We start from the raw sequence: 144,179 nt of genomic DNA, 5'->3' as shown, positions 1-144,179 counted from the left end.
GACTAGCTTTAAGGGTAGGCAAAGTAGGTAGCTGTCTACCCTAACAAGTAGATAAATGCAAAAAAAAAAAAAAAAGAAAAGAAAAGAAAAAAAGCAAATGTTGCAAATATAAAACATTATTATTTGCCAGCAGTGTTTCCTGATCAAATTGTCCAGAGAGAGCAGTAGTATAATTCTTCAGGTATTTTATCAGAGAGTGAAGAAACCCATGGAGGAGGACATGAAAAATCTTTCTCTCACATTAAAGGGATGAAGTCTGGCACCATCTCCTGCTGCTGTGTTATTTGAGGTGGCCTTTAGCAGCCGATGGGTGAGGAGGCTGGTGGGAGAATATCTGCTAACCACACAGAGGGCAACACACCTAAACACGCCCGCTGCTATTGAAAAACTTTGCCTCTACAAGCAAATACTTTTGGAATAACTTTAGAGGGTTTTTGTTCAAAATAAACTGCCTTGCAGCCATATGTAAAAGTAAGGGGGTTTTTTTGTTCTTGCTTTTAGTTTTAAACAGCCTGGTGTTTTATCCCACATCAACTGCAAATTGTGCTAAAGCAACTGTTCTGAGGTTTTTAACTGATTTCTTTTATCTTTGCAGTTACTACACTGGAGAGAAGCATTGTCATTTTAGGTTTCCAGCACCTGAAAACTTCAATCCTGCAAGCTGGAGTCTTTTAAATGGAAAGTAAGACAAAAATGACAGTGGTACACAATGAAAGAATAACTTCTGGGACCAGATATTCAAGTCTCTTAGTTCAGGATCAAGCAAGCCAATTAAGGTAAAACCCAGAGGGACAAATATACTGCACAGATCAGCTTGGAAAGCATCCTTTTATAGAAACAAAAGGAGAAGTAAAACAGTGCTTTAAAAGTGCATTAAGTATACTTTATTCCTCAACTCTGAGTTAATTCAAGCAATAAACTCACAGATTTCACACAAGTTAAAGCTTCCTACAAATCTCACAACTGAGTTCCATACTGAACCTCAGGGGAAGCTTTTATAATGAAAGCTCCCTTCCCCCACCTCCAAGCTGACCTGGAAATGCTTAGAGAATTGTGCTTAGCAGAACTCCTGTCCTAAGACTTTTTATTATTATTGTTATTACCTGTGTTTTTCTCTGAACCACATATGTAAAAGAGAGGGGATTTCCCCTTGCACCAATTAAAACCCAAATCTCACCTCTCCTTTCTTCCCCCTCAACAAGAAGTTAACCCCTGCTGACCTCTTTCCCCCAAGGCATCTATAAAGCCTCACAGGTGAGCTTGCTGGAGTAAATAGAATGAATCAGCACTGATCTTCCAACAGATAAACACCAATCTTTTATTCTAGCCACCTGGCTCTGGACTTATCAGACAAGAAAATGGCTATGGTTTGAGTTAGGTGGATTTTCTCCTCTTATGCAATAGTCTTCCTTTTGTATTTTCTTTCCTTTAGCAAGCACTCTTGTGAGCAAATGCGTTTTGGAATATCTTCAAGCTGGGATTTTTCTTTCTGAAAAGCTACGTTCTGACACATTTTGTTGGAGGAAATTACCTTGCTTTCTGTGTGCTCAGTCTCTTAAAGTCTTTCAGTTGTGTCAGAACTCTTTTTTCACCAAGTCCTTGAAACACGGATGAGTTTGTCACACCTTGACAGAAATAATATGGAAATATTTTCATTAAGGGTTTCATTGTAATTACACCTAGTCGTTATACCTTGGGGAAAATGAAAAGCTTTGTGTGGCTTTATAGGTAAGTTTGTCTTGTCTCCCTGTGGTTTTGACCATAAGAATGTAGAGTCAAGAATTGTAATAGTTCACTAAAATATTTTCTGTCCTAGATGTGCATGAATCATATAATTGTTTGCCTAATGAAGCACTTAAGAACAACTAGAAGAAATGAAAGGCATTAAGGAGTCTAACAGGAGAAGGGGCCATTGCGCCAAATTGCTTCGAATTTTTATGATTGTTCTCAAGTAGGGAGTAAAGTGGGAGGATGAGAAGACAATTCTCCAGTTCAATTTCTACCTCTTCACTCATTTCATGTTATAAGTAAGTGTTTTATAGGACTGCTTTCAATTTATTCTCTGGTCCTGGCAGAGGGCACTGGCTGATGCCTTTAAATGTCACCCTTCCCTCTTACCTCATGTGCTTTCAGGAGAACACCATCAAATAATGCTGAGTCCTGTTTTCTTGAGTACTTTTAAGATGCATTTTTTAGTAAATACATTTATTTAAAATTTATAAAATGCATTTTGGGCTGTGCTGCTACCCACAATTTTTTTCTAAGCCTATGACAGGGGAAAGAATAAGGAGTCCATGTTTTGAGTCTTTAAAATGTGTGCCTTTTGTCTGCTGATTTTTTACTTTCTTCACTCTAAAGGGAATGGTCTTTCTGAAAAAAAAGAAAACCTCACAGAAACATTTGTTGTCAGTCTCATGTGCAGTTTGGGTATTTCTACCAGATAGCAGTATAGATATACTAGTTAGAATTCATCTTGAGTTAAATTCTGGGAAAGCCACAGAAGAACAAGCCATCTATTTAACTGGCATTTTGTATCTACGAGGGTGGTTGTGTTGCAAAAACCCAGGGAGGGTAAATATGTGTTTGTTGAAATCTTTCTTCTCAAGAGCTGCATTTTATCTTCAGTCACTGACTGTGACTTATTGCCTGGAAATATAATGTTAATTGTGTTGGGGGCAATAGATACCAATATTTATTTACATAAATAAATGCTATTATTTTATGCATAAAGCATTTTTTTAAAGAAATTGTCTTTCTTGTGGATTTTGAAGAGAGATACTGTCTCATTTTCTCACTTGGTGACTTAAATAAGAATAAATAATTTTTCTATGTTACACTTCATGCAGAAAGAGAAAGATGGGCAGAGAAATAGCCATGTCATTTGTAACAAATGCAAATTAAAAGTAATTAGTGGAACAGGACATCTCAGAGGATTGGTAATAGAATCCAGACCCTTTTCTCTTCCAGGTGTTCAGAGGCTGGGTAATGAACATGTCATAAATACCTCCCTGGCGAGGTCACCAGTTTCAAAGAGGTTTGTGTCAAGAGTGGCAGGAGGCGTTAGTGCATGAGCATTGGTCACTGGGAGAATGTGCACCACTTCTGTCTGTCACACAGGGGTGAACGCTGGTCTGTGTTGTTTGGGTCCACACCAGCCCCATCACCAAGGGACCCTCTGCCATGGGAGGCTGTTGCCATGTGCCCTGGCGTGGGCTGCAGCTGTTTGTGGTAGCTGACCTGGGAGGACCTCATGGGCCATAGCACTTGCTGTGTTTGCTGTGTGACTTCTGCTGGGCGTGCTTTGCCTCATGTGGCTCTGTACAAAATGCAACAGCAAAGGATCCCTAGCAGGCTTACATGCCACAAGCAGCAAAGTATGGCTTATTTTAGGCAGGAGATGTACACTAGGTGACTGTGCTAATTCTGGCATCACGCTGTAATTCTCACAGCCTGTTTCCATGTAAAAATCATTACTTTAAGGAAATGCCACACTTGCTAACCTCAAACTGTACTCTTCCTGACTGTAGAGGAGCCAGGTTGGAACCCAGGTATGCCTTTTCTATTTGAGGGCAAAGCTGCTTACAGACTTCTTAGAACAAAGACAGAATCTTTCTTTAAGTGAGAGTTTGTATTAACATCATTAGAAGTTTAGTTCTTGTTTTGAGCCTTTTGAAAGCAGCAAACAACTTGGTCAGAGGACCATGTCCAGCACTAAAGAGAATTAATTCCTTTTGTATATATATGGGAAATGTGGTCTGTGCAGTTTCTTAGGACTCCTCAGAGCTGTGAAGGAAAGCTAATGCTTGGAGCTTAGCTGCATATACCTTTAAGTATTTCTAATTGAAAACCACAAAGCATTGTTTTCTCTTGGAGAATCAGTTCCTACTTTGGATTTAGGAAAGAATGCAACACTGAGATAATCTCACTTTTCCCATCATCATCCTTTCATTCTTTTTCACTTCCCTCTCTCCCCAGACACAAGGTGACATATCCAAGTACTTGTCCTTCAACAGATCTTCAGCAAGCAACAGAGCAGAAAGCCCTAATATCTATTCATTTGTAATCTGTCATTCTTAAAGTATTAAGGACAATTGACGTCACATGTCTCAGGCAATTAGAATAGTCAGCCTTTGCTCCACATTTTTTAAGTAAGTGTCTCAAACTCTTAATCAGTACATTTATTGATGTCTTTCAACATATCTGTTTCTTGTCAAGTGTGTGTTAGATTTGAAAAAAACCTTGCATACTGAATTGTGCATGTGAATTATATCAAAACCCTCTTTCTATTACTTTTGTAATCAAATAAAATATATAAGTGACAATGTGGTATTTTCCACATTCAGAGTAATCAACCTCCTTTTTAATATGAAAGATTGCTCAAAAGCGAATTAATAAACATAAATGTCAGGAGTTACATTTACACAAATGTTTTAGTACTTGTTTTCTCAAGTTTATATTTCCACATCAAGCAATATTAACTATGATAATAGCTAATACCATTTTACAAGCTCTAAGGGGCTCATAAAAAAAGGTTGTTGGATTTCTTCAGCTGTTGCTGATCTTAGCAAGAGAACGCAGCCATTCTTCACCCCAGAATCCCAAATCCTAACTTTGGCCACTAACACAAGTTTATGTGATTTTTGTTAGCTACAGGTTCATTTTGTTAGCTACAGGAGATCCCTAGGACAGGTACACCAAAGTGCAGTGCCCTCTTGCAGAACAGTCTTTAGGGCTTGCTAGGGTGTTGCCAGTATTCTATAGCTGTGACTATAGGGGCTTATCACAAACAGGTTTTTAGGGCTCACTGTCACATTATTCATTTCAGCTGTCCTATTCAAGACACTCTTCCCCAACATCCCTTTAGCAAGGAACAGGCAAGTCTTTCAACTGCTGGTACTATTGTTTTGGTCCCTCAATGCTTTAGAGCAGTGGTTACTTAAACCATCCTGCAAATATGTCTCAATCTGACTTTTTGTACAGGACAGAAGAGAAAAAAAGAAACAATTTGGAGTGGTTTTTGATATGAAGGCAGAGTGAGGAAGCAGTTTGGGCAGAAGGAGATTCATGTCTTTGTTTGCTGCAGTTTTCTCCTGTTAGCCACAGCACACTAAAAGCAGGAAAGTGTTTCCACAGCAGAGGTTTTGTATGAAGAACTGGAGTGATGGAGTCAGAACAGTGCAAAGACTGAAGATGGTCCCTCTATCCCTTTGCTGGTGTTTGATCTTGTACACCCCACTGTCTAAGACTTTCTGCCTTGTAGGGTGTGGTATAGTTGCAGTCCCATTTAGGGACTCATTTGATCTCTTAAACTGAGAATCTTGTCTTTTGGTTCAGGTGTTGGTTTTTGGTTTTTTTGGTTTTTTTTTTTTTTAAATTGGGCAATAAATTATTAAAAAGGATGGAGAGGAATATACTGTGGTAAAACAAAAGCTTAGGGATGGCTTGGTGTTGTCACCGTCTCCTAGCTGTCTCCCAGCCACAGGATATTCCCAAACGTCTCCCTGGGGAATAGGCATTGTAGACAGACTGGGAACCACATGTAGACACACACACACTCTTTAAATGGATATTGTGCAGACCTTTTGCAGATCCAGCTTGTTGGAAGAAACAGGGATGACCTCTGGTAGCTCTTCCTTTCATTGGCACTCTCTCTCCTGTACATCTTTAGTTGTGCAGGCTGCAACAACAACAAAAACAGGAGAGAAACTCGAGCAGGTGGGATATAATCCAACCTGAGCCTTAGTGCAGCCCCTGATCCCCCAGGAAACCACTTGCTCATTATAAAACAGCTCTTTATACCTAAGGGCTGGGTATATGATTTGCTACATCAGATACAAAGGAATATATTTGAGGTGTACTTATCAAGAGTTCCCTTTTTCATAAATTTTTCCTCTCTTCATCTAATTTCTCTCTGGGACTTGGAATAAGTTGAAACAGGACTGTGAGGATGTGGGAAGAAAGAACTCCCTACTGAGGAATCTGTACACAGTGTATACAAGACAAAATACACTGCAGGCTTCAAATGAACCCCCAGTTTCACCAAAGAGTGGAAGACTCATGGGGTGTAAGGCAGCTGGCAGTGTCCTGAGTGCTGTAAGCACTTGCTCTTTCCAAACGTATGTGTGTTTGAGCCCCTCTTTGTTGAGACGAATAACTTGGTTACAGACGGGCATAACGTCTGTCCAAGTAGCACAGCATTGGTTTTGGGTTTCTTTGTGGTAATGACAGCTCTCCAGATCCAAAAAGCAAAACAAAATCCTCCCATGGATGGTTATCTCCACCAGCCAAGGAGATATATCTCAGGACTACAGTATGTTGGGTACCAAAGCGATTCTGAATTGTTAACCTCAATGGCTATTTGTCCATAATGGATGAATTCTCTGATTCACCTTACTTCTCCTTTCCCTAAGAAAGCATTTGTTTGAGATGACACAGACCGCTTTCCTTAAGAAATTAATTGGATCTGCACATACATAACAGTTTCTCCTTTTTGTAATATATTACTCAACATGGAATAATTAGGAATGCAAAGGTTTCACTGAGAAGCAGAAGGACAATGCTTTCCTCCCACTAAATCATTTCTCCTCTTTAAAGGATTCATTTCCTGATTACTGAATTTTAAACATAATATTTAACCTTCACCTTCTTTAGTTTGCATGCACATTAAGTAAGCCTGATAATTAAGGATTGTTGCTCCATTTTGAAAATATGGGGCCCCATTCTGAAAACCATTGCTTTTACAAATCATCTCAGTGAAATAATTGATGTAAAAATGTGATGTGATTTTACGATACAGGTGATTGGATTTAGAATGTTACCTTCATTCATTTCATTGGAAAGTACTTACTTGCATCCCTCTGACTGTTTTGAAATTATTTTATGTAGGTATGTAAACATACACACAGTGATGTATGGCTATGCCTATTACTCTGCTAGTTCACCAAGAGCCACTTCAGCTGAGCTGCAAATTCAAAATTTGCATAGGAGAAACTAATTGACTTGTGCTTTTGTTGTTTGTGGTGTCACCAAACCCCTTGACATAATTCTAGCTCTCTGTTGAATGGATGTTAATCTATTCTTATCCTAACTGTTGGCTTAATGTTGATATAACATCTATCTATAGTTCCCTTTCCCAAGAAGGCACTTTATAATTCAGTTGTGATGGTAAATATTGTATCAACTTGAGACTTTGTGACTCCATGGAAAAGTAGCATTTAAGTGAATTTTATATAGATTTTGGCTTTCTAAAACATAATACTTTATCAAGAGGAAAAATATTGATACTGGCTCTGTTCAAACTTTTATTTCAGGATTGGGACAGAAGAAACTAGGTTTCATAAAAGTGTCCAGAACAATTTTATTATTTATTAAAAGCCATAAAATATATGTAGATTTGCTGTTACATTATATATCTTAAGCTTTTTCAAGACTAAGGTTGTGCAGGCTGGAATCTCTCTTTCTTTGGTTGCATAGCCACAAAAATGAGTTATCCCATGCACTACATCTTGTCAGAATTCAGAATGATACTGCTGTGAATCCAAGAACTAGAAAGGGGACAAAGTGGAAGCCAGGGATAGAGTTAGGGCTTAGCTTTATCCAACTGTGACTCTGTTGGCTAAAGAATAGTAGCTCAAAGCTTTAGAGTATGAACTCCCCTCAGGTAGGAGATTTTCCATGTGAAATTTAGGAAGGAGATGGGATGGGAGTTTGAAACTTTCATTCTTGGTTAGGGAACTGGATGTGTTTGAAGTGAAAAGGGAGAGTGTACTCTCAGCCCTCCCAGTCTAGAGGGCTCAGATTCTCCTCAATGGAGTAACCAAGTGTAAGACTTTAGCTCCTGATGGCAGAAAGCCAATGAGGGCAATTGCTATCCTGACTTCACTTCTCATCCACTTTCAACTGGTGAGTACCTCTGAGGTAGAGACTAGAAGAATTTAAAGTGCCAGGTCTGAATCTGAGCTTTATTTGTCCCAGAACTAGATTTTTAGACTAAACTGTAGCACTGTCCCTCTGGCCATCCACAGATGGTGTGGTAAAAATGAGCAGCTTTATGGTATGTTAGCATACACGTTCTTGCTGGGGCAGATCCAGGTTGGATGTCTAGAAAGCACAAGGCACACTGGAGCTGTAGCCACAACAAATAACAAGTGGGTTGGTGTGAACATTTTTATCTGCAGTATGTATTAATTGTTCTTTACTTCCTGACAGAAGAAGATGAGCACAGCTGAAAAGAGACAAATGTTAGGGTATGCCTGGGGAAATGTGGAAAGCTGAAAGGCAAGGCCTTGTGCTCTTAATAACTATTATAATAAATTAGCATATGCTACAAATAATGCATCAGAAAAAGGAAAAAAGAAGCTGTCTTGTAAAGCAGGACATAATTCTACGACATGTCTACTGTCTCTAGATAAAGGTTTGAATGGTTTTCCCAAGAAGCTTTATGCAAATGCATACTGTCATGTGAATCAGACTAAGGGAAGAAAGACTATTTATGCATGAAATCCAAACATGCTTCTGGGGAAAGGAGAGGAGAAATAAACCCTTTCTTTCACCTCAAATAAAATATATGTGCAATGACTAAAAAGAAATGCATGTGTCACCTCTATTACTGACACTAAGTGATTTCCCACTAACAATTAGCATGAATCATAGTGATAAAAAAACAAGATGGAAAAGATCTATTAGAACCCCTAATCTGCCTCACTGTAAGTACAGGAATCTCCCTGATGATATCTATATGAAGTAGTTTGTATTTTCATCAGTGCAACTCCCCACAGGCATTTGCTAAGAAGACTTTACAATGACTACCACATTGGTTCTTCACCCAAAAATAGAATTACATCAATTTTGCTCTTCCAGAACAATGTCCTTCAGGAGACACTGTTGATCCTAGGAGTACTGGAACTAAAAATATATGTTGTTGCTCTACAACTTTAAATACAATGGGTTGTCTTTGCTTTCATATACCACAGAAGATGGTTCTGTTCCTGTATTCAACAGCAGCACAAAAAGCAGGCAAGGAAGATGCTTGGCTACAGTGAAATAAAATAACGTAGCTGAAGCATTTTTAGTGGCGCCAAGCTGGACTCTACTAAGTGCGAACGGTGCATATGAAGGTGTTTGTGGTTGACAGGTTTTAGGGATTGTTTTATGCCATGTTTACCCACAAGATAGGCTAGAACAAACCTTAGGGTTCCTCCAACTGCTCCCATCTTGGAATGGCCCCCAAAATAATTTGTTCCTGCTTCCTTTTCTCCCCCAGCTTGTCCTTTCTGCTGGGCTGTGCAGGGGTCAATGACACATGTCTGGCTGTGCTGCCTCTGCTCCCATTGAGGGTCTCTCAAGCAGGGGGCATCTCTCAGTCAGCAGCAGAACATCAGGGCTATAGACAACACTCTGGCTCTTTGTAACTAGTAGGCCAAGCTTCAATATGAATTTAGGATCAAGTTTGGTACTAATTTCTTTTTTAATAGTGGAGATGTACCATTAGAAGTAGAATTATTTGAGAATGCCTTTGAAGGCAGACAGTGTATGAAGAAAACCTGGAAGGTAACTTACATATGCAGCTTGACTTGAAAGTCAGGGCAAGTAGGTTCATTTCACTGCAATCTTGGCATACCCAGGCTAAATGCTTGTTTATCTGAATCTGTAGGTGTTTGCACCAGTGTGATTCTGTAGGCATATTCCATGTACTTGGAAACTGCCCATCCAGATTCTTACCTGACATCAATTGACTTTTCCCCACTAATTTCCATTGACAGTAATTTCTCATCCTGAGCATTTTTCATGAATCTGAGGTGTGAAGCTGTACGATTTGTTGATCAACCTCAGGATGCACATCATTATGGTATGATTCAGTTCCTACTAAAATCAACTGGAAAACTGTCCACTAACCCCTACTGCTGAGCAGACCCTGTGAGAGTAAAGGCTGCAAGTGAGTGTGGAGATACAGGGCAAAATGACGTGTGAGGAGGGGTTTTCTTTCAAAAATTGTGTTTCGGGTCTGTGATGATTCTATGTTTGTGGCATCCTCCCACATCCTTGCAGAGGTGGCAGCAGTCTTGTGCAGGAGCTGCTGCTTTCCCCAGAAAGGAGGAATGAAAGAACCCCCCTGCATGGGTAACATTGGCTCAAGTTTTGCTTAGATTCTTGTGGCTGACAGAGTTCGGGTGTACACAGCCTGGAACAAATGAGGAGGCTGATCAGATGATCCCAGGTAGATAGATTTTTAAAGGATATTGTTCTTCTGAAATGCATCAATTTGCCCCACGTGAGCTAAAATAATTTAGATAAAATTGATCTGCTCATGTTTTTTCTGATTGCTTATAACGATTTTTCTGAATCACAATGACCTTTAAATATTACTTATAACAGCAGCTGTTACAAAATTTTCAGGCAGAAATCCAATTTACTTTTTATTTAAAATAGATAATGGGCATTTAAAAATAAGAGTTCCCTGGTCCTGGCACAAACCCAGTCATGGGTGTCCTGATATGTAATTCAGCGCAGATCATTTTAAAAACAAGAAGTTTGCTGAACAAATATAAGCTTCCTGCAGCCCAGCGTGTCTGTCCCTCCAGACCAATGAACTTCCCTGTGACTCAAGATATTTTTAATTCTGCTCTGGACATTCTCCAGGAAATCAGTAATAATTACTAATTGTATTTTTGTAAGCTAAATGAAAGGATGCATTCTTTCTTGAAATTCTCCTTTAGCTTTTGCAATTAATTATGTTGCTCTTTTGTGTGATTAATCCTTGTCTTTGTATTACAACTTCACTTAATCAAATAGTACTGTGTAGCATGCCAAGGGTTCTTAAGTGTAAAATATTTTCTCCTATTTTAGTCTCACTTTTTTCTTTTCTCTGCTACTCACATCTCTGCTAAACTTTTATCAGTGATGCTCTATTAAAGAACTAAAGAGTTCTAAAATCATCAGGGGAAATTTGCATGAGATTATTGTATCTTGGCAAAGCACCCCCGGCTATGTGTGGAGCTACAAACTGATTTTTACCTGCCAAGGATATGTCCTGATATCACCAACACATACTAAGGCAGTTTTCTGATAAAACTATTTCAACAGAAGGTCAGTCAAAATGCCTAAATGACCTCAGGTTTTATTTTAAAACCTTTGCTGTATGAAATATATTAAAAGAGACTTACCTGACCACCTTAAATTATATATTAAAATTATCCTCTTGCAATATGCCCACACTGGAAATTTCAGGCAGACAAGAGCTGGTTTCGAGTGGTTTAGGGAAAGTCTTAAACACTTAGATTGCTGTGCAATTTTGTGGCAAATCTAACTTCTTCCTTTGCAGCCAGGGAAAGTTTTTTCCGTGGTGAAAGTGGAGCACGTCTGTCATTCCAGCATAGCATGGCTGCAATATGACCAGTATTAACTGTTCAAAAGTCAGGAAGCTGGTTTACACAGAGCAAGGTTCTTACTTTAAAATAAATCATCTTCTCTTCCAGTTTTTTATTTTTTTAGGGTGCCCCAGGGTCATATTTCCGAGGGCCCTTCTGTATTAAAATGAATAAAAAGCCAGACAAAATGAAACTTCAGGGAAGGTGGCAACCTCATTGGTCCAGGACCTGGGGCTTTTAGAATAAGGTCTTACCAGCCTTGCAGTGGAAAAAGCCAAACTGGTTGGAGCTGCAGGAGAAAGGTAGTCCTTTTATCACCATAGCAGTGTCAGTGGGTAAAAGATGATCTGAATATCTATTCCAATGGAAATCCTCTCTACCCTGAGCATGGCAGATGATGGGCATTGCCCATTTGAAGCTCCAGCAAGGCGAGCTGGGCTGGATCCCAGGACAGCGTCAGCCGTTCGTTAGGAAAGCACTGAAGAGGCTGCTTACCTTTCATGATGGGATCACTCTCACAGCTTATTAAAGAAATGATAAGTGAAGGCAGTAACTGAAATGTTCTGTGTAACTGTTAGAGGTTAGTGAATAGATAAACTCAGTGTCATCACTGTAGGATGAGTCAAGCTTCTTTCTGGTGAGTGCTATAGTGGATCCTTTGTGAAGTGTTTTATATAGAGTGCCTAATTGCAAGGAGAATGAGTAGGCAGAGAAAAAGAGAAAAAAATTAGAATTAGTATCTTCCATTAAGCACTTAATAAGTGATGAAAAGTACCTTGAATATTCAGACAACTGACCTGCATCATAAGAGCATGGAGATGTATGCTCACCTGAAGTATAGTTTTAATCTCATGGAAATAAAATAAAATATATAAAAAGTATTTTTGAGTTGTATGGCCCTGCATGCATGAGTAATGTCAGGGATCTGCTTCTTGAACTGGGTCCTTTATGCAAATAATAAGGCACAAATGTGGTAAGGATTTATTTTATGTTCCTTCAAATAAAGATGGGTTGGCTGTATTCAGTATATTAAATCCTTCCTGCTGCTAAGCTTAAAGAAACTGATTCTCTTGTAACATATTTTGATTTGACTACTGTAGCTTCCAAGTGCTATAAAGCACTAGAGTAGTTTGCCTTGGCCTCACACCTAGTTACAGTAGTGCTAACTTTAAAATTGCTGAAGAAACCCACATCTGGAGTCAATTGAGTGAATTCTAACCAGCTTTGGTGGTAATATGCAAGTAATATTTCATCCTCGTGTGTATTTCACTCATCTTATAAAAAAGATGCCTCATTGCAAGACTCCTAGATGTATTTCTTTGCTGTCTCATATATCAAGAGTATCAGACTAAGCAGACCGCTTAAAACTGGATATGTCCAAACACTCTTCTATCCTAAACAACGGTGAATATTTTTGCCAACACTTCCATTTCCTGCAGTGGAAAAAAAAACATATAACCCCGAAGCCTTGGCCAGATTCTGCTTTCCTTGAAATGCATGGCAAATTTGTCAACAAAACACTGTCTGGCTCGGTAGTGGGGGGAGAAGTTTAACAGCTGGAATTAGCCAGCAGGAATAATGTGAAGCAGGCTGAAGCTTTGTATTAGGTTTAGCCTAATGCTGGGGTTCAAGGCTGAGCTTGCGTTTTGATTTGCCTGTGCCAAAATCACGGAAACAACATCTAAAACCAGAACCAGAGAACAGCTCCTTTCAGCTCTGGATTTGGCCCAAAGCCAGACCAGGGCTGTGGGCATCAGTCCAGGAATCCAGCACTGAGACAGCCACAGGCCCCAGACACAACGGCTTGAAACTCCAGTTTTGTACTGTCAAAAATATTAGCCTGGTGCACAGAAAGTACTTTTATTTGCAAAAATGTTGTAGATGTATTAATTCCTGTTTGCATGGACTCTGGTTCTCTGACTGTTTGCAGGGGCATGAACAGCCGTATGGGAGACAGGCATTAAACTAAACAAGACCCCAGGGTGGTGGATTTTTTTTTTTATGGTTTTTAGGGGTTTTTTTAACCCGAAGGGACCACCACTGATGCAGGGCTTGTTTCTTGTAGTGCCTTGAACAGCTATTAAAAGCAATTGTCATATTGGACAGGCTGTGAGTTGAAATCCTGAAGTACCATGCTATTGGTGCTCCCAACATTTGCCTCCTCCACCCCTCTCCAACATGAATTTAATGCAGGTGCAGACATAAGCCTAACATAAGGGAGCAATTTTCTGATTCATTCATGTAAGACCCTGAGGGAGAGTAGGAACAAGATGTACAAAGGTAATGTGGCATTGTTAAAAAATTAACTTTGCTTCCATTTTATGGAGCCACAGTGCTGTGTTGCTTAGTTACATGGATCAGGAATTTAATTGTAAACAAGATATTTCACTCTTTGGACCCTAGGGTTTTCAGCTCCATTTGAAAAACAGCTACAAATGAGCATCTTTTTGCCAAATTTCTGGACTGCTTCTTGCCATTACTTGTACCTTTGTGACTGCTGTTGCTGTTCCAGCTGTGCTGGGAGATGGAGGTGGTGGTGTCCGTGCTAGCGTGACCACTGCCAGGCTACAGCCACACTCCCCTCTGAATGCTGCACTTGTTCAGAAATGAGACAGACCACTTATAGCTTTTGTTTTGGTTTTTGTTTGTACAAATCCTGACTGCACGAGTTCCAAGCATCGGGAGTTTACCAGCTGGACTATGCAGTCATTCAAGCCATTGGAAGTGGAAAAGGGGTTAATTATGCCAGTATATTGTTACATCACTAGTGGAAATTCTGTTTTTGCCCTCAGGATCTCCACTGCTGTGTCTGCTCAGAACTGTTAAATATGACAAGGTCACTCACCCTGCTTTAGTAACAATGACTGCTAACAAATTTGGATGTTGCAGGCATTGTCATTGCTTAACAGGGTCATCCCTGTAAGCACAAGCATTGCCTATGCCTTGTACCCAGCAAACCTCTCAGTATTAAGTTACACTGTGTTATGTTGGAATCTGTTTATAAAAATACAGTGACACACAACCTCTCTATTTGCACTCTAAACAAGATTAGGCAACTAACAAATACAGAAAAGATGGGGAGACACAAGTGCTAAAAAGACATTAAGAAGTAGTGCTGAAGATATGAACAAAATATTTTAATTGATAAGGCAAACTTTCAAAATATTTTTCTCCTTCCTTTTCCTTCTGGCTCTGCAGATGGCTGGGGAGAATCTGTCTTTTACACCACCATGTATTGAAGCAACATGTACTTTTGAAGTTTAGTCACCCACTAATTACTAGTCTTTCATTAACAGCACAGACATAAATGATGCAGCACTTGCTTATATCCAGTAATCTCTATTGTTGAGGATTAAAAAAATAAATCATTATCTGCATGCTTGTTAGGCATGCTAAGACTGTTTATGTAAATTCCCTTGCCCTTATTTTGGCTCACACAGATGGTTGAAATACGTCAGCTGATATTTCTTATTTTAAAGAGAGGGCTAATTGCCTAAATATCAGACCTGCTGAGTATTGCTTGTCTTGAAGAAACTGGGAATGTGGCACAGCTCATCCTAACTGTGGGTCGCTATTAGCGATTTCTTGTCTGGCTACCAGTTTGTACAAACAGCATTGTCACAGTTGGGAAAAACCCCTGGGGTGGCAATGGCCACGCAGGTCTCTCAAATCTCATGTTATTTAGGAACAGTTTTGTATTTCTCCACCAAGGGTACTCTTCAAGGGAATATCTGAAGGCTGAGGCAAACATTAATAAGCAATGCACTTGTTTGGTTAAGGTTTCAGCCTTGACCTCCATCTTTAAGCCCTTGTTTGTTATTAATCACGTGCTTCCTGAATCAAAGAGAATATTTTTGGAGAGGAAAATTGTTCTGGGACTGGAGCATTATACGCCAAACAGTCTTGCCCAGATGACAAATAGCCTTTGCATGATAGCCAAGGTTCATCCAGCTGCTCGGCCCCGTACCAAGTGATTGATGGTGTTGATGTTCTAAATAGGCTTAAGATATGCCAAATATCAGGGCTGTAACAAAGTCCTTCAGATATATACTGTAAATAGGCAAGAAGGACTGTTCCCAGCATATGGCAAATCTGAGAGCAGTGTCAGGATTATAAGTAACCTTGAAGGCTTTGTCTGGTTTCTTTCGAAGTTAGACAAAAACAGTTCTCTGTGCTGGAATGAGCAGGGTCATGCGAGGTCTGTGCGAAGCTTCCGATTACCTCCGATTTTCTCTGTAACTGGACACCCTTTGGAGTTATAACAACATTTGATTTCTTAGCAGAGATCAATAAACTGTTTTCCTACCACAGTTCTGAGGAGGAGAAGAATAGGATGTGCTCAGAACTTGCTGTCAGGAGTTTTTTATGTCTTAAAGGAATAGTAAATTCACACCTGAATAGTTTTATCTTGATAGCACAACAGTACTGGTTCTTCTACTAATCCACAAAGGGCTGTTCATTGATATCGTACAGGATCAAGCAGCTGCACCACAGAAGCAACGGTTTCATTGATCATTCCTTTCCCCCAGAGAAATTTCCTTTATTTTGTATTTTCCCTCTGCTTCACAGTAAATGCAGTTCCCTGGCCTGAGCGAGGCTGTATGCTTGCTAGGCAGGGAGTAGAAGCAGTCTTGGAAGTGCCAGGGTACTGGAGGACAAGCTGCCGTCTGCTCCTGCTACAGGACCAGCAGAGGTTAGAGTCAAGGGTGGTAAGGTTTCTCTCTGCTTGGTCATTCAGAGGTGATAGTTAGCTGTGTTAGACTAACCCCTCCCTGACAGCTAGCAGGGTTTCAGACCCCTAGCTACAGGACACTGTCTGTTGTAATCCCCTGCTTCACTTTTCACGTCTTTATCTGCCACCCTGATATTTCCAGTGGAAAATGTGTGTTCCTGACCCAGCAAACTCTCCACACAATGCCATAATCTTGCTTTCTAAGAGATTAACCCATCTTGGTTTTGAGAGTGAATGGTTTTCTAGGAATGACACTGAGGAAAGCATCTTTTGTGAAAAGGCCTTTATGGTGTAGGCTATTTCCAGGATAAAACCTTTTCCTCAGTAACTGGAAGATGAGTCAGACTCACACATGCAAAGCCAATTTCTGTACTGAGTCACTTCATTTTGGAGCCAGCAGTTTTCTACTGGATGCTGCCATGAGAAGTGTCCAAGACAGCCTCTTCATTGCACCAGACCTGTGCAAATTGACCAGGAAGTAAGATCAACTGACTGCAGGGCAATCAGATTTAGCCAGATCATACTAGTAAATTCAGGATCAGCTATGCTCTGAAGCACCATCTGAGCAACAGAGAATGGCCTTTTGTAATAACCAGCTTAGTTTGGGGCCACTACATGGAGCAATTGGCCCATGTTGCTCTTCCACTAGGCCTGGCTATAACCAGCTTTTTAAGTATCAGAGGTTTCAAAGTCCTCTTTTCTGTCATCTCCACAGGCTGGCCGGCATCAGCTGAAATCCCAGAATCATGTATCTTTATTTATTGCCGACTCACTCCTTGTTGGCAGTTAGTATGTTGCCTAAGGAGCCAACAGGCTGTCAGGGGTGATTAGCAATTAAAATGTACACCGTTCAGGGCCCTGTGGTGCTTCAAGCAATTTTGTTTGCATCCAGCCTGGAAACAGAACAACAAGGCCCGTTTTAATTCACATTGTAATATAACTGTAAGCCTGTGCGTGGATGTTCTTTTCTCTGAGTGCTCCATTTCAATAGAGCTCAAATTCGTTCAAAATCACTCAAGTTAAATCAATAGCGAGGGCTCAGGGAATGAATGGAAAATGAATAATCACACAATTACCTTCAACTAATTCAATATCTAAATGAAACCAGAACTAGCTTTTCCAGTGAATTCCTGTGCATAAGTAGCCCTCAGTGTGACACATCAAATGCAGCTCTAAGAGTAAAGCTGGTCATGGTCACAGTCATACTCTTGACTTTCATGTCATCTGGAGTTGGGAACATTAAGGTCCTAATGGAGCACCATGGATACGTAGTCTGACCTGCACAGCACAATTCATCAAACATTACTGAATAATTTGGGCACTAGGCCTTTAACTGCTGCTGGAATTATAGCCCACATTTCAGAAAGACAGACAATCATGACTTAAAGGCTACAGGTCACTGAGACTCAACCCCCTTCCTATCTGACCTGATCTGAGGGTTAGTTAAAAGTTCTTAAAAGAAGTCCTCTTTCTATTCTGTAGCCTTTTCTCCAAGTTGCATGTATAATCTTCTGTAATGATAATGTGATATTCCTTACTCTTGCTGATTTTCAGTTGTTGGGCAAAATAAATCAGCATCCCTGACTTTGGCTGGACTGATACTACCAGCTAATTCCAGCTGGATATTCCAGTTCAATGAACAACTTCACTAAAATTATATTTGGGAGCAGGACAGCCTAAATAGAAGGGTGATGATCTTGTTCCCCTTTTAGTCAACAGCCAGGACACTCTTATCAGCTGAACTGAACTCAAGTTCAACTTTCATATCTTCTTGAGAGGGTTACAACATGCCAGTCCCTGGCATGGCTCTGGCATAGTTGTGTTGTGTTTCTAAGCAGAGGCTCCATCACACCTTTCTGCTGATGCCACTCTTTGCATGGGATGCTGTCATACCATTAAGCCAGAAGGAGTGGAAGGGTTAGGGTTAGGACATGTATGCTGAGACTGGTGGGGAGAACATTGATTCCAAAGGTGGAACACCTCACCTTAAGTGAAAAATTTAAACATAAACATAAAAATTGGAACCGTTCCAATAAAAAATGTTGGCAGCTTCCTTTGCCTTGGGATGCTGGAGCCTTGCAGACAAGGAGCTCCCCAGCTATTTCCCTAGAAAGGGGACTATTGAACTCTCTTTTCCACTGCAGCAGGAGATATTGGATGAAAAAGGTTGGCTCCTTCTCTCTTGCTGCAACTTTAGTCTCATGTGCTTCTTTCAGAAGTGATCAAAAGGAATATTTCATGCTGATCAAAGCAAAATGTTTTTTCTTTCATATAGAATTGAAACATTTTAGAACATCATTTAAACTGTTCTTTAATTTTGGCTGCTAAGTCACAGAACCAAAAATTATCTAATAACCCTGGATAATGCTGTCTTTCTAGGAATGACTTGTGAAAAGGCTGTACACAATGAATGGTTTACCTGATGACATGTCTTTCTTATATGACCTTTCCTGTAAAGAAATAACAAGGGGGTTTTGTACCTGTGGTTATGGAGGTGTAAAAGTAATTTGACCTATCTCTATTTCTACTATGACTTGCATACATCAGTATTAATTCACTCATCCTCCTGGGGCCTCCTTCAGTGATGGAAGAGCTGAAGACATGATGGAAATCTACAGCAGAGCTAGAAAATAAATCAAGCCCTTTGCGTTTTGGTCCTGTGCCCTGACAACACTTTCTCTTCTTACTCTTTGTAACAGGGTATGTTTTGCAGGATTTTTACTATTGTAACACTCGGGTAATTCAAATTCTGTTATTTATTCTTCTGGCCCCGTAGATTAATGAGATTAGTTGGTCCTTGCCTTCCTTTCTTTATCTAGATACACTTTCTTACTCCCCTCAACTCTTCGCCGGCCTTAACTTCCCTGATCCCTTAGGCTTTTCCCAGGTGGCAGGTTACACAGATGTCTCATTCTTGCTGCTCTCCTGAGCTCTCTTCTGGTCTCAGTGCTTCAGGAAGTTCAGTGCCCACCTCACCCTCCTCTTGCTATGAAGTGTTTGGACCTGTTCTCACTGCGCAGCAGATTCGAACTAGACTTTCAGAATTTAACAGCTGCACTGGGCCATTGAAATGGCAAAGCTGGTTCTAGTTCTTGCAAATTTGCAAAGTTTTTAAATGCACCTAATGGAAGTTTGGCTTTGTATACCCCCTGCCTGTGCACATTTGATCTGCTCTGCAGCTTTGAGTCTCTTGGTTGCTTACAACTAGCTATTTGTATACTCAATGGGCTCCACTGTGTGAGGAAACTGTTTAAAAATACATTTTAAAGAGATGTTTTCACTTCGTGTGTTTTTTTGCCAGCAGTGTGGTTTTTAAAAATGTTTTTTAAAACCCGTGTAGCACACAGCTATGAAGCTGTACCTCAAAAGGTGAAGCAGAGCCCTTCACTTGCTGATAGTGCTCAAGGGATCTGCTGTTGGAGCACATTGCAAGCCCTGTGCACTGCTTGAAGGCTTGGTGGGAGTTTTGTTTCCTTGTGTTGGAAATCCAACAGTGATAAGGTTGTGCAGAAGCAGGTGGGAAAGGTTACTTAAAAATTGCTTCAATATGGCCCTTGCTACAACATTATCTGAATTGGCCTGGATATTTAAAAGACAATTAGCCATAATGATCTCACTCTGTCACTTTTCCTTTGTTTCTACTTCTTCTAGAATAAGAAAGAATTTGGTTTATCAACAAAGTTGAGGTTGGAGTTTCTGCCTAGATCTCCTGTGTCTGACCCATCTCTCTGCCATGTCTGTGTCTGCCCTGGGAAGGAGTGCTAAGGGCACTTGCAGAGATGAAAAGCTGTGTCAACAGAATTACTCCCATCTAACCCTGCTGTCTTGATTAATGTCTGCTACCCCAAAAGAGGTAGCAGGTCAGCCAGGTCCAGCTCTAAGAGGAGCTGAGTGTGCCAGTTCACTCTGTTACTCAGTGGCTTCGCTTTTACTGCAAAGCGGCCTGAGTGGAGATCCCATGGGTCAGGAAAGGGGTGATGGTTTCTCAGCTGGGTGGGAGCAGTCTCCTGAAGGACATTTTCCTGCTGCAGACAAAACAGTTGTTCAGGGAGGGTGAAAATTATCAGACTTCAGACAACCATCAAGTCCTGAAAACATGTTCACTGTTGCTCAATCTACAAAGTAGCAAATGTGTCACATTCTTAAAACAACAGTAAAATCTCATTTTACAAAATGTATTCTTGAGCTGGGACAGACTCAAGATTGTTTTAATAAAAGTACAGAGCTCTCTTCCCCCATCCTATAAATTAAAAGAAATTTTCAGCTTGGAGCAATGTTTGTCGAGTTGTAAAAAAAAATAATCAGAGAAATATGTGGAATTCTTATGGAAATGAAGATAGAAGTTGCTAAAATTCTCAAAAGCAGACCAGTATCTGTAAGTTTTATCCATATGTACTTTGTATGTACTGCAGGAGTAATTGATGGCTTAGCCCCTTTTTTCAAACGACGTGCTAAAAGCAGGTTTCTGGCCACAAACAAGAATAGTTTCACTTATTCAAATTAAATTTGCAAGGAACCTTTCTACTCTGTCATAAATTCTCTTTGCAAAATGCTGTGACAATTAATTCCTTAAAAGCAAATACAAGTGGAGTAAGGTTTCCTGGGACAGTTAATATCTGTTATTTGACCAGCTGATTTATCCAAAGGCTTGTTTGGTTTTTTACAGTCAGATTTCTTGGTTCACATTTGATTTATATAAAATCTCAAAACAACATATCTATTCAAAATATTCATGATTAATTCAAAGGTTTTCAAATATTTTCTCAAGCTTGTAGAAATTTTAAAAAATTATAGCCCTCAGTGGTTCCTGCTGAATTTTGTGTGCCTCATGTTGAGAAGAATTAGTTTTGTTCTTTTTTACCATTGGCTCCATTCAAGCAAAATCTTCCAGTTTTGTGTTTGCTGTCCAAAAAACCTTTTAGTCTCCTTTTTCTCTGCCTTAAAATTTCAGAAGTATTAAATTCCACACTGAAAAAGATTGTCTTCACACACTTCTATACAATTTGCTACCAAAGATGTTTGGAAGGCAAAAACATTCCTAATCCTAAAAATCATCTGAAAGGACACAATCTATCGGTGTATGGAGCTTAATTTTTTTTTTCCTAAAAAAAAAAAAAAAAAAAAAGGCTAAAAAAACCCCTCACTTCTTAAGCAAAAAAAAAAAAAAAAAAAAAAAAAGATAAAAAATAAAGAAGTTAGAAGTGGCTGGAAAAGGATCTTCTAAGGAATTACTTTTTTCCCCCACTAGCAAAATAGGTATGGAAAATGTAAGTATGCACAGCTGTGTTTATTCCAATGATTAGACGTTATATTTCTCAGTGACCTCTCTGCATTGAGCTGGCAAGACACCTGGGTATGCTTAGAACTGTCTCATTCATACATTTACATTTATTCAGCTCGGACCTTTCTTTCTCTCTCTCTTGCCCTTTTCTTCTCTAAAAAGACCACAGAAAAAACCCACTTGAATCTGGTCCACTCCTTCCTGTCTCTACATTTTTTGTGTTTGCAAGGTATGCATTAAGACTTTACCCGACGCCTTTACACATTTTAAATGAGGGAATTGACACTATTTTAACACTGAGCATAAAACTTTCTTTTTCCAGGGCTTTTTTGGGCTGAAGAGAGTGAAGGGATGGCTGCAGTGTATCGTATAATGTGACTGCACGTGTCATACGAGGAGGGCAATAGAAGCTAAGCCCCAATGCTTGCATCTCCCATGCTCTACATCTGCACTTGCATTTTATTTATGCAAAGTATGTGTGCATGCATGATCTGAGCTCTCCTTGCAGTAGTTCCTGACAACTCTGGTTGATACTGATGGATGTTTAGTGGATATGGAGAGGTTTGATGACAAAAGAAGAAGGTCAGTGCAGAAATTTTGCAGTCCAGACTCTGTTACTGATATGCTGATGTGAGACAGAGTGGGGCTAAAGGGTTTCCTCACTGTCGTCAAAGAAGTTTGGTACAGAAATTCTCTCATAGGTCTTCTGAGTCTTAATCCAATGTCCTACCTGCTACTTCAACCTTCCTCTGCAGGTATGCATCAGGCTGGGAAGCAGGGCTTCCATATTTATTTCTCTTCTACTGTCATTGAAAGCAGAATCAGAATTTCCAGTAATTGAAAGTTGCCAGATAAATTCAAGGCTATTTCACTCAAACTTACTAAAGTTTCTCCCACTGCATTTTTGGATATCTAGGCATTTCAGAGCACTAAATACTGGCTGCAAATTGTAGATCCAGTTCTTCTTTTAATAACTACATCTTAGTGCATTGCCAGTTTCCTTAGAGTTACCATGTTTGAACTGAAGAAACATGACACTATATACACAGAATTAGAGTAAGTGAAATGACTATCAGAAGCATCTGTACATAAGGCACTCGTTTTCTTTTCAAGCTCTCTGAATTCATTAGCTGGCCTATACGCTGTGTGCTCTATACAATACAATGTCTTGTATCAACTCCACTCTGTCAAAATGGCTTTCTTTTTTTCTGCTTCAAAACCATAACTCAGTGGCTCTGAATTGCTGTTGGGTATTAGTCAAAGGTCCATTTGATTTGCTGTTGTCTTAAGTTTTTACAGCAAATGTCTAGGAAGGGGTGATTCCCTTACATATATTAAAGTTTACTTTATATGTGATTAGGATGTGTCCTGTGTAGGGTTGAGTGTCCAGAGCTTTCCACTGGGATTGGTAGCAGTAGCTCATGCTCAGCAACCAACCAGAGTGCCCTCTACATGCAAAATTAAACTGTATGTTCTCAGGATGTATTTAAACACAATGTAAAGAGAGAACTACTGTGAGATTTCTTGCATCCTACTTCACAGCAAGGCTGAAAAGTCTTAAAACTCAAACAAAAGAAAACTCAGCATGGTAACTCATCTCTTCATGTGCCCCCTGACACATCATTCTTCATAGATGGGGAAATGTAGACAGGCAGAAAATACTTCACAACAAAGCAGTCCTACAATTAGATTTATAGGGAAGGGTAAATAAAAGATCTAACTCTGAGATAAATGGGTTTCTGTGTGTTGGTTTGCCTGCCTTTGGTTAGCCTGTTAGTGCACTGGAATCTATAGGGCCAGGTCTGTATAGTTTGTCTGGAAAAGGGACATAAGTATTTTTGGCAACACAGAAGGTAGAAGAAAATGAGAGGAGCAAATGAGAATAAAAGCAAGGAATTGAAAGCTAGGCTGGAAGGAGAGGGACAGGAAGCAGTGATGGGGATGAAAATTTTCTTTGTACTTGAACTGGAAGACTCTTCAGGTGGAATATTTAATATGAAGTCAGACAAAGTAGTAGCTTATGCATTTATGTTGCTAACTTTGTTTCATGGAAACAAGCTCTACCGGAAGGGGTAGACACATGGAATAGTTTCTTCTAGTGGCAAAGCCAATTTAGCAGGTTTCCACCACCTTAATTTCACTACTCAAGCTATGGAAAAGCACAACTGTTTTTTTCAACCCCTAATATTTTTAAAACTTGGATATCTCACTTGCCCAGTTTTAACATTGCTGTGAAGAATTTGTCCTGCTGAGTGAGTGTAAACTGAAGCACCCCAGCAGGGACAGCAAGCTGGAGAGGTGCCAGTGATAGGGGACATCAGAGTGAAACGTCCCCTGTGCCATCAGGGAAACCATGTGTCCTAAGTACTCTCATCAGCTTTATAGGAATTTCCCTCTGCTCAGTGGAGGGAGAGAGGGGGGATGACTCTAGGGGTTTGCAGTCCAGAAGGACCCAATCCCCCAGCAAAATATAATGGGGCAGAGGTGACTGGATCCTTCAGATCCCATGGGGGCACACCTTGAAGGAAGCCAAAGACAGCATCCCCCTGGGATGGGATGAGGTGGGAGCCTGGCTGCCTTGCAGAGATGATGCAGCTGAGGCCACATCAAGGTGGGGAGACCTGGGGAGTGCTAGGGGAAAAAGTTTATGAGATTCCTTTGAGCTCAAAGCCTTTTGCAAGGTTTTGGGAAGGGCTGTCTTCCTAGTGCCAGTTTGAAAAGAGGGCTGGAGGGAAAGGGTAGGAACCAGCAGCCATCCATGTCCTGGCCCCTGGCAAAAAGGTGGTGTGTTTGCTGCCTTCACCCTTCCCATCTTTCAGCCACATTAAAGCCCAATTATTCACGCTTGATGTCAGCAAGGCAGGGCCCACTACCCTACCTGCTGCTCCCACATCCCTTCCCCCAGGGGCCAGATTACCCTGGCGTGCACCATTTGGGGTGGGGTTCATGGGGCGCTCAGGCAGGCAGGGGCCCAGGGCTGGCACCCTCAGCCCTGCGTGGCTCCTGCTTCATCTCTCTCCTGTGCCAGGGAGACATCACTCCTTTGGCCCCTGAGGAATGACAGTGGCGATGGAGAGGTAGCTCCCTGGGGTGATGGGTTGGTAGAAGCCTTGGGTGCTGCAGTAGCACTCAGGCACCACGGGTTCTTCAGCCACACCAGGCATGCTGCTCCCTGTGGAACCAGCCTTGGATAAGGAGACAAGAAGGAACACTCAACTGCCTCACAGAGTGGCCAGGGGCACCAGGGATGATCTGAGAATTCAAGAGGAAGGCGATAGGGAAGAGAGAGTACTGAGCTGACCCTTTTTTCCCCTTACCATTCACATACTCACAGATTTTTATCAGGCTTTTTAGCTGCAGGGCAAAGTGTTTCTTTATAGTTCCTTCCAAAGCAAAGCTGCTGCCAGATCTAGGCCGTGACTTCAGCAGCTGTATCCCATCCCCCAGGCCTGCACAGCCCTGCTCAGGAGAGCCTGGGATCCTTGCAAAAGCCTGGAAGGAGGAGGCTTTTTGGAACCCACTAAGGGCTGTGTGCACACCATGCTGTGGGCATTTTGTAAGGGCTTTTGTGAGCTTTCACCAAAGCGTTTACCAAAATGCACATAATCATGCCATAATGCCACTGCTGCGCCATGGCAGCCTGGCTGCTGTAGGAACAGGGATGTGGGGCTGTGCAGCACAGTCAGAGGCACCATGGGCTCCCCTGGGTGCAGGCAGCAGGCTGCAGGCTCCTCTCTTGCTGCAGTGGGAAGCATGAGAGGCAGGCAGAGGAGAGATGAGTGTGAAATCCACGGTGATGGGAGCCAGTACCGACTGCTCTCTCCTACCACCGAGCCCAAGTGTCACATTGATGGCATCCCAGGACAGGGACTGTGCAGCACCCATGGGTGGTGAGGTATATGGGCAAGCTGGCACAGGGCAGCTCTGCCCTCTCCCAGGGCTGACAACAGAGGGTCACATTCTTGAAGCCAGAATTAGACGCTTCTAGGTCCCATCTGGGTTAGTTTCTTTTCTCTCCTTTTTTTTTTTTTCCCTTTCCCAGTGGAGACTTGCTTGTTTCTAATAGGAGGGTTCATTGTTTTCATGTCTGATATTTCTTTGATTACTTAAAAAGAAATCCCAGAGTCTTGTTTTCACAAAATAGTGATTGCATAATTGATGTGATTATGATGTATTTTGCTGTGTCACTGCAGCTCAGTTGATTATTTTGAGAAGCTCTGAGCACTGTTAATGCTGCCATGTGTTGTGCGTGCATGGCCCAGGCTTCCATCCCCCTCCACATGTGTACAAGAGCCTTTCAAACACTGTTTCCTCCAGCAGGGACTGCATGAGACCTTCCTCAGCACAAGAAAAATGATGCAGAACCACAAAGAGCTAATACAGTGAAATGACATATAATGTAGGGTGAGCTGCAAAGCTTTTTCTGATCTAAATAGTGGCTGTCTGGTATGAATACTCTCCCTAAAATCGAATTTACCATGTGGGTGAGCACACAAGTGAAATCATGAAGCCAAATTGTAAGCTCTTTCCCTGGCTAAAAATGTACAGATAAAGAAAATGCAGAAAATTTCCAGTCAGGTGCACTGCGAATAAAATTCTTCTGAAGACAAAAGCATACATCAGGTCATTAGTGGTATTTGTTAATTGTAGCCTGAAAATGTATCAGCTATCTGTGGGTAGAAATATTTAAGAGGTCATCCAGAGAAGCCTTGGGAGAGCAGATTGCCTTCCTTTTACTTGGTAAGAACTTTTTAATTATCTTCAGCTTGAGGCTAGACACCATGCTAAGAGTCCTCTCTTTCTCCTGGTGGCATTATTTTCATTTCTTTGCTGTATTCTTCTTTCTTTTCTTTTTAACTCAGGGATGAAACATTGCCCCCAGTAAAGCTTCTTGGCCAAATTTCCAGATTTCTGAACCTTTTGTTTTTCTCAACATGTGTGCAATTTTCACTATTTTTGTCCAGCAGTGACCTCTGAAATTCCAGAATAATTTTCCCTCCCTTTCCTGGTGCCCTCACGTGACCCAGGAACACAAACATCTGAGAGACCTCTGGGCATCTTCACATCTGCTGGTATATAAGATCAGAGCCATTGTGTGATGTATTTTTAACAGCAGGTGTTGGGCTTGGAGAAGGGTGTGTTGGTTTTTCAGGGGCTGGGCAGAATCTGCACTTAATTCTTAGTTCCCAGGCTATTTAGGAACAGTTTAAAAAACACACTTAATCTGTTTGTACAAATTTAACATTGTAAAACCACAATAAGGAATTGCTAATGAAGTGCAAGCCTGGATTTAGTTTCAGCTTTGCATCACTGCTGTCCTAAAAAAACCAAAAAAACTCACCCAAACAAAAAAAATCCCACCATCCAACTTTAAAGCTGAGTCCAAGACTCTAGTTTACAACTTATTTTCATTAAATACTATTGATTGATTACTTGAAGCCTGTTAATTATTATTTAGTCACGGTTTTCAACACAAACTCCTTACTGCAGCAAAACAAACAGTGTGGATGTTTTATCTTTTGCCAATTAACACAGTTTGAACACAACTTAAAATAGGCTGTTAGCTCAGGGTCTGATTCACGAATGCATCTCTCCTGCTTGTGCTGCTGTAATCCAGTTGATTTCTGTGGCAATGCAGGAATCTTGGTGCAAAATGAAAGAAAAGTTTTTTTTAATTGACACCCCTCCCCCAACCATGTGTTAAGGAACTCATGTCACACGAAAGCCTTCCACATGACTCTCTTTCATGGTCCATTAGTAGAAATTTAGCATCTGAATTAGAGAAACAGTATAAGCAGAGTGTTTTCCTCAAAATATTGAAATCCTGTTTTCACAGAAATCTCTCTCAATTTTTTTTATCAGACAAATCTACAACGGTGCTTAGTGTTCAGTTATCTGCCAGGTATAAATAGCATAACTGGATGATTACTTTAAATACATCTTCTCTGAGAGGGGAGTTATGGGACCTCACAAAAGCATCAAGCTGTGACTACTTTCAGGAAATCACCTGGAAATAAATGATAAAGGTTGCTTGCAAGTCCTTAGATTCACATTGCCTTTTTAGGCAGATAATTGAATTCAGTATGAGCTGTAATTCCTTTCTGGTATCACTAAGGAATAAATTATTTAATATTTGGGAGAAGAGACTGAATGACCAGACAGGACCTTTCATTCATGGCATCTATGATTATAAATTCCCATGACACCCATCACATGGGTGCATTCACACCAAAATAAAGAGGGAGATTTTAGCCCTGTTGAAATTGGTAAGATTTTGATAGTGGTTTCACCACTAACATGGTTTCACTTGTTCACTTTTCCAGGCTACATTTCAATTTTACCACATGACTTGTTGCTTTGTCTCTGACTGGAGTCAGAAGAGCTATTTTTGAGTGGTTATTTTTAATAATGGACCGTGTATGGGTACTTCTGAAATGCAAGGCCCTTACTGTGGTTTGACTCAGTCTGCTCTTGATATCATCCCAGCTGTTGGGTGCTGAATTTATGTACTCCTTTATTTCAAATTTGAATATAGAAAGATATGAAGGGGATGCATCCAAGAGCAACCCAAAATGCCCTGCCTCTTCCCAGCTGCCTCCTGCTGTTGCTGACATGCCACTTGCTGTCTCAGAGCCAAGCAAATAGCAACCAAATGTGACTGTATATGCACCTGGCTTATTACACTGGTCAGGACCCACATGCTGCTCTCTCATCATCCTCTTCACCCACATTAGGGCTTTATCAGGTGAGAGAGGGGATGCCAACTGTGTCTGAATGCCTCTTTGTTGCATCCAGCAAAGCATGGTCTGAGATGTGGCTTTCAGATGACCTGAATGATGGGATGCCTGCACATGAAGATTCTTTTAATTTCTCTTCTTTCAAGTTATCCCTCTTCTGCAATTGAGAAAGTGGTGCTATTAAGTCTGGGCATGCATCAAGGTCTCATCGTTCAGTCTGCTGGATTTCATGGTGCTGCGAATGCTCTTTCCAGATGTGTGGAAAGAATGACTGTGTGCTGCATTCCCAGAATGACATGGGACAACCAGGAAGGTTTTATGGAGCAGCTGAGGAGGGCGGGAGGAAATGGCACCTCTGAAGGAAGGGGAAAAGCATGGAGGTTTCTTAGCCTCAAAAAACGATGCTAAGAAGTAATAAAAATGAGTCTATTTTGAAGGCTGATCAAAACAGAAAAGGAAAAATTTGTCTTGCATGTTGGTAGGGGATAAAGCAAGACTTGAACTTCAGTGGGAAGAATTCATGAAGAGTAAGGACAGAAAAGCAGGAGAGTAGGTGTCCTGAAAATGCTGTAGAGGTCTTTGAGAGATCAGTCAGGACTGGATGACAGTAACAGCACATTTTACCGTGGGTTGTGGTATCTCCAGAGATCCCATATATGTTTTTAGTGATCTAAGGAGAATAAAATTTTTTCCATTCACTTCAGTGTAAGTAGAATCAGAAACAAAATAGAGGAGGTCTCTACCTCAGTAGAGGTGCTACTGATGGTGGTAGAGGATGGGTTTGGGAAAGCTCTTGGTTAAGGTGCTCAGGAGGAGCAATCTCTGCTGTGGCTGCCCTCTTGCTCTTTTCCATCTGCAGCTGTTGAGTGCTCCCTCTGGGTTGGGTTTGACATCCTGAGATGAGATACACCAATGGACATCTTTCCCAAGCATATCAGATGCAAATGTCACTATCTTTAATGTGGTTGGAAATACTTTTCAAACATTTCTGTTCCCAGTTAGTTGTGTCCAGAGGGCATTATGAAATCCACAGTGATTGTGCAAATTCATTTTACACTAAAACTGGTTCCATAGTTGATCTGAGGTGACTCAAAATGTTTTTCAATAAATATTAAAATAATTATGGCTTGGACTCAGGAGATCTACTCTTATATAAGTTGGTCTTTGCATCTTTTACAGCACAACAAAACCAATAAAGCAGAGAATCTGTGAGACAGTTATCCAGTAAACATAGCGGGGAAGTCACAACATTCATTCAAGGCCCTTTCATCTGTCCTGTGGTGTTTTTAAGCTTCTGAAAAACTTGCTTCATTCCACTTGGAATACAATTTGAGTTATCCTTCAGACAGTGAGGATGCTTTCAGACAGTACCCAGCAACCTACATAGCTGGCCTGAAGTGACAGAGGCAACATTTTAGTTCCCCTTTCACTGTTCCCAAGAGAATGGAGGCCAACCATCTCCTTTGCCAGACTTCTGCAGTTGCTAAGCATTGTCTCTCTTGCCTCTACCCTCAGAGCAAAACAGTCAGAGAAAGAAGGTAGCTCTCACTTCAGTAAATCCACTGCTAGAGTTTTCATCCATGCTGATTGCACTTGATTTCTGTCCTACTTTTCTCCCCACTTGACCTCATGATTACCACCTAACTGACTCTTCCACAGGGGCATCTTCAAGAGCAGGAGTATCTTCAACCACAGAAATTACTTGAAACTAGAACCTGTGAAACAGACAGGCTCCCCTCATTCCACATGTGCTGCATGGATACAGTGACCACTGAACCACAGAGATTCACCAAGATTTTTCTTACTGAACTTTGTGCTTTGTGTGATGCCTGATATGGAAGGTGTGCTCTGAAAATGCATGTCAGGTCAGGCCTGGAAGCAGGGGGTAACATTTTGTTTGCAAATCCCAAAAGAGCTTAGATGTGATTTAGGTGCTTGGAGGCTCACACGGTTAAGACCTTGGCAAGTTCAGGGGCAATATTTAGGAATTTTCCTGGCAGGGAAATAAGCACCTCCAGGCATATGCAGCAGCTCAATGGGAATACAAATGGTGGTGCTGAGAAGTACAGTGGCAGGTAAGTGGTGCTAGGTGAGTAAACCTTTTTGTGAATCTAGTCCAAATCCACTGCATGTAAATAAGGATAATATATGAAATGCTGGAACAGTGATCTGAAGGAGGTGTGGAGTTGACAAGGAGGCAGATGAAACCAGGAGAGATCTAATGGAAGAGAAAAAAATCTATTTAGTGAGCTTGTCCAGTGAGAATTATGTAGCAATATGTAATCCTCTGTGAAAAATCAGACCTTCTGAACTTGTAGTTTACCTTTAGTTACTAAGAAGGGTGGTTATAATGTGACTGTCAGAGTCGATCCTGTCCTGAGGGTAAGCTGAACTCTATGCTGTGTTTATGTAAAAACACAAGTGCTTTTTTTCCTCCCTCCAACCTTGATGTGTAGAATTGCTATGAGTTGCAAGCAGGCTAATTAATCTGGTCTGTGCCTGCTCATCAAAGCTTTCTTGTGGTAAGAACATCTCTAGCTGTTTTAAGTGAAAATTATTTCATTTTGGAGAGAATTGCCTTGTGTTTCAGATTTGGGGTTATCCAACAGGATAATATAAAGGCATCCTGCTGCATGCTGCCCACTTCAGGACCAGAAGCAGTGCCTTCCCTGCTCTTTTGGCACGAGTCGTGGATGGATGCAACCACAGAACCTCATGGGAGCTCAACCCTGTTCATCTCTCTCATGACTGCATTGATGCTGTCCTGGTAACACCTTACAGGCTACTGCAGCTTGGCTGCCCTGAGAGCACTTTTTGTGCCTGCAACCTGTCTTCTTTCCATTGCCCTTGCTGAGGCTCAGGCCAGTCCAGCTGGACACCCTTCTCCAAGGTCCTTAGAGTTTTGGTTGATGCAGCCAGCATCTGTTATAAATCCTGTAGTAAGAATGTAACACTTTATAGCTGAATTTGGACAAAATACTTTATCTTATCCATTAGTAGAAGCTAAGCTGCCTTAGTTGTTGTTGTTAGCAAAACATGTTTTTCTTCTTCGTCTGTATTTTCTTTTGTGTGGCATCTACATTTTGATGTGGAGATCTTTTAGCATGCAAATGCATCTAACCTCAGCAGAATGGTTCATGTTGAATGCAATATGTTTGTGCTTTGGTATTCTGGGAAAGAGCAGATTTTCCCCATGATGTATAGATGGATTCACCTTAACCCCAAAAATGGGTGCTATTGTTGCTTTTCTCTTCACACTGTAAAAGAAACAGAGGAAAAGAGTGGACGTAAACCAGATTTTTCAAACAAGCTCCAGACAGAACAATGGATGAAATTAGCCTCTTCAAGGTTTCTGTGTCATCAAATGTTACTGTTGACACTCTGAATGTAGCAATAGTTGTTACGCTAATTAGAGTGGTGTAGTTCTAGAAAAAGGAACTGTGAAATGACTGTGTCTAGAAGGTACTAATAATCTTTTGATACCTGTATTTTTGCCATTCTTTATTATTATAATGAGTGTTAATATGCAAGGCAGAAATCATGTGTGTCCTTAATAAAGAACGAAGGAGCACAGTTGTTATCATCTTGAGAATCATATTCACTGAAAATCAAGTAGGCAACTCAAAGGTTAAGAGGTTTAATGTTCCTGAACTGTACAACTGAAGTACTATAGTCCAGGTTATTGTTAGCAATTATTCAAAGTGCTTGGGTGTTTTTATTAGAAACTTCCTTTTCCAGAAGAAAGTCCCTGGTAACTTTAGCCAGCATTGCAGTGTGACTATTTAACAGCCAGTCACTTCTGCACAAAGTGCATCACAAGATGTTGTCATGACATAATTTTCTCCCAGCAATGTATATTCTGTAAGATAACCATCCTCAAACAATCTTCAGCCGCTCTCAAATTTTCATGCCACATATATTTCCAGTGAGAATCAGGAAGTTTAAGAATCTCTGTATTTAGAGGTTAATGTGATATTCCACATGCATTCCTCCCAATATTTATTTATTTTCAGCTTTTCCAAGCACAAGAAACAGGCTTTACTAAAACAGAGAGTGTACCATGAGCATGTAGGACTGTGTGATAAAAAAGCAACGAGCATGGAATGCATGTTAGGGTGAAGGTATACTGAAGGAAACCAACTAATTGAGGGAAGAGAGGAAGCTTAGAGAGGAATTACAGATAGTTTAGGAGTGTGTTAAATGCAAAGCTGAACTTCATGTCTTAAGCACAGGCAACCATAAAACATAATTGCTATAGATGTGGATGATAATCACAACATGGCATCCACAATTAACCTTTAAAAATAGGGTGCCTATTTTGGGAACATGCTGAAAAAGATGTGTATGAGACTGAATCAGACCAAGAAACTTGAGAAAATGTTTGCAGGAATACTGCAAAACCTAGGAAATGCACCGACAGGAAGATGACTATTTACTGAAAGGCCAAGATTCAGACTCTCTTGCCTACTTTTTATGTCTTTAATCCCTCCAGGATATTCTAGAAACAACAAAACTGATGGGTGTTTTGTATTACTTCTCTTCCACTTGATCAGTCACAGCTGTGTTGTTTTCTTTGGTCCCTTAATAGAGGCTTATTGCCAAATACATATACTACAGGAATGGGTGTTCCCAGTCAGGTTCCTAAACTCACAGCCTTCTACTGCAGTAGCTAATTTACAGCCTAGTGCCCTTTCAATTGTAACTGTTTAATCTGCTAACATGATTTTTGAAAGTTACAGCTTATATTCAATTTAAGCGGCATCAGTCTAGGTCAGCATATCTCAGTTAGATGAGTTTCTGTCTAAACTCTAGCAAAGCCCAATCAGAGAGTGAATTCATTCCAGTTTAAGGGTTCTCCCAAAGCACAGAAAGACCATTAAGCCAAGCCACATGGGCATAGTTTCCTTGCCTTTATTGATATGCACATCATTCTAGTTTTACTTTATTAGTTCAGAATTTTGAAGTTTCTTTAACCTTTGCTGTAATGCGTGTGTTTGTGTTCAAAGTATTCTCTTCACAGCAGTATCCAACAGTCTTTCCAGATCCTTTCAAACCCTTATAAAAGAAGAAGCTACCAGTACCTTCTTGCACATTGGGCCCCCTATGGAAAAAAACCACATTTCATGAACTGGTCACATTTGCTGGTCAACAAATCAAGCATTTTAGTGAACTGGATCAAAAATTTAGTTCTATAGTACAGTTCCCTCACTTTTCAACAGCATGTCATGTCTCAGAGTCAGCAGTTGAAGCCTCTTTGCTATTACAGAGGGAAGGAAACTATGGGATGTGGCTGAGACACAGTTCCTTCAGGATGGATAAAAAAAAGTGCAAAGAAGAAAATGGGTCAGAGCTGACATATGGAATGACACTCATCACCTTTATCAACATTTTCCCTGATTTGCAGTTGCTCCAGTAATGTAGCCATATAGGAACCCCTTAAAATGAAGTCCTGACCTGTCTGCACAAGTAACCTGGGAAACCAGGGTGACTCCCCAGGCTTGACTGTCTCTTGCAAAAAGCTCCTTCGGGTGCCCACATTGGCCCTGCTGAGGGTGAGGGTTGAAGGTGCTGGGCCTCAGCAGCACTGCATCATGTAACAACAGTGTGTGATGAAGGAGACTGTGGTGGAGTCACCTTCTTCACTCAGTGTCACAAATCGCGAGTTTAGAAAAAATAAAACCTGAAAGAGAAAATAACTGTCTGTGCTCTTCTAACTCGCTGGTTCCCCTGACCTCTGGCGCGATCCCATCCTTGTCAGATTGACTCATAACCAGTTCTGCTCATCCAAGCCACAGCTGCGTCAAGGCACAGTGAGAGCCAATCAACCCCACCAACTTCATCTGTATTTCATGACAGTTTAATCACTGAAGACTCTCTCTGTGTTGAAATATTTCCTGTTGGGGTTTCGGGTAGCAGGATTGTATCAGGGCTAACAGAATGAAAAAATGAAAAAGGCACTTGCCCTCACCCAAATCCTTTGGAGTTGATACAAAAACACCTCTTCTGTGGTGTTTGCAGAAAGCATGCATACATGTCAAGAGCCCTCCACCTCATGCAGTCATAGAGCTCACAATTCAGCTGAAATGGTTGCATTTCACATTCTTCTTTTCATTGACGTCCGTGATGACATAAGTTAGAGGATATAGCCTAGGAAGATAGTCAGTCTCACCATACACATCAGCTTTCGAAACGAAGGAAAGGTATTAGACAGTGTGAATTGATGGCAAATACATTATTCCCTGGGCCATATTCACTCTGGTGACAATAAGAAATTACTATTAAGGTATTCAGAGTTAGACTGCTCTGTAATCAGGCCGAGTTAGAAGAGGGTCAGAGGAACAATTTCTATTCCACCAGGTTATAATTCAGAGTGCATGGTGTCATATTTTCCTCTGCATCAACCTTTTTTTTTTACCATCTGATAATATATGACTGATATGGCTCAAATTGCTCTGTTGAGATTCACATAAAAAAAAAAACAAAATGAAGAAATAGTAGAATCAAGAACAGAACACTGCTAATGTGGGACCTGAGTGTTTTCACCCTTCACTGAAAGAAGCATCCAGAGATGCTTTTTCATGCTTTTTGTTAAAAATAGCTAATCAAACCAATATTATTAATGTGTACAAAAAAATTGTGCTGTACACAATTAGCACTGCTTAAGGAAAACACTTTTTTCAATGATGTTACAAAAATTATAGGTTGTTGCCCCCACCAGTTATTTTAACAGAGCTATGTTGTTAACACTGGAACTAAGCCATGTTTTCATAGTCAAATCATAGGCCTTTTCCAAGGTCGTGCCCACGCAGTACAAAGCCCACTGAGCGCTTCTTTGAAAAGGCTAAATGGAATTCACACTTCTTCAGGCAATCATTTTATTATGATCATATGAGTATTCACAATGTAATTTTTAAAGTCTTGTAAATAAAGCAGGCCAGTATCTAAGAGCAATCATTATGTGTCACATTGAAAAGCTTGTGATTTATGGCTTTCACTTCCAACATATAACATACCATACCACAAAATTAACATTTGTTACCTTACTCTGGCCTTTCAATAATGTTTCTGGGTTATGGTTTTGCAGAAAAAAAGAAAATCCACTTAAACATAATAGAAATCAAGATTTCACCTTTTCATACTGAGACGTACCAACTCTTACATAACATTAAGCATTATGTAAGTGTTGTGGGGCCTTTAAAGAAGGGACAGTGAAATGTCAGTGCATGAAGTCAGGATGCTTCAGACTTCACTGGGTGTTTGGTTTTTAGCACCTGGTTTACATAAGCAACCTACAGAGAAATACCATAAGATAGGTGCGTAACTGACTGGATACCATACCCAGAGAAGAGTTTAGTGTTTCGACACTAAATTCAAAAGATATCTAAATACAAAACTCACTCCTGACAGGTTCAAACATGATGATTTTTTTTTCCCTTTTAGGGAGCTGGGTGATGAAATAGAAAGTATGCTTACTACAGCTACAAATTCTATGATACAGCAGAGATTGCTGTCAGATTGGAGGATAGGTTCAAATTCAAATTGCTCTGGAACAGCTGAAGAAATAGGCGTAAAAAAAAAAAAATTAAATGGGAACACATGCGAAGCGTTAGATTTAGGTAGCCATAGTCAAGCACAAGCACAAAATGGATAAAAATTGGTTGGGAGCAGTTCAGAAAAGGAAACAGGCATTATAGTGGATAATAGGCTGAATTAATCAATCCTGTTGTTAAATATCTTATAGACCAATTGAATAAATGTGTCTCAAGGACAACATGGATATGTTGAGTGGGCCTTCCAAGTCCCTTCCAGCCTTTTCTTTTCATTAGCTTGCATGTGCATCTTGTCCATGGGGACTTTCTTGTCTAGAGGCAAGACAGTTTCTCAGACTGTCCTGAGAAAGCAGCTCCAACAAACAGGCCACAGGATTATTTCCAATATATCTGACAGGGTCAAAAAGCACCTCTGAAGGACAGGAGCCTTGTCATTTAGATGATGTCCTGGTTTGGTTCATTATTCAGGTTTAGCTCATCACTGGAATTAAAGTCCAGCTTTTTAAAGGACTTTTGTGGTATCATAAATAAGAAAAAAAATTTGCTTTCCTTTTTTTTTTGAACACTGTAATTCATACATCCTGGTACCACAGTCCACTGGCTCAAATTACATTGTGTATTTCAGTGCCATCTTTACACGAAAATTTTCATTATTTCGTGACTCAAAATGTTTGTGTGTATCACTGCATGCCAGGGAAAATGGGAGGGGCATAGTTTGTCATGTCTCCATCATTATTTTTTCAAATCTCAGATGTCATAGCTGGGAAGTACAGAATTTATACAGATAAGTATCACTTATACAAATAATCATCATTTATACAGATAACTATCACTAAAAGACGAAAACATACGTCCCTAGTCCCTGGCACTGTGCATTAAATGCCAGCAGTACATTAAGTCTGACTTGGGATGGGAAAGGTGGAGTCTGCCTTCTCAGAAGGGCTTACCATTTTAAAAGAATCTTTTAAAAGAATCCAACTAAAAAGGATCTTCGCGGCTAAATATGCCATTTTTCATTTTTGTGCACACACAGATCAAGGGAAGGCTTCAAGTCCGTGGCTCATAAATACTTCTTAATCTAATTTTCTTTGGGAAGTGCTAAGATCTGGTCTCCTTTACCTTGCCATCTTTTATTTATTTATGAACCCAAAGCTTGAGTTCTTTAGAAAAGGGGAAAAGTTGCTTTGAAGTTAATTTTAGATGTGAAAGCAAACCCTGACCACAAAAATGTTTTCAAAGGGTCACAGAACTGTCAGGAGATTGAGTCGTCCTGAAATTTCCTAATATTGGGAATCAGGTTTTAAGGGTTAAAAATTAAATTCTACAAATTAAACTTTGGGAGGAATCTTTCCTTTGCTCTTCTCAAGATTCCTACACCCAAATCCTCCAAGGGTGCCTCTGAACTTGCGTTCATCATGAGTATGGCTTTGCATTCGTGGTGTTACAGCATAGACACCATGGAGATGGTTTTATCACTATATCTTATATCCCTTTCCCAAGGGATTACCTGACTACCAGAGCCATTGCAGTTAGGGTGGTGTTTTCCCAGTACCCTCTCCCTTCTGCTGTGCTCTTCTTGCAGCAGTGACTGCCAGGAGCATTTTGGTTGTGCCAGAACAAGCTGGAGAGCTGGATGAAACCAGGAGCTGTTTGATTCCATGAGGCAAAGATTCTTTTTACTTCCAGTAAAAAGAAAGCTGAAGGCAAAACCAGGTAGAGGGGGATGTGTGAGCCCTTGCTGCCATCACAGCAGGCCTGCTCTGACCCTGGGGGAAGGGCAGGTGAGACAAGGAAATGGGCTCTGCTGCTTGGCTGATGCCAGATAAAATCATGGAGGATACACCCTTTGAAATTGAAGAAGATAGCATCCAGAGATAGAGCAATGGTAAGCTTTTTGGCACAGAAAGATAAAAATATTGCTATATTAATATTTTATACATGCATACACTTACTGCATTATGATCAAAATAGGCTAGTCTGTGGCTGGAGTATCTAATCCTGTCACAGCTAACATATAAATGTGAATGTATAGGTGTATATATGATATTACACTCCAAAAGGGAGTTACTTGCATAACTATTGATGTCTTTTTATTCCATGGTACAAATGCCCTCGTAGAATCACAGACACTCAAAATCACTAGTTGTTTCTATGAGGCTTAATCATCATGACTTATTCTTATCTAAGTTTTGACTTTAAAAAATTCACACTGTCTTCTTCTTGGCATATTTTTCACCATTTTCACCATTTCAATTTCCATGGCTCAGACCACTGGAGACAGGGAAGCTCTTAGCATGTTCCCAATGCAATGATGGATGGACCTTCCTCCTGGGACTGCCCAGGTGCTCTATCAATGATGCAATCAAAAAAGCAGCAAAATTTAAATGTAACCAGTGGGCGAGAGTGGCAGGACCGTGGCACGGGGAGAGGATTGACACTTTGGGGTAAGAAATGCCACATGGTGTGTCCATGTCCATGAAGAAGATGGCTGTGGTTTCTGAAGCTTCAGGTGGGCACCTAGAGGTAGTATGACTTATGCTAGGAAGGACTTTGATGTGTTGTAATTTGCTTGCCTTCAGCACGGAAATCCTAGTTATGGTGGTTCCATGTTTTCATTTGAAAGCATATTAAACCATTTTATTTTAAAGATCTATCAGATAAATAGTAGAACAAACCTTTGAGTGTTTGCTGGTAATGCATGCTTTAGGTTACTTTATCTCTGGGAATGGGCCAAAGTGGTTTCTCTGTGTGTGTGTGTGTGCCTGTGTAATTAGCCCGCAAATTCAGACACAGATAAAAATAACTAGGCAATGAATGTAAATAGCCAGGGCCATGATACACATTGCTTTCAAAACATGATTCCCATGCACTGAGAAAACACAGGGACTGTAAAAAGTTAGAGAAATCTCAACTTTCATTTCAATCCCTGGGATGAACTGTGGGGAACATAGATACTCTCTCACTTTGGTACCTGTTTAAAAAGGGAAAAAAAGCAGAAAAGCTGGAGCAATTTCCATGCATGAGGAAGTGCATAGGACAATAAAACCAATGACAGAGACTAGGCAGATGTTGAGAAGGGTGGCCATGGTTTGCAGAGGTTTCTGGTTTGAAAGCAGCTTGCTGCCATGGGGGACCTAGCAGGGTGTGTGACTGCTCACACCACTCAAGAGCTCAGGAAAGCCAAGCTCAGGTCATCTGCTGATAGAGAAAAAATTTATATCCCATCAGGCTGCACAGATGAGAGTCTGGGGCCATACTCAGGCATTTGGCTTCCTCTCCCAAGCACTTTGGGGACATCTTTTCCCCATGGGCGAGGCTTCAGGGCTTGCACCACAGCTAGTGCATGCAACATATAGACATTCCTTCCTGAAGCCAACCAGTCCTGAGCATGCAGATCAGCCTTCCAGAACCTCCACCCTACATTTTTTTCCTTCCCTGCAAGGTAGCCTGGTTGTGGCCACAGGTGCCTCCGCAGTGCTGGGGGAAAGCTTCTGTAAATAGATCTTCAGTCATCCTGTTCTTGTGTCACCTCACATGAACCAGGACACACTATGGCAGTCCAGACTCCCACTGCCAGCAGTTGCCCCTGCTGCTGTCACTGGAGTTGTACTGGCATTAGTAATGATGGCAAAATTCAAGAGCAAAGTCTGGAGGGCCATCTCCCAGGATACTTTCTACAGATGCTTTCCCAGGATGAGGTCAGAGGAGCTGTAGGCAGCCAGCTGGTACACCTGGGTAATGTCACATGCTACAGGGAGATGCAAGGGAACGGAAACACACAGAAACATGATACTATCAGAGAGACCTATGGCTGTAATATTTATTAGTGCAAGTTTTGAAGCTGACAACACCCACCACTAGTCACAAAATAAAACAGAAATGTGTGGAAACTGTAAATCTTTCTGAGGACAATTGTTGTAAACCCTTGTTAAGTTTTATTACTAAGAAGGATAAACATCATAGAAATTCCAAACATCTCTTTTTACTGTTCCTAGCCCTGTCTCTTCTCCAAAGAGTAGTCTGGAGCCCACCAGAGAAAGGACATACTGTGCCTTCCCTAGCTGCTTCTCGCTCCACTATTTTTATCCCCTTTGCCTTGTTTTGCACAAGGAGGTGACACTTTTTGAATCCCAAGAAGAAAGACACAAACACTTTCAAAATAGATAACTGTTGATACAATAAGAGGTAAGGTGACAGGGAGTTTTAAAGCCAGATGCCTTATTGGATGATGGGGAGCCCATGATTGTGAGTTAGGCTGGTGAGACTCTGCAGCTCTATATTCCCATGCACTTTGACACTGCCCAACTCATGGTACAGATTCATTCATCTCTCATGGGAAGAGAGGCTGAGTCCCTGACCAGCTGGGTGAATCCCTGACCAACCTGGTTTTCCGGTTATCCTGTGTTTCTGCATCAGACTGATTCCTGGCATCAGGAATGCCAGAGAAGTCATGGCAGAGCAGCCATTTCCTGCTGACTGGAGAAAGTCCCAAGAGCAGAGAGACTGGTCTAGTCTTTCTAAGTCAAAACTCTCCATCACCTCCCTGCACGATGTGAGTCACAGCCCCATGTCACAACTGGTGGCTGAGTACACAGCGAGCCCAGCAGGTCTTGTGGGAGGATGAGACTATGCGTGGCCATGGGTTATTCAAGGGTTTCTTCAGCCCTAGTGAGTGTGATGGGAACAGTGCTGAAATCCTTTGGCATCATTTGGCCTGTAACAGCCTGGCTGCATATCACTTTCCTGTAGGACAAGAATAAATTGATGGGACTAGTCAAAAACAACTCAGAATTTTGAAAGACTTTCAGTTCTGGGCTTTGAAACACAATCTATTTAATCAATGATTTTCCACTGCAATGATACTGAGTCAGTCCAGTGGTTCTTCAGGTTTACACTCAGCTGTATCCCAATGCAAATGTGTTGGAGGTCTCCATGTGTACTTACCACTTACCATCCACTTCTACTAATTCAGTTGAGCAGGGAATTGAATAATTTGATTCCCAATATGACCAGCACTGCCAGGCTGTGCTGGAGCAGTACTTCTGATCACTTGTTTGCAGAGCCTTGCACAGTGCTCAGGACCCTAGTCAGGCCATGGAGCATGAGCAGTGACTCCCTGTGTGCAGGGTGACTGGACGTGCTGCATGTGCAATGTTGAGTCCTCTGCACACACACACAGGGATGGATAGTGCACCCCAGCCTGTCTGACAGGTGGTGCAGGAGTTGCTGGCCAGGGAGGATCTCTTATGAGTGGGTACCTGAATGGCATCCTCTTGGCTCACATCTCAACACATCACTGACTGTCCTTAAGAAAGTAGCTTGCCATCTTTGCCCACTATCAAATGTCCTGCTACCATGCAACTTAGTAATGTTTACTAAGCCAAAGTTACAGCTTGGTTATTTATGTACACACGTGTTTTGTCTTAGGTTCATAGGTTATTACTGGTGTTACCAGCTTCGCTGATTATAGATTATTCAAGAAGCTTTATTGATGGTAGCATCTGAATAACTGCAAGAGGAGTGTAGGGAACAGAATAAAGGTCTCTGTGTAACCTTTGTTGATCTCACCAAGGCTTTTGATACTGTGAGCAGAAAAGGTCTATGGCAGATTTTGGAACGTTTAGGATGTCCCCCCAAGTTCCTTAAAATGATCATCTCACTTCATGAGGATCAGTGCGGCCAAGTCAGATATGGTGATGCACTTTCTGAGGCCTTTCTAATAACCAGTGGTGTGAAACAAGGCTGCGTTCTTGCACCAACTCTATTCACAGTCTTTTTCAGCATGATGCTCCAAAGGGCCACGGCAGACCTCGATGACCAGGACGGTATGTACATTTGATACCGTACTGATGGAAGCCTATTCAACCTAAGGCAACTGAAGGCCCACACCAAGAACTTAAATCATCTTGTCCAGGAGCTGCTTTATGCCGATGACGCTGCCCTTGTCGCCCACATAGAAGCTGCTCTGCAGCGTTTAACATCCTGCTTTGCAGACACTGCTGAGCTCTTTGGGCTGGAAGTCAGCTTAAAGAAGACACAAGTTCTCTATCAACCTGCACCTCAGGAAGTCTTCCATCATCCTCATATCACCATTGGCCAATCAGAGCTCAAATCAGTCCAGCAGTTTAATTACCTAGGTAGCCTCATCTCCTCGGACGGTAAGATTGACGGAGAGATAGACAACAGGTTAGCAAAGGCCTATAGTGCTTTCAGAAAGCTTCATAAAAGAGTTTGGCAAAATAAACACCTGAAGAAAAGTACAAAGATCAGTGTTTGCAGAGCCATAGTGCTGTCTACTCTCTTATATGGTTCCGAATCATGGGTCATCTACCACTACCACTTACATCTCTTAGAACGCTTCCATCAACACTGCCTCTGAACAATCCTAAACATCCACTGGTCAGATTATGTGACCAATACATCTGTTCTAGAGCAAGCAGCAGTCACAAGTATTGAGGCCATGTTGCTGAGAACACAGCTGCGTTGGGCAGGACACGTCTCAAAGATGAAGGACCACCGCCTCCCTACGATCTTGCTCTGTGGTGAACTTGCCACTGGCTGCTGCATGAAAGGAGCCCCGAAGAAAAGATACAAGGACTCCCTGAAACAACATCTCAACCTTGGCCATATTGATCACCATAACTGGTCTACTCTGGCCTCAAATTGGGAGGCCTGGAGACACACCATCTATAACGCTGCTGCTTCCTTTGAGAACGCGCGCAGGATCACTCTCGAGGAGAAAAGACAATGCAGAAAGAATCGTGCCTTGCAGAATATACCACCTAAGGAGTCTTTCTGCTGTGCCTTTTGCAATTGGACATGTATATCTCGTATTGACCTTATTAGCCACCAGCATGCTTGTAACAAATGTGGATAGAGCCTTTCCCAAATCTTCGTTTGCAAAGCCTAGTCATGATGATCTGAATAATTGTTATTTGATAATTTTAAATGCAAGATATGATCAAGTCTTAATATCGTGATGATGATAGAGATATGTTATTTTCAGTGAATTGTAATTTCAGTAACAAGGTTTCATCTACCCATCTTTTAAGTACTTTTGAAGTAGAAATATTGACAGAAAGCTAATTATTCTCATATGCCACAAATTTACCCAAAATATCTGTGTACAGTTTACATTTAATTTCACAGTCAACTGAAAGCTGACTCCAAATCAGTGATCTGATTTGTTTTCTACCAGTATTTGCAGAAGTCATATGAACTAGAGGCTAAAGGAGACAAGGATGAATTAAAACATTTTACAAGTCCCTGGTGAGAATTTATCTCAAATGCTGTGTACTACTCTGATGTTCCCTTTCATGAAGGCACTTGAACTGGTGCCCACAACCAAGCAGAGTTAAAATCTGTGGCCCTGGAATTTCCTTTCCAGTTCTATTGTCCTGTGTGTCAACAGGTATATGAGAATGAGGTGAATTGATTTATTTTTCACACTACTCTAATGATTGCAAAAGCACAACCTCACTATAAAGCATGCATTAGATTTAGCTGCAACTAGTGGATATCTCATTAGGGTTAAAATTACTGACTGGGATGCACACAAGTACACAGCAGTACTGTCTAATACACTGGCATTTGAAAATGCATTGCAGTTGTGTATTGGTCAGGTGATTTCCCACCTCCACTGAATCACATGGTGTTTTAACACTAGTTTTAATGATGAAAGATCATCACCTTTAGAATTAGTTGAAATTAGTGTTATTATCCATATTTACAATGACATCACTAAGATCAGAATCTGGCCTTTGTTTTCTTTCTTGGTGAACTAACAGATTTGGAAGCAGAATCTTAAATTCTTCTAAAAGTTTGTGAAACTCTCATCTCCAGGCCCTTCAGTAACACCAACTTGTCTGTTTAGTGTCCCAGTTCTCCCAGTGAGCACTGCACTTCCAAGCCTGCTGCCCCAGATCCTCTCTTGAAAGGCCTACTCCTATTCAGGATGGAGTGCATGGAGTGACCCAGGGTGGAGCAAGTTGCCTTGTGCTGTCAGGTCCATAATAACCCTCCATCCCAGCATATCAAAGGCACCAGTTCCTGTCAGTGTGCTGAGAGAAGCAGCAGCTTTTACAAAGCAGATATTGAGAGGCAGTTTTCCAGGAGGATTGCAAGGCATGGAAGACACAGGCTCCCAAGGACCCCAGAAGCATAGGCCCCAGAGTAACCACCTGAAGTTGCTTCTGCTGGTGTCTGGCCTTGCTGGTTTTACTCTTTCAAGGGTTCTTGAGGGTGGGGGTGTTTGTAGCATATAACCCTAAGCATCTCACCTAGTGACCAAAGTAGAGTGCCAGCTGTCTTGGTCATTTTAGACAATGTCTCCTCCAGTGCCCCTACCCTAGGCTGCTGTGACCAGGGAGCCCTCCCTTCTCAGTGACTGTGCAGGAGAGCCTGGGTGCCTTGCTTCATCCCCTGCACTGCGTGCCTCAGATTGCACTGTGCACGCACCCACGCACGCACAAACATCCTTTCTCCCCTTTCACCTCCTACTCTCGGGTCCAAATGCACCCATGAGTCACTGAGAGAAGTGCATCTGATGAACTCAGAGCCATAGAACCAAACCTGAAGCATCAAAAAGCAACCTCATGTGGGAGCTGGGGACTAAGCTAGCTGAAGCCTAACTGATGTACATACTGAAGTGGTTTTATCCACTTCCACAGTGTTTTCCAAGCAATAGTAGCTCTTTGCTGTGGGAGTTTGACAGATATTCAGACTTCAAAGAGATACATAAAAATTTACATCTGAGATGTGATGTGTCTGAGTGAAAAAAATGCAAATAACTGAATTGTCATAGGAGATATGGAAAGGTTATTTAGTGCTTAAAGTTGCTTTTAGTCTACAGATGTATCTGGTGTCAATTGGAACAGAGAATTTTAATATGATCACAGAGCAGGAGCATGAACTTTTGGTATTGTTACCGTTTGTAAACCATTAGAACGGAAAGAGAAACTCAGTCCTGAAGGAAAAATTAAATTGTCATAAGTACCAATAATATTTCAGTGAACATATATGGATGCATGCAGATGTATTTAAATTGGCCAGGATTTTCTTCAATGTTTTCTGAGGCAGGAAAAGCATTTATTTTCATTTGTATACTTTTTAAAATATTGCTAAAAATTATTTTTAAGAACACAAATACTACACTGTATGGGATCAGAGCTCTCATGGTGCATATGAGGGCAGTAAATCCTATTTTCTACCAAGATTAACAGGTTTTGCAAGCTGAACATGCCTGAAGGCAGCTGTACTCTACACACCCAATTTTTTACAAAACACAGTAAGACAGGTTCATGTCTGGTGTAATCCCTTTGCCTCCAGAACATTTCATCCCTGCAAATTGATGTTAGAAGCAAGCAGTATGCTGCAGCTTTCCACTCAGGGCCAGTTTGTCTTCTATTTCCCCTAGACCAGATCCACTTCCTGGGCTTGGTCCTTTTCTTCACACAGACAGGACACTACAAGGTCAACTGTGTGCAGCCCAAAGAACAAAAATAACACAAATCTCCCTTCAGTGGAGAAATGGTACGAAAATCAGAGATGGGCAGGACATCGTGGTACAGACCCCATTGACAGGCCCTGCATGGAAGTGGTTTTGCCTGGCATCTCACCAAACAATCCTTTTCCTTCCTTGGAACATCTTTGGAGATCCAACACCTTTCCACTCACGCAGGCGATCTCTTGTGCATCACGGGATGATGTGAGCCAGACCTGAAGCTTCACACTACTTGAGTATGGCAGCTCAGGTTTGGATTCAGCTTGGGATTTGGAACATTAGCTAGCAGTTCATCTACATGAAAACATGACTGAGTTAGCTGCTGTTGCCCTGTGTCATGGCAGCCATCATTCATGGCTGTGCATCCACCTCGCTTCTGCTGCACCCATGCAAACTGTGCCTCATCACAGAAAACAAGCTGATCCAGTTAAAATTCTCCTCTCTCTCTGTCAACATGCAGAAATGAAGATAGAAACTGCTGCCTCTCCATGTTGCTCAATGCACCGGGCATTTTAAAGGGCTTTTAGGTGAATATGGAGCCAAAGTGTCTGTCTCCACCCACACTCCTTTTTCCAAAGAGGCAAGAGGGAAAAAAAAAAATATATATATATATAGCCCGTCATTGCTCTCTGATTTTAGTGGGTTACTGGATGTGTGTGTGTGTCTAGCTGAGTTTCTGCTCTAAAGCACTTCCCTGTTTTGAGGGGAAGAGGTTCTTTTCTGTGTGTTTAATTGACTCAGACTTGTTTGTCCTGCAGAAATAGTTGCAGGATTAACTTTGAATACTTTGATATTCAGTGATGAAAAGGAACACACCAACATGAGGATTTGGGGAGGCTCAGCGTGTCCTTCCTTCTCGCTTTTTATGCAACTAGAAGCTGGGCATGAAAGACAGATTGCTGCTTCAGTCTTGGAAATAGTTTCTTGTGGCTTAATCCAAAGAACAACAATGACATCATGAAACCTGCTCCTGCTCTACTGAAAAACCAAGCAGTCAGCTGCAGGCGTGACTGCAACCAGACTCGAATGATTAAATTCACAACAGTGAGAAGTTTCAGTGTGGTCAGCTGAAGCGGTCAAAGACAGGTAAGGCACAGGTAAAACAGTGTCTTTCTCCAAGGCAGCCAGTTCATCTCCCAGGCAGTAGCTCACCCTCCTGTATTGGTGCAGGATTCAGATATGAGACAGAGTGACTTGGCTTGTGTATATGTCTCTTTTTGATGACAAGAAAAGAGGAGGAAATGCTGATAGCATCAGCCTAGCATTCACTCAGGAACAGAAAGACCTAAACATCAGAGCATCCTCAACCTGAGAAGATTCAGAGCTTCAACCTGGTGTAAGCTCTGCAGGGCATCTAACACATCTGAAGAGAGTATGACCTGAACACCAATTAAGCACTAATGTGGATATTATCCCTAGCATCCAGTTTGTGACCTTTAAGTACTTAGTCATTCATTCTGCCCACATTCAGAAATTACAGATCAAGGCTGTGGTTCTCAGACTGCCCAGCATCAAACCAAATCTCTTCAGGAGGGATGATGAGAGATGGAGTTGTAATGGGGCAAAGGATAGAATGGGACAGGGTGCATTTCTTTCATTCAAGAAGCTGATAAAAATATTTTTCTGTAATTCTTCTTCACACTGGCATTTCTGATACAAGTAAGTTACAGTTATTACAAGATAACATATTTCACACTGGAACCAGAGAAAGAAACAGATCTGAAAGGCAGCTATTGCCTGTTGCTCTGCAAGATCAGTGTGGTTGCTACAGAATTTCTCCTCTAAACCTTCCAGTAGAACATCCACACCTACACACATGCATGGCATGAAACACTGCTGTGAAAGGATTGCCTCTGTAGAGGAACAGGGGTAGATATGATTTTCTCTTTCAAAGTCTCGAAAGAAAAACACTATATACCAACCGTAGAATTGTGATTCTGTGATTTTACTATGTAATTACCTTTTTTTTTTTTTTTTTTTAATTCCCTCAGCTTGGCTAACACTCCTTCTAACACTCCATCTTTCTGTTCTTCGAGACAGTGGAGAAAAATAATTTCCCACCAGATGCCAAATCTCTGGAAAATATAGAACTGATTCTATCTCAAAATGAGTTTCATTTCAAAGAAGGTAATCAGTGTCATGCCAAAATAAAAAAAAGAAAGGAAATCCTGAAGTTTTCCAGGAATGTCCCACTTCACCAACTTATTTTCACACAAAAAACTGAGGAGAAATTCCCTGAAAATTAAACTCCTTTGTTGTAACATTTTCAAAAATAAAGATTTGGTGCTTCTTTTTGTTTTGAGATGCTTTTCAACTTACTTTGAAATAAAATTGAAAACATTTTTTAAAATCTCAATTTCAAAATAAAACAGTTCATTTGGGGATCAAACAGAATATTTCATTTAAGTGGTCAGAAAGGCTTTTTATTCTTTGGAATTGATGATGAATCAGAAAAATTCCTTCTTTCCATGGCTCTGATATATGCTGTGTTGAAGCTGCTTTGATATTTGATATTTATTACCTTAATCTTGTTTGTGCCTTAGCATTACTGGCTATAATGGCTCCATCCTTGCCTGATGTTAGACGTTTAAATGCTGTGGGCCTGAACAGCGCTGGAATGGAAGCCCACTTAGGGATCACGAATACTTTTGACATAAACCAAGCAATTATGATGGGACTGCTGACCTGATAGATCCTCTTGATCACCAACAGTCACAACATATAGACATAAATAAAGGATATAATAACAGTGAATCTTAAATATAGAAGAATTTGAATGTAGGAAAAAAATCAACTTAAAAAAAATTAAGAGCTCTTATGGCATTCAGATTAACTTTGAATCTATTTAAAATTAGATCTGAGAGTTGATGAAGAAGTTGCTATGTTTTAATCACTTTCAAAGTACTCTTGAGCCAGAACGGATCCGAATTTAGGTATTAGCTTTTAGCAAATAACGTATGCTAGTGCTTTGCATACATTGACTTGTGACTACGAGAAACCTACTCATCATCTGCATTTTATGAGTACATCTCTTTTTTGTAATGCAAACACCAGGGAATGTTGGTCTTTTTGTGGCTGGTTTTCAACACACTAAGAAATTTATTTTTTTTCTTTAAAGAAAAGGAACCTTTTGCCACCAGAAACCCAAAATTATCACATTAGGACCATCCTGGCTGGCTTCTCTGTGGAGTTCTAACTTCAAGGAAGTCATACAGATACAGAAAGTTATGTTTAAACTGAGAAGGCTATATAGGTTTGTACTGGAGATTTTGTTTCTCTACTTGGCTTTAATATAGAGTCATTATTAAAGTGACTAAGTGTCATACAGATTTTATTTTTATTGTTTACAGAAGTATTGTCTCCCACTTGCAGAGAGAAAAATGAGTTTGTCTCAAGGAGAGAGCTACTTCCGAAGGTCCAGATGTTAGGAAGGTAACCAAGGTCTTTGGACCTCCAGTGTGCTGTGACAGCCACAAGCCTGCTCTTCCTGATAAGGGCTGACACAGGTATCAAAGCTGGAAATCTGCCTTTTTCTCTTGATTTTTTCTGTGGGCAGGGCAACCCACAACAGTGACAAGCCATGAAATTGCTAGGCAGTTCTAGGTTTGGATCCTCAACTAAGATTCACAATTTTGATTTAAGCATTTATTTCAAGTCTATTTATACTTAGACAATGAAATCTGAGTATATACCAGCTGAGCCTTTGAACTGTATCCCTTCTTCTTAGTGGTCTAGTAATTTTTCCACACTAAATATGTTACATACAGTGATCACTGTTAGAATGGGTTCAGCTAATTCCACATGGAAAATGTGCAGTGTCTAACTTCAGCAGGACACATCTTTGGAAATTCTACCTACAAGGACATCAGGAACCTGTGTCTCAAGTGGTTTCATGCCCTCAAGCCAGAGTTTCAAGGTCAGATATCTACATTCTAATTCATACCACATCAACAAGTGGTTTCAGAACAAACATGCACACAGAGGACATGAAAGAAGAAAAAAATTTTCTTCGGTTTACTCCTACTTGTGTTTGTTTTCACTACTCAGATGGCCATAGCAACCTTCTATCCGTCTCTCTATCTTGTCAGGACATAAGTTTATCCTCTGAAGTTCTGACAAAATGCTTTGGTGTGCCTTGGGGGTCTTGCAAGAGGGTCAGCTCCTTCTAGAGGAAAAGCCATATTTTGGATGCATTTTTGTCCCATATCTCTGCTCCATCCAAATGTGGATCCCATATTGCTCTGTCTCTGCTTGAGTTTTTAGCAGTGCTACAGCATGCTCAGGTATGTGCTTCAGAATGACCAAACACACCAGGGAAGAAGACCTGGAGGGTCATCTAGGTCACCCTCTGCCAATGCAGGAGTTTTTCCCCTAACATTGTTCCTGTAGAGCAGGCAGCTCTGAGCAGGTGCTCTGGGCAAATGAAGGAGTCAGAGAAAAGACATATGATTTGGAAATCTTGTTGGATTCCTTCACATTGAATACTTTTGTCAACATGACCAATGACCTGCCAGAAGAAAAGGCAAAAGACATACAAAATGGAGCCACATTCAAGGGTAGGTGGTTATGCCCTGCTCCTCCAATTTCCTTACAGGCAAACTGTGATGGCTCTCCTTTGTGAAGAGGCTCTTTGAAACTTCACATACAAAATCTGCTGGTTTCTTTACAGTATTGTTCATACAGTGGTCATCTGGAAATGTTCTAAAGTTTTAGTTGTGCCCCCCCAAAAAAGAAAATAACCCAGGCTTTATTTTGAAATGCATCTTTTGATCCAGAAAGCAACCCTTACCACTAAGAGAGAAGCAATTCAGTCAGATGGTAGCTGTTTGAAAATGAAGTTTTGCTCCAAGTTTTTCCTGGACAAAACCAGATCTTACAAACAGGAGTCTGTACACCCGGTACAGCTTTCCCACATAAAGCATTCAAAGTCTTGACAGAGGATACAGCTACTAGACTTGTCCAAGCTGAAAATGAACTCCAGCTCTTCTGCAATCCAGGCCAGTGAGCAATCTGCTGTCCTTCTCTGCCTCACCTGCAAAAGAGGGGGATGGTGTGGAAGTAGTCATTTTCCCCTCTGACACATTCAAGAGTTAAGTTTTGCTCTCTCTTGTCTCTGAACATTAAGACTCATTCATGTCCCCGTGGAGTCGCTGCTTATCTTCTGCAGAGCTGCATGGCCTGGTGATCCTTTTGGAACAGGCCACCTGTGCTGTGCTTTTATTACATTTTTTAAAGATGGCATGTTTCTTTTTTCCTCTTGGGTTTTGCAGGCATAATTGTGCCCCTTTGGTTTGTCTCTGAGGAGGGGAAACTCCATGACTGATAATTACCTTGCCTGCTATTTAATGAAATTGAAAGAGCACAGTAACATCCATAATCTAAATCTTCTAGCTTGTTAAGCCCTAGTTTTGCATATTTCCAAGTGTTATTATTCAGACACAAATGGAAAAAAGGTTAAAAGGATTCAGTGAATTTGTTACAAATGTGCCCTTTGTGTATATGAATTCTGAGTTGTCTCTGCTGGACATGGTGTGTTGGTTAATCTTGCTATGAATACCAAAATTACCTCCTTGTTAGACTCACTGCTGTTATTACTGTAGCCCAGTGAAATGGGTGTTGATTTAGGTGCTAAGAGACTCAGTTCCTCATCACATCACTGCTACTGTCCTGCCATTTGTCCTAGGACAAAATCCTGCATCTATTTATTTCTCTGTTTCCTTTGCCGTCTGGTGCTGTCTCGTGTATCTAGAGGTGAAGCTCTTTGGGACAGAGACCTCCTTATGTACTCAGTGTCAGATCTCAGTTAATTTCTTAATGAAGTAGTAACAACAGACAAGCAGTTAAATGTTAAATGAAAAGAAGTTCCATCTAAAATTAATGAACATATTCAAAATTAAGCATACTTCGTACAAAATTTAAACCAGCTTTATCAACTACCGTTTCAGCAGTCTTAGGTTATCTGGTGCAGGAGGTGGTGTGTTCTTCTACATTTTAAATACGAAGGCTTTTAATAAATAAGTACTGGAGAAAAGCCAAGACAGCTGATCCCATGCCTTTTCTGTTTTACCTTCCTTCCAGTTGTCCTGCTTTTGTCCTGTTGCTTTCCACATAAAACAGATTTTTGCACTGAAAACAAAGAACTCAAAGGGAGAAGTTATTACAGAGGAAGACTGAGAGGTGATCAGAGGTTACCTGGAGCAAAGGTATATGAGTTCTGCAGCTGAACTGAGAGCAGTCAACAAGAAGAGAGGGGGGGAAAAAAAGTGGAGAGCAGAGGAGAAGAGAGGCAGCATTTTATTTATTAAGTGCCATCAATGTTTAAGGCATAAGTCAGAAATTCCTGAACGAAGCAATTCATAGTTAAAGTGTTAAATTGTACCTTTAAAGAGGAAAAAAAGAAGCCCACACGGAGGCCAAGAAACCACTTACTGAGATTCTCAGAATGTTTTCCAGCAGCTCTGGGGTCTGCTTTCCTCCCACCATTCCGGCAGAAAAGGAGTGTGTCTCCATAAATCACAACTCCCTTAGAGGCAAGTGTCACCCTCACAGATATCCTTCATTCCCTCCAGGACTGCTGCTTCACGACCAGAGCTGTGTCTCTACAGCACTCCGTGCTCAGGAAAAAATCAGTAGCAGGAGAAATGTACAGAACAAGACTGCCAACATAGCGAAGGAGTGTGTTGTGGTTTAACAGCAACTAAGCCCCACACGGCTGCTCACTCACTCCCCCTCAGGGGGATGGGGAACAGGATCAGAAGGGTAAAAGTGAGGAAACTCATGGTCCGATATAAAGGTATTTTAATAGGTAAAGCAAAAACTGCACATGCATGCAAAGCAGAACAAGGAATTCTAATCTAAATCTCTAACTAAGCTGTCTTCTCTGCAGCTGAGTCTATCATGTTTTCGTCAGAAGATACCCATCATTTTATGCAGTGTTACTTTTGGTTGTTTGGGGTTTTTTTCATGTTTATGTGCCTGTGGTTGATGAAGTTTGGTCACTGCTGACCTCACCTCAAATATTTATGACAAATTACAACAGGCACCTACCTTTACTACTGCAGGGTAAGGGCCTTTAGATCATTTAAACACTTCATGATCCCATCATAGCGTACCTTGACACCAAAGGATTTATTTGAAGTGCAACAATTTATGCAGTGGGACAAAAACGTAAGAAAGACCTTGTATTCCAGCAAGCTGCTCTGTACTGATACCTTGACATCTATAAAACCAGAAACGACAACAACAAACAGGGAAAGAGTCATGGGCAACCCTCTCATTAAAGATGTAGGGTGGAAATGTGACATGTAAAAACCTCTGAAGGAATCCCAATATCATTCTTGAGTGTGAAGCCCATGTGAGGCACACAGCACTAGTCTCTCTCCCTCCTTGGCACCTTTGCATGCTCTTTGGTATTTTGCATGTGCTTGGTAATGAAAAACTGACTTTTATTATCATCTAAAAGCATATCATGTGTTGTAAACAGAAGGAGAAAAGAAAACCACAGCCTGGTAAGCTGAGAAAGCTGAAGAAAGATAGTGAGCTCTCCAGGCAGAGCTCTTGGAAGCCTGTTCTCCTACCACAGAAAGCAGATAAAATCTAGCTGAGGACAATCATATTTGGCCTAATATGACCCCTGCATTTAGAGTAAGATTCAGAAAGAAATATGTGGCCTTGCAAGCACAAAAAGGTATTAAAGGCATCCATCCTAGAAAGGGCCATTAGGTTAAAAAGCCATTGATTGGAGGTATTTGTTTTCTCTACCCATATTTTTCATACCAGGAAATGTAAGACTTTTTGTGGCCTTTTCAGAAAATACCAAGGTTATAACATCTACTATGCCAAAGTATGAACAAAAAGAAAATAAGAATTCACTTCTGGTTTACAGCTGTTGTCCCAACAGTTGTATATGCACCAATAAAGTATTACAATGGTCCAGAGAGATTTATTTGCCAAGCCACAAGCACATCAGGCTGCAGAAATAAACAAGGGCCAAGAGAAGAAAAGTCAGTCCTGTTGGGAGCCAAGTACACTATTGCCAATCTTGCAATACTGTAAAACACTAGTCTTCCACCTCCAAACCATAAAATTAAATATATATATATTGCTAGGTATTTTTATTTGCCTTCTGCAAACCCCAAAGATTCAAATGTACCATCTTCTCCACACCATCATGAGAGCTTAGTGCATTTCTTTTTAAACAAAAGCTGAGATTATCATGTAATTAAATGGCTCTAGGCTCTGAGCCTTTAAAAAAATACCCTTTAGCAGATCCTTTTCAAACAAGGAAAGATGGTAAGGCTGTAGTGAGAGAGCTGACAGAGGAAAGTGGGGTGATGAGATACTGCAAAGATGAGAGTGGCCAAGCAGGGCTAGTGATGGTCTCAGCTCACCCACAGCAAATGGGGTCTGCCACAGGAGTCTAGGGAAGAAAACAGCAAATATACAAACCTCCAGCCTTGGTGTTTGGCTGCAGCTCTGCTGTGCTTGATCTGCAATTCCTCCGGGAAATCCCACTGAGATTTTTGGCTGGGGCTTTGGAACAACTGGAGAGGAAACTTCATCAAGCCCTCTGCCTGTTTGGAGAGCACTTTATAAGTTTATGCTGTGCTGACTGAACACTTCTGCAGTGCAAATACCAGCAGTTAGACTTCTAGGCTCATATGCACAGCAGTCAAGGTTTGCAGAGGGGCTGCCAGCAAAGGACAGTCCAGTGAGGTGGGTACAGGATGGCTCCTCTTGGCACAAGCTCTGGTGGATCTTATTCTTTTGCTCTGCAGCTGTGAGTTGCGGTAGTTCCCCGATGGGTAGATGGAATCTGTTGTTTTCTCTCAAGAGAGTTACTAATCTTTTCAGCTACATAAATACACTTCTATTATTGTCTGAGTAAATTGCCTTAGAAAACTGTTTCTTCAGGAAAAAAAAAAAGCTGAAATTTCTTAAAAGGAAAATGTCAGTATATTTTTCATAATTATTCCAGTACTTTTTTCTACCACTGTTTATGGTAAAATCTTGATAGGTAGGAATTAGCATATACACTGACATTATCATACCTGCTTAAGAATCTGAGTTTACCCAATCCCAAATAAAAAGTGAGACTCGTGCACCTCAATCTCCCTTGCTCCTGTGCAAATCTCACCTATATTTCTTCCCAAATCGTTGCCTGCCTATGTTGTTTGTTATTACAACATTTGTCTTGGATGGCGAAGAGCTCTGAAAAGAAAAGAATTATACAATCCCTCCATCGGCATCACACTTCAGTGCTCACATCCAGCCCTTCCCAGAAAGTTTCCAGTTCAGCAAGATATTTATCCAAATACTTAATTCTGCACGTAGCAGTCTGCACTCACTCTGCCCCCTCCAGCATTAAGATGAGGAGAGTACTTGGGGAAGTGAGGCAGTGTTTAGCAGATTCAGATTTCAAGTGGTCTGAACCCCCTGAAAAGGAGGGCAAAGCCAGAGGACGGATCTGCTCTATTTTGTACACAGTGTTAGGTGTTTGTAATGATATTACTGGAATTAAGAACTCTTTCAGTACTTCAAACTAAACAACCTCTTAAATAATTTCTTTTGTAAAAACAAAAGAAACTGTGCAACGGGCACTGTCTAGATGTAATTTCTGAACAAATCTGTACTGTGATCTCACCAAGAGATCTGTAAGTGGAACGCAGACAAGCCCACAGAATGCCACCAAGTCCACAGCACATTTGTTGAGATGCCTATGAATGCTTGTCAATTCTACCTTCATATTTTAATAAAAGATTAAGTCAGAGAAGAATCCATGCCTAAGCAGAGCACACTGGAGAAACTGTAGGCAAACCTGTACCTTATTCATGTAATTAATTTCAGTATCTAGTCTTACACCTGAGGAGCATTTAATGAATATAGTGAACAGATGCAGTTTGGCTCTGTCTTCAACATGTATGTTTATTTGTAACCGGAAGACTAACAACATCCCAACAACCATTCACATGGAACATGCAGTTATTAAAACCATAATAGTGGAAGAGACTGTAATACTTTTTGAGTCTGGTCCTGAAATTACTTGCCCAAACAGCAATTTTACATACCAGATCCCATTTACATCCGCAGGGCCAGGAAGTTGCACACAGTTCCTAAGGAGCTCATATATTTTCCAAATTGCAGCTAGATGTGAATGTTTTGACTGGACTATGGGCTTAGGCTGTAATCCTGAAGATTTTGTCACAAATCTTGGGATATTCTGCCCCTCAGAGATGCCAGCTCCTGGCAGAAGTGATCTGACAGAATATCAGCTTTCCTTTGTTTACTTTTTGAAGCCTCAGATCTTCCTGGTTACACAGCAAAGCTCACCCATATAATCTTCTAGAGGCTTAAAAATCAGAAGTCAGATAAAATAAAGTCCCTGTTTCCTAGACCTAAAAATCTGATTTTTAAGCCAAGCTTATTACTCCAGGGATCTCAGCACTGGTTTTTAAAAAACTAAGTCTGCAATCCTGATTGAAGGTCTCCCAACATCATCAGCAGCACAGCTCTCCTGGCTTTCAGTGGCAGCAGATTTGACCTGATGTGATTTATTAATCACAGTTTGTCAAAAATACTTTTCAGCTGGCAGCATTAGCAAGAGGCAAGGAGATGAGAAGCAGGTGTTGCATTTTAAGAGAGAGGACTGTGCCTCTTGACTTTATAATCTAATGTTTTTACTTTATAGTTTTGAATTTCACATAAAGCTGTCACAAAGCCATTTAGTAAACAAGGGAGGGAGCAGCAGTGCTCGGGCCGCCGGCAGCTGAAATCACAACCGCAGCTTCTGACTGGAGGCTACTGTGCTGAGACCTGCTCTCCTGCAGCTGCAGGGCCCTGCTAGCATCAGGAGACCACTGTTGTCCTACTGAACTAATAAAAGGAGAATGTAAAAAATAAAGGCCGGGTTTACATTCCCCAGTCAGTGTTTTATTGCAGCAAAAGGTGTCTAGGGGGTGTCTGAACTTTGGTGGTCCCATGCATGCTTGCATACACACCCCAGGTTGCTCTCCAGGCTTTGCTGGGCATCCAAAGAGCAGCTGGAGGAGCCTGACACATTTTCATTGCAAATGCTGCACCCTAACGCTTGGCAGCCTACAGAGGCTGCTGGCCCACCATGCCCCTGGGAGCTGTGACCCCTCAGAAATGTGGGGTTTGCAGGCTGCACCCAGTTTTTCAGCAGGTGCAACCCCCGAAAAGACATCATCACAGAAGCATTGCAGCAGGATAGTGACCCTCCCATGCTCCTTCTGTATGGTCTCAGCACTTTCTGGGTGTTTCCTCCTGCCTCCAAAAGGAAATGAAAAAATTTCTGCCATGATCACGAGAGTTTCTCCCTCCTGGGCCAATTATTGCACCTTTTTAGTCAGGGTTTAAGACAGTAAAGTGACTTCAAGGTGCACTGTGCCTGCAAGAGCAGTGGGCCCTGGATCCCTCCACTGGAAGGGCATGGAGGGCAAGACCAGCAAAAGCTGCACAATATTGAGTCCCTCTGACTTTCTTCCAAAAAAAATACTTGCAGAGAAACCTGGAATTATATATAAGTAAAGTTGCCTTTTGATATTACTACGTAATTTCCACTTCTGGCAAAGAGATTTTTGCCCAGGCTAATTTGGAGACATTTCCCTTCACCACATTGGCACTGCCGTGTCATTTTTGATAGAAGCTTCATTCATTGGGAGAGTTGAGGCAACCCATTCCCCTCTCGCTTCTGCAAACAGGGCTGTTTGTTGAGTCTCTTGAAAGACTGCGCGAACAGATAAACATGCTACACATGAAGTACATTAGGTGGAGGTGAAATACAGATGATTGTATTTAAGGGCTTACAATAGTTGTTAAGAGCTTCTAACCACAGGCCCTGGCAGGACCGGACCTCGGCTTGCAGTGCATGTCTTGGCTACATCCTCAACTGACTTTCTGTTTCTACCCCTTGAAACAGAGCCATTCTTGTCAGTCTAGTGGCAATGAGAAAAAAAAAGAAGAAAAAAAAAAGGAAAAAAATCAACTCTGTTAATAGGATTATAAGATTTGGGGAATATAATGTTGTTGCAGATCATTTATTTTGAAAGCTGATTTCATTTTAGTGAAAACAAGCTCAGCCCTGCACACTGGGGGTTTGCAGCCATGATGCCAAACACAATCATTGCTGGTTTGAAAGATGTGATTGCTTTTTAATGTGGAAATTTCACAAGGTTACAAAAGAGGAAAAAATTAAACTCCTTTCTTATAACAAAGTCACCCTGGGATATGCACTACAATGCCCTGACAATGTCCAGATACTCTGACCACATTGCACATCAGAAAGGTGGATGAGTGTGATTTACACCATTTCGCAATTGGGTTTCTTTCACACAGCTGAAAAAGCCGAGAAGTTTTGAGCAGAAATAAAAACAGCACTTTGTAAAATGCATTTGGAATTGCACAAACACAACCCAGGGGTCAAGGAAGTAGAGGGTGGATGAGAAAAGTGTCCAGAGGGATAAATGAGGAGATAACATGATATCTCCCCTTCATGCCTGACAGCTCCAGACCCACAGTGGCAGCCCACTCAGTGTATTGAAAACTAAGCTCCTCCTCAGCATAGCAGACAATCTTTATATTTGTTAGACATCAGAATAAAAAATTATAATCAGCATCCCTGGCCTTTTCAATAGCAATCTCCCAAAGGGCTCAAATATATTCTAGAAATAATGGCTAAGCCCCATTTTCCTGGGTGTTAGATGATGTTCTGTCATCATCTCAGAAGAACCATTGTTGTGACAAAAGCCTCATGGCACAGCCCGGACGGGGCTGAACAGGGAAACAGGCACTAGCAGGAATGTCCCAGTCAGAGGAATTCATCAGGAGGGACCAAAAGGAATGAATTTTTCCAATGTGCTCTTAAAAGAGTGATGAAGGGGGTAGAAAGGCTGCCCCTTTCTGAGTTGGGGGAGCAGTACAGACTCGTGAACTCTCTTCTCCCTTGTAGTGAAGATGCTGCTTTTGATCTACAGTGCAGGGAGTGCTCTCCCCAAAGGCAGGGGTGAGGGAGAGGGTAGATCTGGAGGGAGGCACAGAGGATGGAGCTGAAGCACTACCTCAGAGCCGGGGATTGAAATGACAATATGCGCTGTGGAACCTTTTTTTTCAAAGCAATTTGCTATCATTATATTGCCCGTGCATTTCCAATACATGTCAGCCTGTTCTCTTTTAACTTGGCGGGAGGGGAAGGTGCTTTCATTGCAGGGCTCCTTGCAGAAGCTTGCCAGACATTGCTATTATTACATCTGCCGGGCACAGCACAGAATGATGCATGTTCATTAAAGGAATGGGGTTACAGTAGAGCAAATTCGTTCTGTCCCTGTTAGAGAATACTTGAGTGGGCTTAGATATTTTTATATACAGAAATATTCCAAAATTTAAAAGCAGGACAGTTTCTATCCCTTTATCTTCAGTTTGGCTTCTGGCTGGTGTTACAGAAATCATTTAGCTTTGGTTGCCTGAATCCTATCAGTGGTGAAAATACAGAAAACTGCTAGAACAGCATTTATTAAGGATTTCATAAAGTTACAAACTACAAGATTTCCATTAACTATTTCAATTATGATTCCTCTTCTGCTTTAACTCACATGCTTCTCTAAATATTGGGGTGCAGAGTGTGGTTCTATATCTGCATGTGTGAAAGGGAGGTGGGGCAAGATTTGAAGCAAAAATTCAGATTTCACTTCTTGAACCAGATGCTTTCTCATTCACGTGCCAAGGAATGGAGCTGACAATTGCTCTGTGTGGCACCGTGCCTAGGCTGATACACTCAACTGAGCCTTGACACTGATAGGCAACACACAGAGGCTAATTTAGTCTCTGTTTCGGCATTTTCAGCTATTAGTACAAGGAAAACTACGCAGAGCAGAAAAGTAGTTTTGGTTCCTTCATCTATTTCACCCCGGTGTTGGTTCGACCCCAAACTGCCTGAGTGTGACCAAGCCCTTCCACCAAACTTTTCCTTCTGTTCTTGCATGGGAGGTTGGTAGCTGGGAAGGCCCTTTTCAGTCGGAGAACAGCCAAACCCAGCCATCTCTGGCTGCTTAGCTTTGGAGTCAAGTAAGGGTACAGAGAGGCTCTGCAAATTCTGTGGTTTATTCTGCAGAATTGTGAAGATGACATCAGTCAGTTCCTCCAAAGAAGCAGAGGAGAGCAGAGGTCCCACACACTCAGACCCATGGCCCGCAACAACCAGAAAACTGTGGAGTTCATAATGCAAATACTTAAACTCATCCTGCATTACATGGTGAAGGAGCTTCAGGAAGAAGCATCAACAATAGTTTGCCACAGATTTACACCTGCCCTTTCCTCTCTTGGAGCCACTGACATGGCATTTGAAAATGAAGGTGATGCTGCTGAGTGGTGGTGATGCCTGCAGTGCCTCTCTCCATAATGACAGCCCCCAAAAGTGCTTTCAAAGGACTTGTGGAGCCAGGCCAAGAGGTGGGCTTGGGAGACAAGATGGCTAGAATTTACACTGTGGTTCCCCATGGTCTCCTGAAGAAGTGTTGAACTGTGAGGAGGCTCTCTCTTGCTTGCTCTCTTTTTTTTGCACAGAAGCCTGACTAACAAAATCAAAAGTGCAGCTTGAAATGAACCAACTGCACACAGGTTTCCTCGTGGCATGACAGGCTATCGCAGCCTTAATGGTAGGCTGCTAGACTAGAAGCAGTCTTTCATTGAGTTTGTCTTAGTGAGAGGAAAAACTGCTTTGTGTAATAACTTTATGGTAAATGTTGGCAAAAGATTTGCACTGCATACTGAAAGAGAGACATTTCTGACCACAGCTCATGAACCACATTTATTTACTCTGGCGTTTGTCCATTATTTGTTCATAGGCTTTCTGTCTCTGCTAAATGTGTTCCAATTTTGGGAGCTAAATCATTGCCAGTAGTTTCCAGGACATTCCGCTAGGCTAAGCAAAATTGCCCTAAGCAGTTGTCAGAAACCACTGAAGTAGTATTTTAAATACGGAGTATTTGAAGAAAATAAAAGATACCAAGTGTCCTATCTGTCTGGATCCTGTGTGTTGTAAAAAGTTAGGGAACAGAAGCAGAGGACTTACAGCCCTGCCCGACTTTCCTGAACCATTTTCCAGATGCAGAGGGCTTAAAGCACTGCCTGTCTTTCCTGAGCCATTCTCCATCATTTAAGGAACCAATCTGATTTTAAAATGAGGATAGTAATTAAAAATATGCATATGTATTTGTCAGCAGCCCTCCAGATAGAAATCATGCTCAAAATTCCATCTGGAAAATCCTAGTTATTTACTTCTTTATGAAAACGAACTACAAAATACAGGAAGAAAGCCATTTCTGTCAAAACTGACACTCAATTGCTATCAGATGGCCTCACAAAAATGTATATGTATAGCTCAGGCAGGACAATAGGATGGGAATCACCTTTGTAGACCATTCTGATGCATCTGTTCACTGTCCTTTATCTGATAGAGCTCAGAATAACCTGATGTATTATTTGCCCTGACAACAGTCTCATTGCAAAATAATCCCTAGGACAGTGAGTGCTGGCTTGAAGTAAGAGTTCCTATATTTTTCTCTAGTGTTCTTTTTCTTGGCATTAATTATTGTAACTGCAGATAGCATTATTGTCCAAAAGAAAGCTCAGTGCTTCTTCAGACTTTGTTGAATGCCTGGCCTGCGTGGCAAAGCAATCCAGAGTCAGTGTGAGCCCTCTGGAAGCAGGAAACTTGCCTGCTAGTGGTCTGGACTTAGCTGCCTTTCATTTTCATCAAGTGCCCACTTTTTGCTGTGCATGACAGGGTACACTGGTTATTTTCTCTGCTTTTATCATGTCCCTTTCTTTTTCTCTCTGTTTCAAAGAGAAACAAATCTCAGCTTTCCAATTTCTCCACCAATGAGTCAGAGTAATTTCTGAGCTCATTTCCAAACACACTCTCTTTCTGCTGACAAAACAGCCAGACACACGTGTGCAGTGCTGGGGTAAATGGTGGTAGTGATTTATGTAAGAGCATTCTGCTGTCCTGCTCCTTATTCATCCCATTAAATCCCATCAAGGATTTTAACCTGCAGTTTCACATTAACAGAGCATCTCAATGAATTACCAACTAGGATTCCCCTCTAAATCAGTGCTTAAATTTAGAAGTCTTTGAATAAAGGTGGTTGGGGTTTTTCCTATCAAAAAATACATATATAAAAATATTTTATCAACACTGAATTTCAGCTATCATTTTATTCCTGTTTATTTAATTTATTAAATTATTGATCTGTTTGAAACTATATGAACATCTTCAAAATGTTCTTTTCACACAGCAAAAAAAAATCATGCTGGCCTCATATTTTTCATCACTCTGCCCAACTGTATAGTAAACACAGTAGTAATACCAATATAGTAATAGAAGTATAGTAAGTAATGACACTGATCCTAATAAATGGAGTATCTCAGTGGTAAACCTTCTACTTTGGCAAAAGCTGGCCATTTAATACCTATGTGAGTAACTGTTTATTCACTAGCTTCAAAGAGCACTTGCTTCCTATGCTTCCTATGCCTGAGCCTTGGGGCTTTTTTTCCTTAGTTTCATGTATGTATTTTGTTAGAGATTTAGTGGAAATCTAGAGAAACGGATGTCTGGTTCACCTCCGTCCACCCTTCTGTGGACATGAGCAAAGATTCAGTGAGATCAGGGAGGTATGATTCGACAAAATCTGCACCAAACCTTATCTGCTCATATATCCCTGCTCACATATTCCCGTTACTATTTTATTTTTGCTTGCCATTTGATGAATTTAATGGGTGCAGGTAAGATTCCCACTGGTCCACAAATTCCAAATTATCCCTGTATTTTTAAATCCTGGTAGTCTAAGCACAATCCTAATGCTTTAAATATTATGTCTTCTATCTCCTAGAATTTTTCCTATTCCCACCAGTAATAAGGAAATGCAAATCTAGTTGAAGTGATAGATTTATGCTGTATGATAGTTCATTTGCTTTTAATTTACCACTTTACTTCAGTGACACCTTTGTTTCACATTCTGTACCATTACTAGTACTAGAAAAGGACATGGAAAATAGCTAACTTTCCAAAACCTTATATAATAAAAATCTTCCTTAGTTCCCCCTTTAATTCCTGTGAGCCCAAGCAATGCTGCAATTCCCTTGAAGCCTTCATCCTTGTGATATATTCAAATAAAGCATTCTTATTCTGTTTGAGACATGCAGCTACTCGGGACTGTAAAAAGCTATATTGACTTCTTAATTTTCCTCTTGGTTGTTCACTGCCAAAAGGTAGCACTCTTATCATTCGCTGGTGCATTAGAATATATTTCCTAACAACAACAAAAAAAAAAATAGAAGGACTACAGTGGTAAAGCAGCAGCATCTGGAAAAATCAAACAATGTGAATTAATACATTCTTTGCGGGCTGAAGGAAGCAATGGAGTCAAGGAAGGCCTTTGGATGTTATGTTTTACAATATCTCTGGAGGCCCAAGCCCCACTGTAGGCTGTTTTCTTCCTGCCTTTGGACAAGCTGAAATTAACTGGTAATAACACACAATTAAAAGCGCATGTGTGTCTGTGAAGGCGTGTGTGACTTTGCTCTAATTCCACTCCTTCTGTGCATTTTAACTTTCAAACTTTCAAATGGCGGTGAAGAGGAGACAGACAGGTATACATAGCAGCCACATCAAAATCTTGGTGGGGCAGGGGGAACATTTGACACCTCCTTGTTTCAATGCCCCCTGTCTGTTTTTAATTTCACTAAATCGCTCCCGTCTGGGGATTGTATATTTTCAGTGGCCTCTCCCAGCAATGCAGAGGTAGAGTGCTAGTGTGCCAAACCCCAGCTATGCTCAGGCGCGGGGCTGCAGATTTGCAGGAGGCAAGAGGGGAGTCTGCTCATGGGACCAGCCATTCACCCAACTTAACTCAGGTCTTTAAGCGATGCCAAGAAATCTCACTTGCCCTTTTCCCTTCACAGTCATCTTTCGAGGGAAGAGGTGGACAACCTGGGTAACAAACGGGCTAATAATCTTCCCACATTGCAGCTTTGAAAGTATAATCAAGGTCTGTGCATCTGAAAGATCCCCTGTTAGCAAGGGGATATGGTACTGCAGTTGCTGCTCAGGACAACAAGGATTATGCTGGCTTGGGTAGGGGATTTTCTTGATTTTAAGAGGCAAGCAGGATCTGGCCTTGAGCACCTCCAGGAAAAGGAATGGTTTGGAAGGGCAATTCGAGGAGGATTTCACTGGACAGTTGTAGGCATGGTGGAGCCTGGACTCGCTGTCCATTACCATGGAGGCAAGTGAAGGTTTTGCTTCTGTTTTTTTTGAGACAAAAGCTCTGACTCAACACAGAAAGCTTGTGTAATCTTGGAAGGAGATGTTTCATAGCAAGGACAGTGAGCAACAAGACAACATTAAACAAGGAAAAAAAGAAGAGTTCCTCAGTCGCCTACTCCGAGGCTGAGCATCACTATCATGGGGCATAACCCTACATCCCTCCTCCTGTGAGCAATTCACCCAAGTGATCCCCTCTCAGGCACGGAACAATGAACAGTAATTTCAAACGGTTATGCCTGAGCAGAAGCCCTTCACACATGGACACATACCAGGATGTAAAGCAAAGCCATTCCCTCTAGTACTAGTTTGCACAACTCACATGCATTCATCTGCTTGTACATGGATAGGGGCATGAGACAAGGTCAGAGTGAAGACTGGGCAGGCTCCAAGGCTGTGTGGCTGCTGGGAGGGTTGCAAAGCTCTGCAAAATAACCCTCAAGATAAAGCTAGCCAAGACACATCATGTATTACTTTGACCCACTGTATCTTCTCCTGCAAAGAGCAGGATTTGGCCTCAATACAGCAAGGAAGCTGAAGTGGTAATAGGGTGCTTTGAGAAATCACATTGTGCCATTGCATGGTCCTGAGGATGCAATGAACAACTTACTCAATAGGCTAGTAAGACTGTGAAAAGATATCTGAGCTTCTTCCAGTAGAGCTTCATTACATGAATGCACACTTCTGTGAGATCAGAAAGATTTTTTTTCCTCCCCTGCACTCACTGGGTTCTCTGTGAATTGAGCATTGCAGTGGCTTTGACTGTAACCATTATAATCATTTTCCAGTGCTAATGTTGTGGTTTTAATGAAAGGAAACAGCAAATGGTGTATCGACTCATATACACAAATCTGTACTTCATTTGCACAAAATAGCTTCTGGATGGCTTTCCTCCATGTTTTTGGTCAAAGCCACTCTTTTTGAGAAATGATCAATGTCTACAACTGTTTGCTCTTCCACAGATAAAGCAGATGCTATTCATTACTGCATTTGCCATGCATATATTACTACTTTCCCCAAAGCAGCCACAGTGGGTCATGTGTTTATTTTTCTTTAAATCCTTTTGTTCTTAAATCACTCCACTTTTGCTTTCAGGATATGATGAATAATTAATGCTGTAGTAGCAGCATTATTGAATTAGGAAAGTCACTGGCAGCTTCCAAAATCATTGAGACAACCAACAAATAAACACAAGCCACTTCTTTAGACTTAGATGTAGTGAAGCAGTGTGATGGTGTTGAGATAAGAAGAGGCCAGGCTGACCTTTAAAGCTGTAGGACGGACTTACTGTTGCCCACATGTAAATCACAGTAGTTCTGATAGCAATGCAGATATTTTGAAAGATTCTGCAATAAATAACAATGCTAAGGAAAACTAAGACCGGGCATGGGTATTTGGAGGGAATTGTGTTCTACAAGAAGTTATATGATCACAAAGAAAAGAATTATTCATGATTTTATGGTTTAGGATTATTTAAAGAATAGAGATTTGGAGTTGATACCTTTCAGGTAGGTGTTCAGCACCTCCCAGGGATTACAGCCAGCAGCACGAGCAACAACTAACCAGGAAAGGAGGGAGATTATAGATTTCCAGAGTAACCATTTGCAGTTACCACTGGAATATCTGGTTTGCAAGCAGAGTTAACCTACTGGTAATACAAGAGAATGTAATATGGTCAGATTCCAGTTAAATGTGAGTTTGAGTCAAACAGGAAAGCAAGAATAAGTTCATTTTCCTACATTCATATACAGGAGGTTTCTACTGGCTTCCTAACAAGGCCCTTCAGGTTTTGATGCGACCCTGTCCCTCATGTATTTCATCACAGCACCTTGGTGGACAGCAGAGCCAGGGGTCAGGCAACCACTTGCACTACTGAACTTTTAAAACTCCTTTATGCAGAAATGAAGGACTGAAAAGACTGTGGGGTGGTGAGAAATAAGCCCTAGCATCTCCAGCTGTCTCAGTTGGCAATCTGAAGGGCGGAACCTCTGTGAGTATGGCACTGCATGTTTATTGACAACAGTCATAATTATGGCTTTCCTCATCTGGGGCTGTCCCTGAGCACACTGCAGGGATGCCTGATTCTTCTCCCTGCAGCTCTGTTTAGGATTTCTGTAGTTATCAAGAGACTCTTGTTAGTGACTTCTGTGTACTCCTGAAAACAAAGGGCCCCTTTACTGAGTGCTGTAGCGCTATATACTTTCCTGGCCTTAAAATATTTTTTTATCTTTCATTGACTTATTCCTTTTTGGGGCTGGGTAGGAAAAATGGTTTCTGTGAAGAGAGAAAGATCTCACAGTTTCAAGATGGTCCCTGTTGCTGTTCTACTTTAGTATGCTATTAAGGTCTTTTAAACAGGGCCCTCTCTTAGTAGTCACAGGCTCTGTTGAATAACTGTGTAAAAAATATTTCTAAAAAAAAAAAGGAATAGTAGTCCAGGATCAGCTCAGTGTGCTGGAAGAGAGTGGGGTGCTTTTGCTCATTTCCCTGGCTGAAGCAGTTTCACTATATACAGGTAATGACATGTCAGTCTGGGAAGAGACCTGCACTTCCATCAGCTCCTCCCAGCATGGTGATGTAATTCCTGGACTACCAGCTCAGGTTTTTTGATTCTCTTGCCTAATGATTATCTTGGAATCTGTGCAACTTGGAGTATCTCCAACAGGAAAAGCTGTCATTTTGAAGGAGCCAGAAGCCCAGAACCCACCCTGGCTGTGGGGTGCTGATTTCCATGCTCCTGGGTCTGTTTAAGGAGATTATAATCCTACATGTGGTCTGCTGTTTTGGATCTGAATATCCTACTCAGGGAGTTCTGGCTGCCCTGAGGCAGCAAATGAAGGTCTCTGACCAGAAACTCATTGAACCCATGACCATCTTACCATTGAAAGTTCTGAGTTTGACAAATCAGCATTTTCTGATTTGAGGACTTCATTTCAGAGAACTTCTAGCCATCTGTGTTCCCTGTCCCCTTTACCTGTTGATCTTCAGCAGATTTCTCTACCTGCAAGTCTTCATTTTTCTAAGAAGTTTTCATTAAGCTCAGTTATGGAAAATTATTGGAGACTACTTCATCAGCCTTCCTACAGCATAGGGTCTGCCTTTGTTTCCACCATGCTTCTGGTCAGCTTGAAGCTATGCTCACCCAGGTGCAACTCTGGAGAGTTCTCTCTCTTCATCCCCCAGCACTGGTAGGAAACAAGTTGCTAAAATCCTTGACAGAAGTTATACATGTGTTACATCTCCCCAGCTGAACAGGTGTACCTAAGGTATTATGAGGAGAAACTAGAGGTCCCTTTCATGGGATTAATTGTGGGCAGAGGGCAGGGACTACCATGGGTAGAGGTGAAGAATAGCCCTGGCCCCTTGAAAAACACAAAAGCCGTAAAAGGATCAATCAAAATCTTTTCCCATAACAGACCTATCCACCTTTCCTTTATTTCCTCCCCTCATGTGGAATAACTGGTATCTGGAAGCCTCCACTCTTCTTGTGCTTGTGTCAAAAAGAGGGAGAGCAGGAGTCCTGCTAGAGCCAGCAGAATTCAACCACATTCACCCCCTCACTGCTCATGCTCACTGCTTTTGATGGTCCAGCTAAAGAAAATCTCTGCAGATGTTTTTTTGTCCTCAGAATGAAGCTTCCCACTGCTAGCCTTGGGAGACACAGAACATCCTGGCTAGGCAAGAACTCTTTATGGATATTTCCAGTGCTCAGAGGGAGAAGGGGGAAAAAAAACAAGCTACAGCAAGTTTATGGTAATTACTTTAATGAGGCAAAGCCCTTTAGAATGCAAACATACTCAACAATACACAAAGAAACAATCAAAAAAAAGTGTTTTATACAGGCTGTTTTATAAGGAGGTAATAAAAGCAATTGTATGGCACACTTGGTTGCATAAACAGGCTCACCATGGAAGGTGTTTGTGTGAGAGCAGGACTATGAATACTTAATTGCTTTCATTATTCTTATTTTCAGTACAAAATACTGCAATCAAAACTTAATCTGTGGCTTGATTTTTAAATAAAAAGGTTATATTCCGGTTCTATTGTTGTAAATATAATAAAATGTGGTCTTTCTGTTAAACATAGTCTTTCTCACTGCTTGTAAACAGGTATAACAGTGATTAATATCTGCATCTCTGCCAATTTCAAAATGTTTTTCAAAGGCAGAATCACTATTTCTCTTCACATGGAAGGAAGAAGACCAAAATGTTCAAAAGGTCTTCTTCATTAATGATGTGACTAGAAGTCATGAAAACCTTTGGTGAGATCCTTCTATGGCTGCTAATCCTGTTTGAACCAAGCCCCAAAAGCAATGCAGATTTCAAATATATTCTCATTCACACATCTCTTCTGACAAACACAGTGAGTACAAAGAAAGAATGTAAGGAAACATGAATTTGAGGACCTCAATAAGTTGCAAAGTACAGAACTGAAAAAATGTCACCCATTTTCCCTTACCTCTCAGGAGAGTAAATTACTCAGACAAAAGGGTTGTATGAATTTGAATACAATATGATGTGTCTGGAATGTTATATTCTGAATCTAGTGATTTTTTTTTTAAATATGTGCTGTTACATTTGTGCTATAGTGGCATCTAGACCAGAGTAATTTTCAAATACTTAGACATAAGAATTCCTTTTTATTTCCTCTGACTTTTTGCTTCAGGAAGAAACACAGAACCGTCAAAGACCTGTTGTGCACATAAACTAAGTGATAGGTCTGGAAAGATTTAGGGAACAAGACTGTCTTATACAAGAAAATGAATATCTGGATGAAAAGGAAATAAACGCATTAATGGTTTGTGCTTTAGAGGCTGAGCACATTGCTGTGAAATAACATACCAGAGTGACACCAGAAAGGCCAGAGTCACTCTCAGTGAAAATGGATGTTTCTAGGAAAGAAGTGATGATTTCTAGTTTCGAATTGATGGCAAAGGATGACTTTAAATTCGATATCTTAGTTTACCTATTTAATTAAAAAGAATCTTCTCCTAAAACATACAGAAAGAAATAGCATTTTTTCAGTTCACTGGGCCTATAATAATTTTTATTCTTGAAATTGTCTGACTGTTGGACTTTCTGTTAGTGCTGCAGAACATCTGCCAAATGGGAAATGTCATTTTTATTTTCACCTTTCTCATCATTACAGATAGCATAATGCTGTCAGGAATCAAGAAGGTACCATTAAATATTTCCTGTTACATCACTAATGCCCAAAAACATTTCCCACGAAGCAAAAAAAAAAAAAAAGGCAAGGCAGAAGCTCTCATTATCCCTATCCCAGGGAAAGTAATTTTAACACTTTCCATCTCACAGTAGAACTACTGCCCAGGAGAACAAAGGACACTTAACTAAGTTGGTGAATATTTTAAACCACCTAGGAATTGTATGAAGAATATAGACTTTCCTGTAACTGAACTCTGATCAGCTCCCATGGCTTATGGCAAAATCAGCCTTTCAGGCATTTATTTGCAGGGTGTTCAAGGGGCCAAGAATGTCCAAGGGGCCAATCAACTGCTGATCTTTCAGCAATGTATTCTTACCCTTTTCTTAGATGTCAAAACCAAATTGTTTGCTGACATCTCTCAGTCTTCAATAATTAAAGGCAGGACAACATATTGATGATGAGCACACGCACATGTATGTGGTTGCATATACAAGAAGGAATTTTACATATTTATAAGGAAAAATTAATTTTCAAATTGAATCAAAAATATACAGGAGAAACGTATATATATATACATACATACATACATATATATATATACACGACTGAATGCTTAAACATATTTTAAGAATATATATATGTTTGTATGTATGCATTTCTGCAGGCCAAAACAGCTTTGATGAATTAAATAAACATCTTGATGTGCTGAACAGCTCCTTTTAAGCCAAGTAAATTATGGTTTCTAACCTTCTAGTATATGTGTCTGATTAATTTAGTCATGAAAAGAACCAATTGCAAAACAAAGATTCTACATGTGTCATGGTCCCATTGGACTTGTTTCTCCTAGCAAACAACTTAATGATGGTACTCAAGACCAAACTTTTGCTTACAAAGTAAATGGGTTTGGATTAGCTATTGTGCAGAATGATCTAGCGCATTAATCTGAAATTTTCAGAAGGAATCTAGATCATGCTTTCCTCTTAGCATCCAATTCTTCAAGAATTAGAAAGCAAGTCCCCAACAAGAAATCCAAACACACCAAAACAATTTATAATACACTACAGAAGTAGAATTGAAAAGACAAGTCATTCGGTCTGATGAAGTAGATGGGTGTCTGGAAAAATGCTGAATGTCGTCTGCTATCATCAGCCTTCAAGATCAAGGAGACTAGCAGAGGCAGACTGAAAACTAGTCACAAGCTAACATCTGCTTAAAAGGACATGTGAAGAGCAGCCAGGAATGAGCCATGAGAAACTTTCAAACCAGTCCCTCAAACTAATCAGAGAGGCTTAGTGAGATGCCACCATATGATTATCTGACTGATCCTAAATGCATTGACTATAAGATCATAAAGTAGAGTTTTGCCAGTGTATGTTTGTCATCATAGAAGAGTTGTCAAATTTCCCTCCCCAATCCCTTGACAGAGGTCCCGTGTTACAGAAATCAGGCTACAGTGAAGGTAGTCATAGATAAACCATGCGCTGCTCCTTTGACCCTCTCCTGCTTTGGTTTCCCCTTTTCTAATAGGAAGCTCTCTGTACTGGGAGCTCAGCTGAGTTCATCCTCTGGCAGGATATCCACCTAAGCCACCTAATAATGGTCCATGATTACCTTGGAGAAGCCTCGTCTCTCCAGGCCAGTGAACACCTTCACAGTGATGCTTGCCAGTGGCACCTTCCCCTGGCATGGCAGCTTGTCCCTGTGCTCTGGAGACAGTACTGAGAAAAATGCAAATGACTACCACGTGCAAGCATACTGATCAGGGTACTGACTGCAAGCAGCAGCCTGCCATGATGTTGCATTTTCATTAAAGGCCTCAAAATAGCAAGAATCAAAATAGAGATGCTAACACACTGAGCTTGGCTTGTTTTTCATTCCTGGTTATGTATGCTAGATAGTAGGTGAGATATCACTCTCTGGAGGTGAACCTGCAGTCAAACCAGGTTGCCTGATTTGGCTCTATGAGATGTAACACATTAGTGACTGTATCTCAATCTCTCCTTACTGAGTCTGCACGCTGATCAAACCCATAACAAAGGCTTTACAAAGCACCGTGATCCAAGTCTTTGGATGGTGTAAATGGGCACAGTAGCTATGGCCAACTCCCATTTCCAACAGCTCATCCTCTTTACCTCTGCTTCTGTCACAATTGCATTGGTAAAGTTGCTTACTGAAGAAAAAAATAAAAAAAACGTTTCCTTAGAAGAAATGCTGCCCAAGAGCAGTTTACATCATGTGCTATCTGGAAGCTATTCTGTGAAACATCGTAATAATTGCTTTTCCTGGACTGAGACACTTATTAGTAGCAGCTAAAGTTAACAGATTGGAAGATTGCCTGAAGATGATGGATGGGTTTTCTCAGATAGTAGATTTCTGGTCATTTTCCATGGCAGCTGTAAATTTAAAAATAATATAAAGTTAAGCAGTGGTAGAAAAGAATTAACAAATATTACACGGCTACTGACTTGATCATTAGTCATCCTAAATTGATGTTAAAATGTTACATATGATGAGCCAAACATTGCCCCGAGGTGTATACAGAAGTTTCTCATTGATTACAAATGGGAAATGACACATGTATGTGAACACTAAATTTAGCCAACTTCTTATTTGGGATTCTTAATTACTGCTTGTGGGAGTTGGAGACATTTCTGTTTTAGGAATCCCCTTTCATACTAGTGATCTGGAAGAGAATTATCAAGAGCCATTATCTGATGTGTAGTCAATATCCTAAGTTGTTGCAACAATATCTCTACATATTTTTAAAGCTGAAGACTATTAATTCTCTCCAGAGTTCAGGAGTCATTTGATCTACCTGATGTTCAATTTTAAGGCTGCTGCAGTGAAAAAATTATTTCTTTTTGACCAGAATGAAGATTTTTGTCCACAACCAAAATTCCTTTTAAGCTAAAACATCATTTTTCATAGACTTTGTCCTAATTTACCCTGTTATTTTTGATGAAGTCACATCTTCTTCGGGTGAGTAACTAGAGAGGAGCTGCCAGAGACGTGGAAAAAAACTCAAACCAAAACAGTCACATCTGACACAAATGAAGAAGTCTTGCACTCAGAGATACCATAATGATTCCTCACCTCCTCTGCTGAATCTGAAGGACAGAAAACTTGAAACAGCCCCAACAAGCTCATGGACACACACAGACCTTTACCTTGTGAACGTCTAACTCCTCTCAGTTCCTTTTGCACTTACCTAACACTGTTATACTAATTGCTTAGGCATATTTATGCTATACATGTTGCTAGTATTCATATATATTAGCTATAGGACATTGCTTAGCCTTATATTTAGTGTCTTTCAGACTTTAGGTATAAATACTCCATAGTAGTTGCACTGAAAACAACTTAACTTGAATGCCAACCACAGAATATTGTTAGCACCAGGTTTTCTCAGGGCCTATTTACTTCTGTTTATCCACAGGATTTGGTAATAAATACATGTATTTCAGGGCTTTAGGTACATTAAACATACTGAATAGTCAACGCTTGTAGAAGCTAATTTCCCTGTCATTGCATTATAGTTAAATTGGTTACGCACGTCTCATTCAATTATGCAACTTGGAGGATACCAACAACATAGGTTCCTGATTTCAATAGTATATATGCTGGTTTTAGCACTTACAATGGATCAGCTTTTAGCATGAGACACTAAACTCATCATACTTTGAATTCTGGAGTCCCAATTTCAAATGTAATACTGTCTTTGTGTGTATGTCATTAATGGCTTTTCTTTTTATGCTTTCTGGATGTATGCTATAATATTTAGTACAAATCAAAGTGAAGACTGGAAGGTAACTCACAATGGATATATGCAGTTAAGCATTTACACCAGCAGATTCTTTATTGATATGAGCTTAATCGAGTAGTTATTCAACCAGTAACATAATGTGCGCTATAGTCAAATAAACTATTTGCTGTTAAATCCTGACATAGAGAAAATGCCAGGTATACTATCAAGCCCCTGCAATGGGACTTCTTTAATGGTATTTGTTCTATGTGGAAGGCACTCTGGTACTACAGTAGTACAGAAGGAACAAGGATTCCTTGGAAGGGTTAGATTAATATTCACATGAAATGACATACTATTATGATTTTAGCATTTTGTAATAGCAATAAAACACATATCAAATCAATTAAAAACTGGCTGACAGATCTCAAAAAAATAGGCATCAGCTAGGATTTGTAATTGAATGAATGTTCCCAACGTTTCCTTGACTTCCGTACGAGGCTTCATATTCCTTAGCACCTTCACCAATGGTCTTGTAAACACGTCCCTAAATACAATCTCTGAATGACATGAGTTTGGCAGGGTGCCATAAAATGATGAAAACTGGACAATCAAACAGAACCAGGAATGGTACAGGAAAGAGCCATAAAGTTATTCAAAGAAGAATTCCTTGCTGTGAACAAAAATCCAACAAAAATATAGAGAGTTCCATGTTGATTTTATCAGGAGGAAGACGGGAAGAGGTGAGTTGTACACATAAGAGATTCACAGCAGAGAAATACCAGGTAAGAAAGAACCCTTCCATCTAGCAGGAGAACCAAGGGCTGGAAACCTAAGCCACACAGACTGAAAGTAAATTGTCTTTCTAACAATAAAGATATTTATGAGTTGGAAAAATCTTTCCAGGGATGTACCAGATATATTTTATGATCTCTTAAGTCCAAGAGAAAGATATGCCTTAGCTAAAACCAGATTTTTTTTTTATATAAGAATAACTGGAGACAGTGTAAAAATATATAAGCAGACAAATTGATCATATTCTATGAGTATGAATGTATGCAAATTTACCAGAGGCAACATTTTCTCATCTGCCTGTGGTATGTCTCATTAAGAAAATTGCTTGTTAAGAACTGTGTTCTGAGGAGGTGGATTGTCACTGTTTAATCTTACCTTAAGGGATATTATGAAATAAAAATTTTATCAAATATTTAGAAAGTGTCTAAAATGCAACTTATCTTGCAAAACTGCAAGTTGCTAAACAGAGAGAAGCCCTTACTTGTTAGATACAAACCCAAGGTAGAATAGAGTGAAGAAATGGAATTTATCTCAGTTTAGCAAATATTAATAGAATAATCATGAAAATACTGCCACCATATATGCTTTGAACTCCATATGTGCCTCAGTGTTTTTTTTTAAATAATTAGGACCATAATATATCATCAGATACTTTCTGCTTCTATCAAATAACAATTAGTAACTGTTAGCATCCTCCCCTCTTCCATTTTGTAGCATGCTATATCTTCCAGAAGCTTGCTAGGCCAGTTACATCAGCAAAAACAGAGAGTAAATCCATTCAAAACAATGTGACTAAAAGCAGTTTTTCTTTGCATGGTTAGAACAAAAAGCTCCATTGCTGCTTTTACAGCTAAATAGCATTTTACAACAAGCTCTGAAACTTCTGGGGAAGTTGGATTACAATGTTGGTTTAACATCAGACACACCATTGTTTAGATGTAGGATCACTGCGATGTCCGGTCTCTGAAAACTTTAGTTTTCCTTTTGATATTAAAAAGACCACTGAAGTAATCTACAAAGAGCTTGGGCCTCAGGAAAGAAGTCTGAAAAACAAACACTGTTAAAGATCGGTAAGACACAATTATGTGGCTGACAATTACATGTGATAACAATTAAAATTATCTGATTCCAACCACATGGCATCTTAATACAGCAGATCTCCAAGCAAATAACGTGTCGCATAATAGGTTTTGATTGATGTTGTCAGCAGCCTTTTGAACATTACAGATACCTTCTAGTCAATGCCAGAGAAATCAGTGGAGACAACTGACCTCATCCTAAACTGAAATTATTTGCTTGTACCTAAATACCCTAGCTCTAACTGCTTGGTAACTTAAAATTCTTTCTTTACTAGGTGATTAGATACTTGTATACATGGTGTCTGGCTGCTTACTTCCAGTTGTAAATAACTTAGCTAATACATGCGTTTGTGGTTTTAATGAAAATCCTAGATGTTTTCTGAGTCATCGTTCAGCTACCTGCCAGTACATCTCTGGGAACATATGACAGATTACAAGCCAGACGAAGCACTCCAAACAATTGCTGAAGTCCATGTGTTGGTTGGCATAGGGGACCTAACCAGGGAGAATAAGGAGATGCCAAGGAGCTGCCACTGAACAACATGAGGTTGCTTTGCTGCCAACTTTAATTTGCGTTAAAAAAAATGAGGATGAGTCAATGATTGCTAAACCAACAAATCATCCTCCTATTGGAGGAGGCCCAGAGGACATTCTGTCTCCAGGGGTGATATATCCAGTAAGAAAACACATTGTCACATTGCCTAGAATGGGCATACAAAAAGCAGAGGGGATCGGAGCAGGAATTTGCAGTATTTTCATGGTGCCAGTCTCCACACATGTTCTCAGCTTAGCCTCCTGCTCCTTATTTTCCTCTAGACCAGCATGAGGGCACAGCCCAAAAGCTACTCTTCAGATCTGTGATGCAAGTTTTATTGTTTCCTTCTGTATACTGTTAAGTAGGAAGTGAAACATAATGTCTTAAAAATGAATTGAGGAATAATACCATACATTTGTTAGAAGGACAGTTTTTGCTACCATTGTTGTTTTAAAAAAACAACATTTTCTACTTTGGCATCTAAATCAGAATTTCAACATCACAGCTGGAAAAGCATTTGTCTTTTTTAACTAGGGCTTCCACAAACACAGCTCTCCCACTTTAGGCTATGGAGTCAACAGCTCATTGAGAACGAAGGCTCAGTTAAGATTTTGCAACAGTTTAGATGATGGTGTTGAAGGTGAGCAAAAAAACTTACATGTTATTCACATCAGTTTCACTGGTCTGACAAAGCATGGTGTCCAGCCACGATGAAAGATCCTGCCTGTGTTATAAATATGTGGGGTTTTTAACTAATTCATTGTAACTTCCCCATTCTTTATAACAGATCACATTAAGGATGAAGAAAAATATGAAGCAACAAAACTCATGAACAGACAATGCAGTTATTCTTGACACCTCAGCCATAAATGTTTCTGTCCTGAGTTAACAGTTCCACAATGTATGCCACAGCTTTCCCTAAATGGCCTTTCCAGTAAGTTATAGTCATTTGACTGCACGATGGATGTCACCTTACTTTGAAGGAAATATACTGGATTTCAAACAATAAGAAGAATTATCTAGATGTTCCATGTTAAATCGAATGACATATTTCACTCTGCAAGAAAAATTACATTTGTTGTAGTTATGCACCAAAACCCTTAGCACCACGGGAGAACAGGTTCCCCAGAACAGCAAAGCAGCAGCTTGTTGAAATACACCACACATGTGAAAACTCTCCATATCCATACAGCTCTAAACTTTCAACACTAATCAGACAACCACATTCCTTGTCCTGAACTGCAGAGAACTCTCAAAAAAATAAGTCATGTGATACTTAGACTTTACAGAGACAAGATCTCAATGTTATGCAAGATCACATCAGACAAAGTGACCAAGCCATAAAAAGAACCATTAGCAGAGTGATCAATAGAGTATGTAAAGAAGTCAAATTATACAAAAACCTATGTAGCTATGCATCTGTAGAGATGCAGCCATAGTCAAATTCTCTGAAGAACTGGGTGAATAGTATGACAGAGCTAATGCATCTGATATATGTTTTCTATGATGTCCTACACTATACATTCAGAAGCTGCTTCACAAGTACAACATTTGTGCAGCTGAAGCATGAGTGGAGGTGATTAGCATGGGAGCAGGGCCTCTCATTTTCTTCATGCAGAGCCTAATACAAAAGGACTTTGATCTTTAGGGGGATCTCTACCACAGTGCAAAATAATGATGATGATAACACAACAATAATAATAGGTACAGATAGCAATGCTGAACCTTGAACATGCATCCATTATAAATAGATAAATATTCAGTTGTCTACCGTAAGAGCACAGGTCATAGACTCTTTAGCTTCATTTCTCTCCCACACATCCAAAAGTAGGCAGAAAAAATATTGAAATCTATTTATTAGTTGTTAAACAGTGTCTTTTCAAATTGATGTGGCAGACATTTAGGAAATCAGGCTGCTAATACATTCCTAACAAATAATACAATACTAGAACCAAACCAAATATTTGGGCTGTGAAATAATCTACAGAAATAGCCAAAAACAGCAGACACTTTCTTTCAAAGCAGTACAGGACAGGTTGTGAAAAATCCAAATTCCCTGCAGTGTTTTGGAAAATTTAGCATCTACCTACAAATCAACTTGGAGCCTCAAATTATTAAATTATTATTCTATTGATTCTATATATGACTTTTGGAGTTTGTGTGGGGGTTTTTTGGTTGGGGGGTTGTTTGTTTGTTTGTTTTTTCTGGGTGGTTTGGTTTGGTTGGTTGGTTGTTGTTTGTTTGTGGCTTTTCTAAATTAAAGGATAAATGACCAACCTATGGCCTCTGGGCCAGTTTCCAAAGGCCAGAATATCTTATCCAACCGACAGCCACATTTTGCTGTCCTGTTCTTCTCTGAGGCCCTCAATGACAGGGAAAAGATGAATTGCAAGCTGCTAAATTGGCAAAAAGGTAGCCAGAATCTTGGTCTTAGCACTGCTTTTGCCCAAGGTCCTGTAGCCTCTACACTAGGAATTCCATCTGTCCTAACTTGGGCATGTCCCCACCACAGAGTAAATGGGTGATGTGAAAAGCCCTGTGAAAAAAGTATGAATGAATTTCAGCCTTGATACAGGCACTACTTGAAACTCCCCATCTATTGCCAAAATTAGCATTTTCTGAAGAAAGCAGTTGCATTTTAGTTTTCAAATGGATATGCCTCTCATTGAGTCAGAGGTTAGAGCACGTGCTTCTCCCGAACCAAAAGGCTGAGATTGACACTAGGAGTGCAAAGTTCATATTTATGGAGTAAACAAAACTTGTATTTGTTGCCAGATATAATGTACCAGAACTTGGCTTTGGACATACATGTCAACAGTCTAGCATTTTCCCGAAGTTGTGTGTAGTGCATTTCTGTCACAGTGGTTCATGCACAACATCCATATTTCAGATGCATGCAGAAAAAGAGCATCCCTGCCCCAGGAAATAACACTCCAAGAACAGAGGAGCTAAAAAAGACCCAGAGAGTAAAACATTCAGGAGGTCATCAACAGTAAGATTTTCTGCAAGAGAATGGGTAGATTGAATGTGGAGAAGGTAGTGGCCTGGTGAAAGAATTCAGGGATGCTGAATAATACCAGTGGAGCTGCATGGAAGAAGCCAAGTGTCTCTGTTATTTTCTGGTCAAAAGGAATCGACTGAACTCCAAACTGACTGAAAAGTGATGAGCTAGTGCTTCAGAGAGGGGTTGAAAACAGGGAGGTGGGGCTGCTGGCATAGTTTTGCTTGGCATGGTTTCATTGTTCACAAAAATTAGAGAAAAAACAATATTCCAAAACTCTTTCCGGGCAGTTATTGATTAGTTTTCTCCCTTGGATTACAACACACATCAACGTCAACAACCCTTTTGGCTATGTTGGTCTAGAGCCCTGTTCAGGCTTTCCATGGGGAGTTCCTAAGGAGCTGTCCCACTCGATGCATGTTGAAAGCCTCTCCCCTTGGAAATGCATTTGGGCTGGTGCCTTGAAGGGACATTTGAAACCTGCCCATGCTGCTTTGCTTTTTTTCCTGTTCTTGTTGTCAGGCTCATCATACTGAGTCATATCTGCAGCTAGATCATAATTTTTATCCTGAAATGTCAGCAGCTGCTCTTTTCACCCCCATATGGTGCCAGATTTAGGATGAGGTTTCCCTAATGCATAAACAATGACTATAATTGTGGTTTTTGACAACCAAGGTATCACAGAGATGTTATTCTTTTATAAACCCCCCTGCATTTCCACAGTTGTAATAAGGGGGTGGGTCATAATGACCCATATATTTCTTTGTATTTCTCCCAAAAGAAAGTCTATGACAAGTGAATCCCTATCAGTATAGCTTTTGGCCATCAGATGTTTGACAAGGGAAAAATCGAAAAGCTTTAGCAGCTAATAGTTTCATAACTGTAAGAGCATTATTTGCCTATTCCAGAGATGGTTGTTTGATAGAAAAAAACTGTCTTTAATCTCTATTCTCTTAATTTAGATGCAATTTCATTGAGGTCCTCAGATAACCTTCTTCCCTAGTGGTGCTTGAAATTACAGGCTCTCTTTAAATGTCAACTAAAAAAAGCTGAGGAGTCAGAGAAATAAAAAACAGAACAAACAAACAAAAACCCCAGCAGGACTTGACAATAAGTCATGCAAATCTATATTTCATCTTTCATTTATAGATATACTTCAAAAGTATTTCCACTATCTATTATCTGTGGAGATAGAAGATAATAGAACAGTGTCAGTGAGAGGGCCACTGCAGCCAGATCCAATTCTGTATTTTAATGCCAAATAAAGCAATACAGAGATAAATGAAAGATAAGCAAGTAGAAAATCCTGTAAGGGCAAACACAGGGTGAATATGATGTACTATTTTTGAAGACTGGGAGAAGAGGCATTGAAGCTGGTGGAAGTAACCACCACCCTTCATCTGAGATAACAGAGCCAAGTAGTTCTTTGATGAGGTAATACAGGTTTCTGAGACAAGGCAAAAGTACACCCTAAATCTTGAATAATGTAGGCAGGTGGTACTGATGGTTATTGCTTTGGGTAAGGGTGTATTTGTGTGCATGTATGTATAAAACAAGGTAGCTGAAACAGAAAGAGAAATAAGCTCTAAACACAGCAGTAAAAGGAAGCAATCTGGGCATAAATGCCTAAAGGGAGAACTTACTGGGGGTACTGAACAAAAAAAAAAAGTCATGCTGTAAGCACAGATACTGTCTTTGTGGTTTGATTGCATCTGCAGGCAGAGAAAAGGGAGTTGGCATGTTCTTTGCAAATAGGTGGAACTGAAACCAAGAAAGAGCCTGACTCCATCAGTGGTTTAGCTTCCTAACCAGAACAAACTATGATGTGTGGCCATCTGTATCAGAGGAAGGATTATTATAGATAACAAAGCAGACTAAAGGGAAGACTACAGACAAATGTATCCTGTCCTGAGAAAGCTAAGGATGTTATAATGAATTAAATCTTCCTGTAATGAATTAAATTCATTACATTGTAATGACTCAAAAGCCACATGTACAGAAATCATTGCAAATGCAAAATGCTGTAGCAGATAGAAACACTGACACTATCTATTTTTAACTAAAAGAAACTCCCCTGAAGCCTAAACCAGCCCTCAAAAACTAGCCTGAGAACACACTATTGCTCTGCAGGACAACAGGTTCAGGTTCAATGAGATGAAAGTGGAAGGTGAGTTCCAGAGCAATATTCTTCTGTGAGAACAAAGTCCCTCCAGGCTCACTATGTAGGTGCTTAGGCCTCATTCTCCAAGCTGGCTTAGACAGCTAAGCCCTAATTAGGTGCTTAAGGTTCCATTTGCTCCTTCCCCTGAAATAATCAGTGAGACTAGATGTTATGTAGCAAATGGTACATAAAATGGCAGAAAGGGGTCTACCTACTTTACTGTTTTCAGCCTTGCCTGCACAAGCCTTTCTGCTGAAGCCACCAGATGAGACGAAAACCAGTTGGAGAGACGAACACAGAAAGGAACTCTGCAGTAACCTGAAGTGTACCTGTTCTACTCTTCCCGTAGCACCAAGCAGTACACATCACCTTCCTGAAGAACAGGTAACTTGGATCTCTAGTGCTAAAACCATACTGCACTTCCATAGCTGTAAGTGAAAACAAAATTTTTCTGACTGGAGGCCATTCTGCCTATGTACAGAAGAAAGCCTGTAGGACAACAAACATCCAGTCACCGTTGGTTTTTTATACACAACTTTACATTCTCTGTTGCTGTTCTCTGAGCTTTGTTTCATCCACTTGGATGATACTCACCTCCTCAGATTTAGCTGTCTAAGAAATTGGAATCTAGAATAACTCAGTTGTCTATGCTTCCTTTATAATTATGGAGGTAAATGTTCACTCCCAGAAACATGTCACCACACTCTAACAGAATAATCAAAGTTTGATATCTATGAAAAATAGTACAGCCTGTCTTTCTCTATTGACTGAAGTGGGAGCCTAGACACTTAGTCGATCTGGATACACTACTTTGGGACAGTAGCAGACAAGTGACACAGTCACTAGTTCTTCTGTACCGGGCCATGATACACCGCCAAATTTTTCTCTGTGGTTACTCATGTAACCTTTCTTGTGTGTGACAAAAAAAAAGACTGAGCATAGGAGATCTGACAAGTGCTCTCAGAGAAGAGAGCCACTTGACAGGCTGCTTGCATGGGTGTCTCACCTGATGAACAAACCTCACATAGCTTCTTTCCATGAAGGAGCACTGCTTGTCATTCAGTATTCCTTCCTCACAAAAAGTTGTGTGTGGTGGGAAAAAACAAGAGCACTTATGTTGTCTCAAAAAGGTGTGGCTTGTTTAGGTTAGATTTGAGTGCCAGGGTTGTCTGAATGAGGACCAGTAAGAAATGAGAGCATTTTGATCTGTCGGACACTCTGTAAGTGGTAATAGGCAGTTGTTTTATTGTTCCTCCAGCGTAATGTACAAGGATGATTTGTAATGAGGCAGAATCTAGGATAAATATCTCTTGCTGTAATACTTTGCCTTCAGATATCTTAAGAAGTAATCTGCGGTGGGTATGTTTGCTGTAAATCAGAGGCTATGTCTTTGCATTTGGAAGTCACTATTATTATGTTAAAGGGTGTATCCTTTCATAGTTCAAGTATGGCATTTGGAAAGAAGTAATTTCACCTCAGAGTGGAAGCTTCCCTGGGGCACAAATCTTCAACACTGAAATTTTCTATGTGTACTTTGACAAACGCATGCCCAGTGGGCATGTGCCAAATTATGCCTTTGAAGCCATGGAAGCCTTGCTGTGGGAACCTAGAACTTTGAAGAATTTCTCAAGGGAGAGGAAGCAAAGCCAGCTGGACTCATTTTCTATAGACAAAAATTTAATTGCTAGCTAGCAGCTACTACATTAGAAAGAAATCATTTCAGAGACCTGGAACATGGTGGTGTGAGCCCTTGTTAGAGGAATTGGGAGGCAGCCTGACTGTAACACACCCAGATCCCTCTCTTTGCACATTCTTTTTAACTTCAGTATTTACTGTCATGGTAAAATGTGAGCATAATTATAAGAACCAACACATCATCATCATTACTCAGCACCTAAGAACAATCTGTAAATACTCTGCCTTTGAGTGCAAACAAGCCAAGCAAAGGACAACTTCTTTAGAGCTAATACATATCAATTCAATAGACTTACAGACATGAAATTAACTCGATACAGTAAAATTTATGTACAGTTTCTTCTGCAAGAAATGGTTTATTTTCAGAACCCAGGGGCTGGATTTCATGTTCCTCATTCTCTGAGACATAACCTTGTAGCCCCTGAGGGGCAAGCTCCTCTTTATCACAGCAGATACCTGTCCTGCCCCATGAGCTCTTTTCTGACTTCATCCTTCTTCAGTGCTCTGAAGTAGGTTCTATGTCATCCTTAACTGACACAAAGACACGTGTTATTTTGCCTGATTACCAAAAGAGATAGAAAAGTGCTCTAAAATGTTGCTCTAAGAATAGGAAGTGTGTGTGTGTGGTGTGAAATGGTAATTCACATGTTACTGTACTATTAAGATAATGTCTCTCTATTGAAATAATTATGTTATAAATAAAGCACTTCAGATAATAATTAAAAATCTTACTGAGGGAAATTGCCCAGTGAAAGAAGGCTCAGGATATACCTTTATCACTACTCGGAGGTTAGAGCTAATTGGCAGACAACAAAGCTTACAAATTCAGAGGTTGATGGGTGTTGTTCTGTCTGCTTTTCTCCACTGACAGGTGAGCACACCTCTCCCTCTGTTACTCTTGTGATTTATTTTTACTTGTATGCAGACCTCCAATAAGATCAGTCTGTCATCATGTTGGACTCTGCACCAACATGTAGTGAGAGCATTTCCACTACACAGTTTGCAATCTGGACAGAGAAATGAGAAGAGGGAGGCAAAGGTTTCTCCCTCCTTACATGGGGAACAAATACTCTGATCCACAGATACATTTAGGTGCTTTGCTGATTTGGATCTAGTAGGTCAGACTCACAGTGACATTAAAATATCTTCAAGCACCAGCTGCTCTACTCTCTCCATGCACATCCTCTTACTTCAGAATAAGAGCAAAGTAACCAGACCTGTTTCACTACAGTTTAAATCAGCACCGCCACTGTATGCCCAACATTGCTACCAAAAAACCTATTCCTGCAATGACCTGCACTGGGGAACTGGTGAAGATTAAAAGCAATCCAGAAAAAAAAACAAAGCAAAACAAACCAAAACCCTCACATATATTAAACCAGATTAGCTGCCTTCTCAGGGATGCAATCTCATGGCAGCAGAGCTGGTTGCACTGGCTTAATTTGCTCACATAACTACACTTTGGGTCACATCAGCCTGTTTGCCCTGGGTAAGAGTGCACACAAGGACAGTCACTGCTGTTCAACTGAGACACAATAGCTTGTTAAATTGTCATAAACTGATCATAAGTCTGAGTCCCAAATGTCTTACCCGAGGTCACCCAGCAGTTTGAGACACACCCAGAGACAGAACAACATCTCCGGAGTCCAGCCTAGTGTCAAATACAACGGCACTTTTCCTCTCTAATTGCAACCAATTGTCACTGTCTTCTGGTGGGTGTAACCAGGAGAAAATGGACATGGGAATGAGCTGGGACTGTCCAGTGAGCCCTTCCAGTTTTGGCTGAGGCATATTGGCAAGACTTCATCAGAAGAACTCCATGGTTTTGCAAGGTCCTGTTTCTCCATATGCAACAAGTGATAAGATATTGTTGAGTAACTCCGAGAAAAGTTCTTGTAATACATGTAGGTGTTGCTGCCAGACAACATGTTTCAGGGAGAGTGGGCAATAGCTGCAGAAATGAAAAACATTTTTGACCCTAGAGAAGCTTGTTCAATTCAATGCCTTTCCTATGCACCAGAGCGGTGGAGTGTTACAGTTGGTGCTACACAGTGCATAATTTATTAGCACTATATTGACCTGAAGAACAACTAACACGGGAGATGTAAAATAAAATAGTGGGGCAGAGGGACCCAGTTTTGGAGGAATGCTGCTTTCCACAAGGCATGTAAACCCTAATTAATAGACAAAGACTCTATTCTTTGCCTGTGTTTAACTCCTCCCCTCTTGCTTCTCTTCCCTTTAACTGTACTCCTTTTCCCCCTCCAGTTTGCAGTAGCATATACAGGGCCTGACAAAAGCTCAAACAAATAAATGGCAACACTCCCATTGACTTCAATGGGCTTTGTAACAAGCAAAGACAGAAGAAAATAGGTGATTATTTTTTCCTTTTCAAATGGCAAGTCCCCTTCCCCCTCTCCAGTAAAACAATCCATATCGTTGCCATAAGTGCTTTATATATGCAGTGCAATAGGCATAATTAATCAAACCCGCTAAACCACTATCAGCAGTTGGTCTCTCTAATGCTTGGAAAATTATTTTAAATAGACTTCACCTCCACAAAATAGGACTTTTTTAGGTTGTAAATACCTGGGGTCAGATAGCAGCAGTTGTTAGCAGCACATCTACACTGACTTCAAAAAGTGTAGTCAATTCATACACATAGAAGAACTGGCCCAAACCAGCAATTGCAGAACAGTCAAAATCATTTTGTTATACTTGAGCTGTTCTTTCAAAGCCATAAATACAGGGTCAACCCTGCTGTTGCCCTTCAGCCAATTATCTAGACATGACCTTGATTAATGACTCACCTGGCTCTTCTTTGAATGCAAGCAGACAAATCTCCATCTATCTTCCATACTCTACAACCAAGCATGAAAAAAATCCTCTATCTCTTCCTCTTGATTCACTGAACTGAGGACTTTACTTGTAAGAGCAGAAATCCCAGGTATATTTAAAAAGTTGTTTGTTTTTTTTTCCCTCATAACTGCCTGCAAGTTGGTCTGCTTAACAAAGGGCTGTGATACTGGGCAGGGGAGAGGAGACGGAATCCATTGCTAATTTAGTGTTCTAGCATGCTCTGAATATCTGAAATATCTTTATTCTGAAAAGCTGCAAATTTGTTTGGCAACAACTGGACAAAAATGATCCAACTGTATTGAAGTTCAGGTCATATGCAAATGCTCTTATTCAAAATGGTGTACGGAATACTGTCTTTCTAATCCTACTACTAAAATATGATTTGTGGCTGTTCTTCAGAACGTCTGCCTGATTAAACATCCTTTGAAAAAAATGCATGGGATTGTAATAAAGAATCATAAAAACGTTTCTTTTAATCAGTAATTAAGTAGCAATTAAGCATAATTATTACAATTTGTATCTAATTTATAATATCGGTAGAATGAACAGATGTAATTTATCCTCCAGTAGTCAACAGTGCTTGGCTTAAGCAAAGCCAGCTCCCAATTCCCTTCACATTTGCAACACAAAAAGGACGCTCTGGATGGTGAGCAAATGTGCCTTCCCCAAGGGATGGGAATATTCAGCCGTGGGGTAGGAACTGCTCAGTTATCTGGAAGACTGTGAAAATACCTGTACAGACAACACGAGAGTTTCCTACTGTCTTCAGCAGATGAATCTTCCCTCTAAGCCAAGCGACAAAAATCTATAGGTTTTTAACCTCATGAGGAGCTCTCACTTTTGTGTAGTAGGCACAGTAACTCTGTTCAGTGCTGCAACCAACCACTGCAAAACATAACTGTAGGCTTTTTTTAAGAAATATTATTAGAATTGGTCAATTTATTTTCACATGGTGGTTGGGGGAAGTTCTTTACTAACCTAGGAAAAATTATGTAGTTTACTGGTTAACTCAGAAAAAAAGTTTTCATTATGAACTTTAGGTTAATTTTCCTTAGCTCCATAGTTTTTAAATACTTAAGAAACATGTCTGTGATCTCAAACTGTCTGGAAACAGCCAATCTGACTACTTTCTGCCATGGATCATTTCAAATAAAACTGTTATGCCATTTTCTTTGTTGTCTGACCTTGCTTAAGGTCCATCTGAGGCACACCTGACTTGATGGTAAAAAATTGGTCTTTATGTGCAGCTGATTACCACAGAGCTGTGTTTGGGAAGTTATATGGTGGCAGGCCATAAAAGCACCTGAGAGAGCTCTCTGGAATCACCCAGTTCAGAACAGATACATTTACTGCTTAGAAGATTTATCATTTGTGGAATTAGCAAATCCATAAAACAGGCCTCCTGCAAAGATGACCTTCTGATTCTACTTCAAGGAGAATAAAAACTATACATTTGATGGATCTGGAATGTTCTTCAACCTCAGAAGTCAGCATGCATATGCCCTGCTGTTACTCTGTACTAAGTGATCTCCTAAGCACTTCTGCTGCTTGAAGAAGATGCCTCAGGGAAGCTGCAAAGAGGCCCAGAAAGAGCTGGAATAAATTTGTATACTAGTATTGAATCTGACCAGTTTGAATCTAGAATTATTTGGGACTTGAAAATGCAAGAGAACTTCTTGAGAAATTAAAACCCAGTTTGCTCAAACCAGTGTTACTTTGGAGAACCAACCAGGTCTTTGGTTTTCTCAGTGGCAGAAGCCTCACACATAGTTTGTGGATCTGTAAACTAAAGATTTCATGGATTCCTAAGCCCTTACAGACCAACGTAAGTCTGTTAAAAAGATTCTTATACAGCAAAAACCTTACCGTTTTAAACTGAAGTCAGCGGTTTACTGACGGAATGTACCATTAAGACGTAGCCATTTGAAAGTGGTAATAAGGAGACAAATGCATATTCAAATGTTTATCTCTTTAATGTTCCAAGACCTAATCTCTTAAATGAGCCTAATCAGAAAAGAGGCATTCTAATTCTCTTGTGGGGAAGCAAAGGCGCCAGAGATCAAGTGATAACTGGGCTGTGAGCTAAAGCCATTCTCGTGAGACTTTGGCTGTGTTTGAGGCCAAATTGGAGAGGGTTTTTAGGTCCTGTGTCTGCCAGAATTCAAATAGAAGGCACACGTCTACTCTTGGTGCACAGAACCGAACTACGGACAACCTTCATTACAAAAAACAAACAAACAAACAAAAAATCCCACCTTTATAAAAATATCAGACTTGATAATTTTGCTTTAGTTTACATAAAGATCTTTTTCACACGCATATATCTTGAAGCTGAAAGAACAATAAGGTTGTGAAGCTAGTTACTCAAAAGTGCCAGACACGAGGTTACATATGCAACCCAAATTCTGTTCCTTATGTGAACTCATGATTAGACATGCTTTAATCATATGGCCACATACATTTTTTTCCACAAGACAAAGACTGTGACCTTGATGACTTAGAGAAGCAAAGCATAATATTACGTTCTGTGTTGGACAGTCGTGACAAAAGACAGAATTGCCAGGTCTGCATGGCAAGAAACAGCTTGAGAGACCCAGCTCTGCCCTGAGAGGTGAAGGTGGAGGCTGTGAAATGCCCTGCTGCCACGTCAAATGGTTCCATCCCTCCACCGTGCCAGTAACCTCCTGCACAGACATGTGAGGAGAAATGGGGCAAAGGAGGTAGCAGGCTGGGCCTGCAGCAGCGTGGCATGTTACACAGCACCAAGGAAATTGCTGACAAAAAGGGGCAGACTGCAGCCAAGTTTGTTCCCTTGCCTATGATCCGTTTTTTTTCCTGTGGCAATCTTGTTCACATTACAAGTACAGTACTAAGTACTAAGTACTGACAAAGTTGTAGTGGGTTTTATTGGGGTTTTGTTGGGTTTGGTTTTTTGGGGTTTTGTTTTGCTAGTTCTGGCATTTGCTGGCAGTTCTGTGGCATTTGTCACCTCTTCTCTAAATATTTCTTTGTTCAGCCTTGTGGCTTTGAAACCCAGGTCTAATGATCTTTGCTTTTCTAGCCCTCCAAAAGTGGTCACTATCTTGAAAGCAAGAGTGGACTTACTCAGGCCTGAAGTTTTCCCAAACAAAAGACATCCAAATAATTGTTACGACTAATCATCTGCTGCCTGAAAATGTGCTGGCACCCTCTGAACCGGACTGGGTATTACAGATATTGGGGTTGACTTCCACAATCACTTCAATGTGGAGGCAATGACTTCCTTGAGCCCGAGTCCCCACATTAAGGACGGGTGGAAGGGAGGCACAGGGGAGTGGAAGCCCAGACAGAGGCTCCCATCTCCCAGATAATAGCAGGAGACTGGGCTGCAGTGGCTTTAATCTCATCCCTCTAATTTATCCCTTTTTACTGCAGTGAGACACCTGGCAATGGGAGCCCGGCCTCCTCCGAGGGAGCTCCCCTGCAAGGCGCTCGTTTCACTGGCGGGGTGACCCGGTTTCTACCGGGGTCGCCTGTCAGGCATCACGGTGGGACTTGTGCCATTGCCCAGCATGACAGAACTCGAAGTGCCCGTGGTAGCCGGGCGGGCTGCTGAGGCCAGAGGAGGCTCCAGCCACAGGCGGCAGCCGCTGCGGGCCGGTCCGGGGCCGCGCTGGGCCGGGGCGGCGCAGCCCGGCCCCGCAGCGGGCGCGGGAGGCGGCTCTTGCCCCGGCGTGGCGCGTTCCAGCCGCCTGCCCGGCGCCAGCCCCACGGGGCCCGAGAATTCCCCCAGGTGCGCTGCTCCCGGAGGCCCCGCGGCCGCTCCCACCCGCTCCCCGGCAGCTTGGCCGGAGCCTGGTAAGGGACGCGGGGAAAGGAGGCCGCGGGTCCCCCGAGGGCCGCTCGCCGCTCCCTCCCTGGGGTGCAGCACCCCGGGGCCCCGCGCTGCTCTGGCCCTTCGGAGCGGGCTCCGGCAGGGAGCGGACCGGGGGATCCAGCCCGAGGAGTCCCTCCAGCCCCGAGGGTCCCGCAGGCAGGTCGCGGGCACGGAAGGTGCGGGGACGGCTGGTGGGGCCGCTTCCCCGAGCGAGTGGAAGAACTGGACACAGCTGGATCCTCGGATCCCCGTGTTTAGCCTAATCTAATAGCAGCAGTGATTAGAGTTTATTATTATTTGCGCGCTGATCTTTTCGGCTGAAGGGAGATTTAAAAATCGATAGTAAAGTCGCATGCCTGACTGCTCGGGCACTTATGGAAAAACTGTTGGCCAAGGCCAATAAATCAATACTCCTTTTTCTTTCTCTGTCCTGTTTGTTTCTTTTCCGCCTCCAGAATTTTCTTCCTTGCAGAAGGGAACCCATATCTAATAAGGTGTCACTTTGCAATACATAATGCTTGAAGCCAATGTGCTAATTATAGATTAATAGGTGAAGTTCTGTTGAAATGACATAGTGAAAAAAATCCAAGCTGATCAAATATAGTATGTCATCAAACATATTATGGTTGCTTAAAATCCTATGTTTAAGAGGACGCTGCATAGTCTTCTCAACCCCCATGACTCACTGGCACCAGCTTTTACTCAGAGAAGTTAGAATTCGCTTAAAGTTACTTTGTGGTAACCAGGCTCTCAGACTTTTGAGAGTTTATACAGCCCCAGTCAAGGTATGTCCAATATTTCCAGCCTGACACAGCAGCTGCCTATAGACGGAACAAGTAAATGAAATGGAAGTGTTTAACAGGCTTCACACGTTTCACTTATTTGGATTTGAACTGAGGAGCCGAGCTGAGCCTTGAATCACCAAAGAAGGAAGAGCATAATTACTTGTCATTATATTCATTCCGATTTATAAATAATGTTTCTGGGCTTTATTTTATTCAATGCTTAATTTAAAAATAATGATTAAATATTAGCCCTTGGGCTATGTGCTGGATTATAGCCAGATGTATTATTACTTCTCCTTGGGACTCCGGAAATATCTAAATGGACTGGGAGGGAAAATGAAGATTTCCCACACAATTAGTTATGATGGAAGGACAGTGCTATGACAAGCATAGATTTTAATTGTTCTAAAACGACAAGATATTTCACCAGAATCAACACACAAATGTTGGGAGAAATCACATTTGGTCTAAGGTGATGGTGCATGTCCTTGGTATCCCCGCAGAGGAACACACACCGCTGCATTCCAGAGTCTGGCTGTATACAAACACACACGTAAGGAAATCATGGATGTCTGTATATCTGCACACACACGTAAATTTCTCTAATATGTTTACGTGTTCGGTGGTTCGAACAGCAGCAAAATAAGTGTTGCCTGATTTAGAGCACTTCCCAGATGCTGCAAACACTGATGAACTAAAATCCTCATGTAGAAAAAGAATAGTTTCCTCACACGTACACACATACACACCTCGGGATGAAAAAAGGAGAAAGGAAGAAAAAAAGAAAGAAAGGAGAGGAAAGGGGAACTCGATTTATTCTCATTTGTTTATCTCTAGATTTTCCCCCCTTTCTGCAAATTCATTTGAATAGCTTTCAAGCTGCAAAATGGAAATGTGGCTCCTGCCCTCTATTTCAGCAGCAGCGTCCTGGCAACAGAGCAATTTTCTATCATCAAGGATAAATGGCATCGAACAGAACATTCTGATAAAAAAGAAAAAAAAGCTTTAGCCCAAGAAGCCCATGATTGCTGCCCTTCCTGTCTATCATCCCTTTACAAAATCCTCTCCTCCAAACCTGAGCTGCATGCTGTCAGAGCTAATAATGTCTTCTAAAGAAAAGGGGAAGAAACAGCATTCATGCACAATGTTCCCATTTATTACATAGAGTGCTTATTTAAAAATTGCAAATATCTTTGTTTGGTTCGCTGCAAATTAAAACCAAGATGTAGGAAGTTACACGATGCAACAATTATTCATGTCACAGCAGAGCATCAAACTCTCATATCTGGCTTTTCTATTGGTTAATGTGTGTGTGTGTGTGCGTGTGCATGCGTTGTGTGTATGTGTGCAATGCAGGGAATATCCCTTGTTGTGAAAATAAAAACCACTTCAGGTAAGTCTGTGTTTTGTTGTTTTAGAGCACGGAGGGGGGTGGGGGGTGGAAGTCATTACTGATACGAAGGAGGCAGAGGCTGTGCTGTATTTGCAGTTCCACGGGGGGGTTCAGCCCAGGGACCCGTGCGAAGCCGTCTGGAAGGCTGCTTCAGGAGCGGGGTGCCTCGCTGGGGTAGCGGGGCTCTCCCGGTGCCGGAGCCGCCGCTGAGCCCCCGCTCCTCGCCCCCCGCAACTCCGCGCAAACGCGCTCCCGGCGCTGGCGCGTTCCCGCTGGGTGCCAGCGCCGGGAGCCGCCGCTCCCTGGCTGTGAAAGGACCCTCGACAATGAAAACAGCTGCAGGAACAGTTCGTTCGAGCGGAACTTCGGCGTTCAGGGATTATTCAGGGGCGTGGGGCTTACCCTGTGGTCAGAATCCTGTCCGGCCCTGCCCAGGGGCCAGGGGAGGCAGGGCAGGAACACACCGACGCACCGTGAGCTGCCCCAGGCCGGGGACAGGCGGGGGACAGAGGAACAGAATCATCACGGCCCGGCCGGCGACGAGGCAGCACCGGGCTGGGGAGGAGGGCAGGGGCGAGGCCGCGGGTGGGGACAGTCCCGTCGGGAGAGCTAAAAACAACCCGTCGAGCGGGATGGTTCACAGGCTGCCTCACCGCCCCGGGGCTTCCCTTAGCGTGGGGCCGTACCGCCCGGGCGGGCGGGCTGCGGGCTGCGGGCCGGCGGCCCGGCGGGGTCGGACGGGCCCCGGTGCCACCTCAGCCGCCCTCGGGCGCGGGCCCGTCGGGGCCGGCGCCGCGCATGCTCCGCGCCGCGTCACGTGCGCGGGAAGGCCGCGGGGCCCCGCCGGGAGCCCGGCCGGGAGCCCGGCCCTGGCCCGACCACCGCGCCCCAGCCGAGGGAGGACCGTGCCCCGAGGCGCCGGCAGACGGCAGGGGACGGTGTTTCGGCCGGAGACCCGGGCATCGCCTTCAGAGCTCTGGGCTCCCTCGACGTGCGCAACGGGAGACGGGCGCACCGCTCCGCCGCCGCACCCGCAGCTCCGCTTCCCTCGGGGACTTTGCTCGGCCGCCCGCGGCTGCCTGCTCGCCAGGCGCGGCCAAGAGCCCTCCGCAAAAAAACCGACAAACAAACACCCCGAAATCGCCCATTTTAAAAGCCGGGGTCGAGTCTCACGCCGGGGGCCTGGTTTTCTTCCTTTCCTCCTTTTCCTCCTTTCCTCCTTTCCTCTCACACCCTGAGGCTGCAACGTCACTGGCTCTTGCTTTGCCCGGTGGACGAAGTAGCACAGCCAGCCCCTACCCAGCTAGTAAGAGTCTTTGAAGTTTAGATCGATGTCCTGAAAACTTGTCTGAAAGTTACTTAATTCACGGGCCACAGGCCACCTGACGAAAAAAAAATCCAAAACCACACAGAATGAATAATTTCGTCACTTTAACCATATGTATATGCACAGAAAATTAAGGGTACGTGTAAAGTTTGTCTTAAACGCGGCAAAATCCATGAAAGACTTCTTGCCCTGCTCTAGATGAGGCTTGCGGGCAGGCCATTTGATTTATTTTCATTTTTCAAAGGAATGGAGAAAGTCGTCCGATTAAAAGTGGTATTATTATAATCTCCATTCTTAAACCTTGAAACACCCTTGTAAACAATCGGCTCCTTCTCCCAGCCCGGTTCCCACCTCCACTTAGTAATGACTGGAAGATTTATGAGGCTTTTTTAGCAACACCTGTCTTTTTGAGCTGTCGACACAACCAATTAATACTTTTAATTACCACTACAAGGAAACTAACCAGAACCTTTGTGATTTGATTTCGCCGCTGAATTTTATCCCCTCTGAAGCAGCCCCAAGTGGAGGCACTGAGGCCACGGGGGGGGGACTCTTTTTGCTGCAGGTTTATTTTGCCTCGGGCTGGATGGGGGTATGATTTGGTTTGGTTTTATTTCGCTTCTCTTTTCCCCTCTTCTTTTGAAGTATTTAGCCATCCCTTTCTAGAAGAAAACAAAAGGGCTTGCTGACGGGACCCCAGAGCACACAAGTCCTCCGGCTCCCAGAGAACCAGCCTTTCGCACTGGCGGCCCCGGGGACGGCAAGGGAAAGGCTGGAGGCACCAAGCACCGCTTAGGCAAAAGTTACCATAGAGAAATAGTGCGAGAGGGGGCCGATCTGGCTCTCACCGAATTCATGGCAGTTTTTACCAGTCATTTCAACGAAGGAGCGAGCATCCCCTTTGCGGAGAAGGGAAGAACAGGGGCAGACGGCACCTGAGCCCCGCAGACCGTGGGACGGCGTGTTGAGCGCCGAGCGGGAACCCCGCTCTCACCTCGGGCCTGGGCTATTCTCTTCCTGCACCCCCATTTCCTCGAGTATCCCTGATCTTCATCTGAATAATCCAACAGTCGAGGAGGAGATGGGGCAAAAACTTGAACAGAAAGTGTGTTTGTCGTTCAAATGGCATGAGTGCGATCAAAAGTTCACAGATGCCCATGAACGGTGCCGGCAGGGCGCTATCCTCCCTCTCTCCAGAGATGCCCCTTTAGCCATAGGGTGTGTGAGTCTGGCTGACCGCTCCCCGATTAGCCCAAAGTGCTAGGAAATGGGGCTGCCACGAGACCCCCGGCCTTATCCTGGGCGGATTGCAAAGGGCGTGATCAAACCTTGCCCCCATGCCCATGTTTCACAATGCGGCGTGAAGTGGGCAGCAGCGTATGGAAATGAAGCGGGAGCACCCAACTCGGGATGCTTAACCCTGGCCCATCCTCCGTGGACTATTCCCTCTCCCCCCAATCCCCAGCTAGTGCATGTGAATTGCTGGAAGTCCCTCCGACCGAATGCCGGGAACTGGGAAGCAGAAAGCAGTGGTCTTTGGGTTAAACAGACACCTCTGCCTGGTAAAACACCCCGTGGCGTTCCGTGCCTGCTCTCCTTTGTGTTATCTCTAACGCTGCCCAGGCCTCGCAGAGTTATGCCGTAAAGGCGACGTCCCACGTTAAAACAATATGAATTCGCGGACGGATCTTGAATATGAATGAGGTATGTGGTCGTATGACTGCTTTGAAGCCGTACTTCTCCGAATATGGCTTTAATTAAATGTCTTCCGGCTCTAAAAGATTACATGTTGTGCAAAATATATCCTAGCATGAAATTTACTTCCACGATACGAAATTAGGTTACTTATAAATGTCTTCATTTAAAAAAGAAAATCGCTTCTTCTCGTTCTGCTTTCTGTTTTGTTGAACAAGAACTCCAACGAGGAAAGAAGGTTGGGATAATATATTTATGGAGGCACGTGTAACAAAACCTGCCAGAAGCGGAGTGAGTGAGGACTGCTTGCTGAAATGCAGACAATTCAAAAAACAGGCAAGTTAATTCAGATCTGATTTGTTTCAGATCCAGCTGTCAGAACCCCGAAATATCTCCCGCGCCTCACGCCGCAGATACCTAACGTGCTTCTACCGGCCCCGTCCCCCACCATCCCTTCCTCCTGCGTTTTTTCTGTGAGAGGGATGCTCAGAGGAGAGGAGTCAGGGCAAAAAGATGGAGAAAGGTGACGATTCCCAATAGCGAAAAATAAAAATAATTCTTGGCGGGATGGAGGATAACGTCGTGGTCACACTAGAACCAGTCAGTCGGGCAAAGCAGTTTCACTCTGCCAGTGAAACCGCTCTCGGTGTCAAGAGCTTTCCCGCTCCGTATGCTGAATGCGGGAGGAATTCAGGTTGCTGGAGGCGATGCTCTGTTCGTATGTACCTCTTTACGCCTTCAGATACGGGACCTCACCTAGTTAAGTTTCTATAGAGAGATCAGATAATGCATCCCTTCGGATTATCTTTCTAAATTAACTTTTAGATTTGTTTTTATAGTCCGTTGAGACCCTGACAAAAGAGGCTGTAGCTAGATACAGATACGAGATAAACGTATAAAGCAAGCTCATTACACCGGAATGAGTGAAGAACTCTCCTTGCAATCTACTCTAGATAACGAGTCTGCCCGAAGAAACAAGTAAAGCCGAGATATTTATTTCTTTTCCTAATAAATAAACCTCAATAACTGCATTGACTTTGCACGATGTTTACTACATTTCCATTCAGTGCTTGGGTAAATGCATCCCTAAAGGCAGAGTAAATAATTGCACTGATCTCAACAGGGGAAATGTGTAGACATTTGAAGTGTACTAAAAATAAACGAAGGCGAAAGAGACTGAAGAGAGAGGACACCGCGCTTGTTTGCCGTAATTAAAGCCTCTGCTTTCGCTCTCCGGATTCCGAGACTTCCCGACCGCAGCCGGGGTGACACGTTTCCCGCGGGTGTCGCCGGCACAGCACACGAGTGGCCGTGGGGAGCCGCGGTTGGGCTCGGGAGGTCTCGGCGCGGCGCTTGGCTGGGAACTGAGAGTGGCCGCTACTGCAGGACAAATTGTAGCCTCTCTAAGAGCCTCGAGTTTCCATTCGCCTCTGAGCCCTTCCAAGACGAGCACTTAAGAGCGGTGGTGGTTTGGGTTTTTTGTTTTCTTTTTTCTTTTTTTTTTAATTAGACTGCATCTTCTTCCTCTGCCAGAATAAGGTTTTTATTTAATTGTTGTTGTTTTTTTTCTTTCATTTGAAAAGAAAACAAAACAACATAAGTCCCCGCTAAAACCAACATCTGCTTCAGCAGCACTCGGGGCAGACGGGGACGCCTGCCAAGTGAAAGCCTCACAGGCGGCGGTCTGCAAACCTGCGACTGCATTCGGGGAGGTCCCCTGAACCTCAGAGGGGAAGGTCTCCCCACACCGCTGCCACGTAAGGCTCCCAGCGGAGAGGCGAAGGAGGCAGACTCTCGCTCAGACTCTTTACGGGGATCACGTTCGCCGTATGGGCAGAGCGGGAGAGACCTGTCCCCAGTGGTTCAGTTAAGGCGGTGTGGGTGCACACCTGACCAGGTGCGAGGAGAGGCGGGCGGCCAGGGCCTCCGAGGGAGTTCCGTCCTCCAGCCGGGCAGCCACTCGCCTGAAACTTGATTGCATTTTAAGGCAGGTATCCATCCTCCCCCCACATATCCCCCAACAGGGAAAACAACTAACGACAACATCACGACAAAACATTAACCAAACAAAAAGCCCCAGTGTCCGATCCTCTGCAGAGCCACACACTGAATGAATCTGCCTGTAAGGTTTTAATTACAGCCAAAGGCTTCGCTACAAATCTGTACAAGAGACAGTGGCTGGTTCCCTCTGGATCTTTCCCCTTCTGACTCCTATTATTTTGACCCAGGCTACAATATAGAGAGCGGCGTGTGTGATCCATCTGCAAGGCTGGGCTGGGGTTTACCCTCCCCCCCCCCGCCCGCTTCCCTGCCACTTCCTTCACACTCGCGATATGGAGAGCCATTGACGCCTGCCTGTCTGTTATAATGTTAGTGGGTTGAAATCCAGAGGAGCCTCCGCTCCGCTCTTGCTCTCGCATTGGCAGCGCTCAAATTCCGCAGTCTCTCCTCAAAATGGCTCTCTTCCAGTTTGAGGAGGTGACCTCCTTTAGAGAGTGCCTTTCCTCGCCATTTTGCTGCCATTTAGAAGATGGCATTAGGACATACTGGCAGGAGAGGAGGACGTGTTTTGGGGTAAATAGGCTTGAGAGACCGGTGAAAAAAATGTCATCGGCAGATGCAAGGAGGGATATTTTGCTATAGCTTCTGGGAGGTGTACATAGAGCAGGCTGCTAGGGGAGGACGGCGGCTGCCGAGCCGAGCCGTGCCGGGCAGCTGCCCCGCACACCCGCGAGGTGCGGCCGCGGACACCCGCGGAGCGACGACACGCGGGGCGGGGGCGCAGATTTGTCAGCCACCACAGCCGAGGTCCAGCGGGGAAAGTGCCGTGTATCTGCGAAGCGAGCCTCTCCGCAAAAACGCGTCTGGAGCGGATCGCAGCCAGCAGGAATATTTTCTGGCTTTCCGCTTCTCTCAAGACTTTCCGCACACACCTCTGCCGGAGAATCCCGTTCTCTCCCGAGCACCTTTCGATTGCTTTGTGGATTCTGCATTGTTGCTAAAAAACCCAGGAGATCCCGCACTAATCTTTGCCTTCCCCCCCGCATTTCTCTGACACACCAAAAAAAATCGTGTTTCAGGATCCGCTTCATGCACATGCATGGGCTTCTCGCGGGAAAACACACAAAAACATAATTCCTGAAATAAGTTTCTCTCGGATCTTCACAGCTACTTTGACCAGTGTGAGACAGAAAGCACTCTCCCGGCCCCTGGTGTGAAATGGGGAGAGGGGATACATAATCCCAGAGCGCAGCCTTCAGCTCCTTCTGCGAGAGCATCTTGGAGGAGCCTCGCCTGAGGAACAGCGTCAGCTATCGCACCCCTCCCCACAAACCAAAAAACACGCTAAACAACCCGAGAGAGGGACTGCACTTGCAGAGCCCACCCTTGCAAACACCACAGCAGGACTTCCCGGGAAGGGAGGGGATGAGAAACAGAACGAGAATGTTTGTTTTCCCCTGTTGTTATTGTTGAACGCATGAATGAATGAATGAATGAATGGAACAGAAGGTGCTCGGAGGCATATAGGAAGCCTCTGACCGCTTACATTAACTTCCTATTACACCCTAAAAATAGAACCCCGTTTCCTGTTGTTCATCAGCTCCTTCTGACTGTTGTGTCTGTTGTGTGACATCTTTCGACTCACAACTGTGCCTTCAAACCACACGTACACGCTTTGGCCCTTTGAAAGTGTTACCCGCAAACATCATTAAAGCGGCACGGTTTAGGATGACACTGAAGACCGATCTCACGAAGTCACCCAGTCCCGGGGCACAAGGAGCCCGATGCGCGGTGCCACGCTCTCCGGCAGTCAGCGGAGCAGGGGACGACCGCGGGGGAGGCGGGGAGGGGAAGCAGCGTTGCCCCCGCGGCTCTCAACCAGCCCGGGCGCGGAGAGGGACTGGCCCCAAGCCCGCTAGGGATGCAAAGGCCTCGTTGCTCTCCAGGCGAGCGAGGGTGACTTGCGGAGTGCATTTCCTGGGAATGGTAAACCGAGGGGTTTAATAATCCCAGGAAATATTAATATTTAAACCGAGGAGGGAAGCCCGGCCAGGGATGTGCAGGCAGAGTGCGATGGTACCCACGGTCCGGAGCGGACAGGGTGCGGAGCCACGCGCAGGGCACGTCCCCATCGCCATCGGCCAGGGCTGCAGCCCAGTCCTCCGGGAGCTCAGGCTTGGCCGCGGAAAGAGCGGAGAAGCCAGGAAGGGGGTCACATGCGGTGAATTCCTGCTGTCTTTTCCCAGGGAGGGTCTGGTGCTCACAGGAGGCGGTGCAGGGGCTCCCGCCTCGGGGCAGTCCTCAGCCGCCCCCTAACTCGCACCTTGCCCCATCCGGCCGGACTTCTGTCCCTCCCGGTCCCGCGCAACTCTCGGGAAGCTCGTTGACGCAAGGCGGCTCCCCTCGTGGGCTCCCACCCCTCACTTGTGACTGCTGTCTGCTCGCTTTCGAAGGCACTTCAAGGCGCGGGGACTAGGAGGTGTGGGGTGCCCGTCCTCACCCCTTTTTCACGAGTTACCCACCCTGGGAAATGAGCACCCCACTGCTCCAGTGCGTCCAGAGCTAATTTTTCAGGTCTAATTTCTTCAGAAAGAGGCCGGTGACGGAGCTCGTCTGCACGCAAGTCAGAGCCAGGGAGGACCGGTGCCCGGCAGCGCGGTTTTCCGGCGGGCGGGGACCTCCCGGGCGACCCGGCATCCCCCGCCAGAGCACGGGCCCAGAGCCTGCCCTACCCTCGGAGAAGAAATATCCCTGCAGCTGCCGCCTCTATAAGGACGCGGCTCGGGCGCTTATTGCCCCCCACCCCGCGACTCCCGGTGGGCCTAATTAAATTGGGGCAAATTATCGGTGTGAGGCTGGACGGAGTCAACTGTCTTGACGACAGACAAGGATGTCTGAGCACCGCGGAGAAAGAGCGCCAGGTTTCCGGCTCTTCCCTCCGACTGGCGCCCACCGATGACTCGGCGGGGGCTCCGCACCTCCGCTCACCGCCATTCCCCCCGTCCCGCATCCGAAGCCCCCGCTTGTCCTGCTCGCCCCACCGCAGCTCGTCTGTCAGCTACGCTGAGCGAGTGATGCACATGTAACTCCATTTGCCGCCTATCGCAGGAAGCAGCTCCTGCAGACTCTCCCTGCTTTTTCTTCTTCTTTTTGTCTGACTCAAGGTAGCATATAGGTATTATTTCAAAGTGGTTCCCTCTCCTGCTCAACTTTTTCCCATTCCGGGGTTAGCATCCATTATGTGGCAGGAATTATTTCGAAACAAGAAAGCAACGTGTTGCAAACACTCCCCAGCCTATTTTCTGACATCTTTTGTTATGCATGCTCTTGCTGCTGGAGAAAATGCTAGTATGTGCACCTGCGAAAAAAAACCGCCTTCATGATGTTAACAGCAAGCTGGAGGGTATAAAGCAATAAAACTGCCAAATGTACCTGTTCCTATTGAGTACATTACCTACACCTATGAATAAAGAGTCTCAGTAGGAATTCTTTCCCTTCTCTTCCCCTTTCTCTATATTTTTATTCATTGTAGTTTTGTAAACGCCTGGATCGGGTTACCCTTTCGCGTGTTAAAGTGGAACTCTTGTTAAAAGCCGGAGAACAAGGCAAGACACTTAAAACTGCATTCAGAGTTACTGAACCGACTCCAAGGGCTCAAGAAGTAAAACAACGACGAGAGGGTGGGTAAGGGGGCTCAGAACATCCCAGCCACACAGGAAAAAAAGACATCCCTCCCCCATACGCCCCTGAAACAAGCCATATGAACAACAAACGCTGAGAGACTATGGGTTATGCCCTGCCAAAGATCGAGCATCGCTTCGCATCCCCCTTCCCCCTCCACACTTCCCCCCACCGGTATCCGAGCAGGGTACTCGCATCCTTCGGCTTCCCAGAGCTAATGACCGGGCTGTGGAGAAACAAAACTTCAAAATAAATGAAGGAATGTAAAAGAGAAAAAAAAATCCCCAAAAGAAAAATTAAAACGCTCTAAATATTTCCACAAGCGACGCGTTAAAATATATATATGTGCAAAATCTGAAAACCAGTCCTCGGGGAATGTCCCAGTGAGAGGCAGTGTCAGGACCTGGGATCGGTCTGGGGAAGTCTCTGGGCTGTGCGTGGTTTTGGAAGCGGCGGCTGCTGGTGCCGGTGTTGGTTTTTAAAGCCCGAAATCTCCAGCCCCTTTCCCCATCTAGAGCAACTTTCTGATTTCTCTATGCCTAGCGAGTTCCGCAGGGTCCTTCCTACCTCAGTCCTCTCCGGTGGGGTCTGTCTCTGGAGTTCATGCTTAGCTGGACGCAAGGAGATTTAAGCGAGGCAAAGGGGTAAAAAACAGAGAGGGGTTGAGAGAGAGAGAGGAGAGAGAGGGGGGAGAGAGAAGAGAGAAGAGAGAGAGATCCTTCGCCGAGCTGGATCAAACTTAATGTCTTTCCCTAGTCCATCTTTGAAAGAGAAGTGGTGATACCACCTGGATGTTCAGATATAAATCCCCTTGCAAATAATAAATGGATTAATAATAACAAGGTATGAAGTTCTTTTTATAGAAAAAAGGAGAGAATTGAAACTAAATGCGGCAGTTAGACAACCATTTTGATAAGAGGATAATTGAGGCGACACTGGTGTATAATTAGAGGATAATTTATGCTATATCCACTTTTATTCCACCTCCCAAAATAAACCCAGTCCATAATCATTACAGGCAAATTGTTCTGAATTTTATAGCAGCAATTTGAACAAAGTACTGCAGTTAATCATGGGAGATTTTTGTGTATTCCTGATTAGAAGTCTAATTGCCTCCTTCCAGAAAGTAAAAATAACTGTAAAACGACTCTATTTTTATCATTAACAATGTTGACAATAAAATAAAATCAACTGGAATTGTAATCTAAAGACAAATTTAGGGCGCAGGCACTTTTTTTTTTTTCCTTGGGTCGTTTATATCCTAATCAAGCTTTTTGCCAAAACCGCCAACCGCACGTAGCCATTTGCATATATTTGAAAGCCATTACGGGAGCTGCTGCTGCTGCTGCGTTCAGTGGGGAAAAATGCGCTGCGCGTCTCTTCGCCGCAGCGAAAATACCGCGCAAGGAGGCGCGGGTGGGTGGGTGGATGGAGGGGGTCGTGTAGTGGGAGAATGTTTAATTTGGGGGAAAGGGGGGATGGGGGGATGAGGGCAGACGCTCCCCTTTTCCCCACCCGCGCGCGTTTCTTCCACACCCGCGCGTGTGGGGAAAAACGGGAGGGGGGGAAAAGGGGGGCGGGCACGGGCAGCGCGCGCTGCCGGCTATGACGTAAGGGGGCCGAGTGACCAATGAGGGAGGCGCTGCCCTCCGGAGACGAACCATTCGACTTGTGCGCGTCCCTGCCCTTCAAGTCGGAGCGCCGGAGTCCCAACTTTCCCGGCTCCCACCTTCAACTCCCCCCACCCTCCACGCCCCCCCTCCATAAAAAAAAAAAAAAAAAAAAGAAACCCACAAAAAACAACACCCACCCCACGCGCCGGGGGGATGAAGGAAAAGAGCGGCGCAAAAAAGCGGCGGGAGTAGCCCGCCCTCCCCCTTCACACACCCCGCACACCGCCCTCCCCTTCCTCCCCTCCCTCAGTGAACGAGGCCCCTCGCAGAACGGCTCCTTGGAGAGGAGGGGGGGAAGGAAAAAAAAAAGGCGGAAAAGAAAAAAAAAAAAAAAAGAAAAGAAATTAAATTAAATCACCGCCGCCTCTCCAGCGGTGCCGCGGCGGGTAAGGGGAGCGGCGGTGGCTGGGCAGAGAGGAGGCAGAGCGCGGGGGGCGAGCCGGGGAGCGCCGCGCTCTCCCTCCCAAACTTTGATGATGACCATGACTACGATGGCTGACGGGCTGGACGCGCAAGACTCCTCCAAATCCGCCTTCATGGAGTTCGGGCAACAGCAGCCGCCGCCGCCGCAGCCGCCGCCGCCGCCCCACTCCCAGCAGAGCTCGCCGGCCATGGCCGGCGCCCACTACCCGCTGCACTGCCTGCACTCCGCCGCCGGCTCGCACCCGCACCACCAGCATCACCATCACAGCTCGCCCTACTCCGGCAGCGCCGGCTCCTACAACCACCGCTCGCTGGCCGCCTACCCTTACGTGAGCCACTCGCAGCACAGCCCTTACCTCCAGTCCTACCACAACAGCAGCGCGGCCAGCCAGACGCGGGCGGACGATGCAGGTGAGCCAGCACCGCTTGCCCAACCCGCTGCCACTTCCTCGCCCCGCTCCCTCCATCCCTGGGCCTTTCCCCGGCCCCCCCGGCCCGGGCACCTGCATAACGACCCCCGCCGTGCCCCCCGCTCCCGCCGAGGCAAACGCCAGGTCTGGGGTGCGCCGGGAGGCGGGGAGAGAAGGTGGGGGATTGCTTGTTTCCGCGGCCCCTCTGCGGGCCTACTGCTGCGGTACCGGCGGCGGGGCCGCCGTGCTCCCCCGCGCTGGCGGCGGCTGCCGGCGGTACCGCGGCGCAGCGCACCGGCGCCTTCCTTGCCCGGCCGGCGGCGAGAGGCTGCGACTGGCGCTCCTTTGTTACGGCGGGACCGGCTTTAGGCAAAATTCCTGCTAGCACCTGAGGAGTGAAAGTTTCCAGGCGAGCGGGTCGCATTCCGCTCGGGGGCCGTCTGATTTATGTGGGGTTTTTGGTTGTTTTTTTTTTTTTTTTTTTTTTCTCAGGGAGCCGTACGTATCCATCCGGAGGGGCACGGCGGGGGGGGTGGAGGGGAAAAGCATTGTTAAAAGTCTCGGACTGGTGGTTCACTGACCACCAAACTGGCGACGCGAAGTCAATTAGCTCAGTAAAACCTGGATGGTCTCGGAACAAGGCATCCCTTTGCAAAGCCAGCGCTGCGCTTTAAGTTTTTAAAAATATTATTATTTTTTGCTCCCCGGGGGCAAGGCAGCGTGCCCACTATGCCCGGACAGCTGTTTTTTCTCCCGGTAGCTAGGCAGCAGCCTGTGCCGCGCGTGCCTTTAAGGAGACGGAGCTTGTGTGTACGCGATGGGGTTGAACATGCGTCGGGACAGGCTTCGGCGGTTTTAGGAACCGTGGCAGCCAAAATACCCGCGTTTAATAGCTAAGGAGGGTGATGTTTCAGCTGTGTTGTTTTGCTTGCAGATCAGCAAAAAACCACAGTGATTGAAAACGGTGAAATCAGATTTAATGGAAAAGGGAAAAAGATTCGGAAGCCTCGGACCATTTACTCTAGTCTACAACTCCAGGCTTTAAATCATCGCTTTCAGCAGACCCAGTACCTGGCACTTCCAGAGAGAGCTGAACTGGCAGCTTCATTAGGACTTACCCAGACACAGGTAATTACTGGGAATCCCAAATGACTGAAATCCTGCTCGAGCAATAAAGGCCAAGCAAAGTATGATGTTCCCTAAACCTCTGTCGGGAACGGTAGAAAAGGTAACGCACACGATTCCCATCTCTATATCCTAGGACTTACCCAATGCGCGACAGAGACCGGGCTACCGCAGAAGGAGCTGAAAGCGCCTTTCCCTCAGCCGTCTGGCGAGCAAGCGCTCCCTTTTGATGCCACACATAAGATTTTAAAATTGCCTGTATTTTCGGATAATTCCAGCACCGAGATACAATTGCCCAGCTATGAAAAGGAGAACAAAACAAAGGCAAGGAATCTCTGGGCCTGAGGTAGAGCTAAAAGCAAAGCTGCCTCGTAGCAACGTATGTAGGTAGAGGGGAAGCAGGGACGCGTTAGGAAATACCTGTAAAATCAATAGTTAATTCACCTTGGATGACTAATGCAAATGCAGTGGTTAGCCTTGGGCAAAATGTACGGAAGGTGATAATAGATCTGAGGATCAAAGACAGCCGTGTACAAAATTATGGCAGGTTAAGCCATGGTTAAGTGTGGTTGGAATAGCTGTGCCATTCTGCTAATTTAAACTTGAAAGACATGTGAGGCATTACAGGCTTCCCAGGCTGGGGTTTGTGGAGAAGTGCATGGATAGATGGGATCAAATCGGGTAAAATGTTATCATGTGAATTTATGAGCTTAACAAATAACTTCAGGATTTTATCATTGTCATTGGTAACAGTTGCTTCCAGCCAGCGATTTTTAAATACTCAGCAAACATTAATGATGGGAATAGACCTGATGGTTTTGCAAATGAGATTTTAGTATCCTTAGCTTGCACACTCTGTTTCACTTTTGTCTCGCTTTCTCTCTCACACGCATAGATTTGTTTCAGTGGCCCGATCCTGAGCATACTAGTAGAGGAGCACTCCTGCTTATCTCATAACATTAAGTCTGCAAAGTTTGCGAGGTCAAATACACATGGGGGTTTTGTTTTCTTTGTTTGATTGATTTAAAAAATACGTTGTGTATATATGTCTATATAGGTATATATAATTTCTATAATAATTCTGATCTGCCAGTGGGCCCGATCCTTGCACATCTTATCGAGTGCAAGCTCCTGTTCTGCTGGGTTAGGAGCAGGATGAGACCCAAAGCAATCTTGATATCCAATTATTCACTAGAAAATAAAATTATTCTTTCTTTAAAAATATATATTAAAATAAAGCCACAATCCTGGTTCCATTTTGCCTCCTCCCCCATCACAGCAGCATGGACCACTTGATCTGATCGTGTGGATTTTGGATGCACGATTTCTTTGTAAGATGCCCTTTGTCTATTGGCTCCTGTATCCTGGCACAAAATCATATGATTGCGTGTGTTTGACAACAGTTTGCCCGAATGATCAAATGACCTCCAAAATTCTGAATGAGGTGCTAAAGCAGGAGACCTCAGAATATGTAGTTTGTTTCAGCTTGAACAATCTGTCCTGCGCAAAGAAAACAACGTTCCAGGTTAAAACTTGCATCCCTCTCGCTTTCCAGCTCTGGTCTGCCTCCCCTGTTCTCTCCAGCGGCATCCAGAGCCCAAGAGCAACTGTAGATATCCTTCCTTCCTCCCTTACCATCCCCAACTCCACACCCGACTGGCGTGTGCGCTCAAGACCTTCTCTGGAGCAGACCCACGGTCCCCGGGGTCTCCCCTGCTGTGCCCTGGGCACTGATGGCAGCCTAATATCTGCTGCGTTTTGGTTTACAGGTGAAGATCTGGTTTCAGAACAAGCGCTCCAAATTCAAGAAGCTGCTGAAGCAGGGCAGTAACCCCCACGAGAGCGACCCTCTGCCAGGCTCGGCTGCCCTCTCCCCTCGCTCTCCAGCTCTGCCTCCAGTCTGGGACGTTTCAGCCTCTGCCAAGGGAGTCAATATGCCTCCCAACAGCTACATGCCTGGCTATTCTCACTGGTATTCTTCTCCACATCAAGACACAATGCAGAGACCACAAATGATGTGAATTGTCCAAGAGAAATAATCTCCCAAGAACGCCTCGTCTCGACATGGCAAGAAGTTCGCCTGCTTTGCCAAGCCATGCCAGCAAACAGGCTCTGTGTGAACTTGCAGATGCGGCAAAGAGACAGTGGCTTTCTTTTTTTTTTTTTTTTTTTTTTTTTTTTTTAAGTATCCTCAGTGATTGATCTTGAACAGAAAGACACAATTTTCATTCTGGCGCACAGAAGACACTTCTCTTTAGGATATTTTCCTTTGGACTCCAAGGCACCAGCCTCTTTCTCGGTGGAGTATACGTCAAAACAAACTTTTTACAGACTTTGCCCACAAGAACCTGAATCTACCATGGCAGCCGTTTTTACTTGTTTAATGAGCTAAAGACATTACATGATGAAAGAGACTAGTCAAAGCTCCTTCATTTTTATTCACCAAATCCAGACTGGGGAAAGGATTAAAAGAGAGCAGAAGGGATTAAAAAAAATGGGAAAAAAGGAGAACTGGTTGAAAACTGAAAATGTACTGTAAGATTAGAACACTACCACGAAGCAAAACATGCATGCTTTCTCAAAATGCAATGGGCTGCGGCTCAGAAGAAACCACCGTCTCTCACGTGAAGAGCCCCCTCATCCGCACAGACCTGCACCCACACACAGCCGGACAGACTCCCGGAGACGAGAAGGACAGAAAGAGAGATGGATTGGCAGCCAGACCCGCCGCCGCGGGCTGGGGAAGGAAGGCTCAGGGCTGCCCGGCAGCAGCCTCACCCACTGAGCAAGAGGGACCTTTCCCCGAGCAACCTTTCTGTATATATTGTTGAATTTTAGTTGTACATATACTTTGTATGTTTTTGTCTTCTTTCATATATATAGAGTAAAAGCCACAAAATGCCCGCCTGGCTCATATTTCCACCTTAGCAGATCCCCATCTCCCCCGACCTGCCCCCCCAGTTCAACCCTGGCAGCGGGACCCTGTGCCCCGCTTGCCTGTGCGCAGAGACCCCTACCAAAGCATAAATCTGCGAGCAAAGAAAGAAAAGATGAAGTGGGGGAGGGAGGGGTAGCTGGTGGTTTGGTTGGTTTTAAGGCTACGACTTAAAGACAGGAGATACCGAGTCCACAAAGATACACCTAGAAGAAGTTCCTAACCATCCGGCCATTTCTACTGCGATTTCACTGCTCCGCTGCTCAGCTGAGCTGTGCTTTCTCGCCGAGGCAAAGCTTAGAGCCCTGCCTTTCTTTCCAAAGGTTGGAGAGTCCAAATTATTAAGAAAGGAGGCGCCCTCCTTTGTTTTTAAAGAGCAGACAATGCAAGACGAGGAATGTTTTGCAAAGCCCTGAGAGGTGCCCAGGCACACAACACGCTGTCCAGCCAGCTCCAGCCGCACCAGTTTGTGGAAAGCACAGCAACTACTGACAATGAAAAGCCCTTTCCTCATCCAAGCTGGGTGCCCCATACTGCGAGAATTAATGGCTAGAGACCTGGGCATCCTTCAAATTATGAACCTTGAAACCACTGAGCCATTTATCAGAAGTCAATAGAGATCCTCAGAGTGCTCCATATAATGACAGCTACATACAGTCGTGCAAAAGGACAGTCACTATAATTAGACACAAAGCAAAGACTACTTACCAATATACCAGTTTTTTGGGGGGTGTTTTTTTGTTTTTTTTTTTGAGCAACTTCCACGCTCAGTCAGTCTTCAGAGTGGTTTAAAACCGATCAGTCTTGTCATTTTCTACCATTCGTATTGTTACATTAGGAAAAATGTTTTCTTTTCTTTTTTTCCCCTTCCCACTGTGAAACTTTGGGTTCAGAGCTCCCCAGGATCAATTCTGAACAAAGCCTCCAGCTGCAGTGCCATCCAATTTGAAGCAGACATTGGGGACAATTTAAGGTTTTTATCCACAAGAAGGTTTTTTTCCATTCTCTTAAATGCAGCCATAATTAGAGTAATTTTTCATGTAGCCCGCTGATTACAGCGTTTTTACCGTCAAAGATAATTACCTGTAATTTTCTTCCACTTTTAATACTAAAAAGCCATCTTTATTTAGATTCAGGAACAGGAAAGGCGAAACAAAAGAGGAAAATTATTCTGTTATTCATACACAAATTGCAGAGACGTAGGGCCTAAAATTGAAAATTAACCAAAATTATAATGCTGAAAAGAATGGAAGAGGCTTCAGAAGTACAGCTGGTAGTGGGGCTCACTGAATTATTCAAATGACACTGGAGAGAAAGCTACCATACATTTAAACCAACAGCATCGTGTGCATCTTTCAGAAAACCCCGCTTCACACCCCCCCACGCCGGCCCCTGTGCGGGCTCGCCCTCGCTCCGCAGAAGGGCGGTGGATGCCCCGGTGAGCCAGTCCCGCAGCCCGGGGAGCCCAGCCCAGCCCAGCCGAGCCCAGCCCGACGGGCCCCGGCCCCCATGGCCGCAGCAGCCGCCTTAACCCTTTCGCTGCACCCGCCCAGCGGGGCCCGGCAGCGGGCGGTCCGCCCCCGGGGGCGGGGGGAGAGGGGGGCTCGCTGCTTCTCGTGGGCTTGCGGGGGGGCTCGTCCTCGCCTGCGCGCGCGCGTGGGTGCCGGTGCGGAAACCCTCTCGGTGAGTCGTGCCCTCCTTTCCCACGCGTGATTTCTCAAATAGGCTTAAAGAAAGCCCAGACAACAAGCAAGCAAGCGAACAAATAAACGATAATAATAATAATAAAAAAGCCCCATTAGCTTCGTAGCGTGGGAGAAGGTGGGAGAGGCAGGCCTTCCCGGGACCGGGGTGTGAGCGAATGGCAGCAGCGGCTCCCACTCGCGCGGCAGACACCCCGGGAGACTCTCGTGAAACAGCGTCATCTATGGATGGAGCAGCGGCAGATCCCCGCGCCAGCGCCAAACCTGCTGCCGCCGGGCTGCCAGCGCCGGCTCCGCCACCGTCCGCCCGCCGCCGGGCTCCGCCGCCCGGGGGCCGCGGGACGGGCGCCGCGGGGAGCCGCGGAAAGGCGCGGAAAGGCGCGCTGCCGCCGCCCCGCTGCGGGCACGGGCGGACGGGTCTGGCCCCGGGCTCACATGGTTTCTCCGCCGGCAGAGTCCCGCGCCGCCCCTCCGGCAGCCGGGGGGCCCCCGCAGCATCCCCACCCCGCGCCGCCCGCCGCCCCGGCAGCACCGGAGGGAAAGGGGGCGCGGACCTGTCGGGGTCCGGCCGCCGAGGGAAAACACCGGAGCGCGAGTGACCGCGAAATTGGGGGAACGAGTAAAGAAGGAGCGTGCCTCGACGGGCAAGGCGCGGAGCAGTCACACACCAACCCCAAACCCAAGCGAGCCCCAAAACTTACCCCTGTGAAAATCTCCTAAGCAAGGATCGGGGTCTAGAAATCTATACTGAACAGAAGCAGTGGAGAATATTTTTCTGAGTCTCAGGGCAGAAGCTCTTTCTCTATATTCTTGGTTGAGTGAGCACATCCAGGTGTGAAATTGTTTGCACACCCCAGCACCTCTTATATTGCCAGCAAAATTAGCTGTTATTACTGTCACTGTTTAGTGATGGTTAGCTTGATAAAAAAAAACCTGCTGTAATCAAGACCTGGCGCATCTTTGCAAATTACAGATAATTGTAAACGTCCAGATTATGATAATAGCATCCTAATCCAGCCTGCAATATAATTATTACAGAGTGTTACATCTGAAACTGTCCAGTAGGGCTAATTCAGCCATTATTTAGACCCTATTTTTGCACTGCAAATGGGTTGCTGAGTTGAAAATGTACGATTGTAATTTCACGGGGCACTCAATGAGTAATGGTATAGGGAGAGAAAAATACAAAAGTGGAATGTGAACAGTAGCGATCAAATCAAACTCTGAAGGACAAAAGACTGTTTGATTCATAGGGAATGAGAAGAGCGGGAATTAAGAAAACAGCAAATCAGTGGTCTGCAGCGTTACGTGTCCAAATCTCAACGAGTGCGAGCCTGATGTGCAGTCAGGGGCTGATGCTTCGGCTCCCGCCTTGCATGAGTCCACCTCTCGCTCGTCTCTTCCCGGCAGCCTCTCCCTGGCACCCGAAGAATCCCCGCGCTCTCCACCCATCCCCAAAAGTGGGCTCGCCATTGTCGTGTGCCTCCTCTCAGGTGACTGAACGTCACTTTCGGGCAAGAAGCCTCGGGAGACTCGGAATCGGGCGGAGAAGAGTGCGGAATGCGGGACTTCGGGGCCAGGGACTCTCCGGGCGGCTGTGGAGTCCGAGGCCTTTCGCGCTCCTGTGCACCCGTCCTCAGGGGTCCTTAGGGAAATTATCACAAAACCGACTCAATTGTAATTAATTAACCAAAAGAGCCTGGCTAACAGGACTACCTGCAGCTAGCGAGGTTAACTCACTGGGTTAGTTGGCTTTCGACTCCTGATTAACTTTTATTAACCCTGGACACGAAATACAAAAACCCGCTTCATTTTTTAATGGGCTAAATCATCAAAGCGCCGTTGCCGCCGGGCCCCGCAGGACCCGGGTGCAGGGAGGCAGCACTCGGAGCTGGCCCCGTGGGCAGGTTGGCTGCCAGCCTCAGCCCTTGCTGGCCTCCCCGGGCCGCAGCCGCGCTTGGCACCTCGCAGTCTTTCTCTGTGCCCTTTTCTCCATGCGGATTAGTGAAAACACCTCAAAGAAAGGAAAGCTCAGTGGATACCGCGAGGCAAAAGCCCTATAAAACGTGTTATATGGTGCGTATCGAGGAGACTGTAAAGATCTCCTTGAATGGAGGGCCAGCTTCGCAGCCAGGCAGACGATGCCGCTACAGAGCACAGAGCCGGGTCAGGATCTGGCCCGCCGAAGCTGGATGAGCCATCCTGCAAAGCCCAGGCTGAGGTTTAGACAGCCTCTCTGGGAGTGCCGAGGAGACGGCGGCAGCGGGAGGGGAGCGAGAAGTCATCCCCGGACTCCCCTTCGCCAAGAGCTCAATCCGTCGCGGGTTCTGGCCTGGGCCGGCTCCCCGGGGCCTCAGCTGAAGGGATATAAGGAGGCGAGGGAGCTGGGAGTTTTTCCCGCGACCTTGAAGGTCGTGTCCGTGGAAGGTGTTCTCACAGACAGCCGGGGCGTGGGGTGAGTGTCGGCAGTTCTCGGGTCTATATTCCAGGCAGATGAACCATTGCTTATCCACCCCAAATCACACGTAAACAGACGCACCGCCGAACAAAGAGCAGAAATATTTAATTGATGCAACACAGATTCTCCCTAAAAAAGAGAGAGAGGGAGACTATGCAAACCATGCAGTTCCTTTTTCACGGCTCTTGTCTGACCTATAAAACAGGTTATTGCGTTACTGCAGGCAATCGCTCAAATGACTGAAAGCAAGAAGAGGGGGTTCACACCCCATCCTCCCCCCCCCCGCCCCGATTTTCCTGGAGCAATAGATCTCCTTTCCGTAATCCACAACCAAAACACCTAAAGTCTGTCAGTTGCAAAATTACGTGGCAGAAGTCTCTAATCGATGCCACATGTGGGATGCACTCTGGGGACACAGCGCTGCCGGCGGCGGAGCGGGCAGAGCGCGGAGGCCGCGCAGGCAGCGCAGCCGCAGGGGAGCGAATGCACCGGGGAGATCGAGGGGAGCAAGAGGGCGACAGGAACGCCTGACGAGCGGGCTGCCCTGCCGCAGTGACAGGTTGGAGGGGGTGGTTTTTCTTTCCCCGGAGAGGAGCGGGAGGGAAATGGAGGCACTTCTCTATGAGGCAGCCCTTTCCACCGGGCTGGAGGCTCTGTCCGCAGGGAGGTGCGGGGACGCCCGATGAGGGACAGCGAGGGCTCTTTGAAGGAAGCGGGAAGGTGCTCCCCTCGTATTCGTAGGTGGAGGGTGGTCGGCAGTGTGTGTTCCTGGGTGTGGGTGTTGTGGGAGTGCGCCCCAACCGGAGGCCAGTGCAGCCGGGGGTCGATCTGCTGTGGGTGTGAAAGCCCCAGGGGTGCAGGCAGTATCAGAAGCTCTCGATCTGGGGCATCTGGGGCTGCAGGCTGCTCTGTGTGTGTGTGTGTGTGTGTGTGTCTGCGCGTCTGTGTCTCTCTGTGTGTGTCAGGCCCTGTGGCTCAGCCCTGGAGCCGCTCGGCACCCACAGGAATGTGGCTCCTCTCGGCTCCCCGAGCTGCCCCGGCTCCACATGGAAGTGGCCGCCAGGAAAACAGAAGGGAGGAGAAGAGAGCGGAGAGGCGGGGGGAAAGCCCCGAGCCAGCAATCCACCGAGCCCAAACCCATCAGACAAAGGACAGTTCATCTCATTCCCTTCCCGGGGAGGCAAAGGGGGAGGTCTGGACAAGCCAGGCTCCCTCCGGCCGCCGCCAGAGCCCAGGGGGTGCACCCAGGCGGGGACAGGCGCCGGGATATACCTGCCTGTGTGTGCGAGGACGAGGGGACAGGAACATCCCCATCGGCCCGAGGTTCTCATGGAGAACTGGCCGTAGACCTCCAGTGTTCATTGGGGTCGGCGCCACGGCGAGAGCATATTTTCTCCTGTTTGGGGCAGGGATGTCAGACTCTCCCCAACCTGCACAACACCATCCCGATCTGGGAGGAGGGGAAATCAAAAGGGAGAGGAGCCGGCAGGAGAACCGAGTGGAGCTGACTCGGCTGGCTCGGAGAAAGGAGAGGTGCCAGAGCCCAGTCCAGTGGTGGCTGTGTGAATTCCGATCCCTGCCTGGGATGGGAATTCCATCCTGCCTGCCGGCATCCCACTTTCCCGGAGCTGTTCTTGCACTGTCCTCCTGGGCCCTCCCGGCCCCTGCAGGTTACCGTAATCAAACAGCCCCGCGGCAGCTGCTCAGAGAAAAGGGTGGGTGGACCGACCTGGGAAATTGACTTCCACTTCTTGTGTCCAAGCCTTTCTGCAAAGGGAAGTGACCTCGGGGAAGGGAGAATCTCTTACTGCAGGTTGAATGCTTGTCTAGAGGGAAATGAGGAAAAGAACGGAAGAAAATGAAAAGGTCAAGCTTTTTTTTTATTTTTGTTTTTGGTTGGTTTTCTTTTTGCACAGGGTGGAAGTTAGCAGAAGAGACAAATCCAAGCTTTTCGTGAGCCCCAAAGTCGGGGAAAGTACCTGAAACCTTGAGAGTGAAATGAGCAGAAGCCGGTCCCCAGAACCGCTAGGGACGCGGGGAGCGGCAGAGCCCGCCCGGCAGCAGGCAGGGGTGGGCAGCCGGTGGTGGCTCTGACACCCCCACACCCTGACGTGCATGGAGCACAACCGAACAAACTGGTCTATTGTACTGCAAGACATTTACCAACCCCCAAACCTGTTACAAAACAGCAACCCCGGGCTTCTTTCTTTGGGAAGAAAACTACTCACGCACATGCACTCACGCACACGCACAGAACATGGCAGGCAGGAGCAGAGGGAGAAGAAAGGAGGGGGAGGACAGCAGGAAGAAAGACAAGAGACAGGTAAGTGTGCCCCAGGGCAGGAGCGTGCCTTTTCAGGCCTTGCCTCCCCCTCTGCCAGCACTCTCCCCTCCAGCCTCGGCTGCCAGGGAGGCATTTTTTATCTCGGGGATCCTTCAGCGATGCCTTTGGCACATTCATTGCTGTCGTCGTACCCCGCACGGCCGTGAATTACCGCTCCCCCCTTGGAAGGAGTGTCCCCGCGGGAACGGCTGCCGCGGGGGCCCCACCGGCCGGGGTTTCTGCTGGGAGAGGGGCCCACGCTCCATTAGAGTGGTCCCAAGCCAGTGGGCAGCGAACCGGCCACTCCGCCAAAGCCGTGCCTCCAGCACCGCACAGCGCTAGCGACGGCTCTGCTGCACGGTTTTTTTCCCTAAATCGTGTATCTAGAAATAAAACAAAACCAATAAAAGTACCTCTCCAACGTCCCTCTTTCAGCCGCAGCCGCCGTAGGCTTTTACCAGGAGCGAAGGGAGCAGGGCTCTCATTTTATCCTTTTCACATATTTAGTGGCTCCCTTTGACGGAAACATAATTTGTATAATTAGCTGAGCGCACATGGGCGACTGATGGGCTGTGGAGTGTGCAGCTCTCGACGTTAATTGCTCTCAGGAAAGGATTCGGGGCGGCTTAGGCGAGAGACTTGCTTTCTAGCGTCAGGATGGGCAGCTTTCCCTTCGGCTTAAATCACTAAGGTGCGATAAGGTGTACGTGGTCCTGTCAGAGCCCCTTTTCCAGTGGGAAGAGAGCACCGCCGCCCCTTGGCTCGTCCGTGGGGACCTGCAAGGGCCACATCCTGACAGCACGCCCGGGCTGCGGTGGCACTGCACGGCACTGCAACCAAATGTGAACTCCCAGCTCCCATCCTCTTTCCTCTGTCTCTCTCTGCAAGCAAATCAGTCTTACATTTTTTCCCTCTTATTAAGAGAACAAGGGGTAATTTGGAAACCTTTATCGTGGTCGAAATAATTTTATTTTATTCAGAATATACAGTTTAATTCCTCTATCTACAATTATTTACAGGGTTAAAATAACATTGAAAAAAGTCTCTGGAAAAATTGAGGTCATAGATTTCAAGGCACCATTGATAGTGTCCACAGCTGAGCCAAAAAATGTCCGTATTGTATAAAAAAGGGTTTCCTCTGAAATGCAATAAGTTACATGCACAAGCTTTACACATTTTAATCTTTTTGTTTGTTTCTTTTCCCTTTTAAAAATTCCCCATATGCATTCCTTTCGTTATTATTCCTTAACAGTAAAACACAGGAGTCCAAGGAACAGCAAAAAAAATAATAAAAAAAATAAAATAATAGAGGTCAGACTCTAATAAATTGTCCCAGAGCCGAGTGCTAACGGGTGCTGTAGGGAGCCGTGGGGTTGGAGGTGGGAGTTGATGGAGTTGGCAGCGGGATACCAGGAAGTGGAGTTCTCCAGGTAGCTGGATGCAGGGGACGGGTTGGAGTTTGGAGGGTGAGCGTGTGCGTGGGCATGGTGGCTGAGGGAGCGGGACGAGCCCTGAGGTTCCCAAACCGCAGGTGACTGTGGAGAGTTGCAGGCCATGGGGTCGCTGGAGCTGGGGCTGTGCTCCGGAGGCATCTCCCCGTTTTTCATTATCTTCTTGATCTTGGATCTTTTATTCTGAAACCAGATTTTCACCTGGGAGCGGGGCAGGAGGAGAGGAGAATAGAGAAAAGAGGGAGTGGGGAGGGAAAGCGACCATTAATGCCCCAGCTGGTGCTTCGCGGCTCCGGGAACCCGCGCCCTGACGCCCTCCCGCCCCGCCGCGGGGGCCGATCCAGCCCTTCCCGCCGCGCCAGGGTGAACGAGGGGTTCTGCGACCCTCCGGGGCCGAGTCGAGCCGAGCCGAGCCGAACCGCTCGTGGTACCTGTGTCTGCGTGAGTCCCAGGGAAGCGGCCAGCTCAGCCCGCTCCGGCAGGGCGAGGTACTGGGTCTTCTGAAACCTCCTCTGCAACGCCGCCAGCTGAAAGCTGGAATAAATAGTCCGGGGTTTGCGCACTTTCTTTGGTTTGCCGTTCACCATCCGCACCTCGGGCTCCGCCACCTCCTTCTCTGCACGGGCGCAAGGGCGGGAGAGACAGACGCAGACGTTAAGGCGCGGGACAGGCTCCGCTCCGCGCAGACCGCGCCGACTGCATCCCGCCCCCGGGCCGGGCCGGGCCGGGCAGCGGCGCCGGCCCGACGGGCCCCTGCGGTTCCCCCCGGGGCTCCGCCGCCGGGCGGCGGCTCCGAGCAACCTCCGCCGGCTTCCGCGGTGAGACGGGAGGGCCCCGCTCCCTCCGCGCCAGGCCTTGGCCAACCCCGGCCCTCCCCCGCCTCCCGCTCCCGTCCCGGGCATCCTGCCGGGCGCCCACCTCTGCGCGGCCGCGAGCGGGAGCGCGGGGCGTGCGCGGAGGACGACTGGTGCCCTGCTGGGAAGAGCCCGGTCCGGAGCAGAGACCGACCCAGGGCATCTACCGCTTCCCCCGCACGCCCGTGCCTTCCCCCCGCCACCGCCGGCGTGTCCCCAAGCGCCGCCGCGACCGCACTCGTCCCAGCCAAGCCCCAGCCGCTTGGCTTCGCCACGGACTGCTTTTTTAATTCTCCCTGTCCCCTTCTTTTTTGTTTTTCTTTTTTTTTCCTTGTTTTTTTCTCCTACAGCAAGTTACAAAGAAGTACAGGGAAAGCACTAAAACCGCGGCGCTTTCTGGTAAAAACACTCCCGGCTTCGCAGCCCCGCCACGGCTGGGCTCCCCCTCCCAGTCTCCTCCCCCACCCCTTCGGCACAGGGGGAAGGAAACTTTCTTCAACACCGCGAACCTGAGTTTGAGACACGCAACAAGGCTCGGCTATTTTCTCCCTCTTCTTGAAGGGAGAAGGAAGAGGGAGGTAGTCGTGGCGGCCCGGGGGCAGCTGAAAAAAGTTTGTTGCTAAAGCACTAGTCCTAGGATTTGTGTTTTAGATCGTGCGGGCTAGTAAAAGAAAAAAAAAAAAAAGGTAGACCAGCTCTCCATCTTTTTTTTTTCTAATTTTCTTCCCCTCCCCCCTCCCCAAATGTATCTGTTTATTTATATTTAGTTCTCCCTCTGATTCAGGGAAAGCTGCATCCCCGCTGCCCCTGAGTCAGGGATCTGCCGGGGCGCGCTCTCCCAGCCTCCCCAACGCCGCTGGAGCTCCCCGCACACCCCCGGCCCCCGGCCCTCACCTGGCTGGCTGGCGGAGCTCTGAACGCGGTTGTAAGCTCCGCTGTACTGGTGGTAGGGGCTGGCGTAGCTGTAGTCTGCATAGGCTTTGGCAGGATAGTTCCCGGCAGATCCGTTCATGCCGTGGTACTGATACTGGTAGGGGTTGAGAGCTTTGCCGTAGGAAGCCGAGGTAGGCGAGCAGTAGCCGTGCGGGGCTCCCCCCGCCGGGCTGTAGTAGTCGGAATCCGTAGCCGAGGACTCGGGTAAAGTGGGAGATTCCTGGGACGGGTGGTGCATGGCTGCAGCCGTCTGGAAAGTAGCCTGGAAGTCGCCGGATCTGATGTTGGGGACCCTTCTGTCAAATACTCCTGTCATAGCTGGGAGCCGGCGGCGGGCTGGGGCTGGCGGCGGGGCTGCTCGGGTCTAAGCAGACATGTCTGGGGGAGGAGGCTGCGGCGCGGTGTCTGTCTCCGGCAGACTGCTGGCTGGGGCGCAGCATAGGCTTGGTTAAATCCTTAATTGCGCTCTTACGCACAGCAGGGTGGATCGGGTTCCATTGGCCAGAGCAATCGGGAGCAGCGACACCCTAACTCGTCCAACTAGTTTAGCACAACAAAGCTTCGGCTTAAAAAAAAAAAAAAAAAGTCCCATTCAAGCTCTTTTAAAGTGAATACCAACAGCAATCTCCGAGCCGGAGCGTCGCGATTGGGAGGTTTCCGGCTCCCCCCACTCCTGCAGCCAGCGAGGGGTCTCGGCCAGCCTCGCCGCCCTGCAGCCCGGTGCCCCCGCACCCCTACCTGCAACGCCGCGGGGGAAGGCTGCAGCCACGCCATTCGGATTTGCCATCCGGTCCCCCTTGGCTGTGTTGATGGCTTGGGAGCAACGCACCGTGCGCTCCTGGTTCCCAGCACGTTTTCTGATCTGGTGACGCTAAATATTAGTGTCTGACCGGACTGTTTCGCTCGGGTCGTCCTCCCTCGCAGGGGGAACGCCGGCCAGGATCGCCGCGCTAAATACAGCAAACCCTATTACCCCCAAATATCTCGAATTTTAGTTACATCATTTCCTGCATTTCCAAGACCCTTGCACGGCCCGAAGCCAGGCGTGAGACTCCCGGCATGACGGCCAGCCGTGGGAACGTGGGGAAGCTGCTAATGGCACCATACGGCCTAAGGGCACCCACCCTGCGGATTTTGCGAAAGGCGACCTGTCCGTGGCACGATGTCCGTGGGTGGAGAGCCCCCGACCCCCTCGCCAGCGCCGGCGAGGCGAGGCGCGCCTGTGACCGCTCGGCCCCACGCGTGCCCGCACTTCAGTGCCTCGTGGCGATGCTCACCATCTGGTTCGGCTCCAGCCCAGGGTCAGAAGCCCTTCGTGAAGGGAGCTCAAATCACCCTCCCGCGTAGGCAGGACCACTGTGAGGCCGCCGTGGGGCTTCTCGACTTGGAGGCCGTCGCGAGAGCTCACTTTCCGGGTGACAGCCCCCAAGAAGTGACTGCTGCTGTGCGGAGGTGTCCTTCCCACAGCACCCTGGCCAGCAGCACCCTCCTTCACCCGTACCGGGTTTTCTGAGCCCATCTACGCAGCCATGTCCCAGGCAACGGTCTCCGTGGCCGGGCCGTGGAGAGGCAGGGGCTGGTGATGCCTGTCCCTCGTGATTTTACAGCAGCGTTGCAAAAAAAAAAAAAAAAAAAAAAAAAAAAAAAGATCAAATTTTACTAGACACTAAGGAAAACAAATAAAAGCCTGTTTTCAGTGACCCGGAGTTGTAGGTTTTTCTGAAATTGTTTACTCTCCAGATTTAGCCTGTTTGCTCACCGAAGATCTCCCAGCCAGCTGAGTAACACTAGTAACACAACCGTGCATGTTGTACTTGAACTTATTGTTTGCTTTGGAAATGTCCACAGCTCATATAAAATCACATTAAACAAATCCCTAAGCATTTCATGATATTAATTACTTGCTTAAATCCATTGGAAATATCCCTCCTCCATTTTTTTTTTTAAGAGAGGAACTGCATAGGGATGTATGTTTACGATTGGGGAAGGGGGAAGTAAGTTTATTAAAGCTCCCAGTTTGTATCCAGTTGGAAAGGACGGTAGAGGTTTTAAACAGAGAAGGGGGGGGAAAAGCCCATTTGTGTCATAAATTCCAGGGCACTGCACTTCAACACGTCCGGGCAGGAAGGTGCCGTTTGAAGGGAGAGAAAGGAGAGAAGCTGGGCGCCGGTCTCGCACCCAGCCCCGGCAGCTCCGGAGCCGCGGCGCGTCCCGGCCAAGCCGTCCCGACAGGCTGCTTGTGCGGTTCACCGGGGAAATCTGGATCGGTTTCCTACAGCAGAGAAAGTTTGCTCTTGTTTTATTCAGTGGCAAGGCAGGGGGAAAAAAAGTTTCGATATTAAAAGGAAAAAAAAAAAGGCAGAAACCCACCAGATCCAACCGCAACCCCCCCAAGCTGATTTCTTTCTGAAGGCATCTGCCGCCGCTGCAGTCCGTGCGAGGATTACCAGGCTGAGGGCACACAAATCCGCCTGTTTGCGGGTTTCCTGGCCCCCCGTCCGTCCAAACCCGAACCCTTTTTTCTTGCCTTTCTGCTGTTTTCCCCCAGCGGTTTTTATTTAACACATCCGGTGGGAGCGGGCGGTTCGGAGGGAGCCGGAGTCTGTTTTCCATTTCACAATATGGTCATTGTTTACCGGCACATGCCCGCCGCGTCGCCTGAGCGGCTGCCCGGGACCCCCGCGGCCCGTTCGGGCCCAAACTCCGCTGACCCTCGGGGCAGAGGGTGGCTGTGTCCGTGTGTCCCCGTGTGTCCCCGTGTGTCCGTGTGTCCCCGTGTGTCCGTGTGTCCCCGCGGCCGCCGCCGGTCCCGGCGCGGGGGCACCGCGCTGTCCGTGCCCGGGCCAAGAGCGCCCCGCCGTGGCCGCGGGGCCGCAGCGCCGCCGCCGCGTTACCTGCGCGCCGCCCGCCCCCCCCGCCCCGCCGCCGCCGCCGCCCCCGCCGGGGCCAGACTGAGCGGCGGCGGCGGGCGCGGAGCCGGGCGGCCCCGCCAGCGCTGTCCCCGCAGGGCACGGGCACCGGGGCGCGGGAGCCGCCGGGCCGGCGGCCGCGGCCGGACAACGCGGCGATTGTTCCCGCCCGCGCCGGGGAGCTGCCGCGGGGGCGGCGCTGGGGCCCCGACGGAGCGGGCCGGGCGCTGTGTCCTGGCCGGTGCCCGCCGGCCGCCCCGCCCTGCCCCGGCGCTGGCTCGGCAGTATCCCCACCGGCCGAACCCTCCGCCTGGGTTCAGAGAGGGCTCTCCGTCCCGTCTCCCTCGGTAGCTCTTTGTTTCCAGCCAACGAAAGAAATATTTCGGATGAGCCTCTCAAGACTTTTGGATAAAGTCTTGCAATTGTTCACAGAAAATCTTTCACTTTCTGGATAAAATATTCGCGCTTGGGCACCGAGCTTTTGCTGGAAACTTTATTTGCATGGAAATTGCTGGCAAAGAATGAAAGGAAAATTTTTCCCCTTCCTTAAAAAAAGCCCCAAACAGCCCTCCGCAGTGGAAACATGGATTAACTCTTATTTTACAGCATCAGAAAATGGTGATTTTCATTCAGCAACTTCAAGAACTGAGGGCTTTCCTCATTTTAGGCTTAGGACTTGTTTAACCCGGGAAGTATTTTCAGAATGAAGAGGCAAAAGGGATTGAAAGTCACATAAAGCTGTGAAAAAAAATTACGTCTGTTTTCAGTATGGGCAAAAGCTATTGGGGATCCAGTGGGGAGGGCTAGTAAACTAGTCAGAAGGATGTTCACACACAGTGATAAAATGAAGAAAGTCAGGAAAGGATTTTGGAAAGCAACAATTGGGAGCAGGGCAGGAGAAATAAACCTGACAGAAAACTCAGGGAAGGTATCTAAGACTTTTTGCTCAGATTTTAGTAGCTTTCTGCAGAGTCTTCCGCTCTGGATACAGCTGGTTTAGGGAGAGGAGAAGGGGCATTTCTCCACCTAGGCATGACATGGTCAGCTTTGGGGAACTTAAATAACTCCAAAAGGAAAGAAGGTTTGTGTTCCTGTGAAGGTTACCATCTATGTTGATGGAAGGATGGACGTGTGAACTTGGGGTCGAAGCATGTCTGGTCCCTCACACACTGGAGCAGGTGTTGTTTTTGCCCTCCATCCCAAAGCATTCCCTAGACTCCAATCATCTCCCATCCCTGGAACAGCCTTTTCTCTTCCAGTTTCTTGAGCATGCCCAAGAAACATTGGGCCTCCAGCTAACGAAGCGAACCTGTCACTTAGGCATTTCCACAGCTGATGGACTCACTGCCAGGCTTGGCTGCAGCCTGGGCTCCACTGGCCTTGCTTGTCCAGCCTGTAAATTGCACTGCGCATAAAAACCATGACGTACAATGTTAAGAATTAGAATTTGCTTTCTAGGGCAAATAGTGACTGTCTCTTGCCAAGGAGCTGACATGAAAAGCTTACACTTGCACCTATTTCCTTCAAATTGCACTAACATGAGTGAAGAGAGGAGCCAGGGCTTCTTGTTAAGGTCAGCTGTAGCAGACTGAGCTGAATGTGGAGGACAAGATGATTTTAAGAGATTCCTGGAGATGCAAGGCTCCTGCCTGCATCCCCCCTTCGCTCCTTTCTCAGGGTGTGCCTGTGAGGGTCACTGAGGTGCTGCTTGGCTGTTTCTTGTTGCATCCCAACCTTCCCAAGGCAAGGCATTGCCTGGCAGTCACAGTCCAGCCATAGCCTGCCCCTCCAGAAAGATAAATACTTAATGAACTCAGTCATTCCTTTCTCTTTTGGAACTCTGTCCACATGAGCTCATGGGACAGATGGGGAACTCCCATTACTCTTCAGTTCATGGGCTCATCATGTCTGTGGCCCATTTCAACAAACAAGATCTTCTCTCGGCTGGGCAGGATGTTTCAACAAAAGCTTGTCCTAGTCTTTTTTTCCCCATTTCCAGCCCACATGATTCCATTGCAGTGTAACACTGACTTCCTGGCTTCTTTCTGAGGTCATGGAGGACAGCAAAGAAACATCATCGGAAAGCCCAACTTCTCCCAACGGAGTTGTTCTTCTACCTGCCTGCTCCACAGGTAGCTGGATGTTGTTATTCCAGGAGCCATAGGTTCTTCGACTGATGTGAGGCCCAGAGATTTCCAAGAAAGACAAGACACAAAACCATATGGAGCCATCTCCAGACCTGCAGTTTGGGTCAGCAGTGAGAGTTGCAGAGCCTCCCTGCACAGTTGCCTGAAGTTTCCATAACAGACCTTTGAGCACGGATTTGGAGCTGCATGGGCAAAGCTGCTGCTGGAGGTAGTGCTTTGATGCAGAGCATGAGCCAGCACTGCTGGAGAGCTGAATGTAAAATCTCTCTTTGCCAGAAACACTACAGGGAAAATGTTTGCGCTAGCTGCCCTTGCTGCCCGGCAGCAGTGCCACTGCAGATGTCTGGCATGGCAGATGGTGGTGGCAGTGGCATACTGGGAAGGGCCTCCAACCAAGAGCAGAGGAGAAAAGGACCCCAGCTGTGGCAGCAGGAGGGGCAGACATGAACGATTTCAGGAAATGCAGCATCCTGGATGAGTGGGCAGCTGGGCTGGGTAACTGTAATGATCTTTTCAGGCCTTTAAATTTATTGCTGTAGCTTTTAGCTCCAAGTAGCCAAAGGCAGTTGCTCCTCAAGGAACAGGGTTGATTCAGCTCCAGTATAGCCACTCACTCTGCTTATTCTCTCTCATCTGTCACATCTCCTTCAGCTGTAACTCACTTCTCAGCCTCTCAGATAGGAGCAGGGTCTCTGCCTCTCTGCAGGACTTCAGATGTGAGATAAATCCCTTTGCATCCCAATGCCGCAGGAATGCTTTCCTAGATCTCTGACATCCCTGTTAAAAGATGACCGGTCAAGGAATTTGAGGCATAGCTCTTCAGACCCTTTGGTGTGTTTTCAGCAGGGCAGGGCAGGGCAGGGCTGCTAGCCAAGGGGCTCAGGGAAACCCCCCCTTAGAGGCCCTTGTGGAATTTCCCCTACAAATCTCAGGAATTAAGCTTGCAACCTTCCTTTTGCTCTTACAGGTTAAAGATCAAAGTAGCAAATGCACATCTCTTGTCAAATGGTCCCTATTACTTATTACTTCCATGGTCTGCTTGGCATCACCTACTAAATTTATCAGTATGTGCTCACCAACAATATATACGCTAGCTAGCAGTAGAATACATCTATAAAATAACTTAATAACTTGAATCTGTCATAAAACCAATTTATGTTCAGTTCCTCAGTTATAGTTTAGCCTTATCATTAATACTTTTAAAGTAAATATATGCTAGGCTTTCCCCATGACTCTAATTCCAGGGCTATATTTATTTCATTTCTTGCCTTAGTTTTTATGTTCTTCACTAAAATGTACACTGCCATAATCTAAATTTGGTCTCCTAACAGTTCCCTATGCAGCACAGGGGAACCTTTTCCTCTTTCATCTTTCACAATCCAGCCTGCAGCTGCGAGCAGCCCTGCAGGGAAGCTGGATGTCACTGGCTGCGTTGTCAGTGCTGTCTCTTCAAGGGGCTCTGTAAGGTCACCGTCATATTTATAAGCATAGACGAGAAGACTTTTTTTTTTCTGGTTTCCATGTTTGAATTACATCTTTGTCTTTGAAAGAGGCCCTGCTGCAAGAAGCATCAAGATGCTCTGCTTTAAGACTCATTTGACATTCCCTAAGATCTTAATTTATTGGAAAAATGGAGGTTATTTTCTTCTTCAGCTCAGATTTCTTTCTTTCTCTAGTCAGTGACTGAAAAATGGCTCTTGGTACTGTATCATTTGTGCTTCTGCAAGCCTGCTAGTTCTTTTATTATTAGGAAAATGCCTTGGTTTGGGAATGAGAAATAAGGTATTTTTCTTCAGAGACATATTTTGAATTTGCAGGCACATATTTGGAGGTAAGGTACCACCTAGGTGAATACCTACAGAAGAAAAAGAATTTTCATTAAAGATATTTAACTGAAAATACATTTGGATTAGAAATAATCATGCTTTACAATTTTTATTTCTTCTTTCAGAAAGGGTAAATTAATCTTTGAAAAAAGGTCCAAAAGGTTATGGTGGCTTCTGCATGACTCATCATACCTTTTCATGAAGATGCCTCCCTTTCAAGATCTTTGGATCAAGCAGAGGATGAAAGTTTGATGCAGACATGACCAAATTATGTGGTATGGCTCATGCTGTGCCGAAAATAAGAGCAAATGATGGCTGTGTTCCCTTCTGGCCTTCAAATCTATATATTTTAAGTAATCTTTTTGTCAGTTTCTTAAAAAATTCCACTTTTTTTTCTGACATGCTGCCAAATAAAGTCCTTATGGTTAATGTTCCATCCCCCTGATTTCAGGATCATTCTTTGTTAGAAGAAGTGGGTGTGTGACAATTTCTGGCTTTTCATCACTTGAAAGACCAGCAGTTAACCCTACAGCTCTTTACAACAAGGTGTGCATGGCCAGATCTTCCTTTTCACTGATCTCCACAGGGAACCTGTCTGATACAAACCACCAACATGATCCATGTCCTGCTAAAACCAATAGAAAGTGTCCCCTTTGGCTTTAGTGGGAATAAGCAGATGTTTTGTGTGCCCATGTTCCCTCTCCTGGTTCAATACCTGGAACCACAGAGCTGTAGCTTCTGCCGTAGCCTGCTCATTTTGGCAGTCATGCTTTGGAGGCTCTCAGCTGTCGTCTTTCTCCATCCCACTTTACTGGAGGACTCCACTGTGATGGGTTGGACATAAAATCTTTTCTTTCTCTGCCACTTATTACTGAATTTAGGCATCTAAGAAAAACTCGTCATGCTTGCTGTTGCTCTTTGCCTCAGCATACTTACAGTCTGGAGAAGGTACAGATAGACTGGAGAGTAGAGAAAGCCATTGCCCTGAAGCCTGCCCTCAGCCTTTTTGCTGTGTTATACAAAAGATGACAATTATCCTCTCTGGCTTTGGAAAAGAAGCTAGATAAAATGCAGAGATTATGAAGGGAGGCAGTCATATTACAACAATTCTGGGCAATGAAATAATAGTTGTGGATGGAATGAAAGGATGATACAGCGTGATCCAAAGGCGCAATGGTGCCAGTGTGAGTCTTTCCAGCCGCAGTCAAAAGGACTTTATGCAGCCCTTTGTTTGCTTACACATTGTGATACAAAAGGTGAAATCTTCCATAGTCTGAAGTGTCCAGGATGCCATTAGTGTTATCTTACACAGGATTTCAGGAGAGATGGCTTCATGTGTTCGCACACAGAGTTTGGACTAAGGATCTCTATCAAAGTCTAGTTCTTTTGGTGAAGTAATAGGTGATGGAAAATGGTTGTGGCTTGAACGGAACAGAACTCCTTACTGAGGGCTTCACATTTAATCTTTTCTCACTACAACTTCAGAAACTAATACAGTGTTAACAAAAGAGTGACAATAACATTTTTCTGCACATTTTGTTTTTATCTTTGTAATGTTATAGCGCTGTTTACTCAACCAATATAAGCCCGATGCTCTTGGCAAATACTTATGTGTGCTTCACATTTATTCTTTGCAAAGTGGGCTTTACACACCACAGATGAAAATGCTTCAGCCTCATTTGAATAGGAAATAAAAGGGATTGCATTACTGTATTTCTTTGCGAGCTGGAAAAAAAAAAGGCATTGTCCTCTTTCAGAGTTCAGATTTCATTTCTTCAAATGAAGTTGCGGTGGTTGGATTTAAAAACCTCTATTCTTTTTTTTTTCCACAGATCTGCAAATTTCCTATCTTAAAATTTTTTCACAGAATCAAAAAGAAAACAATAGAAACACAAATCTTCAAGCCAAAAGTTCCAAGCTGGCATGAAAAATGGCAAGAACAAGATTTGAACACTTCTTAATACCAATGTAACCACAAGATTACTTTTAAATTCCTTTTATCTGAAAATTATTTATCAGGGCAAAACATAGCATAGGGAAGCTATTTCTTAAGATTTTCTTGGACTGTTTAAAGCTGTATCTGAAGACATACAAACTATAACAGAAACACAGAGACCAAACTATTATTATGTTTTACACTTTGGCATTTTTGCAAACTTCTATAATTATGTCATTTTAGTACATTAAAACAAACAGCAAGGAAATAGAAAATACTTCTTCCACAGCTGTGTTTACTAACTTAAATGTGTTTTTTTTATTCTCAACCAGGCAACCAGTCTGAGATAAGAGGTTTCCCTGCTGTGTAACACGGCATTATCAGAAGCACACACAGCACCCACCTGGAGTATTCCAACATACAAGAGTAGTGGAAAATTAAAGCAATAGAATGGAAAAGTCAATAGCTTTTTGCAGTGAGACACATTTGATATAGGAATAGATATACTTTTAAAATACACAAATGTACATAACATTTTGGAGAATTCCTTTGAGTGGAAATTCTGTTTATACAGAGAAAAAAAAAGAATATTAAATCTTCCTTGAAGAAATCCAAATTTTACTAGAAAAGTTTTGAAACATATCCTTATTTTACCATAATGTGAATCATGATTTTCCACTTTCTTTATTACTTTGAGAAAGATATTTTACACAAATGACAGCCTAATGAGCTATTCCTGGTTAAATGGAAATATTTCATCAAAATTGCAAATATCTGAAAAATGGTTTTTAGGTGAAATCAGCAGCACCCTCAAAGATTTCCTCGGGATTTTTAATCTGCTTGAATAGCTGTTTAGAAATGAAATCAAAATTTTTCTTACCACCATTTCTGTAGAAGAAATAAATTGCAAAGTCATTGAAGAAAAGTATCTTCCCCTTAAAATTAGCAAAATTGCTTTCTGTTTTTCAGCCATTGCTGATATGATGTGACCACTTTTCAAAAAATTCAGACATTTTTAGGTAGGATTTTATTTCACTGCAAAGACTGTTGGGCCTTCTAGAAACTTATTTTGAATGATCACTCAATAATTATTCTGACTGTTGTAGGAATCAGAAATTCTGACAAATTTTTCAGGTCATATAAAACATAAATTTTTCTTGACCTGAAAATAAATATTTAATTCAGCTATGAGTGCTTCTTTCAGTTCTTTGGTTCTGTACAGTGGAAATGAAAGAAATTTTTTAATCACAGAATTAAAATGTGTTGTAAAACATCACTGTGGATTTCTCAGGCTTCCACACTATTTTATATTTTTTTTCAGTATGGACGGTTAAAGACAAAAACCTCACAAATCAAGTGATGGAATACTTTTGAGTAATCAAATTTACAGGTTTTCTTAAAAGACAACTTTGGCCAAAAAAAAGTGATCAGAACCTACTTTGTTGTTTAAATCAAGCGCTGGCAAATGTACTGTAAGCCTGGACAGCAGACAGGCACTTAGAAAAGGAGGGCCATGCAGTTGCTGAGGGGATAAGAGCAACCTCCCCTATGAAGACAGGCTGAGAAAGTTGGGACTGTTCAGCCTGGAAAAGAAAAGGTCACATGGAGATCTCTTAGCAACCTTCCAGTATCTGAAGGGAGCCTACAGGGAAGCGGAGAGGGCTTTTCATGAGGAACAGTAGTGATAAGACAAGGAGTAATGGGTAAAAACCGAAAGACGTGAAATTTAGGTTAAATATATGGAAGAAATTCTTTACTGTGAGAGTAGTGAGACACTGGAACAGGTTGCCCAGGGAAGCTGTGGATGCCCCATTCCTGGCAATGTTCAAAGCCAGGTTGGATGGGGCTCTCAGCTACATGGTCTAGTGGAAGGTGACCCTACCTGTGGTAGGGTGTTGGAACTAGGTAATCTTTAATGTGCCTTCCAACCCAAACCATTCTATGATTCCAGAAGTTCTTCTCAGCAGCCAAAATTGTAGGTAACCTTCTTTGTCTTGTTTGAAGGTTCTACCCATGAACTTAGGGTACAATCTGGTTAGTAACCTTCATTAGCATGTTCTTCACAGCTTGCCTTATTTTAGCCACATAAAATAAAGTGTAGGCCAGTAACCTCAGCTTCCATTGGTGATGTGGAGAAAGATGGATGTGTCTCAAGGAAGGCATCTCTCTCTCCTAGGAGAGACATCTTGGGACAGCTGTGTGGCTACGGACTGGATCAATTACTTCTACCAAGAATATTGTCACACTCAAGTGTTTAGGATACAGGTGGATGCTAATGCAACCTAATATAACCTGTCAGGAGCACTTTCCAAACCATCTATAATACAATCTCAGTATGTAGCACTGTAACTGCATGTAACCCAGGACAACCACCAAAAAACAGTAAATAAAGGTAGTTTATGTGCATGTATTCCATGAGTTTAATGTTTGACTCTTCAAACTCATAGGCAAACCCATCCTCTGGCATCGCTGCCACTCCAGGCACTATGAACAGGTATTCAAACACAGGTACAAGTGTAGCGTGGTCTGAAAAGAAGCTGAAGCAAGAATGCTCCAAACAGAAGCATTCTGTTCTAATAATGAACGTAATTAAACCTCAGATACTATAGCAAATGTCATGGCAAATTCATTATCATCAGTAAATCACGTCAGAAGTGTTTTGGAGTCAAGCTGCTCCCATTGGTGCCAGGGGAGGTTAACTGTGGGCTTCCCCAGAAACCAAGTCAGTGCTGAGCCTTTGCAAATTCTCAGCTTATCATGATGTGCTCTAGTTTAGTTGTTGGATGGGGCAGGGATAGGAGCCACCAGTTGAAGTTTTGTTTCTGTGCTGCAGCAGATGAGGTTGGCTGCTTGCTCTTGCAGCATACTATTTCACCCTTTGCTGTCCTCCATAGCAACTGGCTTTAAAGAGGACTTTGAGAAGTGTTTAGAAATAGTTTTGGTTATGAGAGAGCTTAGCAAAGCCTATGTTGCAAACTTAATAAGGTAAATGCAAACTATTACCAAAACTTGGGAGGTCTGTGTTTAACTCAGCCAGTTCACACCCCTGGTGGGCTGGCCCTGTTCAGCATCTCATCACCCACGCTGCTGCTCACTCACTCCCCCACCCAGTGGGATGGTGGGGAAACAGGAAGAGCAAAAGCAGGTAAACTGAGTCAAAATAAAGGCAGTTTAATAGGGAAAGAAAAGAGGAAAAACCAGCAAGCAAAGCAAAGGCAAACCCCCAGCACATTCCATGGGCAGACCAATGCCCAGACAGTTGCTGAACTTGGCCGCCTTGGGAGCCAGCTCTGCACCCTTCCCCCTTCTGCCTCAGGTTTTGTTGCTGAGCATATTACAGGGTAGGGAGGTGAAGAGCTGCAAAACACTGATACTTCCTCAAAGGATGTGGGAATTTTCAGGCACTTGTAACCATTACAAAGCAGAAGAAAATAAATGCAGGGATAGATTTGTCCTACCTGTGATGCCTAGAAAGTCCTTTCTTTGGGATGGTGTTCAAGACATGGGGATGTGACTTTCCTTAAGGAAGATAACTGGATAAGAAGTATTTTGTTTTTCTTTCTCTTAAAAGAGAAATGACTCTTTATTTGCACAAACAATGCAATGAACATTTCTCTTTCAGAAGAAACCTGGAGTCGCAACTACTTAAAAACCACTTTCTGCAACACAAAGCACTGTTCTGCTCACTGAGATATTTATAAAGGAAACTAGCACAACTTCTTGATAAATCTGCTGGATTAAAAAGTGATGTGGCTGGCAAACACAGTTTCCCTTTTAAGCTGCTTGAGCATTTCTGTCATAACAAACATTGTCCCCCAATTGTGGCACCCTTTCCTCTCACAAATTTTTGAGTGGTGCTGGAACACACTCTGATATGATTCCCTTTCATTTCTGACACCGTTATGTCATTTTATGGATTTGCGCTGACAGCATTTCATTTCAACATCATTATAGCATCTCAACTGACTTTCCACACGGAGCACACCAAGAGAGTTTTGTGGTGATGCTATACTAAGAACAGTTAGAATAAATAGGTTATTAAGATGGCTGCAAAATAACCTTGCTGAAGAGTAATCCTTATGCATGACCATGAACAGGCTTTCTTGCTTGAATTTTCAGCTGTTGCAATGTTTGATATTTTCAATCTTTTAAAAATGGCCAAGAGATTCGAGCTATAGGCAAAGCTGCCCTGCAACTGGAGGATGCAGAGCCTGGTGGGTGCACAGATTGCTGTTGTGGCTAGCAGAGGTGAGCACAGCACTCATCAGGAGTCAGGAGCCAGTCCATCATCTTTGGCTCCTTGAACGTCAAGTGCCTGAGCTGGGCAGAAAGGTGCCCAGGTGTCTCAGCTCCCACCACAGGCAGCAGAAGGAACCAAAAGAGGTTTGACCCATCAGTGACCCGCCTTTTAAGATGTGATGAGATTTTGTTGGGACCACGGTGGTCCCAACTGCAGAGGGAGAAGTGAAAGGTGTCCCTGCCCATGGCAGGGGCGTTGGAACTAGATAATCTTTAACCTCCCTTGCAACCTAAACAATTCTATGATTATATGAATTAGCCTCACTGCCTAACTTTTAAATAATTAAAGTTAGGAGAGTCCAGTTCTCCCCAGGGGGGTAAAAAAAGCAACTGGAAAAAAAATACCACCATAGAAACCAAAAAAAAAAAAAAAAAAAAAAAAGGAAAAAGAAAAGAAAAAACAAAAAACCTCCAACACATCTCTTCTTATGCCTCTCAGTACCATGTCTTATAGATTCATGGCTGTACAAGTCATGTGTGCAGAGGAATCCCAGGTGACAAGTCTAATAGAGGTACCTTTCTGAGGCCTCTGTGATTAGGCTGAATCAATGGTGGCAGAGGTGCTCTTGAAGTGACATCCGTGTAGGCCAGCAGTGCAGCCACCCCAGGATAAGGCATTTCTCTGTCTGCCATAGAGGGTGGTAACCCCTCTGCAAAACCTCCACCTGCACCTGACTGTTCCCATGCTTGGATTTGCTCTAAGCAAGGAAAGATATGTAAGCTTATGCACAACTGCATTAAAAGTTAAAGTATATTAAAAGAGCAGCTGCACCAAATACAGCAAAACTTAGATTTAACAAAATATATGATATTCAGAAAATCTTAATTCATCTCCCTTTTGGAAGTGTGTTCTAGCACAGGCTCTAATTATGTCATCAACTCTTTTTTTTTTTTTTTGTAAATTGGAACATTTGTGTTGGCAAGGATGTCCAAGGCATGCTTAGGAAGTGAGATAGGTCAGTATTTTTACTGTCATTTTTAAATTATCGATCTTCTCCCTTAACTAGTTCATTTGGTATAACAAGTAGAATCAGTTCTTTCTTCAAGGTCTTTTGCAGGAGTGGGAATTTTCTGATTTCTGTATTATGTCAATGCCTTACCAACCTTCATAACATTTTTCCTCAGGTGAAATGAGCTAATGAATAGCATTACCTCTCCTGTTTGAGATGGAAAAATGAGACAGGAGACTTGCTGGAGTCCAGATTAAAGTCAGCAATTTGGGCTCCCACATTCATCTCACCGGTGTACACGCCACTGTCTCCACTTCTGTGTGGATATCCTTAGGCAGATAGTAAAATAGGGCTCTATTTTCTTCTCTATATCTCGTGTATGTTTGACACCTTGACGCTGCAATGACGGTGTAGGTTGCCTGGAAATAATGTGCACTGAAAGTAGAAAAATTCATTATGTGCTTTTAGTCAGCAAAATCCTCAGATAAATGTGCCAGCAAGCCCTGGCTGCATGAGACAGGGAGCAGGAGTGAGAGGAATCAGATGAGGAAGCAGTGAGCTGGGAATACAGCTATTTGAGACAGTGCCACAGGTTTCTTATTTGATATTTATGGATCAGCTGATGTAGATCAAAAAAGTTACCTGGGGGAAAGTTCTAAATTATCTTATTCGAATGGGAAATCCCAGGTAAATGTGAAAGTCTGGAGGCACAGCACTGGGAGCTCAGCAGCCTGAGTCTGGTCTCAGTTAAGTAGTGCAGAGTTTCCTTCACGTCCTTTGGCATGTATGGTACGAGTGTGGAATGGTGTGTAGGAAATGGGTATGTCACCTATAGCCTGACCCATGAATATTATTAGGCTTATGTTTTGCCACAACATTATTTTTTTTGTAAGAGGTGACATTGGAATGTTAATAAAGAAGTTCTGCACTGTGGGTGGCTCCTGTAATTGTAGGTGTTTATCTGTAAGACAGCAGGCGACACTGCTGTGATCCTTAAACATGTCCCATATACCGTTCAGCCCAGAGGACACTGCTGTAGTACCTATGGGCCACCACTGGACAACTTTCTGCTCATCCAAGTGCAAGGATTTGGTGGCCTAGACAGTCCAAAGGGTCATCAGTTACAAGGTCTCTGTATGTATATCATATACCTCATATCCAAACTTGGAAACAGCCACAGTTCCCATCCACAGTTGTGGATGTCCCATCATTGGCAATATTCAAGTTCAAGTTAGATGGGGCTTTGAGCAAACTTGGTCTAGTGAAAGATGCCCCAGCCCACAGCAGGGCGTTGGATGTGATGATCTTTAAATCTCTTTCTCAACCCAAACCAGTCACCAGACTGTGATTCCTCCCTGTGCAAAAGTCTCCCAGTCCAGAAAGGGTTTTACATGTTTCCACGAGCAAGCAAGAGGACAAGCCACTCTCCTCATAGCTCCGGTAGGCATTGCAAGGGAAGAACATTGTTTATCTTGCGCCATCTCAGGTTGTTGCTGAGCCTGAGCAGAGACTCATGAAATGAAGCTTGTCCTTTCAAATCCAAGTCTGCGCCTTTCAGCTGCCTCACCCCAAGACAGATGTGCTGTGCCCAGCCTCCAGAAAACCTGATTCATGGCTTCATCCACAGCCATTGCCAACAAGCAAAAGATTTCCATTGACTTCACTCAGTTTTGTGACTGGCCCCTGGGACTCAGAATACATTGCAAAAGGCCAGTTCTCTGCTGAATCTGTCAAGGGTCTCCTGTGTTGTTAGAGCCAGCAGAGCCTCACTGGTTGCTGCCAGCAGGGAATTTGGCCCTGTGTGCCATTTCCAGCATGGATGTTGCAAGCTGACTGCATCCTCTGTTCATCTTGTGCTTCATCTTTAGCTTGGGAAATGAGCTGTAATTGAGAATGTAGTTTTATAGATATCAAAGCCCGTTTACATTCATTAGGTTTATGAAATTATGGTTAAAAATAAAACTTAAAATGATGTCTTTTGAGTTTTTGCTGATAAAAAATATGTCATACTTTCTGGAAAACCCTACCGCTGGGACTACTGCCAAGAGTTTGCTTCTCTATTCCTACCATATTTTGACTTCAAATGGAACTTTCTAGTTACATCACAAATATTATATCATTCAAGCTAGGAAGCTATTAACATAGTCCAGAATAAAATAGCTGAAAAATAACAGACTACAACCTCTTTTCATTACACTCTGAAGGTCTAAAAAGTTTTGAAGTATAAATTCTCAATGCTGTCTGAGTACTGAAGAACAGCTGACCTCACAGCAAAACAAGCTGGTTCCTTAAAGAAGCTGGCTAATCCATGAGACATTATTTCTGTCTTCTTCTGTTGGCATCTTTTGTAATAGTTTATTAACAATGATTTGTGTCCTGTTGAGTAAGCTCTGTTTGTATAACACCATTGGCACTACATTAGCTGAAACCAAGGGTATTCTGGCTAGTTAGTCACAGCTATCAAATGCTTGGAACTTAATTTTCACTCTCTTCTGGCTAAGCATTTTTAACAAATATTTTGCTGCAGGGTAGAAAACGTCCTAAATAGTCAACAGTATTGTTTGTAGGACTGGACAGGCTTTTGCAGCCAGATGAATATGTTCGGTGTGCTTTTGTGGTGGAAACACAATGACATCTACTGGCCGATGCAGCTGGCTGTCAGTGTCTGCTGGAGGACTGTATGCAGAAAACAGCCCAGATTCGGCTCTGTGAGGAAAGGGAATGACATCCTTCTGAGAGGCAGGATGATAAATCAGAGAATCTGCAGATATCTCAAGGAATACAACAGAGATTGAAAAAAACCAAAAAATATAAGGTATTTCACTTATGTACCACTTGTTTATTGTTAGTTGAAAACCAAACAAACGAACGACAAAACATTGGTCAAATCCTCTGATGGTGCAAAGTTTCTCCGTTGTCTTCAGTAGCGGCTGTCAATTGAAAAAGGAGTTAAAGAAACACTGGGTGTAACCAGCTGAAACTCACAAACAAGTTCCAAAATGCTCAGATGCACCCCCTCTGCTCTTGAAAAAAGAGAGACATGTAAGGAGGGCTTTCTGATATCCTAAAATGACACAGTCCTGATTTCTGCACTGCATTGCTATTAGTGCATTTTTCACTTGATGCAATCTCTATAAGTCTTGTGCAGAAAATTATGCCTAATCAACTCCAAATGCACAGTGCTACAGCAGTAAGGTATTTCTCTTGCAAATAGTGTTATTAAAAATAAATAAAGAAGGCAATCAAAACATGTCTGTTTCTGAAACTGTGAATGCTAAGGATAGCAAAGAGGATAAATTTCCTACCAGCTCACACTTCTTATGTTCAAAGTGTATAATTTTGAAATCCCTTGTCTTCCATCAGCTCTGCTCCTATAATTTTTAGTTGTGTTGTCTCAACAAGATGATGCAGTTCAGCAGAACAGCACCTCTGAAAATCATCATACTTGCTTTCTACAATGGCTAGACTGTGCAATTTACTCAGTGAGCGGCACTGGGTTGGAAATGTTATACAGCCAGAGTATAAGCATAGCATCCAGAAGAGGAACATACTGTGTGGAAAAGAAGGCTTTGGCTTCAGTTCACGGAAGCAAATCAATCCAGAACTAAGGCATATAGCATGGACTAGATCCAGTCCACAGTTGTACAGGCTTCTAGGTGGTGACAAAAAAATCTAGGCTGTCCAAAACTAGTGAATATTGTGCATGGAAGCAAGAGCAGCAAATATGAGAAATGCATTGACATAAAGCTCTGCATTAAAGTTCTGCAGTCACCCTAATCCATGGAAACTTGAGTACTGTTCCATACTGGATGTAGCAGGAGTCAAGAATGTGCTTGCACTGGAGCAGGATCTTGTATAACATAAGCAAATGCTCCAAAGCTCTGTACAGTTTTGTATGTCACTCCCTCACTTAGATTTCAACCCCTTACAGAGGAGAAGAGGGAATGTGATGAAGGGATTTGACCCTAATGTCCCAACTCCACTGCTCAACAATAGGCTTTTCACAGTGCTGTTTGCAAGGAAGAAAAGGGGAGAGGGAGGAGACAGAAGGAGAGAAGGCAGAACACAGAAAATTTAAAATGGTAAGGTGTTACTTGTTCAGTCTGTGATAATAAAGATTTAAAAATTGTCTTCCTCAAAGCAACTAAACACAAATCTGTGATAAAAGTGATCTGACTGTCAAAATATTGCAGAAAGTTCTTACTAGATCACATACAGAAGATGTATCCTTCTGTTCACTGGATTTAGACAATCCCTGCAGGGGATGCAGGGATGCTAGCAATGGGATGACTGTGGGCAGAATTTCTCTCCTCAGATAATTTCAGAGTGTCAGAATTGGTGTTTGATTCCTGACTGGCAGCATTCAGAATGCAGGACAAGACAGGAATGTGTGTAACTGCAAAGCTTGTTTGGATATGTCATACTGGATTTGGTTCTGAATGGCTACATTGTATTGAGACAAAAAAAAAATTAAGCAAGAGCAAGAAAATGTCTTCCATATTTTTTGGATATGTGTAACTTTTTTAAACAGAGCTCTTATGGGATGTGAATTGTCATGTTAACCACAGTGACATCCAATAATGAGTAAAATAGAAATTAGATGCAGATTTCGGGATGCTGTTCTATGTTACCACACCATTCATGACTTTTGCAAGTGGTCATGTATGTTAGTGGTTTTCACACTGCAGTAACCAACTGAGATGCAGCCTGAAAACAGTAAGTCTGTGTCCCTGTTCAGTGCTAATAAAAACTTTCTGCCTTTTATGATAGCAAGTGAGTGCACATGTCTATACATCAATGAGTGCATTCCAGAATAATTCTGGGAAATAATCAAACATTCCGTGGAGTCTCCCTAGTTATTCACTTCTGTAGTTTGACTTTTACTTACATTTTCCATGAACTTAGTTACATTGAACTATTAAGGAAATTTGTTTGGATAATAAAGGGTGTGAGTTGTTTTTTTTTAATCCAACCCCCCAAAATATGCTGAATCTCTTGACCAGCAAGAAGACTTTCAGTCCTAACTTTCACACCCCTTCCAAAAAGCATTACACTGCCTGGGTTATTTGTTTAAAGAGATACTGTGATGTCAAACTGGGACCTAAAGTTAGTAATTTTAAACATAATTTTTTTAACAACCCAAAGACTTGTGGAGATATTTCTGTGTTTATTATTTTCAGTGGATACAGGGGATTTTGTTGTATCCTTATTACAAATAAACATGTTTCACTCAGCCAATGCACCCCAGACAATGTAGCCTCATGCTTGTGCATGGAAGTCAGGGAGAGAAAATGATGAGAAATTCATTACTTGAACCTGAAATAAATCAACTCATTTTGTTTGTTTAAGTTGGAAGAATAGGGAAATATAGAGAAGCAGTTAAATACTTAAAAAATATTCATAAAGTCTTAGAAAACAAAGATGAGAGTATTAAGCATCCTGGTTAAAAACACAGATGGAAGAACATTTGCCCTCAGGTGTGCTAGATCACTGCTATTTCTAGTTAAACTAAATGGGAAGGAGCCCTTTACATAATTTTCTGCATTCTTGTCTTCAATACAGAGGTCAGTTTTCATACTGGATGCAAAAATATACATCTTCACATACCTATGCAGAGATGAACCAGAGAGCTTTGTATGTTTGGAGCTGCAGTTTCCATCTGGACACACTTCAGGAGTGAGCTGCATCATTCACCTTTGTGTCTTTACTTTGAGATGTCATGGAAGAACCTGCTTTTTTGGAGAACAGAGCCTGTGCCATCCTTGGGATGCTTAATTCAGACTCTAGAAGCAGTGAACACTCTCTTTCCAAAGCCTTAGAGCATCATCTGTCAAGCCTAAAGACAGAACTCCTCTGGGACATGCAAAACTGGACTCCCCAAGAGAGGGAGGTGAGGGTGCTGATGTTTAGGCTGCTATCATGTTGCCCTGACCTCTTGCTGGCCCTAGGTAAATCTCTTAATTTTCTTTAGCAGGGAGACACTTAACCACTGAGGAAGGGATGATTACTGGGTAGTGAAGAGCAAACTGTGGAATGGCTAAACAACACAGCCATGCTAATTATGCTTGGGAGTTTTACTCCTCATCTCCTCTTAAACATGGTTTTTCATCCTGTGGCAACACTCAGCTGCCTTCCTCTGGTCCTGCACTGGCACTGTGCTGAGATTTGACTTACTACCATCTGGAGATGAGATGGATAGAATACAAAACTTCTTTTTTTCTAAATGATCAAACACAAAGAGTTGTCATTTGCCACTTCCCAACCTTCTTCACCCTGAAAAGACCAACCAGAGAATGGAACAGGATGTATATAAAATATCCTTAAACTTGTGAGCACCTCCTGGTAGTTGGCGTTCATATGACTCTTGAATGTTTCAGCGTATCTTTAGTTCCCTTTGATTCTTTTGATATTATATGGGTGGTTACTGGCAGAATTATACAAATACAGTTTTCACAGCTCAGCAATCCTTGGATCCAGATTTGGAGCTCAATGTGGGTGGCATAGGAGTACATGCCAATAAGAAGGCTAGGACAGTGTTGTTACTTTCAGAAACTAAATGACTCAGTGCAGAGCCTTTGCAAGCGGCAATTAAAGAGACAGAAGAATGTTTTGTAACTTCTGAAGTGTAAGAAGGAAACCTCTTTTTTTTTGTAATGCTCTTTTATTTTTGCTCTTTAATGAATGTTTTAATCTTGCCTTAAGACATATTTCTCTTACAGAATGTCAGCTAGAGAGAATTGGTATCTTTCAAGTCTTTTGCTGCTAGGGGCATTTCCAGCTTTGCTGTGGGAACACCTTTCAGTTCATTTTAGGGTTAAGGCTTCAGATCTCAATAGTTTCATCTCCCTTTTGTTGAGAGAGCCTCTACACTGTGTATAGGAGGAAGAGTTTACTAAACTCCCCATAGATTTAACATTGATATTGTACAGGTAACTTATCGTATGATAAGATCGAGGTATTGTCCAAAAAGTTTCAAATAAAAGCTGTCACATTGACACAGTGTGGAATAATACAAAGTTGTGCAAACCTCAAAGACATTATCAACTATTGGATAAAGCACTGAATGGACAGGAAAGTCCTTAAGTTGTTGTACCATCTCTGTCACTGTCTTACTGAATGCTAGGTTTGCAGGACGTCTCTGCCTCTCAAGTTTCCCATCTGTTGAATGGGGATGTAGTACTCACAATCTTGATGTACCTGAAGGCACATCAGCTGAAGAACTGAGCTTAGGATCAGGCTGTAACATACACGTAGTTCATGGGATTCATACCCTCAGATTTCTCTGAGATGTTAATCTAAAAAAAACAAAAAAACAAAAAAACCCCCAAAAAAACCAAACCCACAAAAAACCCCCACAACCCCCCCAAAACCCACAAGAATAAAAAATGGCTATATGGAGTTCCACAGGGAGGGAGGAATTACTCCAAATTTACGCTGTGAAACGCCCCACAATCCATGTCACAACTAAGTTTTCAAGACAGCCATCATATCCCAGTGGATTTTAGAGCATATAAAATGCAGTCCTCCTGGGAAAGTTGAAAAGAAGTTTTATTTGAAAGGTATTATCCGAAGACCTGCTAGACCAACTGACTTCAGTCCTGCATGTATAATGTTGCCTCTGGCTCTGGTAAGGTGCAACAGTTTTCAAAACATGTCGGAGATGCCTGTGGATTTGAGAGCACTTTGAAATCCAGGTCTTAAATGAAAAGTTTTGCTCCCAGGGCATAACTTTGAAAACAGAATGCAGGAAGACAGTAAATGAGTCCCAGTAAAGCCCTCTGGAAGCTGTGAAGAGCGCAATTTTGATATATGAAGCTTAACAACAGAAGGGGTACAATTCTTGTTCTTTCGAAAAATTTCTGAAGTATTAATTCCCTGAAGTACAACCCATGGTATGGTTGTGGTCCTCCATGCATAAAAAAAATAAAAAAAAATAACCCTTGAACTCAGTAAGCCTAGCCAGATATTAATGCTAGGATATTTCGTAAAGGTGGCCTTCATTTTTGATATTAATTTCTTAAACAACCTAACATTTGAAATCCAGACTGTATCCTAGACCTGAATGGGATTCTCCAATTTCTCAAGATGTCAAAGCAATCATATGAATTTTAGAGCTCACAGAAGAATTATCTGTCCTACAGAATTTTGTTTTCACCATAGGCTCCAGAAGTACATCATTGCACCATCAGTTTGCTTTCAAGACTCATTTCAAGGATTTTTAAATATACATTATTTTTCATCCCCTATTTATGAATATAAAATGTTATAATTCCTATACGATGGGGAAAAAATAACAAAATAGGAACTAAACAATGCTATGGCACTTTTAGTTGCTATCTCCCATCAGTGAAAAGTCTCCAACTTTTTTCTTTTGAAGAGATTGTGACCATCCTAATATCTAACACATTAGACTGAAACAGTTGAATTTTTTTCTCTACATATTGCTCTTTGCTTTCTATAGCACCTGGAGCTGCAATTCCTCCATAGCTTACAAAAATAAATTATCTTTCAACATCTCAGTTTAAAATCAAATCTCAAAGAAGTAAAAAACCAAATGCCACTTCCACAAATCAGCAAGGAGTTTGTGATCACTAACGTACTTGTTTTTCAGCTGAAAAATTATTCCTGTGGCACCTTGCAAATAACTTTTGTTTTGGTTTGGGAGAAGTGCAAGGCCATAATTCACAAAGCAACAGCAATAAGCTCATTATTAAAAACCATATTTCACAGAGGTGGTCATTTCAATAGTAAGACATGTTGTATGTCTTTTGATCACTACCGATCCTGCCTTCAGGTGGTTTGGGGAGGGGGCGGAGGGAGGAATTGATTAACACTGACAGTGTTGTTGGATAGAAAGGGTTTAGGGAACCTCAAGTATTTATTTTAAAGCTACCTTTTTTTTTCATGTAGTATCCTATAGTTCCATCCTGAATATCAACCATTAACATGTGATAGTATATCAAGAAACTACAAAGGAAAATCCTATCAAGAAATGTAATCCCAAATATTACCACATCCAGTGAATAATAAACCTTGGATGAGTAGCCATCTAGATACACCTCCAGCCTGCAGTGTGGTGCTGAATTTCAGGGCAGGGAACACAACAAACACACACAATTTCAGAGCTACACAGTTTTGTGTCGGATTTGTTTTCCTGATTGATTACAACATCAGAAACTGGATAGAGACAAGAGATGCCTATCCAGTGCTTCACATCAAAGGTGATGCCAAGTGTGAGGCCAGTTAAGTATTCCAGAACTTGGCCTGCATGTTAAACTGTCCTGGACAGACTGGACGCATTCAGAGGGCTATTAAAGGCCTAGAGGCCTGAGATGGGACATGTACTTTGCTGATAGCACATTATTTATGCCAAAATAATGAATGATGTTGGATTATGCATGTTTCATTTTAAACAGCAGACAAAAATCTGGATTTGTGAAGCTCTAACAGCCTTGAACCTGAAAATCTGTAGCCTCTGAGGATGGTAAAAAGAGAAATCCAAACACTTTCAAAGGCTGTCAAAATTCAGGTTTGCCTTCAAATTTTGTGGTTCAGCCCTGCTTTTTGCTCTGAAGTGTGCCTGGGTGCTTGCAGCTCTCTCAGTGGGAGGGTATGGGCTCCCAGATTGGTATGATCCAGAGGGCTCATGCTTTATTTGCAACATAGAGTCTGACATCTATATATCTTAAAAAAAAAGGAGAAAGGATATCCAATTGATCTGTGATTACTTGGTGGATGGAGGGAGAAAGAGAAAGCATAGTCTTCTTTCCAGTCTCCTTTGCCTCAGTACTACGGCCAAAACTGAAGCAGCCACACAGAGAGCTGAGGAAACTTAAAAAACTTAATTAGGGAAGAAAGCAAACAAAATAATACTATGGTGTGTTTACTTAGAGCTGCAATGCTGCCAGAGAAACCACACAGCTTACATTTGTAAGCTATGCTTTTAATATAAAACACATTTAATTAAAACAGGAGACAGGACAATAAGCTTTCTTCTAACTTCATTTAAACACATGTTTATGCTGTGCTTTAAATTCCCCTTGGGTTAATGTGAAGCTGGACTAAAAGCTTAGAAGTGATGTAGCCTAGCTGGTTTTATTCCCTTAGTTTAGACTTTGGAGTTTGATGGCACATCATCTGGAGCTTCCAGGAGCCATGCACGCCATTGTTTGGAAGGGGATCACTTGTGTTCTGCTCCTGATGCTCCAAGGCTGGGCTATGCTTTTGCATTCACACATATATGGTCTTTTCTGTAGCTTTTCAAAATACTAATTTACTTAGTTTGGGGATCTTCTCCCTTGTTCTGTTTCTCCCCTCTGTTAAAAGCATCAACATAACAATTTCTGTGCTCTTTTTGTGTTGTTCTGGAAGGAATTATAATGGATTTGTGGAAGCATCTTTGCATGAGTTTAAGCTTTATGATTACTTACGAAGTAGACCAAGAACACAAGGCTTTACCCAATATACTCTTTATATTTGAAATAACAAAATGTATGCTTTCAAACTGTATTTATTTCAGCAGCAACATTCTGCTTGTTATCAACTTGCTGTGTGAATTAACAGCAGAATACTGCATCTTTTACAGAATTTTAATGTAGTTGAACAGAACAGCACATGTGGCAGATTAATCAAGTGAACTAGTACTGTATTTACCAAAAAGATTGTTCATAAAAGGAGAAGACACACTGATTCTAAATACTGACATTCTCAAATTACGTTTGAATTTTCAAAATTAGAAAAACTGTTTTGTAATATAGGCAGTCTTTTGGATGTTTTCTTTGAATGTTGAAAACACTAATAGCTTAAGGACAAAAAAAGATTTCTAGTTCACAGTCTGATTTGGCACCATCTATAAAGGAAGGTGTAGGATTTTCCCCCTAAAACCATCTTGCCTGCCATTACATTGAGTTTTGATGCTCTTTAATCATTCTACCCAAAATTTTAATTTTGGATCAGTTCACTGAGTTGAACTTTTACAAAATTTCTGCTGAATAATAGATGTTTCTGAAATGAGATTAGAGAAAACTCACACGGGTTCATCACAATCCTCTCTTTCTTTCACAACACTTCCCTGTGACATGCTGGTGCCTGTATGCTTTGAAATCTGGCACTGGACTACTACATATACTGGGAGATGAAAGTGATGGTGAGCGAGAGGGTCCACGCATGAGCCTGCTCTCACCCTGCAATATTTGGGGTGATGTTGCTTACACTTGACTCCCTGCAAAGCTCTGCTCACACATATTCAATCAGAAACTTGATAAAGTTTGGTAGCTAAATTCTGTGAAGATTTCTAACACACTTGGCATCTTTCAAGTCTGAAGGAGGCAAGCAGAACTTTCTCAGAAACTGTGAAAAAAATTTGGTTTGGATGATACAGATTACGTGCTTCTGATGAAAGAACAAGAATTCCTGCAATGAATGAGCAGCTCAAGGAGAAACTGAACCAAAGCAGAACTTCCTTTTAATGTCCCAAATCTATCAGTGCACCAAGCATGCATTTGACGGAAGTCCAGAAACAGCTGTCTGTCTCTTCCTTCCAAAATTGTCATGTACTATATTTAATTTATAAGAAATACATTCTATTATTTGGTTTCATCTTACTATGAGATGCATACATGAGTACCTGAAGCCATCCCGATGAGTTACACCAAACAGCATTTATTATGGCATCTTTTTTTCCTCACAGAAATTGAGCTTTTGAAAGAAAACCATCTGTCCTGCTCTCGCTATTTTACCCTGCTAACTGTGTAAAGAACGCTGGTTTTACCTGGACCAGACATAGACAGGCAATTGCCTCTGCAGCCAACAGCAAACATGACTGGTATCTTCATCAACCTGTGAAAGAGCTGGTCCCTTTTTTAACAGCATCTATGTATAGTAGTTTGCATGTCCAACTTTCAGGTGGGTTTTGAAGCAGACCATCCCATGCTAGGACTGATTTTGTTTCTGTTGAGTCAAGGACAAAGCTCTACTTTGACAGAGGCAGAACCAACCTGTGAATCTCTAATTATCCATGGTTTTTTCTAAGTCATTTATGAAACTATTAATTTTGCAGTTGTTTCCCACAAAGCAGGGATAATTCCATGTCTTTTTAGTTTACAAGGCACACTGGAAGATGCCGCAGAATGTTTAGTAGGCAATTTGTGCTGTCATAACAGATCTTTGGCTTGGTTTTTGAATCAGAAAAGTCTGCCTGGGTATGGAATAGTATGCAAAAAGAAACTGTCTTGAATCTATTCAAATACATAGAGAGTTTTTTAAAAACTCCATAATTCTGAAGTAAGGGATGCAATTTTGTTGTGATCTGCACAATGCAAAAACAGGAAATATAATATGGGACAGAGCTACATGCTCTTTTTTTTTTTTTTTTTAATAGCAGGAAATTGGACTGTATTTTAATATTTACCCACAGTTTAGAGAAGAAGATTGCAGATTATTCTGGTTTTTTAAAATATGACAATACAATTTAGCTTCATCAGGACTACCAACAGTTCTAGAAAGAAATATCACATCATTGGATTCTATATTTAATCATTTATTTTGATTCACAAAAAGAACTTCTCTCAGGATGCTCTTGATAATTAAAAAAATTACAGCAATTACAGCTCAATAAATACTTCAGCTTCATCTTCTTTAGTCAACACATTACTGATAAAAGGAAAAAATAAACAGGGAAGTGTTCCTCCAGTCTTTCTACATTTGGAATTAGGACTGTAGCAAACAACATGGCCACTCTGGCAGATTCACAGGGTCAAAAGCTCAGAAGGATGGATAAATAACTAGAGCACTTTGCATCCATTCTTTACCACAAATTTCTCACATATCCTTGGGAAAAGGTTGAGATGCTACCTCACACAGTCCTAGCCATGTAAATAAAGATTTAGTATATTGTCTGAGTCACTCTGCCTGTCTTTCTGCTGCCCCAATGGCAGAAGAGATGCTGCTTCCCCAGATCCAAAGGGACTACGGAGATCCAATGGCACAGAGACACTCTAGTATCTTTGTAGCTTTCACACCAGTTTCAGCGCAACTGACACTGAGCCAGGGTGCTAAAGCTGAGTTGGATACAGTATCCTTTATGGGCTACTAAATCACATATACCACAGCACATCCTTCTATTGACATCTGAAAGGAAGTAGGGATTAATTTCCTCCACTTGCCCAAAAAGGAGTGGGATAAATCCCTCTTCGGAGGTGCCGCTTTCTTTGGTGCAAGCTAAGAAGTTTTCCCAGGCTGTCGAGCACTGGGAACAGCAGCATAGACGCCACAGTGCCCTGCACAGAAGCAGTGCTGCCTGGAAGCAGAGGCAGGCAGCTGCAAGTAACAAGCTAAGGAGTTATATTCATGAATGTTAGCTAAAACTGTATCTGGAGTCAAGCTGTGGCACAGATATTTTGTATACTGATGATTGAGAGGTCATTATATGGAAGTAATACGTCTAATATCATGTTATGTCTTAACGAGTTCTGATGGTGAGTCCTTTTGTGCCCATACACAAGGGATATGACATTCAACTGCATCTGCTGCCTCTCCACGTTCCCTGATAGTGCAGAGACCTTCAAGGACTTTGGGATATAAAACCTGTTAATAGGCAAAGACTGACAACTTAGGCTGTTATCAGCAGCTTGATAAGCTTACAATTCTATCTTCTGCTCCATGGGGAATTTACTGGCAAATTCCTCACTTCTCCAGCAGTGTCTAGGGAAGGTGCAAAGAGGAAGCTCAAGAGCTGCAGCTGAAGCATCCTGGAGGTGCACAGATGCTGAAGGAATTCTCCTCTTCTCCTGGACAGGAACCACCTGCCCCAGAGGATGGGTGTGGTGGATAGACCTTGGCTGGATGTCAGGTGGCCACTAAGCTGCTCTATCATTCCCCTTCCCAGCCAGACACGGGAGAGAGAATAAGATGGAAAATGACTTGTAGTTTGAGATAAGGCAATTCACCAAAGCAAAAGCGAAAGTTTGTGCGTGCACAAGCAATGAGGAAAAAAAAGCTTTACTGTCTACTTCCCATCAGCAAGGGGTCTTCAGCCACTTCCCTGGAAGCAGGGCTTCAGCACACATAGCAGTTGCTCTGGAAGGCAAACACTGAAAATAACAAATGCCTCCCCCTTCGTCCTCCTTTTCTTAGCTTTTATATCTGAGCTGATGTCATATGGTGTGAAATATGGGTCGGCTGGCATAGCTGTGTCCCCTCCCAGGATCTTGCCCACCCCCAGCCTACTGATGGGTGGAATGTTGGAGAGACAGTGCTGGTGCTGTGCCAGCACTGCTCAGCAGTAGCCAAAACACTGATATGTTATCACCACGTTTCTAGCTAACAATGCAAAGCACAGCACTGTGGGGGAAATGAACGCCATCTCAGCCAGACCCAATAAAAAATGGCTTTTGGTCTCTCTGGACAGAAAGAAAAGGTGTAGAAACTATTAAAGGTCACAGATCTGGCTGAGTTGATATTTGAGCCTCAAAGTGAGCGCCCAGCAGAGGGCTTAAGCAGGCCACTTAAAGGAAAGGACTCTTAAAAACTACACAGGGTGGATATAGCA

The 144,179-nt window shown here is 43.6% G+C and overlaps 3 protein-coding genes and 2 long non-coding RNA genes across 6 annotated transcripts; 2 read left to right on the top strand and 3 right to left on the bottom strand.

The window, feature by feature from the left end:
- Positions 1–33,003: 33,003 nt before the first annotated feature.
- LOC135425057 (uncharacterized) lies at positions 33,004–41,549 on the bottom strand. Its single transcript, XR_010435457.1, has 2 exons — positions 40,611–41,549; positions 33,004–33,217 (listed from the first exon to the last, which is right to left on the bottom strand). It is a non-coding gene; the product is annotated as an uncharacterized LOC135425057 (long non-coding RNA).
- Positions 41,550–49,612: 8,063 nt separating this feature from the next.
- LOC135425054 (uncharacterized) lies at positions 49,613–100,987 on the bottom strand. 2 transcript variants are annotated; one of them, XR_010435455.1, is made up of 2 exons: positions 99,844–100,987; positions 49,613–74,251 (listed from the first exon to the last, which is right to left on the bottom strand). It is a non-coding gene; the product is annotated as an uncharacterized LOC135425054 (long non-coding RNA). The 2 variants fall into 2 exon arrangements; XR_010435456.1 differs by having other exon boundaries at positions 49,613–71,064.
- LOC135425011 (collagen alpha-2(I) chain-like) lies at positions 90,445–99,026 on the top strand. The gene is made up of 2 exons (XM_064676815.1): positions 90,445–93,603; positions 93,961–99,026. Exon 1 carries the CDS (start codon positions 90,899–90,901, stop codon positions 91,808–91,810), a length of 912 nt encoding a protein of 303 aa, XP_064532885.1. The 5' UTR covers positions 90,445–90,898; the 3' UTR covers positions 91,811–93,603; positions 93,961–99,026.
- Positions 100,988–100,990: 3 nt separating the features above from the next.
- Positions 100,991–105,810, top strand: DLX6 (distal-less homeobox 6). Its single transcript, XM_064676841.1, has 3 exons — positions 100,991–101,783; positions 102,717–102,910; positions 104,677–105,810. Exons 1-3 carry the CDS (start codon positions 101,423–101,425, stop codon positions 104,926–104,928), a joined length of 807 nt encoding a protein of 268 aa, XP_064532911.1. The 5' UTR covers positions 100,991–101,422; the 3' UTR covers positions 104,929–105,810.
- Positions 105,811–113,272: 7,462 nt separating this feature from the next.
- On the bottom strand, positions 113,273–116,400 carry DLX5 (distal-less homeobox 5). The gene is made up of 4 exons (XM_064676827.1): positions 116,303–116,400; positions 115,526–116,129; positions 114,209–114,393; positions 113,273–113,978 (listed from the first exon to the last, which is right to left on the bottom strand). The coding sequence occupies exons 2-4, from the start codon at positions 115,878–115,880 to the stop codon at positions 113,646–113,648; spliced, it is 873 nt and encodes a 290-aa protein (XP_064532897.1). The 5' UTR covers positions 115,881–116,129; positions 116,303–116,400; the 3' UTR covers positions 113,273–113,645.
- Between the last annotated feature and the right edge of the window lie 27,779 nt (positions 116,401–144,179).

This window comes from Pseudopipra pipra, chromosome 1 (assembly GCF_036250125.1).
Source record: "Pseudopipra pipra isolate bDixPip1 chromosome 1, bDixPip1.hap1, whole genome shotgun sequence".
In the NCBI taxonomy this organism is placed as follows: Eukaryota; Metazoa; Chordata; class Aves; order Passeriformes; family Pipridae; genus Pseudopipra; species Pseudopipra pipra.
This window is presented reverse-complemented; position numbering and strand designations above follow the sequence as displayed.

What these genes read in the sequence shown, in the direction of transcription:
- DLX6 (XM_064676841.1), top strand. Translation starts at nt 101,423, where the DNA reads ATGATGACCATGACTACGATGGCTGACGGGCTGGACGCGCAAGACTCC. An exon ending in GACGCGGGCGGACGATGCAG is followed by an intron (nt 101,784 to 102,716) that starts GTGAGCCAGCAC and finishes TTTTGCTTGCAG; the next exon opens with ATCAGCAAAAAACCACAGTG. An exon ending in TAGGACTTACCCAGACACAG is followed by an intron (nt 102,911 to 104,676) that starts GTAATTACTGGG and finishes TTTGGTTTACAG; the next exon opens with GTGAAGATCTGGTTTCAGAA.
- DLX5 (XM_064676827.1), bottom strand. Translation starts at nt 115,880, where the DNA reads ATGACAGGAGTATTTGACAGAAGGGTCCCCAACATCAGATCCGGCGAC. An exon ending in GAGCTCCGCCAGCCAGCCAG is followed by an intron (nt 114,394 to 115,525) that starts GTGAGGGCCGGG and finishes GCGCCCGTGCAG; the next exon opens with AGAAGGAGGTGGCGGAGCCC. An exon ending in TGGGACTCACGCAGACACAG is followed by an intron (nt 113,979 to 114,208) that starts GTACCACGAGCG and finishes CCCCGCTCCCAG; the next exon opens with GTGAAAATCTGGTTTCAGAA.
- LOC135425011 (XM_064676815.1), top strand. Translation starts at nt 90,899, where the DNA reads ATGAAAACAGCTGCAGGAACAGTTCGTTCGAGCGGAACTTCGGCGTTC.